This window comes from Dermacentor silvarum, chromosome 6, assembly GCF_013339745.2.
Source record: "Dermacentor silvarum isolate Dsil-2018 chromosome 6, BIME_Dsil_1.4, whole genome shotgun sequence".
NCBI lineage: Eukaryota > Metazoa > Arthropoda > Arachnida > Ixodida > Ixodidae > Dermacentor > Dermacentor silvarum.
In genome coordinates this window covers 110,798,485-110,942,663 of record NC_051159.1, presented here as the reverse complement: position 1 = coordinate 110,942,663, position 144,179 = coordinate 110,798,485, and the positions used below count along the sequence as shown (strand labels likewise).

The 144,179-nt window shown below is 49.2% G+C and overlaps 2 protein-coding genes and 1 long non-coding RNA gene across 8 annotated transcripts in view; 2 read left to right on the top strand and 1 right to left on the bottom strand.

Moving 5' to 3' along the window:
* The window catches only part of LOC119455847 (transcription factor CP2-like protein 1), a 148,685-nt gene extending 145,899 nt beyond the window's left edge, over window positions 1-2,786 (top strand). For all 5 annotated transcript variants that reach the window (XM_049669360.1, XM_049669359.1, XM_037717357.2 and 2 more), the window contains one exon: window positions 1-2,786. This exon is cut by the window's left edge. The gene's annotated coding sequence lies outside the window, so the exon portion shown is untranslated.
* A 27,939-nt stretch (window positions 2,787-30,725) lies between these two features.
* Window positions 30,726-139,673, bottom strand: LOC119455846 (paired box protein Pax-6-like). 2 transcript variants are annotated; one of them, XM_037717353.2, is made up of 6 exons: window positions 139,097-139,673; window positions 72,622-72,834; window positions 67,368-67,547; window positions 45,755-46,135; window positions 38,751-38,953; window positions 30,726-33,043 (listed from the first exon to the last, which is right to left on the bottom strand). In XM_037717353.2, the coding sequence occupies exons 1-6, from the start codon at window positions 139,245-139,247 to the stop codon at window positions 32,753-32,755; spliced, it is 1,419 nt and encodes a 472-aa protein (XP_037573281.1). In that variant the 5' UTR covers window positions 139,248-139,673; the 3' UTR covers window positions 30,726-32,752. The 2 variants fall into 2 exon arrangements, with proteins under 2 accessions (XP_037573281.1, XP_037573282.1); XM_037717354.2 differs by having other exon boundaries at window positions 32,760-33,026.
* On the top strand, window positions 139,538-141,924 carry LOC125946386 (uncharacterized). Its single transcript, XR_007467537.1, has 2 exons — window positions 139,538-139,618; window positions 139,669-141,924. It is a non-coding gene; the product is annotated as an uncharacterized LOC125946386 (long non-coding RNA).
* Window positions 141,925-144,179: the final 2,255 nt, after the last annotated feature.

The window sequence follows — 144,179 nt, the reverse complement described above, 5'->3', positions numbered from 1 at the left end:
CAAAGTACAAGAACACCTCTGTTGGCAGAGTAGAATCTGCCCCCCTCCCCCCCCTCCCTCCTGCACTGCCTTACCGTTTTCCTGCTTTCGCGTGGGAGATTGCGTCGCAAGTTCCCCTTGCGCCCGGTTGCAAGATACGAATTTGGTGCCGCAGCACAGCATCGCCCCCCCCTCCCTCCCATACCCCCACGGCCTTTCGCTCGACGGAAGTCGCATTTGCTCTCCGCCATGCGTTCGCTCTCCGTGAAATCGCGCGTCCTCCGCGCGCTTTCACTCGCACATATGGCGCGCGGCGATGATTTTATTGCCCTTGGACTTTATACGGAACGTCACGGCGACAACGACGGCAGAAATCCTCTTGAAGTGTCCATATAATTGCTATCGCAATAAAAAAAGCACATATCAAAAGCCAGCATACGCGCCTTTGTGCACATCGTCTCCTATAATTGAAAGGGAGTGATACAGAGAGAGAATAAAGTCTTTATTGAGCAAAAGATTGGCGTGTGGCTTGCTGGCCGGTGTGGGTTGTTGTGTTGCATATAGGAAAAGGCGATAACGAAAAAAAAAAACGTAGCAAATCAAAGTAAGCAAAGCAATACCACAGGATCGGCGCTCCGCACAGCTCAGATTCTAACGGCTCCTAAACTGTGTATAGGAAAATAATTGAAAGGTGGGCGAGGTGGTTTGATTTCAAGATGTAAAAGACGGCGCAAACCAACCAGGCATAAAGTGAAGAAGAAAACAATAAAATGCAGTTGCGAGTTCAGCGCCCGTCTTGATCTTTCTGAAGAAAGAACAACAATGCTAACACAGAGATATGTGAAGTCTGATCTTTCGGCTCTGCCCTGTGCTGGTGAGATGTGAATTAAAACAGCTCCAATTTTATTCAAAGGAAGATTTAGTTTTCGGATCTGTGTCGAGAATAGCACCGTCGGAGATGTCGCGTCAATTGGCTAGTTTTTAAAATCACTCGTCAACTGTTCATTTTTCGCTGATAGTTGACGAGCAAAAAGTTCTTTCTCAGGTTTTACGTGCCAAAACCAGTTCTGATTATGAGGCACGCCGTGGTTGAGGGCTTCGGATTAATTTTGACCACCTGGGGTTCTTTAACGTGCACTACAACGCAAGCACATGGATGTTTTTGCAAAAAGTGGAAATTATCCTGCACCTGGTAAGAAAATCGCATTACCGCCCTACTACCCTACACTGCCCGAAAAATTTTCAGAATACCCTACAAGTAGGGTAATTATCCTACGGTTGGCAACACTGTATACCCCCCTTCAGTGGATGCAGGGCTTTTCTCAACAGCCACACTGTTCTGTCTCCCCATATTTCTTTATTATTATTATTTTATTTAAAATATTAGTCTGCTTTCTCCAACATAAATGAATGAATCATGCCTTTGTATGGCTTGCTGAGCTGTTAATTGGCCTTCTATGTGGAAAGGCTGCTCGAGTTGGATTTTTCACCGAAATGTCGTGAGATAGAGTTTGTGGCTTCTAATGGTTTCTCCATTTCACTGCTGAAGCATTGTGGTGTAGGGCTAGAATGTCGTGTGTGAAAAAAAAAGAAAGAAAGCTAACAAATACCACTACTTAACAATGTCTATCTTAGTCATCTTTGCAGTTTGTGGCATTCCCAATATACACTGTCCCTCTCTGTTTTTGCTTTTGGATAAATGGCTTCACAGCGTTGTCCTCTTGTGAATAACCAACTGGCTTTGGGTGCAAGAGAAGTGCTGATAATGGAAAGACTGACGAGTTTTTGACTCGGTGATATGTAGCATTTTTGATGTGATGCTTGCACAGTGGATTGTACTTAGAAGCAGGGAGAAAACAAAGAAATGCACTGTTCTGAAGAACCGGCCATCACAAGACGAAAGAGCTGCGAGCATGTTGCAGCTGTGAGATACAAAGTATTGTATATATGCATCTGCATATTGTTAATAGTTGTTTGAGTTATACAGCCATATTTTTTTCTATTTGAAGTTCTTATTTCTTTTAGGTCTCTATCATAGGTGCAGTTTGAAATTACTTAGGCAGCTGGAGGTATATTTTTTTTTCTCGGTATGGCATTGTGCAATAAGTTTTACTTTTTGGTCCATCATGGGTAGGGATAACTGGTAGGGCCTGCAGGGAACTGATTTCTATTATGTTTTTTACAGCTTGCCTCAGTCACTTTTTCGGATCATTTGGTGGTGCTCAATTTCATTTATTTTGTGGCATTTCATGTTGGGGATCTCGTCTGAAAACTTCATTGTGCCTGATGGATGGGCTGATTGTACAGCTACTGGTTTTTTATGCTTGTCAATCTAGCGAATTTCACAATGGCGTTTTTTTTTTTTCTTTTTCATCAATGGCAACCTTTGATCTTTAGCATCTTTGACCTATCTCATAAACAAGTTTCTACTGTTTAGTTGTAGTTGTACACGGTGTTGTTCACTTCACCAATGTGACACCAATGAAGTGTCTTTTACTTACTCCAGAAGCGCGTGGTTGACGCCCTGGCACTTGCTTTTTCCTTTTATTGTTTGTTTATTACCGGTGTCTGTTGCTTTTGTGGTGTGTGCCGCACGTCATCGGTTGAAGAGGGTTAGTTTTATGGTCAGTCATATAGAGATGAAAAAACGAAAAAAAAAAAGAAACGATAAGACATCTCCGTTCACGTTGACCTGCATTGTTCATGTTTTGTGCACTCGGGCGCAAAGATGTAGTTGGGCACTGCGTTTGTACAGAGAGCTCTATTTTTTCCAAGACGGAATAATAAAAGAGTCTAGGCACGCGCATTGCTTCATGGAGTTCTTCCTGTCTACTTGAATTCGCGGAGAGTGCGAATTCCGCCAACCACACGCAATCTGCTACACACGCAGCTAGTCAACCAAACTTTAGAAGACGTACACACTGCGCACCTGTGAATGGAAATATGTATTCTGCGTGGTTCCTGTGAACGTGTAAGGCTGAACACCCCTCTTTGATATTTATTGTACAGGTTTTTTCTTGAAGGACACCTCCGACAATTCTGCCAGTTTATCCATAGACGTATATCTCTTGCACAGATTTCTGTTTTCGCCCGAGCGCATTTCCGAGTTGCTGTAATGTGTGCCTAAAGATCACGCACTTCGCACGTACAGCGCGAAGTGCGTGACCGCAATCTTATCGCACTTGGGCTTGATACAGAACCTCGCGGCGACGACGATGGCAGAAATCCGCCTGGAGTGTCCTAATTGCTATCGCAGTGAAACAGAGATGCCGCAGCCAGAATGCAACCCGTGACCTCGCGCTCAGCATCAGAAAGCAACAGTCTGTAGCGAAGAAAGTGTGCCACCTCACGTCGGCGTCGTACCTGCCGATCTTCACTTGGCTCTGCCGGAGCTCGTCCCCCTTCATCGTCGTCTCCCTGGTGAGCTGATGCGTCCGAACACTAATGCTGCGTCACTTCGCTACAAGTCGCTGAGACTGCGTTGGATACAAGTTCGAACTACGAGGAACGAGGAGCTACACTTCAGGCTGTGGCGGCCGTGTGGCGACGGGGAAGTCGTTCACGGGAATAATTTACGAAGTAAAAATTTAGAGGACGCTTAAACTTCGCTTTCAAGAGTGGAACGCGATATCATTCAAAGATCCCTGACCGCTTCTCACGGTTCCCGACGACTGCAGCTTATGCAACCATAATGGTTACTGGCAAACACTGGCAGGGAACGCTATGCACATAGGCGAGCTTTCTGATAGAAACGCGGCCTCTTGCGTGGGCTGATCCCGGAAATAGTGCACAACCGCGCCAAAGAAATTACATGATTTTTTCAGGTTCCCGTGTTTGTTTCGCACTTTTAATATTTCAGTCTGAGAAGATTTAACATAAAAGGCGTGTGCTATGAGTGTTTTGTTTCATGACATTTGTTTGTGAATTGTTCTCAAAATTCCGAGGAATAGCTTTGTCAAGAATGTGAGACAAGTTATGAGCAACATTAGTGATAGAATGGTGTGGCAATATAACCCGCATATACCCCACGTCATATATGAAGGCGTGGCATATGCCTATACCTAAATATATTCGGAGGGCCTGCTTGGTTGGGGATAATTTTCTCCGCCACCCGGCCGACATCGCACGCCGGTTGCCGACGCCGGATTTTCTGCGACACGGGGCATTTAACGCTATCGCGTTAATATTCATAGAGTAGATTCACCTAGTGGTGAACATGTATGCTTATATAATATTTTGCGTAATGTCACAGAACCGAAAAACGAGGCCACGGAACTGAAGGAAACATAAGAGGGTTGAAGATCGGCAGAATCGAGACACTTCACGGCCACCAACAACGCGAAATAACGTTTTGGGTGTTCATAGGCTTTACATGCAACGCTACAGTTTTGTCCGCGTTCCATTTGTAGCCATGGTCGGATCCAGCAGCGATACGGCTGAGAAAAATTACACCATCTTCCCGTAGGGAAACCCTGAGTAGTATGCGAAGCAGCTATGGGGTCGACTCAAGGTAGTTTTATCAGCTGTATAAACTTGGACATGCAGCAGCACCAGCAACGCGCAGAACTGTTGTCGACGCCGTCGGCGTTTTGCCCGCGTTCGCACCGAACGCGCGCGGCATTGATGACTGTTGTCGGTGCCTCTGGGGCGCCTACCGTCGGGTCTCTAACCTAAGCTGCTTCACATTATCGCTCGCGGAACCGCAGGTGTTGCCATTCGTTGCGCAATCCGGAGAGGAGAGGAGCGTCAGAGAGGAGAGGAGGAATGCCGATAGGACAGAATGCCTCTCCTTGTCTCATCAGACAAGGAGAGGAGGGCGAGGAGGATGCGCAGTAGGGGTGTGGACGCCGCACGACGGATGGAGGGAGGGAGTGACATAGCACCGACCATAAGCTGCTTCGCATCTAATAAACGAGACACTGCGGCGATTTGGGCACCCGAAATCGTCGTCGTCTGATAAGCCGCGTGGGAAAAAAACGGCCCAAGAGCAGCGCATCGTGCTGGCCGCCATTCCGTCTCTGGATAGAGCAATGCCCTCGACAGCGGAGGACGCGATAATAGCGGAAGGGCGAAGCTTCCAACGTTCTAGGAATAACCAAGGAGCCTGAAAAGCCGCGAAGGGGGCCAATAACTATTGACTTAAAAATTAAAATAGCGCGGTACACATTGGACTAAAATAATAGAACTAGACAAACGTTTCGAGACACGCAGTACTATTCCTTTAGTCTTGTGCGTATCGCGCTAGTATTTTAACTATTCAACCATGTACCAGCTGGCCAGTATGAATGTGACCTAAACATCTACCCTTCTTCAACTATTGGGCATTTGTGACGCCGCTGACATAAAAGCACCTCTCCCCCGTACACTCGCATTGTTTTTTTTTTTCTTCGACGCTCTTTCAATTAAGCGTGTCTGCAGGTAAGTAACAGCAGCCTTGAAAGCTGGCTTGTCCGTAATAAGACGCCTTGTTGGGAGAAGTCCGCTTCCGATAATACAAGTAAGACAGCTGGTGACGAAGATCATTCATGGATGTCTGAAGTGCTCACTTGTGTGCGTAACGTAGAACGTTACCATGGCAATGGAAGTAAGTAACGTAAGTCGTTAACCAAGCCCCCGTGGCCCCTTGATTCTGATACTGGAGCACCGCCACATCTGGCTGGTGACAAGCAACTATTGACTTTTTGCGACTGCCATTACGAAACGTTTCGGTAAGACTCTTGCAGGATATTAGCGAGGTAGTGTCCTTTAGGAGAACAAACGCTTGGTCACTTGGTCAGTGACTCCAACTGCTTTATCATCATGTTATCTGACCAAACGAATTTTTGTCGACCCCGTGACTACAAGTGCTTTGAAAGTTATTCAAATGGTGGCGTCGAGCCATAAAAAGCGAGTACTTCGTCAGTATTTAGCTACACCTTATAGCAAACCTCTGGTCTCTTGTTTTATATATATATATATATATATATATATATATATATACGTACATAATATTCTGTTTGCAGCCTGCTTACTTGAAGTTGAACGTTCTTTCGAGCGTGTCTGCATGTACTTAATAGCATCCCTGAAAGCTTGTTTATCTGCACTAACATGAATTGTAGGGAGAAGCTTGCTTCTGCAATTCCGTCCTTCTCTTATTAATGCGAATAGCTTTCGTTTGATACCGTGCCAATTTTCTGAATCTGACCAAATTATCTAGCCGCTCTGGTGCAGGGGCAGGTGCAGGCGCGCGGCTTCAGGTGCAGCTTCCGGCGGCGAGGAGGAGAAGCAGCGTCGTGTTGTCTTTGTTGAGGACTTCAACATGCGTAAAGTAGAACCGGTGATAAGAGAGAGTATGGGTGCAGACGACCGAGTCCAGATTAGCACGCTTCCGGGGAAACCGATTAGGGAAGTGTTAACGAAGGCCAAACAATACGCGTGGGAAACAGTGAACGAACCACCCCTAGCGGTGATAATGGGAGGAGTAATCTATGTACTGAAGATACAGGGGCAGGAATCGCGAAGCAAATAGCTAAAGGGCTTACCGATCTCGAGAAGGTTTCTAAGGGGGTGCAAATCGCATTGTACATGGCGCCAGAGGTTGAAAGACAGGTGTCTGAAATTGAAAGGACAGCGCTTGTCATAAACGGTGAGACGGACGCTAGATAAGGCAATGCGATTTAGTCATTGAAGTCAACTGGGAAGTGCACCGAGCAGGCCGCGACGGCGCTTTTGTGCGTGACGGGGTACATTTCAGCGAGAGTGTAGCAGTACCGGCTGGACGTCGATTCGCAGCACCGACAACAGCTTTTTAAAGCGAAATTTTCTTTGTCTCACTGATTCGTCCGTGGGCGCCGAAAACACACTGCAGGAAAGCCAACTTACACAATAGAACTATCGATCTGCGCACACAATAGAACGACGGCGCACGACATATGTATCGTAGAACACTACAGTTTACATTCGCAGTTGTACCAATAAGAACAATGGGAACCGCAATGCCACGCTACCCAGATAAACTGTACATATCTGCATTGCATTACGCGCGTCACGCAATGCATTCCCGGCCGTCACCCTGGGTAGGCCGCGAGTAGACCGCGGTTGCAGCGCACGGCAGAAGAGGCCGCCGTACGCGAACGTAAGCGCGAGCGCGATCGTGCCCGTAAGGCCGATCCTGTGTATCGGCAACGGCAGAGCCTCTGACCGTCTACCACAACGATCACAATGCAATACTGTGCAAGTGTAGAGTCGTGCGTGAAAGTGTGAGTGTGTGCATGTAATCAACGACTACATGATCTAAAATAAAGGCTATGCAACTTAACGAAATGTGTCTTCATTCAACTTCAACGTTAAAAAAAATCCTAAATAAGCAATCAAATCACATATGCATCGCATCGGGTCGCTCAGCATTTCTTGGGTTCGTTGCGTTGTCGTTGGCTTTGAACTTTGACTTTGATTCACTTTGCATGGAAGAAAGCTTCGCGTTCAACCATCCTTCTTAAAGAGGCTTTGATTTTTTTTTTTTTTTTTTATGTGGGCTCCAAGCAACCTGGAAGGTAGATTAAGTATTGAATTTAGCGACACCAGCAAGGAGCAGAATTAAACGCAAGGAGTTGACTCTTACCTTACCGCTAGAAGTGCTCATTTTCGGTGCTTTTATGTTTTAACGTTTCATTTCAAGACTTAATAGTCGCAACGTATATTGTGATACATAAAATTGTAGCCTGATCACTGGTATTTTGAATGGATGTAAAGCAGTAATAACTGCTCAGACAGTTTTTTGAGATTTCGTTTGTGAAACTTCGAAGAAGAACCTCAAGGAACGTGAATGAAAGTAATAAGTATAAGTACTGAGCGTAAAAAAAGACATGAAATATGCAAAATATGCGCTTGGCTTCTAGTTCCCAATTTTTGTAAGTCAGAACACGCAAAAAAGTTATTATGCAGATTTGTTGGCGTCAATATATACTAGCCATAGATGCCCACGCTACGCTGAAAAGCAGTTGCATCCCAAATGTGAAAACGAGTGAGTGCATGCCTATGGTGCAGGCAGCATTTGTTTGCACTCTTTGTAGGAGGCACCTGTTTCGTTTTTTACTGCGTTCTTTAGGCTCGCAAAGCAATGGTTTTCAGGTCAGGGAGTATGCAGAAGTCTTCTCATACTTCATTATTGCGTTCGACGAGCTTTTCCGTGCAAGAAGCTGGTCTAGTGTGCGTTCAACTGGCACTAGATGCTCCATGTGCTTTGTTCAGTTCCTTTACAGCACTGTACAGTAATTTGAAGTGTTGCACAATATTGTACAGTAATGAATAAGGGCACTTGCACATACGGGGTTCGAAATGTGAAGTTAGGCTGCTGGTCAAGCTTCGGTCGAAGGTCGGTCAGAAATTGACCGCGTGCTTTTGTGTGAGTGAAAACCACACACGACGGGAAGAATTGCTCGTAATAATTTCCACAAACGCTGTCGAAACACTGATAGCTAAAGACAACCCACGGTGACAAAAATAAAGCTGTATCTGATATTATCAAAGTAGCATGCACTCATGAGCATCTACCGTTGTTTGTGACATTGTTAAAACAGCCTATATAGACGTCGGATCGGAGAATTAGACAATCCGACAGGAGCTTCTGCGTCTATACTGCTGCTGTCATTTAAAAAATTACGCTGCCGAGTCGACCAAAGCGCAAATGTTGCGTCGTTTTATTGAGGTATTGCTAGGAGCGCTGGAGGCTAGTTTTGACGATATTTCCAGTTGAACTTTTATTTTTACATACCCCCTAATGTGCCAAAAATTGACACATCTGACAAATAGTTAAAGATCAGTCGTCATTTCAGACGGTTCCAGGCGTTTTTAGTAGAAGAATTCGAACGAAAATGTTTAACAACGTCTAGAAAAGCTGTCAACCACATTGATCGATTGCTATAGGCCCGCGGTAAGAAAAGAGTTGAGCAAATACGCTCAAAAGATAAGCATTGAGACCGTAAAATATCTTACATAAGTATGCAGGGGTGGAGAGTCGCAATTAGAATAAATGGCTGGAAATGCTAAACCAGCTGAATGACAAAACTGTTAGCGCGTACGCCTTGACCGAAACGCATCTACTAGATTTGGAGCAGCGCTGCCTGTTATTGGCAATATTGCATGGGAGGGGTGCAACATAATGACTGGGTCAAGGAAAATCGGAGGCGTAGGCATGCTAATTAGGCGATGTATGAAGTGGTATAGGGTAAAATAGACATGTAAGGAGCATTTATGGATTAGCAGCATATGGGAAGGAAAAAGATGTGGCTGGAAGGAGCTAACCTACGGCGAGGTCGGGACAGGTGGTATCAGTTGGAGATTTAAATGAGTACATTAAGAATTTAGATGGCTATACTGATTACAACGGTTGTTTAGTGCTGATCTGTGTGACGAACAGAAGTCGTTAACGGGGAGAATAAGTGTCATGGACAGGTAGCATGGCAATGCGGAAAAAGGCAGTCATGTATCGATTACGCCTTAGTCTCAGAAACATTGTTCGAATCACTTGACCAATTGCGATAAATGAACATAGAAACGGCAGCCGCCCGGGTACTGACCATAAACATGTAACCTTAAAATTTGGGAGAGATACCGACGCAAGACAGGAACCAATGGCAGCAGAATGCCTAAAATGAATTAAAAGCAAATAGCTGAGATCGCAAAAAGCACAGGGAAGAAAATGGAATCGTTTGTTCCAGCAGTATGGGAATATAAGAATCTGGTAGGCGTCAAGCAGCAGGAGATAAGACAAACGCTACAAACAATTGTTGGAGTGGAAACAGAAAAAAAAAGCACGTAAGTGGTGGAACAAGGAAATAAAGCAAGCTGTAGAAGAGCGTAAGCAGGAGTCCGCGGATCATTTTTGATTGAATCTAAATAAGGAACAGTTTCACATAATTGGTGGCAAGAACACCGAACAATTTGTCTGTAAGAAAAGAGCCGTTGTGAAAAGGCTCTCTAGCATTCACACCTTGGCACGCGATGTATGAAACAGTGTACGTTGCGCGGAATGACTAAAAAAGAGAACTGCTTAAAGAAAATGAGTTTGGTGAATTCCCGACGACGGCAGGCCCGGGTATTCGCTTACTTAGATATAATCTTTGGTAGTTTCTGCATGAGTTTTAAATTGTTATTAATCTTTTTTGAGGGTGATACGTACTGTATTTGAATATATTCACTTGTCAGGCTAACGTAGAACGTCATCATGGTAACGAAGGTAACAAGCAGGCTTGTACATAGCAAATGACATGTAATAAATTAATTGTAATTTGTTGAATATTTCTTGATAATTTTGTAATTTAACGATTGTATTTTTATTCGTTAACACTCACTCTAATTCAATTATTTTCAGTAACCAATTACATGTAATTTGTTACTTCATTGACGAGACAAGTTGTAACAGGGGACGCAATTTTGGGATCCTGAATTTGGCGGGAATAAGTCTCGAGATCGTGCCACGCAGCAGCCAGATCAGACAGGCAAACTCAGGAGCTTAATGTTTGTTTCCTCATTGTAACACTCCACCAGCTGTTGGCCGGCGCATTTAACCGGGGCTGGTATGTCTCAATCGTGACAGCCACTTGGGACTCTAATGCCAGGGTATCACTTACGTACGATTTTCAAGCGAAGCTTGTATACGCTAGCCTGCGCCGGCGATCTACTATGACTCATACTCACATTGGATATGTGGGTATGAGCTCGCGACAAGAGATAAAGAATGACAGAAGGAAGGAAAGAAAGAAAAAGAATGAGCAGGTGCGGGGAAAGCTGTGCTGGCGCCGGATCACGTGACGCACCCGACCAATCAGGGTTGTTTGGTGTGTCGCGGGGAGGGAAAGGGGGCTGGCGCGCGCCCTCGCCGGGCTTCCCTCGCCTCAGATCAGTTTCGGCGTCCGGATGGGAAGGCCGTGCATGGTGCGCTCCGCCGAGGAGCAGGCTGCGTTTGAGCAACGGCGCCGCGAACTTGCTCGGGAAAGGGCTCGTCGTCGACGTGCCGATTCCAGCGTGAGGGCTTCCGAAGCCCCGAGTACGGACCCCGAGTTGCGGGAGCGCGATGTTGAGGCCAAACGTCAACGAAGGGCCGCCTACCCTGAGTTTAGGGCAAACGAAGCGGAACGCCTGCGACAGCGTCGTCTTGCCACAAGCTTCGCCTACCCCCATTTCCTCGACAGGGGAAGGGCCCTGAATTTTTTTATAGGTTTTCATTGGTCCAGCCAGGAGTGTCTTCTTCAAGTCTCAGCAAGAATGAAGTGCTTCGCTTCCCAGAGGACTCAGATGCTGAGTAACGAAAATATTATGCGCAAGATGTCCGTACGTTACAACATCACTCTGTTCCCTAGCGCGCACATCGAGCAAGTTTTCGATATCGTTGCTGATGTCTTCACGCCGAACACGTGGAAAGATGACCGCTGGAATTTTTGAAGCAATTGTTAGTAAACATGGGCAAGGTATGAAGGGCTGCAGAAGACGCACTGAATGTTCTAGGCCAGCTCGTTCTGTTTGCGATATATGTGCAATGTTTATAAAAGTTTGAACGAAAGTAACTTTGAAGTAATCGATTACTTTAGGGTAACTCCTGAATTACTTTCGCGGGACAGCAATTGGTAACTGAAATAAGTTACATTTTACCGCGAAGGTGTATATGCCTAGGCTGAAACACTCATGGTCCGACCAGAAACCCTCCGACGTAAATAAGCCTATCGAAAACCTATCAAAAACTCGCGTCTCGTTCACTTGGTATATACCAAAATTTGCATGGAAGGGTACGTATGTATGACTAATATGACTGATAGGTCATAACATCAATAACTTCACATGCTCGTCCGTTACGTCAGGATTAACGATAATAAAATCATGTGTGGCGCATACCCGCATTGGATATGCGGGTATGAGCCAGGGACAAGAAAGAAGGAAGGAAATCACGTGGGGCTCATACCGGGGCCGCACATTTCAGCTTCGCTGGTTTAACATCTGTACGGGGTACATGGACAGTGAAATTTTTAAATAAAGTAATTGTAATCGGTTACATTTTTTTTCTGTAACGTGTACATGTCTGGTAACAAAGCGTTATCAGCCCCGGCCCTTCCGAATCTGGCACTGGCACACCACCGCCACATTTGGCTGGTGACAAACAACTGTTGTCTTTTGTGACTCTGCTGGTACAAAACGCTTTTGTAAAATTCTTGCAGGAGATTAGCGGGGTGCTTTCCTTTAAGTGAACAAGCGTTATAAACGTTCGTCACATGGTAGTGTCGAGACCCGGTCTAACATGACAAGCAAGCACTTAGTCAGCATATGGCAGCGCATTAATGTTGTCCTTCAACATTTTGCCTTGTTTCAGCAGTTGGCAACCAGGACATGTGAAGTTCGGCGGTCCTTCCAGCGTGTCTGTATGTGCGTAACAACAGCCTTGAACTCTGGCTTCTCTACAATAAGACATGGTAGGGAGAAGCTTGCCTCTTCAATCCCTCTTTTTCTTTCTTTTCTTTTTTTTTTCAGGTGGTTGTGTATTCAATGTTTTCGCTTGTGAGTATAGCGTATAACGTTACCATGGTAACGGAGGTGAGTAACAGAAGGTGGTATCAAGTCAAGGTTCTTTTGATCTTGGGACTGGCGCACCACCACATCTGGCTGGTATCATTTCCTCGTTACGCACGATACAGTGAGTGCGCAGTTGGCTCAATATAGATGAATGTGTTTAGAGCGCACTGCGATGGTACGCGATTTGCTGCAAACTGGTCGTATCGAAGGTGGGTACGCGACATATCATCGAATGCCATTTCATCGAAGGAATGCCAGTTTCATAGATCCTCTTCATCGAACGCATTTTCATCAAAAATGTCATGCCCTTTACATCCAAAATGGTGCAGCCACGGTCGTTTCATCGAACGGGCTTTAGCTGCCAGAATGGTGATGCTAAAATATTATGCACTAATTGATGCTTCTCGCTGCCACATAAGACGTTAGACACTCTCACTGTAAATTGGAAACATGAAAGAGCGCAAGGCAAGAGACGCAGTAAAGGAGTGCAACGCGTCCCTAAGCTACAATGAACATTTTGGAGAACGCGGGATGCTTCAGCCTGTAGCCCACGTTTCGTCCAGGAAACTTGTATCCGACAGTGACCAAGGCAAGTCCTTGTCAAATCGCTGGCTCCAGGCCTGAGGCTTCCCATGTACGGCCACTGTTGGTTACTTTGTCTCCATCTTTGTGTCACCCCTTTGTCTTGCTTGAATTAAGCAATTTTGGTTCTTCGCTAAGGTGATCACTTATATATCGTCACGTGGCACAAAGGAATGAGCAAACAATTAAGATACTGTACCAGAAATGAAGCAAGCGCTTATTACGATATTTATTGACTGAGAGATGACTGCGCTGTTTTGTGTCCTACGCGAAATGTGTACGGTACTTCAGCAGGAGTCAGTTCTGCTCAGTTCGATCAGAGCCAGTTCAGTGAGAGTCAATTCAGCCGGAACACTAAGGGAATGACATCAATTTTTCAGTTGGTAAGCAATATTTCAGAGAAAATCGCCAACAGTCATGGTTCCGAGGTTGCTGCAAATATGTGTGATCTTTGTCTCCTTCGCAGTCAAAGCTTTATTTTGTTTCGGCAGCTGCTGGCCCCTTATAGTATACGGTTTCCAGCTTGTCCTCTATCGCGTGCTACTCTTGTCGTAAGCGCTTGAGAAACTATAAAAAGCTACTAGACGCAGTACCAACGACCTTCAAAAACCTCCTGCGACAGCTTTCGAGTGCGTTGTTACCACGTGGTTGTCCACCACTTGCTCGTTGGACCACATGGTACACAACACGCTCAAGGAGGTCGCCGAGGCGCAGAGAATAGCACAGCTGGAGAGGCTGTCGGGCACCAAAACGGGAAGACGAATCCTCGACCTGCTCGGGATTCGATATCATAAGGCGCGGGGACTGAAGGAAACACTGCTACCGGAGGTCAGGGACGCCATACAGACGGAAAACATGCCGAAGAACATGCACCCGGTGCATGACGTGCAAAGACGTAAACGACGGACGGTAGCAATCCTCGAGGAGCACGGAAGACGAGAAGGCGTCCTGTTTGTCGATGCAGCCAGGTACCCGCGGCCCGCCGGTAACGTTGATGGCGACGAGGGACGACGACCACCATCGCCACTACAACGAAATGTGCGAGACGAACCGGAGATGCCAACACCACCATCTCTACTACTACTACGACAAAAACGGCAGCAGCAACAGCAGCAACATCAACGACACGGCCGCCCGACGGCGGCGGAGCCCTCCTTCTCTATGGCGGTCGTAGATACGAAGGGAAGGATCCGAGTCACGGCATCAGCTAGGCTGCCGTCGGCCGAAGCAGCGGAGGAGATGGTCATAGCCCTCGCAGTACTCCACGGAGGTACGGAGGATAGCCTGATAATAAGCGACTCCAAATCAGCGATCCGGAACTACACCAAAGGTTGGGTGTCCGCGGATGTGGCGCGCATGCTCAACGCCAGAGCCGGAGACTTCGTGTCCGGCAGGATTACGATCAAGTCCCTCAAATGGTTCCCCGCGCACGTCGGGGAGCTTGGTACTAAAGAAGACAACAGCCGCAACAACAACAGTACTAACGGCCGAAAACACACCGGCATCCCGCCCAACCACAACGAGCGTGCCCATCTCGTCGCGAGGCAACTTACCCGCCGCGACGCGATCACCCAGAGGGCAGCCGCCGTTGTTGTGCGGGACCCCACCGGAGGAATTATCAACACAACCCAAATCGCGGCGGTCGGAGCTGGGGGCCACGGGGACGCCGACTGTGATATCGAGGAGTTTCCGGCCTCGTACCGAGAGGTTCTTGCACACTATAGGAAAGAACGTATGACATATCCACAACCCCACGGGCGGCTGGACAGGTCCCAGGCAGTCGACCTGAGGCGGTTGCAGACGGGCACTTTCACCAACCCCTATCACCTGCACCGCCTGTGGCCCGCGCTGCACCCGTCGCCCGGCTGCCCGTGGTGCGAGCACGAACGGGCCGATATGGCCCATATACTTTGGGAATGTCAACGCCCTGAAGAAGAAGGACCAAGAGGAAGGGGGACGATAACAGCAGGACCTTCTGAAGCGGGGCGCCTCGCTGAGAGATGGCAAGCCGCCCTCCTCAGCGAGGCACCCGAGGACCAGGAGTGGGCCGTCCAGCGGGCCAGAGCCATTGCCGAGGATCTCGAAAGATTTTTCTCCGGCGATGGACCCTGGCAGCCTAGCCCCGGGCACCAACAGCCTTAACCGCTGGACAAATAAGGTTTATTCCTATCCTATCCTAGCGGGAATCGAGAGGGCGCGAGGATAAGAACCCAGCAGGAAAGCTAGTGACATGATCATTGTGTAACATGAGCGAAACGCCATCGCCGTTTTAGTGAAGGAATTTGTAGTTTCTCTGTTCACACTTCGATTCACGTTATTCTATATCTTTCAGCGCATAAGTAAATCGCGATGTATTAGAGCGCGTTGATAAATTTAGACTTGCATACATTATTTTCCGCAGCTACTCGTGCTTTCCAAGATCATTTGGCACTCGCAAATCCCATAGTGGTTGAACATTTACAGCACCAGATTTCCTTCTAGTAATTTCAGCATGAACAGCTGCACCATTCGCATTTATTTTAGATGCGTTATGAACTTATGATTTATGGTGCCATCGGCATGCTGTCGTTGCCCGTCACTGCTCCGTTTGGAATCAATCATTGGAACAGCTGATAACTTTGAGGGAAGACACTTGTTTTGCATGTTTTTATTGAAAGGTGGTAATTAAATGACGTGCACCATTAGCGAACGGATAAACGACACACATCATACGAACGACTATGGTGGTTAAATATAGACAGGGACGACATTCTAGATGGATCCCTTCAGGGAATATTATCACTTCTGGGTGACGTAGCTTTCAGCGCGACACCTCTCTACAGCGACGAGCATTCTACCAAGGCATCCAGAATTTACGCGATGGGAAAATAACGCCGGTTCCGTTTGTCAGTTGCTTCGTGACATCCGCTTCCGTCGATTTAGCGTATTAAAAGGCACTGCCGCACTGAACATGACGTTCTAGAAAGTATTTAGTATGGTAATCTCGAAATCGATAGCACGGCCAAGCTGGACAGACTACTGTAGGAAGAAGGCATCCAGGTATTCCCGTTCAATGTTTACGTGCTCTAGCAAAGCGCAACAATATTACGGGTGCTATACTCGCATTTTATCTACAGAAATACATTTCTGGCGATGTTTTCGGCACCACGTGTCCCCTCAATGTCACTGTCAATGCAATTTCAATGTATCCAGTACCGTAGAGACATTAAGCCGCTTTAGACTGATAGCGTACACTGCTGACTTCATTTAGGCAGGATCACCTCTACCCCCAGCCCATCTATGACACACCAGAAAAGGAAGCAAAAATATTCAAAGGTGTGTGACGGGGCAATCTTTCAGCTCACTGAGCAGCTCTCTTGCAGTGGCGTCATAATTTGTGGCAACTAGTCGAACGTAGTAAATGGCTTTGTGTCAGAAAAACGCGCCGCGCACAATTATGCTGCAGTGTCAAATGACTCATTGAACGAAATGCAGCTCCACTAAGGTGAAACCTGGGGAGGTGCGAAGCATGCAGTGATGCACCGCTAATGGGGTGATACTGCCTTAAGCAATGGCTCATAGCCCCGTAAACGCGGCCTCCCCATTACGACGACAGAAGAGAAGTGAAATTCTACGCTGGAATGATGAGCGGTAACGCAGCCAGCTGTGTAAGACGACGACGACGACGAACGCGGGGCAGTGGCACGAGCACGTGCCGAGCGCGAGCACGAGCGGCCTGCTTACCTTGACTACGACGATTACGACAGGAGACGCCGACAGCCCGGGCGCATAAGGTGCTTCGCACCTAAAAAAACATTGCAGTCTCGTGAGCGAACGGTGGTGTCCCTCTTGCGAGTCTTTCTATGCGACTCATTCGTGTTTTTCTTTGTTGTTTATCCTAGTCATTGTATGTGCCATGTCCAGCCATTATGGTTCATTCTGAAGCACCATATTGGGCATGAGCTCTCCTGCAACCGAGTAGCGGGGAGGGGTGGGAAGGAGGGGGGGGGGGGGGGGACTGTCGCTTATTTGTTGCGGGAAGGCGCCGAGGGAATGTGCGCGTGCTCTCAGGCAAGTGTCTCAGGCAAACGAGTTGCGTGGAAGAGCGCGAGGGGCACTGTCGCGCGTGATCTCTCGCGCAAACAAGTCAGGGGGAGAAGCCGTAAGGAGGAGAAGGATGGGGACGAGGGGGGGGGGGGGGGGGGGGACTGTCGCTCGCTCGTTCATTGCGGCAAGGCAAGGAAAGGCGCCGAGAGAAAGCGCGCGTGCTCGTTAAAACTGGCTTTCCCACAGTGAGAGGCTTTGTGTGGAGAAGCTCGCTTCGATGATTCCCCATGTTTAGCAGGCGTTAATTTTCCTGATTATCAGAAGCATTCATGCTGTTGTTTTGTCTAGATAAACAACGTGGCAGTGCTAATATAGATAGATAGATAGATAGATAGATAGATAGATAGATAGATAGATAGATAGATAGATAGATAGATAGATAGATAGATAGATAGATAGATAGATAGATAGATAGATACTTCGCAAGTGATGAAACAACGAAAACAGATGACGTGTGACTGTCACAGAAGTCATATGGTCAGCGCACTACAGTCCATCACGTTGTGAGACGACGCTTGTGAGACGACGTTGGCTGCAGCCGGATCTATAGCGTTGTGGCAATTGCTGGCAACTGCTCCGTCCCAGCGCCTCCTTTCAGTATAGAGTTTAAGAAACCTCTATAATCTATCGGTATGTCGTTCAGTGCGTCATCATTCAAAACGCAGCACGAGACGGGAATGCAAGACGACGCTCACATGGATGCGGAACAGGATGCATTACGCCAGTAGCTCGTGAGCCATCCCGCGCATGATGCCTTCACCTGCAGACTGGCAGTGGACTGGGCGCGTCAGGCGTCTGTCTCCGGGCTCAGTGTCTTGGTACCGCCTTGCAGTCCTGTGAAGCGCCGGCCACCAGGGAGTGTCACAGCTCCAAGCTCTTACTGCTCGGAGCCCCGTGTAGTTCATCTTCTTTCGTTTTATTGCGATAGCAATTATATGGGCACTCAAAAGCAGATTTCTGCCGTCGCCGTGAGGTTCCGTATGACGTCAATGGAGATGAAATCGTCGCCGCGGGCCGAACGCTGTATGTGCGAGTGAAGCGCGCGCGAGGGGCACGCGCTTTCACGGGGAGTGAACGCACGGCGGAGAACAAACGCGCGTTCTGCGCCGTGCTCGCTTAAGGGCTGCAGAAGTAGGCGTCTCTTTCCTCCTTTACAATCACCATATATGTAGAGCAAACGCGCCTTCTTCCGACGCGCGAGAGGTCATGGGGAGGGGGAGGGAAGGGAGGCGACGTTTAGCTGCGGCACCAAGTGCCTATTTATATCAGAGGCTCCGGCAACAGTCACCAACGCCGCACGCATTTTGAGCGAACGCGGGCAAAACGCCGACTGCTTCGACAGCAGTTCTGCGTGTTGCCGGTGCTGCTGCATGTCCAAGTTTATACAGCTGATGAAGCTAATATCATTACTTCGTATAGCTTTCTACAAATTTGCTATCGCAATTGATGTTTCGCCTTTCAGGTGAAACTGCGACATTTTTTTCTTGCTGTCTTAATAAACTTCATTGCGATAACTACGGATCACTGCCGAAACAAACTAACCTTTTAATGGAGCCTATGTTTATCTCACTTCGCGCAGACTTTTTGCTTTTCTCGTCATGCCTCTTTTCCTATTGAGCACTATCACTCCTGTTTTACTTTGAGGGCTTGGCTTCCGTTTTTTTTTTTATTGCGATAGCAATTATATGGACACTCCAAAGCAGATTTCTGCCGTCGGCGTCGCCGTCGCCGTGAGGTTCCGTATGACGTCAATGGAGATGAAATCGTCGCCGCGCGCCGCCGAACGCTGTATGTGCGAGTGAAAGGGCGCGAGGGACGCGCGCTTTCACGGGGAGTGAAACCACGGCGAACAAACGCGCGTTCTGCGCCGTGCTCCTTTAAGGGCTGCAGAAGAGGCGTCTCTTTCCTCCTTTACAATCACCATATATGTAGAGCAAACGCGCCTTCTTCCGACCGTGCGAAAGGCCGTGGGGGGGGGGGGGGGAGGGGGAGGGAAGGGAGGCGACGTTTAGCTGCGGCACCAAGTGCCTATTTATATCAAAGGCTCCGGCAACAGTCACCAACGCCGCACGCATTTTGTGCGAACGCGGGCAAAACGCCGACGGCGTCGACAAGTTCTGCGTGTGGCCGGTGCTGCTGCATGTCCAAGTTAATACAGCTGATAAAGCTACTATCATTACTCCGTATAGATCTCTACAAATTTGCTATCGCAATTGATACTTCGCCTTTCAGGTGAAACTCCGACAACTTTTTCTAATTGGCTTTTCTACAAATTTCTCTCGACAACCCCATTTCATTTATCTTTTCATTGGTTTTATGCCCGTTATACCTTCGGGTGGTGCGGGCTTACCCCCACTTTCTTTTTTACGTTCCTTTTATTTGAGGGGGACAAACTAAGCAATGGTCTTCCCCCGACACAACGACCCGAAATGAGTCTGCTATACTTTTCCAATCAGTGGCGAAATTCACATCACTTAAGAACTTTAAGAGGAGCCAGCACACATCCCTCTCGATTGTCCAGTGTCCTCGCGCAAACATGTCATCCCCATTAGCATTTGGGGCGCCGCGACGCTGAAGTGCTTGAAGCAAAGAATTTGCGCTCTGTATAGCGAATATAGGGCACTGCGACAAATAACGTTCAATATGACACGCAACGGACGCGGAGAGTCCGATCATGTTTAGTCATGCCGTAGTGTGCGCCGACCTTTGCTGAAGCGATACAACAGGAAGGCTTCTGTCCTGCTCAATTCCCTTCGTCACGCAGCACCGATGAGGTGGCGACTATTAAGAGTGAAAATGGCTGGCGATGGCTTGTTTTAGAAGACGTTGAGAGTACTGAGCCTTCTTTGTTTTTCACGCCTCTTCTCGGAGCGCATTGAACGTTTCAATGGGGGAGCACGCAGAGCTCACTCTGCTCTGCTCCTCCCTGCTATTTGCCTGCGTTTCTGTCAGCCCATGGAATACGCCATATGATTCTTTTCATTTATTATGATCCATAGCGTCAAGTGGCTTCGAAAAAAAAAAAGAATCGTTACACGATACTAAGCTTGAACTACGTTTCTTGTGTCTAGCTGACCGCGAAGTTAGCGGCCACAGAGCAACAAAAGAGGCGGCAATGGCTCGCGACCTGTGGCGTCGTAACATAAACCGTTTTTGCGCACCAGCAGGAAGAGCCCCGTCGTCGCCGCATTCGTCGCTCATGCGTGGTTCATGTTTTAGCAAAATCGCCGATAGGTTAGAGAGACAGAGCGTAGCGTAGCTTTATCTGTGCGGCTGCACACGTCCGGAGTCAAGCGTCATCACGAAGCCAGTGGTAAACCGTAAAGCGTCGCGCGCTTGCTTGCACTTCAGCGTTGGTGCAAGAAAACCACACACATTATTAACACCATGGAAATGGAAACTAGACGAACGAAAATCTCCGCCCACGAGCGAAATGCCGGGTCACTGTTCGTCTTGGTGCAAGCGTGCTTCCTTTGTTGCTTGCCACAAAGGGAGCTTCTGGAAAATTCCATGACCAGCCACAGACAGTCCTCGCCTGCGCGATCATCCATTTCCGGCTTTGAAAACTAAGAACTTGTGGTACCGGACAGCCGCTTTACGTTAATAGTCGTCTTCTGTCCGCTCTGTACAAGCAACCCTGAGTTGAACCAGTTGAACTGTGACGCTTCTACGCAAGAGACTGCGCCCGTCCTGTGCAAGTGCTCGGCCTGTGCCGTTCGTGCATGGAGAAGCTGAGGTAAACAACAATCTTCGAGCTGCATACAGCCTTCGAGCAACGGGGCATCAACGGCGAAATGTAAGCTATAAGGATGTGTCCTGGCAAAAGCGATTTGTGTTAAGAAAGCGGCTGCTTGAAATTGAATCCGGATTAATATGGCGTTATTTTTTTTTTTAGAAACGACTGGCAAGTTGAAGTTTATTTTGCATTTGGCAGTTTTGAAAAACTAGGCTTTTGTATCAGTTAATTGAGCCGAGGCCACGGCGTGCTACTGCCAACTGAGTTTGTTAACCTTACGTTATCTGGTTCCAAACTATGTTAAACACACACGCACACGCGTGTGTGTTTGCCACTCGCTTGGCCTTCCTTTTGCGTTACTCTCTTCAGAGATGTTGCCTTACCAACTAGCTGGGATTCAAACTTTAACGAAGGGTTTTTTGTGCCGTCGCCGTGTCGAGTCCGGGGCTTTCACGTGCGCGTTTAGCGAACAATATAGTATTGCTCAGCCGCTGCAGGATTGCTCCTTCATTGGCGCTCTTTACTCATCATTGGCCCTTGCGCCATAAAACACCATATATCGCCATCATCATTACTGCTCCTTCAAGTTTTCGTCACAAGAAGTCGCCCATTCTTAATGCCGACGCAGCTTGACCACGTTATCGTGTCAAGAAACGCTGTGGGGTGGAATGTGCTCTTCTACGATAAGCGCTTGTCGGGCGCACGCGGCATTCAGAATTCTCGCCAGTTTTGTCTTGCGACATCTAAAAAACGGAAGTTACCTGTGGCTTGCGACACGACGTGTTTCCGTTTCAGCAAAGGTGCTTTGGCATAAATTTCGGCAGCGTAGTTTCAGGCTCTTGCTGAATATCGGGGCTTCAAGGTTCCCACCAATACAGTACCCGAGAAAACCTTCTGAACGAAAATGACGCACACATTAATCGTGCAGTCGACATCTCGCTCGTTAGCCGTATTCTCAGGTAAGCGCACTGTTTCCGTCTCGTTTTCTTTGTTTGGTTTGTTTTGAATTTCTTGAAACGGAATTCCTCTTTCTGTCATCGCAGGCCCCTGCTCACTGCATGCTGGGATCTGCTGAATTTACGTCATCGTGGACATTGTCTTGGAGTACTCACATGTCAAAATCAGAATCGCACCCAGAAGCTGCGTAAACGAGGAACGGGACAGCACGAAAGGCGCGTCTTGTGCCGAGTGACAAATCAATAACAGCGATAATCCGATGAAAAACGGTCGCTCTTCAAAAATCAAAGCAATCTACCCGTGATAATACGGTGCACTGACGTCGTCTTGGCCGCCATGTTTGAGGATTAGCACGCTGAGTATAGCTGCATCCGTGACGTCACGCGAACACTATCTACAATAGTGTCTTTGCAGGCTTCCGCCATGGATTCTTTGTGTTCTGTGTTTTACGAGCATTTCTACCGTCGAGAAATCATGCTTCGTCATGTGTTCAACATACACATTTGTGGCAGGCAATTGCAGTGTCAACAGTTCGCGAAACTATTTTATCACGGACCTCTGCTGTGCCATCCTTCTAAATAATCAGTGTTGCCACAAAGTGGCTGCGTGTGGTTCTCCCGGTTTTGTTCATATTTGCCGAGCAATTTACACGTGTTTTATGACGTTTTGAGGAGTATAAGTACGCCTGCGAGAACTGGAAATAAATCTATTGTTGAAAGTTAGCGCTCTGTGTTTGTCTAATGTGCCTTTCCGTGTATCTCTCATTCTGCCTGCCCTATAATAATGTAAACGAACGAAAAAGAAAGAGAAAGCCACGACCGTTCTAACGTGCCATTAACCACGCAGAACCAGTGGTGATGTCTAGGAGAGTGAAAAAGAGAACAAGTAAAGAGAAAACAGGTAATAAGAAGTAACAATGCATTCGAATGAGAATGTCAAAGTAATTTAATGTCTCGTGAGTGCGTAGGCTTTCGCCTTCATCCTGTTTAGCGTATGCTAAAGTAACTGTCAACGTTTTTTTTTTCGTTTTTTTCAGTGGACTCGTTTGTTACCAACATTTTGCTTTTTAGTATGTTCCACTGAAAATTAAAATAACACAAACACAGCACTACTGTTTCGTGTCGTGTTCCTGTCGCCGTCTTTGTGCTTACTGGTGTCAAACGTAATTTTCTAAGTAACATAAGCACTCGAACGGCTTTGTAAAAAAATGAACCAGTATTGAAAAACTTTTGTCGAACTTCACAACTAAAGTATCGTAATTCCGTAAATTGCAGTAGTTCTCTATATCTGCACTTCACGCGAACAATTTCATTCAGGTGATTGTTACAATTTTTATTCACATTTTTTTGTAGTATTATCTAAAGTCGTTACCAAAATGAAGGCAAAATAAAATATTAACCAAAACACGGCACTGTTCTTCGTTGCTTCCTTCCCCCACTGATGAACTCACGATTCAGCCATCGATATGGGATATATAGTCTGCTGAGTTCCGCTAACATGCATACACGTATATCTTCTTTGGTCATTCAGCGCGCCGTGTTTTGTATACCATGCTAAAAGAGCAAGACGGTCATACCATTCTGTCAGCCCTCGGTGAGTTTTTTTTTAGAGATGCTTGTCGCTTGGTGGGTGACCTGCGTTGTCGTCTTAACCTTCATCATCATCATCATGCTATATTTATGTCCACTGCAGAACGAAGGCCTCTCCCTGCGATCTCCAATTACCCCTGTCTCAATTGCGATAGCTGATTCCAACTTGCGCCTGCAAATTTCCGAACTTCATCACCCCACCTGGTTTTCTGCCGTCCTCGACTGCGCTTCCCTTCTCTTGGTACCCATTCTGTAACTCTAATGGTCCACCGGTTATCCATCCTACGCATTACATAGCCTGCCTACATCCATTTTTTTTCTGTTAATGTCCATCATTAGAATATCGGCTATCCCAGTTTGCTCTCTGATCCACACCACACCCTTGCAGTCTCTTAACGTTAGGCCTAGCATTTTTCGTTCCATCGCTCTTTGTGCGGTCCTTAACTTGTTCTCGAGCTTCTTTGTTAACCTCCAAGTTTCTGCCCCATATGTCAGCACCGGCAGAATGCAATCATTGTACACTTTTCTTTTCAACGTCAGTGGTAAGGTCCCAGTCAGGATTTGGCAATGCCTGCCATATGCACTCCAACCCAATTTTATTCTTCTGTAACTTTCCTTCTCGTGATCATGGTCTTATCCTTATCCCCGTATCACTTTTTTTTTCGCTGAAATATTTTGCTAGTCACAAAGGTTTGTTATATAACCGAGACACGAAGCCGTAATTGAGCACAAATAGTCGACGACGGGGCGATTCTGCGGCTGCAGCACCTGTAGTTTCATGCTGCGTAGTCGTGACTCGCGTGCTCGTCTACCCAAGATAGTGTCAACAGTGGACGAACAATGAAGTCTCGTCATTGAGCCGACGTTTCGGTAAGAGAACTTGCGTCTTTCTTCTATCGGTCGGTGTTGCCCTTGAGCTGGTTCCCACGACGCAACCATACCAATTTGCATAGTTGACCATTCTTTTAGGACTTGTATTTCTCAAGTCCCCTGGTCCAAACGTTGGCTCCAGGCTGGGAGGCTTCCCTCATTTGCCCATTGTAATTCCCTTTCTTCATCTTCCTGTGAACCTTTGTCTTATCCAGATAGTGTCAGTAACGTATCCGCGCGAGCAAGCTGAAAATGTGTGTCGTCTGAGCGTGTAAAATAAACGGCGATGTTTGGCACAGCTCAAATGGCTTCCATATATGCTTGCCGTACTCGAAGGCTGTATTCAGTTACGAAGGTGGTTGAATGCGGTGGGATGTCACCCGGCAAGACAGAAATTGCTTCGATAATAAAGTTCTGAGAGATAGTGAGAGTGAGTGAGCGAGTGAGTGAAACAACTTTATTCGGTCCACGATAGACACGAGTAAACTCAACGTCACCTGGCTACGACCACTCGGGGACCATCAGGTCAAACCTGACGGCTCTCTCGCGGGCCCTCTGGACTGCCAGGATTTGAGAGGTCTGGTCCTGGGCCTTGATAAGCTTCATCATTTCCTCTTCGAAATAAAAACAGGATGCGATGCGAATAACACGCATAAAACACTTATATCTGATCGGTGCGTTATCAGAAAGGGGCTCTCGCGCACTTCTGTGTTTGTCACGTCATTGCTTTGAATGTCGCTTGACCGCCTGCTTATCAATAAGCACTGCGCACGTAGAGGTATTGTCCCAGAGCGCTCACTCATATGGGATGTTTCCATTCAGGCACTTCAGGTCAGGCACCCGGGAGAGGCCGCCAAGAAGTGTGGATTGAGTAGTATACACAGTGAAATCGATAGGGTGCACACATAGAACATACATGGATACTCTATAATTGAAAGAAATGTGCACATCTGCGCATTGCAAAAAAATGGAATGTGTGAGAGAGAACGAGCAGTCCATAGAGCCAATAAGCAAACCGGAAATTAGACGCGTTGGCACCTTTGTTGTTGCGCCAATGCTGCCACTAAGTTGTTCTATAAATTTTTATACGCGTAAAATAACATGGATTCGATATTTGGAAGCGGTCTTCATTTTTTTTTTTTTTGCTAAGAATCAAGAACTATCGATGGGACAGCTAGAGTACCAAGTTATCAAGGCAACCTCGCACCGTAGCAGGCTCATGCTGCGTTGCTGATGTATAGAGAGAGGGGGAAATTAGCAGTTAAATGACTCATAGCCCGAGTCGTCGTTGTATATGAGTCAAGCTGGCTCTCGATTGTAATGCCAATTCCACTTGACTGGACCCGTTCTAGTGCTTTCAGCGGGCATCCCGGCAGTCACCACGCCGTTGGGCGTATCCTGCAGTGGAGCGGTTCATCTGTCGGAACGAGCATAGCTGCTGCGTAATGTTAAAGCGACACTAAAGGGAAACAATACGTAAGTTTACACTGATAAAGTAGCTCTCGAAACACCATTTTCGTTAATTTCGCTGTGATAGGCTAATTATTATAAGAGAAAATAAATGCCAAAACTCCATTTTCTTATTATTATTAGTTTTTTTTTATTTCGCGCTGGAATCTCGGCCCCTGTACCGCTGTACGTCAGTGGGATGTCGTAGAATCCAAAGTATTGAGAGCTATACGGAGTAATGGTATTAGCTTTATCAGCTGTATAAATTTGGACATGCAGCAGCACCGGCAACGCGCAGAACTGTTGTCGACGCCGTCGGCGTTTTTCCCGCGTTCGCTCAAAATGCCTGCGGCGTTGGTGACTGTTGCCGGAGCCTCTGATATAAATAGGCATTTGGTGCCGCAGCTAAACGTCGTCTCCCTTCCCTCCCCCCCCCCCCCCCCCCCCCACGGTCTCTCGCGCGTCGAAAGAAGGCGCGTTTGCTCTACATATATGATGATTGTAAAGGAGGAAAGAGACGCCTACTTCTGCAGCCCTTAAGGAAGCACGGCGCAGAACGCGCGTTTGTTCTCCGCCGTGCGTTCACTCGCCGTGAAAGAGCGCGTCCCTCGCGCCCTTTCACTCGCACATACAGCGTTCGGCGGCGCGCGGCGACGATTTCATCTCGATTGACGTCATACGGAACCTCACGGCGACGGCGACGGCGACGGCGACGCCGACGGCAGTTAAAAATTTTATTTTTCGTATTTGAGGCATTGTGGCACTGTGAATGTTCTCGGAACTTGCTAAGTCCACTCGTTGCCTTCTTTAAAATATAATTCATCCTGTATTTAGCGATATAAACAATTAACTAGATCCCTAGCAGATGCAGTCAAAATTCGGGACATCACGGCGACTTTGTGCGAGACCTTCAAGGTGACGTCGGGCGACCTGCGTTTCTTTTGTGCGTCTTTTTCTTGGTTACCCCTTTCCTCCAGTGCAGAGTAGCAAACCGGAGGTGCGTCTGGTTAACCTCCGTGCCTTTCCTCTCTTCTATTTCTCTCTCTCTCTCTTTCTTGGTTACCAAGCCTCCTCTCTATTTCAGCCCCTTAATGGGGGCTACAAAATAAGCAGCCATACATTTGTATCTTTCTCTGAACGGCGAAATGCTAGAACTAAACATCCTAAACATTTAATTGAATATAAGTTCCACATTGACACATTCAGATATTGATTCTTTCCACAGACAATCAGAGATTGAAATTGAAAGGATATTATAATTTGCTCACTCGACAGATTTCTTCCTACGCCTGAAAAATGTGTTAATCAGTGTGGTATCGCGATATTAAATTTCGCCCACAGAACCGCCTTTTGTTTTGAATTGGTTTCGATGTGCTTTTTCATTGTTTTGTTCTGCTTCTGTATTGTTGTTCTTTATTACTCTTACTTTTTTCGTTACGGGCTGTCCCAGGAAGACTACAGCCTCTTACTGCACTGCTTAACTACGTTTTGTTGTTAGCTGAAGTGTAAACAAGTGTATAATAGTTTGTCATTAATATTTTGATGCAATGTTTTTTCCAATTTCCTGCAACAGCCTTCATATGGCGGCTAGCGGTTTGTATAAAATAAAATCTAAACAAACAAAATTGATTCTTTCTGTATTGTATAAGGATCAGGTGGAGGAAAACAAGAGGTGAAAGGCTGAAAGGTGAACCAGATTAAGTATTCGGTTGGCTACTCTGCACAGGGGGATGGGGTAATGGCAGAAAAGATTAGAAAACAAAAGAAGATTTTAAAAAATGACGGCAGATCCCACGCCCTGTGGAAATACATGTTATGCGAAGCAGTGTGCGGGGAGGGGAGCCTACCAAGGTAACGAAACGACCATGAGAGCACCAAGACGTAGGTGGATGTTCCATGACCTACATGACACACATGTTATGATATTCGTGTCATGACCTGCCGTTTATGTTCGTCATACACTCTTGTCATACTATGCCAATTTTGGTACATACCAAGTCATCGAAACGACCATGAGAGCACCAAGACGTAGGCGGATAGATAGATAGATAGATAGATAGATAGATAGATAGATAGATAGATAGATAGATAGATAGATAGATAGATAGATAGATAGATAGATACTCTCAAAGTGGCAAATGTTTGCCAAGAAATGCTTCGCATTTAAAGGGACACTATAGAGAAACAGGAAGTTCAGCTGGAATAAAAGAGGGACCTTCAGTAATGCATGCAGTTTTTGTTGGGTGCAAAAACATGAATTATTAGCGGAGAAATTCGTAAACAAAGACCAAATATCTCTTCCTCAATTTCTCTCACCCCATATTTGGCGCTGAAGCAGTGTTGTCACAGATTTCATTGCTCTCAGCGAATCAGAATGCGCCATGATACGTCACCGCTTGCGTAAACGGCCGAGGCGCTGGATGCATCATGGCTGCATGCATGGTCGCTGCGTTTGCGTTCGCCGCGATGGATACCGTTGCTGCCGCTGAACCTTGCAACGAAGAGCTCGCCAGTAAAGAAGGACTGCATTTCAGCGATATTCAGTGAAACGGAGCGCGAAATGATCCTCCGTGCTCGAGCGGTAGGTGTTTCCGCGTGCGATGGCGGTGAGCCGAGCTTCGTTTTCGTCGACGGAAGGCGAAGCGTCCGGTCCGCCAGGCGACGATGTTCCCGACAGCACAAGCGTAGAAAGTTGCGCACATACTCGGTATGGTTATTTCGTGGCTTTATTTAATGACATTCAGCACTCACCGAGCCGCCAGTTTGCTGCTGCAGGGGCACCGGTAGGGGGTTTGATGAAGGCCGCATTGAGGGAACAGCTGCTCGAGAAAGGACTGGCCTCTGGGGCACGCCAAGATACTTTCCGAGGGCAGGATTATACACATAATCCGAGGGCGAGAAATGCAGAGAGCACACCATCGGTTTCTCTGGCCCTTTTGCCGTTTTATCATCGGCAGAGCGCTGAGCCATTGCGAACGCCGGGGAGCCGGTGTCTCCGCTCGACACCACATGAAAGGACACAATCGAGTCAACACTGCCGCTGCCCCTGCGCAAGCGCCTTGGGCCATTTATACAGCCCTCAACACTACACACACGAGACATTTTCTGGCTGTTTCCCGCGAAGTCAACGTTTTTAGAGCCACGCAACACGCAACCAAACACCGTTGAGCGGAACAGACGCGCGCGACGATGCATTGACCAAAAACGAAACTACGAAACTATCACGGCCGCATGTATCGCCATGCGATTTTTTCTTATTTATTTAATTTTGTGCTAAACTTGTACTTCCTCGCTTGAAACGGTTTAAAAAGTTGGCAAATGCTGTTTATGTACGTTTAAGGTGTATTTCATTTTGCGTTTTATTAACAGCGATAAATCGCTCTCGACCAATCGCGACCGGCCTGCATTTGTAATCTCTGACGTCACGAACGTGTAGTGCGGGAATTTCGAAGGGGCGTCAGCACCTATCCTTCAGTTTTTCGCTATTTTCTCGCTTATTAAACATCAGTTTGCAGCAAGAATGGTATGGCTGTGATTGTGAAAGGATAATCTACCATTTAAGCGCAACTTCCGGTTTCTCTTTAGTGTCCCTCTAAAGGGACACTAAAGAGAAACCATTAGTTCGCACATTGTGCACATACTGCTTAACCTATTTTTCTTGTCAGTGCCCCTTTGAGACACTTACGCAACGAAGATGCGAAGGAACAAGATGGCTATGACGAGCATCGTCTTGACATTGCCGAAGCCCAAGAACGCGCGCAACTCGCTCGCCTGACCACCACAGCGGCAGGTAAACGCATCCTCGAAGAGCTGGGTTACCCTCCTGTGGTATCTTCGAGGGTCAGTACCCCGATCCCTAGGTGCATTCGAGACAAGTTCGAAGTGGCCCCCGTGCCTCGAAACGTCCATCCCGTCCACAACGAGGGCAGACGCAAGGCGAGAGCAGTAGCAATTCTCAAACAGATCAATCAACAAGACATCAGAGCACGCTTCGTCGACGCCGCGGAGTACAGCGACGGAAAGACCTTTGCCGTCGTCGTGGTCGACTCCAGCGGCAAGCTTTCCAATAGCGCTTCAATTCGCACTTCAGACCCCGAAGTCGCCCAGCTAGCCGCCATCGCCCTCGTCCTGCTAGACGGTCGTGGGTCTGAGATCTATAGCGATTCCAAAACGGCAGTTGGGGCTTTTCAGAAGGGTCGCATCGCCGAGCAAGCTGCTCGTCTTCTTAGCGTCTCCAATCCGGATGCTCTCACGCATCATTCGATTCACTGGTTTCCCGCTCACGTAGGGTCAGTGGAGGGTGCTCCCCCGAACCTCAATGAGTCTGCTCACGAGGCTGCGCGCGACCTCACCGACCGCGCTTCCTCTGTAAGGAGAGCCGACACCCCTCCCCCCTACGGCCACAGGGATGCTCCCGCTAGTCACAACGAGGTTACAAAATTATTCTACATGTCCAGAAGGGTCTTTCCACCCCCTCACCCCAAATTGAATAGGGCGCAAGCTGTTTCGCTTAGACTTTTACAGACCGGCACATATTCGTGTCTGGCCGTTCTGCACGAAGTTTACCCTGACGTATATGGCGACGACGCCTGCCCGTCCTGCGGGCAGACCTCCACTCTAGCACACATGCTCTGGGAGTGCGGGTCGAGATACCCCAAGTTCAGCAAGGATGAGTGGGACTCGCTTCTGCGTAGCCCCGCTCTAGACAAGCAAATCCTGGCTGTCCGGCGTGCCTGCGACCGAGCCGGTGGGCTAGACCTGCCGGTCCCGACGTGGGACTAACCAGGTGCGCGACGAGTTCGCGTCCTCGCTTGGACCTCTAATAAAAGTTATTTCACTCACTCATCTTGTTCGAGTTGCTCCTTGGGTACGTGTTTCCTGTGCCCGCGTCTTTCGACGACGGGCTAGTTTTTTTTTTTATGAATGAATGGCAACAGTTTCGGGATGAGAATATTTTATTCGTAGCGTAGACAACGCATTCCAAGGTGAAACAATGAATGGACGGAGTCGTCGTAGTGAGTACTGGACGCGCCTTGCCCAAACAGTAGCACCGGCTGGACTCTGATTCTCGCAGCAGCCGCAAAGAGGCTGAAAGAAACACACACGTGCATGGGCACCGCATATATTGTCCTCGTCTCGCGTGAACCGTCACAGCGTCACTTCACCTCGTGATTGCTTCCAACACTCGCGACACGGCTATCTCTGAACGACTCCAAATCACGCTCAACAGCATCCACGTTGGCTTACTGTAGACCTAAACAACTGCTCCGAACGCGTGCTTATTTGTAGCCCCTTTCTTCTTGTGTGTTTTGCCATAAATATCGAAGCCTGGGTGAAAACGAAACCAGCTAAATTTCTTACGTCAACAGTCTGACACGCACTGTTTCAGATTTATCTGCGCATGCAGGCTCTCAGAAATTCGTAGCAAATTTTGCGTAGTTGAGACGGCTTTCACTGACGCTTTGCAAACAAATAAACACGACGTCATACTCTGGATGATGTGCCGTTGTTGTCGATGCCTTCGCTCTTAAGCGCGAGTCGTTTGCAGACGAGGCTAACAGAAGTACAATGCGAACAATTCGACAAAGTGATAAATATTTACAGCTCTTGATTGCTTCTTTCTTTCAACTTCTCACGTTACTCGCACCAAGAGGCAGCACTTAAGAAAAAGAAGAGATAGACCACAGTTTGAGATTCTCATTCATGCAATACCTCTTTGGTAACTCGTATCGGAAAAATTACCTTGGTACAATTACGAGCGGAATATCGGTCTGGCTAAAAAACAATATCGACGGCAAACAGATGCAACCATCGCGATTCGTTACAGCTGGCGTCAAATGCCACTGAATTACAGTTAAGGCCACCGAGCCGTTAAGTATGGCTGGCCTTGAGATCGGTGCAAGACGCGATGCTACTACTGGGCTATCACAGCAATGAGGCCGCCGCAATACTGTCCTTGGTGATAGAAGTCTGCCGGTGGATACGGTGTCGCCACTGTAGTCGAGCGGGTATAATCTCGCGGTCTCAATGTCCAATGCACGCCAGAGAAAGCACGTGGATTCGTCACGAAATTGACGCGACAGTGAAACACATGCAAAAACAAACAATCACGAGAACTCATTTGCAGACGCAGCAGGCACAGTGACAGTGTCACTGCGCATAACTGTACAGAAATGCTACTTGAGTGGAGAAAAAATAATAATAAAGCAAGCACGAAGAGTGTCAAGCACAAAGAGTGTCCTCTCTTTCACGAAGGGGCCTTTGGTGAACGCCGTAGACACAGATGTCGGGATGCTGGACTAGGGCGAGCATGTCCGCAGCACAGTAGACTTCGCAGGCACGAGTGAAGCATGCGCACCGCGTCCGCACTTGACACCGTTTCTCGCCAACCGCCCACTTGAACGGGGTGCGAACCATAGCGCGACATCGAGACACTGCGCAGCAAAATAGCACAATTCACCGTGGCGTTTCGGTCTCCATACCACGTGGCACAGGGCGTCACTCACACACTTATATCAACGGCGTCCGGAACGAAGCACGGGCTAACCAAAGTCCGCATAGCAACACGGCTTTCACAGTCTGCAGCACACGGCTGAAGTGTCAGCGCCTGTCCCGTTTCACTGAACACTGCACTGAAGTGTTAGGTCGTCTCGTCCTGGACGGGGAGGCCGTATCACACTCGGTCGAACTCCCTTCCGCAGCCGATGGTCTGAGTCGGTGTGACCTGGCCCGAAAGCAGTCACAGGCTCCGAGCCGCGCACAACCGGATGTGTGTCCGTACCCGGGACACAGGAGGGCAGCGTGGTCGCGGCCCTTGGAGAGCCGGGAGCGATGCACACAACCCTGGGAACCTGCGCCCCGGGGGAGGCGCGATCGAGAGTCCCAATTTGGTTGAGCTTTTTCACGGTGGTCCACCGGGATCGGTTCGGGGCGACCGGTACATGAACCTGGCCGACCGGTGCGGTCAGCCGGCGAACTCGGACACCGGCGTGACCGACTGCTGCCGGGAAGCGGCCGGATTGGAGAAGGCCGAGTTCTCGCCGCCCATGCGTGGCATGACCAGCGGCCGGGAGGGTGGCTGCAGTGGCGGCGGCGGCGACAGGCGGCTAGCGAGCGGCGGTGTGGCTGGCGGCCCGGGCGGCTCCGGCGAAGACGGGACCGAGCTGCTTGGCGAGGCCGGCATTTCGGCTCCGGGCTTGAGCAGGTTCATGCGCTGGTGCCGGCGCCACTTCGCCCGTCTGTTGGAAAACCACACCTGTGTTTTTCCGACAACGAAGCGTTGGTATGCGCTCCGCACAAGACGCGCGCGCTTGCGCATCTCAAGCATGCACGTGCAAGTGCGCGCGGTCCTACTCGCGGTGTGTGTGTGTGTGTGTCGGTGGACAAAGAACGTCTGATGCCGTGACGGGTTTTCAACGCAGAAGTGCACAAAAACACGGGAACGAAACAAAACACCAAAATACATATATACAGCTATTCGTCCAAGTTTTTTCGTTCCCGTGTTCTACGCTGAAAGCCTGCCACGAATTCGCAATTTATACTCGCCCAAATCAGTACCTTGTTAGGCCTGCAACCATTACAGACGATGAAGCTTTGTACCATATCCGCCTGCTCGTGCACCAATATTAGGTCTCGAAAGAAACGATTTCTGAGGTTGGTGATGTATGATTAGCACAAACGCACTCACGGACAGACAGCCACAAATGTGGATGCGAAAGGAGGTATTTTATAATTCTACCGTGTTAATTGTAATAGGTAATTCAGTGGGTAAAATGACCTGATTTCAAGCTGATTTTGATTTGTGCAATCAGTAATTGAAAAGCGAAGCCGACTTCAGGGTACATGTATATGTGCGCAGATTTCAGCGTATGATGCCTTTAACGCATTACATGCACCGCAGCCAGAAGTGTGCAACTTCAATGTGCAATTAATGAAACATGTGTGAAGAGAAAATTTCTGATCACGACGGTTTTCTGTTCTTACGAGACTCCGTAGGATCATGTCAAACATTTTGTTTTCGATTTACAAAGAACACTGGTGCAAGACTCCTTGACTAAACATCTTTTTCTCATCATTGTGACTTCGCACGATGTGAAGTAACGTACAATAATAACACAAAAAGAACATGCACATCACGAAGCACGTTGCATAATTCCATGATTAAGTGCACAGCTGCAGCATATAAACATCTCAGCTAAGTTCGAAGTACCTTGTAAGCAGGAAGTTTTGCCCGATAGAATTCAATGATCTCAACTCAACAATGCATAAAACTGAATTACATTCTAACTGTATGTAAGGCATGATAGAACCAGAACATCATAGCGCTGTGGTTAAGCTAAATTCAAGCAGTGTCATATATACCTATACAGTGGTCCAACGCAGTGGTTCAGCTCAACTGTTATGGTGCATTTAACGCTCTCGCACACCTCTCAGGCGCCACCTTGGTACATTCTATTTTTTACGTGTGAAACATAACTGTTGCGCGCATAGAAAAGAGACACCAAAGTAGAGCAAACATGACCAGATGTTCGCTATATTGTAGCTCGTACCATGACCTATAGGTATTTTCGAGTGTCATTCATTATCTGGGACCGATAAAAAAAAAGGTCATCCATTGTTGTATCAGTGTTCCGAAGTCAGGTTCAAATAAAGACGGTCGAGGTCTCAAGTTCACTTCAAAATCAACCCTGTAGCTTTTTTTAACTCTTTGATCGGGGAGAGAGCACTTCGCTCAAAAGGCCTGGGCAGACACATGATTCACTCTTTCGATTGATAAATTTCGCTAACGGCACGTCTCTATAGAGTAGGTCTCCGAAAGACCGGCCCCCTTGAACTCTCATCGAAACCTCTGGTCGGCCGCGGAGCACAGTTCGAAGAGCGCTGCTCTGGCACTCTTACGAAACATGCAATACGCGCTCTAGAGTAGAAGGCTATGTTCGCAATAAGCGATCAATCCTTTTGTCTCTTGGAACGGTGCCGTTTTTATCACGCCGTGCCACACAGGTCACAGTCGCGTCCTGCTCACGCCGTGGACACTCGGCGCTCTTCGGGCTCCGGCAAATGTGCTACTTTACTAGAGGAATGACACCGTCACAGAATCTCCAGAACACAATCGCTGTGGGAGCTACTTAACGCGGCAACCTGGGAGCGCTCAAATGCGCACAATAGAACCCAGTGCTCAGCGCAGCTAGCCCACGCACCGGGAGCCTTTAACCCCTGCTCTGCTCCCGATATCTCGCCGTTTGCATGTGGGGCTACTATAGACGTCCGATGGCGGGCCCCCGCTCGTCCTCAGAAGGACGAAGCTATATACGGCGCCGACACGCATAAAGAAAACCAGGAGCGAAATGTATCTGGTCGAGGAGGTAGATCCTGCAAGAATGGAGATGCCAGAATGAACGCGCGTACGGAAACGGGCCACGGAGGCGGGGGGCCTACACACGGTAGCAGCGTGGACTGCCGTCACAGTGTAGTGTGGAGGGGGTTGTTGGTGGGGGGGTTAGCGAGCGCTTCTTCCATCGATGGGGCTTGTCCCACGATCATTTCGGCGCCGGCATACTGACGCATCTCTATGGCTGCGGATCCATTTCCTAGGCCGCGAAGCGCCGCGCTCGCGCCGCGCGCCACCGACTCCTTTGTCCCCGCGCCGAAGAAGATGCCGCGCGCTAAGGACCGAGGGCGCGCGGGGGCCATAACGACGCCGCCGGCCGGCGCAATGGAGGCACGCCTGTGGTGGTGGTACGTACCTGGTTTGCTCGCGTCATTACCACGTGCGCGTACGCGCGGCTTTGGGTCGTTATCGTAGTGCTGCGTGCCCGGCTCTCACTGCTTCGCGAAAGAGGAAGCGGCTCCTACAGATGACGACGGGAGCCCGCGGTCACTCGGCGTTATTTCGAGAGGGCTCTTGCCTAAACGGACCGAGGCTTTTGGAAGAGGAGGCGGTCCTCTTGACATCGAGGGAGCACGCGGGAAAGCGGGGTTGTTCTTTCGTTCGCTGTTTCGTTTCTGTTTGTTTCTGGCGGTTTTCTTTCTTTCTTTCTTTCTTTCTTTCTTTCTTTCTTTCTTTCTTTCTTTCTTTCTTTCTTTCTTTCTTCTGTAGCAGTAATCAAGCCGTGAGAGATATAGTCGGGTTCGTCCATCGTATGTTGCCACACTATGCACGAATGTTTCCTCTGGCCCCTTTATTCACCTGTTCCATCTTTTCTTGTTCACATTTTTTTTCCCTTTTAATAAAAAAGTTCGGGAAACCGACCACCCAAACCCACTACTCAAGGACGGTATAGCGTTGCATCTGTCCCAAGGATTCACCAGCTGTTTATTCGTTGAAAAGCTTACTTGTATGTAAGTAACACTTTTTAAAATTATTATTCAGCATGACTTATAACTATTATATCTTCATTTCCGTTTTAACCTAGCAAAAATATCACTCATTAGACCGGCGCAGTAACGGGGCAATATTGAAGATTAACGAACGACAGCCCTCTGATATACAACTGTGAGCAAATCACGACGGCGTCATAACACATGCGCGTTACTGTGTTAACTGTGAGAACAGCAACGAGACAAAACTGCCCAAAAGAGCTACGGCTTTGCTTTAGCAGAAAGTTGGCTGTGACGGTCGTAACCCAAATTTATCACGCTGGTCTCGCTTCTCTTCTCCGCCTTACATTCTTGCACTGCAGAAAAGCGCGCCTTACACATGCGCACTGCAGAAAAGCGTGCCCATGAGTTAACAACGAAGTAAGATATGCGAGTAATATATGCTCGACAACTAATCAGCGTGTTCATTGAAGGAAGTATCTTGAAGTCGACCGACAGTGTGTAGTTTAGGCTACTAGAACCAGAAACTTTAGCAAATGAGGAGGCTATAGTTGTGTTAGACATCAGGATGCTAAAGCTTTGTGTCAGCCACATTAAAAAGATGTTGGGCGGGCAATAGAAGAGAAAGAAGTTCTAGACATGGACTTTAATGATCTTCTGAATAAAGATGCCTCGTCTTTGTCGGAAACGAGCTTTATTTGAACTTTTTTTTTTCCTCGTTAGTGTTTGCGTACGGACAGCCAACTTCACGCGACCTTTGCCTAGACACAGCGTGGCGACGGAAACGGCAGCCGGCTGAGCGCCACAGAGCGCACCCACCCATCGTCGCGTACACGACGTGGCAGACAGGAAAGGGGGCTTCGATGAGTCGAGAGGCCGCGACAGCGTCCGCGGTCGCGCGCATGCCCAACTTTTTTTTTTTTTTTTTTTTTGCAGCGGAACGGGGACTAACCCCCTTTTGCCCTGCCCTCGGCAATGGGTGACGCGACGCCGTCCACAACGACGACGACGACTTCGAGCAGGCGACCGCAGCTGGTCACGAGCTGGGAGGAGGGGGGGAACAGGTTTGTTCAAGGCGGTGCACCCAACGAAGGGAGGAAGGGGCAACGAACCGACTCCGCCAAGAGACCGAGCGAGCTCGAGAGAACGCGCGCGCGGCCGTTTTTCTTGCCGCCTGCCAAGAACAATTGACGCTTCCTGTCGCGTCCCGCTGCGGACGGGCACCTTGACGTGTGTGCGGCCCTGCCTCTGCTGCTGCTAGCTGCTGCAAGTTTTGCGCTCGGCGTGAAGCGAGGCGAGGCTCACTGGCTGTGCGCGCTCCCGGAGCGAGCAGCAACTCTCGCTCGCTCTTTCTCGCGAGAGCTAACCGCCATCACGAACCTTGGAACTGGCGAGTGCTTCCGTCGGCTGATAGATGGAGCCACGAGGCTCGTGAGAATTGGGGGGCCTCTCTTTGTGAACGAGTGCGGACGCTTCGCGTAGCTCGTGCGGCTGCTGACTCGGCGCCCACCGGGGCTGGCACGACGCGAGTGACATTTTTACGACTTTGCCCCCCTCTTGACAGGGCAGCGCCACTGGTAGAAACGAGCGTAGATGTCACTGTTGGCACGGCGAGTAGGAAGAGAAAGAAAGAAGAAATAACGACGGAACGGTAAATGTGAACCCCCGAAACGTCAGAAAGGCGGTTGGTCGTTGCCGCTCGCAAACGACCTGCCCTGACCAAGGTGTGCCTAAGGAGCCGGTGAAAAGCGATCTTTCGGGAGTACGGACATTCTCGCAGTGGAAGCTTCGCCTTCACGTTTCAGGTCAATCAGCGCGAAGTGACGGGCAGCTTCAAAATCTACGTCAGTTAAATAAAACATCAATTAAGATGAAGTTAGAATTTCGAGTTGAATTTAGCGTGTCTTTCCTAAAGTTCAAATTCGCGTAAGCCTTGTATGTATGACATTGTGCCAAAACAATATAATCATTTTTGGGCTTGCGCTACGAGCTGCATTTCTTCCTCCTTTTTATTTGCTTATTCCCAGATCACTTAGTTGAGCACAACACTCTAACGATCTGCTGTCATACCGACAAATAATTATCTATAATACTTTGAATTTGCCATGTTAGCTAAAAGGTGCGAATGAGGTGTCAGAGGCAGGAGCGCTTTGGCGGTCATTTCTTCTCGAGCACCGAAAATGGCCTTTTGGACAAATATGCCGATAACGCTCGGGCGCCTAATTGGATGAAGAGGCAGTACGTTATTAAAGAGCTTTATGACTATAGGGGACGGCTAACAGCTTGCAACGTTGGCTCCGGTCGAGGCTTCCAGTTTTCGCCCACTGTAGAACTGATTTGGAACATAAGAGGAATTTAGCTTCTTATCTTTCCTCGCTCTCTCTATCTCTCTCTCTCACTTAGCCTGTGTTGGCATCGTTAACAACCTAGCAGTTGTTAAAGTTTAAGGTTTAGTTTTTTGAGAGTGTGTGGTTTATGCAGTGTCATCATCATAATCATCATCAGCCTATATTTATATCCACTGCAGGACGAAGGCCTCTCCCTGCGATCTCCAATTAATCCTGTCTTGCGCTAGCTGACGGAGTAATTGTAGATATATTATGATATACTGCATAATATATGGGACCGTAAAGAGTGCTGACCTGCACGCGTGCTTCAGAGAGGTTCGTCTTGGCTGCCAGGCGTTCGCGGGTGCTGACGCACGGGTAGTGGGTCTTCTCGAACTCCTCCTCGAGCACCTCCAGCTGATCGGGACTGAATGTGGTGCGGTTGCGCCGGAACTTGGGCCGGTCGGCCGAGTCCGAGCTGGCGCCTTCGTCGCAGCCACCCAGGCCGTCCTTGTCCACTGCGAATCAGTGGCCAGCGCGATAGGTTGGTTTTTTTTCTTTGCCTATATATAAAACGTATGCACATACATTTATTTATACACATATAAGTTCCTTGTAAACCAAAAAAAAAAATACGATTCAGTGTGTTGGAGTAAATGCGCGTCGGTTAGCTCAAACGTTCGTCCTAACGCCTGCCCTGCCGTTGACTGTTCTAGGGTCCCAAAGTGCACTATGGTTCGTTCTGAAATGAAGACGTTTTATATCGACTGTCTCTGAGCCAGAGTTTCAGCAATGTGACGTCAAGCGTGCCCTGTGTTAGTTCCTTCGATCCATATTTGGTGATTCTATACGAAGAAACCGTGAGGCGGCAAAATTTTGCCCATGAATCTTGCACTTGTTACGTGAAAAGTAATGCATTCTGCTCGTATACTATAGCTGCCACAAGTACCGCCTTTGACAAGAATTTTTCGTTCACTGCGCACGTCAACGGAGTGGTCACATGACGTGCCAACGCGTTCCAGGGTTGGTACAGGATCTCCGGCGCAGGGCCCGACGACGCTTCTTGTTACTCGCTGAATGACGTCGAAACTTTTGACTGCAGCTGTGCGTTCGCCCACAGCGCATTGCAAAACGTGTAAGTTTATATACCTATGACGCGCTACACTTAAAGCCTTGTTTACATGCTTCGACCTTATGCGGCAGCGAACGAAAATCTCGTCTTTAATTTTTTTAGGGCCCGCACAGAAACGCATGTGTGACAATGTGTTTGACTGTCTGCATGGCTTCTTTGTAACTCTCCTTAAGTTGCCTCAAACTGCCAACAGCTCTAAAGCGCCGCGATGACACCGCACAGAAGACTGAAACAGAATAGTGTATATATATATATATATATATATATATATATATATATATGCTGACTTGTCGTAGAATTAGCACACGTCCGTCCACGTCGATTGGTTTAGTTTGGTTTGATTTCCCTTTGCTGGTGGCGCATACCCACTGTGGGGACTGGCCAAAAGTCGTATACGAAATTATAAAATCACATATATTTAATTTTGACTAAAACAACACAGATATCTGAGGAAAAATCAAATGAATTAAAGATAATAATGTACTAGAAATGTAGCAAGAAAACGGCCATGAAACAAGTGTGGAAGTTTCTCAACGGCTAAATAAGCATCCCTCTGTGTGTGCAAATGAGGAGGCTCCCAGAAAAAGAGAGTCGGAAGTGTAAAAATTCAGTCCAAGTTGTCTGAACGGTACGTCTAAAATGTTTCTTCTTCTTTTAAGATGAAAAACCGCGACAGAGTGAAAAAAAATCAATCGTTTTAGCCATCTTAATAGAAAGAGCATAGCGGGGAGAGCGCTATTGAGCAGCCCTATAACGATCAGCACCATAACTCTTCTTTTTATCTTTCCCCACTATTTTTTTTTTTTTGCATCTGAAGTATTTCACCGTATCACTTTTCCATCCACGTATGCATACTCTTTCCTACTCTTTTTTCTTCTTCTGGCGCGGGCAATCAAATCGCGTTTATGCACGAACAATACGAGCCCCAACGCCCGCGGGAGTCTTTCTTGGCTGCGACTCAGACGGTCCAGTCTATACCCTCTCTGTCTTTTCAATTCTTTGTTTTTTTTTTCTTTGGCGTACGTTTCGTTCGCTGATTTGCGCCGCCGTCCGTGCTGGCGTGCCGTGGCCACGGGGGCCGACAATCGTAACGAACGTCACGCCGTGGCCAACAGGTCTGACGACCAGCGCGATATTTCATTGCGTGCCCGGTTTAGGAGGGTTGGCGGGGTGGGCGCGGAGGCAGTAGTAGTAGGCAGGTGTCTAAGCACTCGGAAGGGTATGCACCCTAGCGGCGATGTTGTGGCGCCTGCAGCACCGACGACGAATACGAAATGAAGGCTCTGAGAAACCTTGGCGCGCGTGTATAGTTAAAGTAAATCATCGTGTTGCGTACAGGTCAAAGTTACGTAGGATTACACGTATAGCTCACGTGTATTGGGTTAAGAGCGATTAAGTCGTCGTTTTATGAGGATCGATCGGACGCAGAGCGGCCCACGTTAGTCCCGAGGCCCTCGCCTGATTGGGCTCTCCCGTTTCGCGACCTGGCGGAAGTGTATACCACTCTGTCGTGTCTCTGCTTTTGCGGGAATAAAGTATAACAAGCATGAGTAGCCGTCGTATAGTGGTAGTATAGTTTTGCTTTAGCAGTATTAGTAGTATAGTTAGTAGCAGTAGTAGTAGTACTTAGTGGTAGTAGTATTATTACTTAGTCGCAGTAGCAGTATAGTATGGAGGAGGTGGAAGAGGAGGAGGAGAACGTATAAAGCAGCCATTGATTCTGTTGAATGTTCCGGCTCTGCATGGAAACGCGAGAAATGCCGACATATCAATCAAAATCGTGAACGCAATCAATCCGACATTGAGCGCGACATCTTTCGCCAATATATAAATAAGTGGCTGTCCGCTGCCTCACGAGCTTACTATAACTGCTTACTGCATTCAAACCAAGCAATGCATTCTATTATTTATATTGGTATATATGGTACGCTCATGTTTTCCTGGTTCAAAACGAGCTCCCATTCACCAATGTCAGCATAGAAACGCCAAACTGAAAAAGGCGGATCTTTTCAAAACGTCCTCGCAAACGGGAAATTCGTTGTAATGTTCAATGGGGGCCAGTTACTCATAATCACGACGATTGAAAAACGAATCTGACATGGGCCTCAGTCATTTCATTTGCGCTTGCCGTGAATGAGAGGGATAAAAGTAAATGGAAATAAAGACCAAGACGTGTAGCAACACCACTCGATTCCGTCAGACGCGCATTTCTTGCGCCGACACTCTCGTGATTGTACACGTATACACATTATACGTGCGAAGCACCACCGCCTTATTCAAGGAGGTTGTAGTGTCACAAATGGCCCGCATTGTCGTCCAATTAAAGAGAAGAACGCGAGGGCCCTCGGGTGCTTATATATACGAGAAGGACCCAATGAGCGTCGGCGGCGCGTTGTGTCACTTCGATCACTGCACGTCGCGAATGCCTCGAGCGGGCTTCCCATTTCCCGTTCCTTGATCAGCCCCGCCTTTCTCTACTTTTTCCCCGCTGTCTACCCCCGCCCCCCGACCCACTCCGGGCGCCGCTTACAGACGTCACATGTACCTGTCACTCGTATATAATTCAGCAGCCACATTCCCGCGGGTTTCTCCCTCAATCTGTCTTTCTCTCTACCTTCTCTCTCCGGCAGCCTATTATCGGTTAGTTAGCGCAGGATTCGGCGCGCAGAAGGGCGGCAATAGCGCGTGCACCACACTTTGCTGCGCGGCTCACTTGACGCGCGCACAGCTGGGCCCTGAGCACGACTTCGATTTGACTCTGCGCGCGCGCGACGGCTCGGAGCGCGCGTGTTTAGGGGATCGCGCGACAGCAGCTGCGCGCACGGATTGACTCGGCAAAGTTGCCTAGTCATCGCGCTTAAGGGTCTGCGCCGCCGTAGTTATATAGCAAGGACGGGACTCTCACTCCCCACCCCCTCCTCCTGCCTCCGAGCCTTTCTAAACGTCTCGCCGCGGCGTATGTATGTGTACCTCAAGCGTTGCGGCATCGTTGGCACGCTCGCGCGAGCTCGCGTCGAACTGCGCAGGGGCAGGCTTGTCGCGGCGCCCGTCACGCGCGGCGTGTCACGTCGTCGTGCGAGAGTGGCGTCGATCACGACTGCGCGCGCGCGCGCGCTCGCTCTTGGTTAGCATAGTCAAGGGCCGTAAATTTCTGCACGGGCGGCGCATACGCAGTGCGTCGCGTACGCGAGCACCACGCCTTCGAAACGTGGCCTCTCCTGCTGCCACTTTTTATTCGCGCGCACGCGCGCGCCCTAGTCACTTCGACGACGACGAAGGCTGCGATGTGCGCGAGTTCGTTCGCGAACGACCGCCTCCGTCTTTTCTTTTCTCTCCCCCCCCCCCCCCCCCCCTCCTCATAAAAAAAGCGTCCAATGCGCCTGTTGCGACGGGTGTGCCGTTGCTCGCGTTAATGAGGTTCGCGGACAATTTTCCACTCACACTAAACAGTGGGCAAAAAGACGTCAGCCCACCGTGCGGTGACAGGTCTCCTGCACCTGTTTTAATTTCGACAAAAGAATGAGACGAGATTGTGAAGATGTAAGCGTCATGATGGCGGCGGTGCAGTCATGTGATCTGGCGTCTGACTGGCGCCGAAGAGATATGCTGGGAAGCTGATATGCGAAGAGATATGCTGCGTTTTGTTAATGCGAACGCGTTTAAGCGTGAAGGGCACAATAAGTGTTCTGCATGCCAGGTTTGCTTTAGTTGTTACATTCGGCCTTCACAATTTGTATGCGGCATTTGTAAGGCCATAGCTGCATGATGTCTCTCATATTCTATATTTGTAGCCGGAAAACACTGGATGACGCACTGAGTGTGTTTGTGTCAGTGACTATAAGAAGTGCAAGAACAGCTTTCAATCGCCTTGTCGACATCGCCCTTAGAGGAATCGGTTTCTCGTACAGAGGGTTTGCATTTAAGAAAAGGTGCACTCGCAGGAGATGTACACGTCGTTGGCCACTTGTTAGCTTAAACATTAAATTTATACACTGGGCTTCGTTTGGTTGCAATGCTAGGAAACGCAAGAAAATATTTTGTATGCGCCTTGTCAGAATCATATCGAGACAAACAAGCTCCGAGTATGCGCGATTTTCACTACAATAAAGGGGTCACTCAGATGAAAAAAAAAAAAAAACAACTGTCGTATGCAGGATTCCGTTTATGATGAGCATACCATGTATCTCCAGTTTTCACACCAATTTTGTAGCACATCATTGGTTAGTGGCATGAATCCACTGCCACTGATCATTTCTGGCGCATCCCTTCAATTAAATCATGACAATAAACGCAAGATACCATTGAAGGCGAGAACGAATGAGCTTCGGTGCTTTGCCTGCACCCACGTAGCATTAATAGAGAAGCGCTGCTTAGGACAATGCTAGTATTAGGATGCATTACCATCAACACATACACGAGTACAATTGCCTCCAGTCCCCCAAATGTGTAAAGGTGTTTCCTCTTTTGCAGTGAATGCGTTTCACGACAGTATGTTTCGCCACGCTCGTAAATTAGGCCGCTGCAGTTTAACTGGGGGATCGTGTGAATAGGTGGCAAGGAACCGACTTCCGGTTATTAAATTTAACTTGTTGAAACAGAACAGCGAGCAATAGGCGTGAAAGAAACTAGGCAGAAAGAGACAGATTTCATCAGTCTGTATTGCTTGCTCGTCGGCGGCACGCGCACGTTGTATATGGGCAATTAAAACGCGAGGAAAAGGTGAACGTGAGCGAAAGACGAGCTGTGCGGATAGTTAGCGCGCGTCTGGTGTCGCCAGCCGGCTCGGCCGTTAAGGTTCTTGTCACAGAAGACGAACTAAAAACGTCGCCGGCTGCGTATAAGTATACGAACAGCTTTCGTGGAACCGCACTTTTGAGCGGCCATTAGCGAGTGATTTAGCGGTGGCTTAACCGCCTCTTGGCTTTCACGTAGTATAACCAGAATGCCAGCGCTCGCATGGAGACTTTCTCGCGACACCTTTCTGCATGAACTCCTTTCTTTAAGACACGTTTTCGTGTTCTGCAACACCGGCGTTAACACGAGCCGCGTTAACGCATGTAGACACTTCATTATCGCCTTTTTTCCTTCTTTTTTTTTTCTGTTGCACGAAGCTGAGAAAATATCATGGACGTTCCGCCCACGTTAGCCGTAAAATTTCCACTTTCGTGCTACAGTATAGAACGCAAAAAATCATGTGTGGGTGATTCTCCTTATTTTCCTGAAACGCTACCGTACTCGCTATTCCTACGGTCTCTCGTGCTTGTGCAACACGGCTAATGATATGATCTAAGTTGAGCTCCCCATGAAGACCAAGGGTGTTTTGTTGTAGAGCTGAACTTCGATACATCGTCTGTATTCAACGCTAAATAAGACACAGATTAAGCCGTGCTATTAGCTGGCAAATTTGATTTGCAACAGCAGTATGGCCGGAGTCTATAACATGACGCGTCATGCTATGTAGATGCTATGTCGCGACGCTGAGAATTGGGAATGTGTTTCAGACGCGGTTAGCCATATACACTATATATATACCTACACGACAGAAACGGTCTTTCGTACGCTCCACCATTTTGACTATCACCAGATTAAACTGCACACTTGCCCCGGCCTTCACTATTGTCGAGAACTCTGTATTTAATCAGCAACGTCGTTGAAGAAATGTATCGAGTGATCCACACATGTATTGGAGTCAGCAGCCACTTCTGACAACCAGGAATTGAATTGTGAGCTGTGCAGCGCGAGAAGCGCGCCACAAAAGAAATATATAACGAATAGGCGCAACAGCCTTGCTTAACGCGTGTTTGCTCAAGCTTGTACACGAAGTCATATAGTTAACATATATAGTCACCTGTGTCGGTTGTGTCTGACTTGGCGCGGCGGTTCACGTCTCAACGTTATGAGAGGCGACACATAGGTGGAGGACCCCGCGATAAACTTAGCTATGCCTACAGGGGCTATTTAATGTGTGCTGAAATTTCAGTGCATGAATGTCTTAATTGCGTTCGACCTCCATCGGAACAGGGCCGTGGCTGCGTGGTATACGCATCCGACCCGTGGCGATCGCGTCTGTTGGCAGGGCGCCATAGCAGCTGAGCTTCGTGTTGCGTCCTTCCTTCGTGGTGTTTTCTTTTGTCAAAGACGCACCGACAGGTGCACGCCATGAGAAGTGCGTATTGCGCATACTCACGGTCGTCGCCCGTGCGGGCCCTGAATGCCGCCGCCAGCGCCGCCGGGTCCGGGCTGGAGTTGGCGGAGCTGGATCCGATTCCGCCGCCGGCGCCCGAGCCGGATCCGTGGTGCGCCGGTCCGTTACCGGCCATGGGCGCCGCGAGGAAGGGGGACCAGAGGGCGGCGGCCGCCGGTCCGCCGGCTGCCGCAGCGGCAGCAGCGGCTGCGGCGGCGGCGGGCGACGGCCACGGCAGCGTAGCCGCCGCGGCTGCCGCGTACGGGTGGTACATGGAGTAGCCGGCGGCTCGCGCGAACTCGGCCGCGGCGCGTTCGGCGGCCCGGTTGCGCAGAATCCGGTTGATGGAGCTGACGCTGGGCGCAGTGTTGTTGCTGCACACGCCTGCAGTGTTGAAAGAGAAAGGGGAGGTGGACAGAGAAGGATAGAGAGCCACGTTATAGGGCATTCTCGAGGTATATACACGCACTCTGAATGTCGCGCTGTTTGAATCGATAATATTACGCAACGTCTTGTTAAAACAACGAAGACAGTGCTGGACGGGACGATAGAAAGACGGCGATTTGTCGAGACGCCTGCGCAAGCGGTATCCCAGTAGCCTTCTTGCGTGTATATTTCTTGTATTCTGTAAATACCCTGCGAACATTTCTGTCGTTCAACATCCGCATCATTCACGGTATACGTGCACGAGGATGAAACGTTTGACACGCGCAAAACAGAACAATATTCCCAACTGATAAGCGCTAAGATGTAACCCACGGAGACGTAACGTCACGCTCAAGTGAAGCGAGTGAGTGGGCTTTCATACACTCTGGGCTTTAATGACCCGGACTCGCACGGGAGTCTGAGCCCGTGCAAATGTCTTTGCAGGAAGTCCAGCAGTAAACAAATATAAGCGAGCTCGATTCAATCTCACCGATTTCTAGCTCATTGCAGCACTTCTGTAGAATTTTTTAAAGAAATGCGTTAGATTGCCCTATATGACGTAGAAATACATGAATTAATTAACAATGGTCGTGAAACTCTGCCTCCCGCACGAAGCCGAGGAACAGTGGCGATGTATACATGTATCCAGTGTGGCAGTCGATTGAGAAAAAGACTCAAACTGCGTAGGAAGTCGATGACCCGCCGTGGTTGCTCAGTGGCTATGGTCTTGGGCTGCTGAGCACGAGGTCGCGGGATCGAATCCCGGTCACGGCGGCCGCATTTCGATGGGGTCGAAAATGCGAAAATACCCGTGTACTTAGATTTAGGTGCACGTTAAAGAACCCCAGGTGGTCGAAATTTCCGGAGTCCCCCACTACGGCGTGCCTCATAATCATATCGTGGTTTTGGCACGTAAAACCCCATAATTCTATGATGAAGTCCGATGGACCATTTGCAGGCCCGTAACTTATTGTCGCTTGTATTTTTTTTTTTTTTGCTACAAACCCTACATGCCTTGCGCTTTGAACACAGTACACACGTGTGGCGTGAGACTCTTTTTGTGTATCTGACGCGGCTTCAGCTGAGTGCCGTCTAATTGGCATGCGTAGAAAGTCACGTAGAGCTTCTCTTCTGTTAAATGCATCCGTGCGCGCAAGCACAGACAACTTCTGCCATGCCTTGTTGCGCATGGAGCCGCTCGGACTATCTGATACCGCAGCCACCAACGAGACGCGCACCGCGACGCGAGTCGGGTCACACCAGATATCGGGCGCGTACGAAGGCAACTCATCCCCGCGATGTACCATTAAATGCGCCGCCGCAGTCTACCGACAACCTCCGTTCATTGCCTTGATCGTGCGCGTCCGAAGCCCATGCATGCTACCGTAAGGAGCTATCCACTTCAGTCGAGGAGGTGATTAAAGACGGGCACTATATGGTAACTTAGAGTATGAAAGAAAAAGAAGAGAAAAATAAATCAGCGTCACTGTTTTTGTTGGAGGACATTAAACTCGACCTTCCTGTAATGCTCACGCGGGGAGCAAGAAATAGGCGGCTCGAACGAAAGACCGAGGCACAGACAGAAGTAAAAACGTAAAGATATACGAAGAGGTATATGTACCGCCGGCGCTATCTCTCTTCAAAGGTCGCTCTCCCGTTCGCATCGTGTGGAATAGTAAAAGAAACTGGCCACCGAAACAGGGAGCTATGGAGCGCGCTGTGGAATCAAGATTCGTCGGCGCGGACCGTCGTAAAAACAGCCCCTTGGGTTACACAGAGAAGGAAAAGGGGGGGGGGGGGGGGGGGGCACTACTTCAAGCCCACCAGACAGCGCAGGTCGCGGTATTATACCGCGGCAGTACATTTAATGGCGAAGCGTGAAGCGCCTCGGCGATTGTGTGTGTGAGTATATACGCTCTTCAAAAAAACGAGCCGAGCATCGGCAATTGATTCTCACAGTGGGACTGCGCGCAGCCATCGCCGTTGTTCCGTTCAGTATCGTTGTCGGCGCTGAAACTATGAGCGCGCGCGCGCGCGACCATTGTTCTACCCGATCGTCAGCTGCGCATCCTTATTCTGTCCTGCCCCCTTGCGAACGATACACGCCTCTCACGCTCGCTCCCTGTGCGTTGCATGGACGATGCCGCGTGACCCTATTTTTGGTGTCGCAAGAGACGATGTGGGCATCGATTTGCGCACGACACGGGTGCTTCTGCGAAGGTAATATCTCCGTGATGTTCGTGAATGATCGCCTATACCGCATTCCCACGTTCGCGTCGGTCGATGAAATCCCATCGCATCGTCCCCAACAATATACCACTCAAAGAACGTCGGACGAGTGTTGAAAGGCAGCAGGGGTCACGTAACGTCTGAACGGGAACGCTGTAGTATTCCTTTATGAATACCACAAAATGGACAAACTGCTCTGCCACTTTTTTAAAGCGTATACATTTTGTCAGCTGTCTCTTGTTTATATATGCACTAGCATTTCATTACAGTAGAAATTTCGAGTCTTTGTCGGAGAATGCGAGGTAAATACAGGGCGCAAACAGCTTCAAATATATCGTAAGAAAATTTAGGACCGAACCTTTATTCTCGTTTCAGGCCGATATGCTCGAACATACATCACTGCGAACTACAAACTTTGCGGCAGTTATCAGAACTCACTCACTCACTCACTCACTCACTCACTCACTCACTCACTCACTCACTCACTCACTCACTCACTCACTCACTCACTCACTCACTCACTCACTCACTCACTCACTCACTCACTCACTCACTCACTCACTCACTCACTCACTCACTCACTCACTCACTCACTCACTCACTCACTCACTCACTCACTCACTCACTCACTCACTCACTCACTCACTCACTCACTCACTCAAATACGTCTCGGAAGTGAGTGCTACTAACTCAGCGGTCGCGTAAAACTACAATTTCTTCGCTGTCAAGGCTACACTAAATAGGAATATTAAGTCGAGCTGCATTTGCAAATTGCGCTCCTACAATATCAAAACGGTCAACTAATTTCCGTGAGAGGAGGCTTGGTAAAACGCAAAAACGAAATGGTGACGCCGCCACGCTGGACTTCGTGCATCCGCTCGACATGACGTCATTAACAATTACTGCGTCTACTTAGGTCTAGCTAATTGGTCACCGGAAGTGAAGGGCTATAGATAGTGTTCCAAGTGAACCAGTGGCATAACCTAGCCGGTTTCCACAACCTTTCCTGCATCAAAACGACACCCATACGAGAAAAAAAAAAGTGCTTTGAAATCTGTGACGCCACACCGTCACTCCGGTGCCGAGTTTTCGGCGCGAAGTTCAAGTTAGGAGAGAAAGTGTGGCCTCCACTGTCTCCTCCAATTAATCAAGTATTTCTGGCCAAGCGAATGAAAATGGCTCTGAGAGACTGCTTCTCCAGTCTAAAGTGACTTAGTGCCGCTTTTCAGTGTCCTTTTCAAACCTCCCTCTCTCGCGATACGTACGCCGCCCCGTTCGTCTGAAGGAAGTGCCCTCGCAAGCGACAACCGCGCATTTCGGTGCGCGCTTGCCCGGTGTATTATAGGCGCTCCGCGATGCATGTCGTTATATAGCTGATCCCGTGCGTACGAACGACGGGCAAGCGAGCGGCGCGGGTCACGCCCACACGTGACGCCGTTGCATATATACTCGCAGCGCACCCAAGTATATATACGGGGAAACCACGGCGCTGGATGACTGACAATGCGATCAGTCGCTGCCTGCAGATCCGCGTGGCGAGGCGCCCATACGTTGTGCGCGCCGCTGTCGTTTTCACCGGACGCCATGCGTGACGCTCCCTCGGCGACAAAGACGCGGACACCTCCAGGAGCGGTCTCGTGTGTCAGCCGTGTGTATATACATGTATATGCGCTACAGCCGCGAAAAAAGGAAAGATCTCGCGCGGAGCGCTTCTTCGCATGACGTTCCATTGTGAGCGGCGATCTCGTGCGCCGGTTATTTTATATACCCGCTACCCCTCTCGCTTTGCACAGGCGAAACCGGCGCAAGAAATTCACCGTTCTCTTTGTTTCCTTTCTCCTGGTTGTGTATGTGCGGTGTTGGCACCTATCCTGCTCCAAAAAGCGCCTGTTTGTTTCGTACTCGTAGTTTTTATTCGTGGGACGCTGTTTCGAGAATTCGAAGTTTACCGCATTCACGCGCTACACAGTTAATTCTATATTTTCTGCATGGTGTGTGTAGTGAGACGGGAAGTTCCATTACGCGATACCATTAAGACCAGCTGCGCTATACTGACGTCACTGGCTTATTCCAGCAAAATGCTTCTGTATACTGCATCATGGCGCTCCGCGATCAGTCCACAAGCTTTGGGCTCAGACCTGGTTTTGCGAATAGCCATCAAATGGGTCTGGAACGCTCTATCAAATTTGCAGCCTCCCTGTTTTAGAATAATTCAACGCACATTACTACACGAATGTACCCGTGTCCACGGCCCGTGTGACCACATGAGCGCACGTGTGAAGGCTAGAGGTGGTCTTCATTGTTTGTTTGTTTTTTGCTTTTTTATATAGTTCTTCTTTATTTCCAGTTTAATTACAAGATTATCAAACCACGATAATTTCTCGCTTCTTAATTGTCATTTTGTGCCATAGCGGGAATAGGTGACACTTCGTTCCTGGCATGAACAATCCTCTCCTGATACGCGCACCCACAGCTTCGTTTCAGTCCCCCGTCCAATCGTAATTCACTCTCGAGCCAAGCCTCGAAGTAGACCCTATACTCTCAGTTCTTTTATGACCGAAAGAACAAATTCAAACGAACAAACAACACAAAACAGCCGTATTCTGCTCGGTAGGGCTATTCACGCGCTCAGGTTACACGAGCGCGAGTTTAAATGCCGTCCGCACGCAACGCGGAAGCAGAACGCGTCGCGGCGCACCACACGCGCCCTCGAGGTGCGATTGTGAAAACGCGCAGTGGCGAAGCGTGAAGTGGCGCGGCAGCGCGATGGGTCCCGCCACGGGAACGGGTAGAGACGGCATTGGTCGGCGGGCACACAAAGGGAGAAAGCGCGGACATCGCAGCGACGGCAGCTCTTGCCTCATTATGCGCGACCAGCGGTGCGCTCACGTCGCGCCTTGAAGTTCAGATTGTGTGTGGGTGCGCGCGCGTGGAAGCGCCACCGCTTGGTATAGCTCGAAATTTCGAGAAGAGAGTTGCACTTCGAGCGTGCAAGACCGCGCTGCTGCAGGGCGAACGGCCGGTGTGCGCGCGTGCAGGAGACTCGTGCATTCAAGTCTTTGCGCTGGTTCCTTTCTGACCTTTACTTCGTTTATTGACGTGATTAGGAGGGGATGTTGACACGCAGATATGACGCCGACAACTCCTTGATTTTTGAGCGGGAACCCTTTTCGCAAATGCTGATAAGCTGACACTCGTAGTGATAAATTTGGCAGTTGTGTCAAAAATTTGCTTCGGTTGCGTGTACATAACGTTTCAGGGAAGAAAGTGGTGTGTAGGATGGGGGAGGGTACAAAAAAGAACGGTGTTAAAGTTTGTACTGATAGTGGTGAACGGTGATATCTATCTTCTGAAAGTGCTATTTTTTCCTTTCTTTATTTTTTATTTTTAGATGATGAGAAGGAGTTGTTGAGAGCGAAAGATACAAGCTTTAATGGTGTAGCTGGAGATGTTAGCCTGGAGATTAACGTATACTCCTATGTTAATTGCTGCTATAGTCATACAGATAGAATTGTTTTACTTCATTCAGTTTCTCGCAACGCAGCTGCAAGGCAGCTTCGTCACCTGGCACGCAAGCTATCTTTAACTGAGTGGAACACCCCAAATATAAGGCGCACCAGGCTATACACGAACTGAACCGTTCGCTCCAACTCCGACGTCCACCCGGGATTCACCAACGTGAGGCATCGCTTCTCTACCGGCTGTGGTTGGGAGTGGCTTTCACGAAGGCGTACTCTGCTTTGATTGGAATAACCGAAAGTGCTGCGTCCCGCTCTTCGCTGCCGTCTGCGGCAGCGAAGAGAACATCGAACATTTATTGTGTCACAGCGATCAATTTCAGTTGGAAAAACAAACATTATCTATCCCATTGCGACGACTGGACGACCAGCCGTTGTCCGTGCAGGTGCTACTGGAAGACCGTCCCCATCGCTCGTCGGCTCGCAAAGCTGTGAAGGCACTGTTGTCTTTCTTGAGGGCGACTGAGCTATGTGAACGCCTTTGAATTGCTCAGGCCCTCCGCGTGCGTGCGCGAGCTCACCGAGTCCTTCCTCCCCTCCCCCCACCCTCCTCTCTCTACCTAATCTTTCTATTCCCTCATTCCCGTCCCCTAGAGTAGGGTAGTCAACCAGACGCATTTCTGGTTAACATCCCTGCCTTCTCTCTTTCTGTCCTCATCCTCCTCCCTTAGTGTACAGCACCACGGATAAGGAATTTGAGGGGTGGTGAACAAAAATAATGTTGTTGTAGCGGTGGTGCTGGTGTGTTGCTATAGGTAGGATTAGCATGGTAGTCTGGGTAGGTGATTGCTCGACTGTTTCCGAGATGGGAAAAATGAAACAAGATCAGGAATAGCGCGGAGTAGAAAAATAGTAGCAACGATGCAAATACGAAATAGTACGCGTACAAAGGATCGAAGGCCACTCTGCCGAAAATACTTCTGATAGGTTTCGCGCGTTTCAAAGCAAATAGCATATACTACACATAACAACGACAACCACTTCGATATTTTCAGACTTCTATATACGACAGGCCTCTTACATTTAGCGCTGTCGTATATGTGCTGTGCCGTGCGCGACTGCAAACCCCGATCACGCCTCGAAGATGGAAAACAGATTTTTTTTTTTGCACGGCAGATGATCAGGGCATAGAAACGGGGTAGCCAACATTTCTCTCAGAACGTTCTTAATTTTTGTCATGTGGAGCACACAACTCACAAAACAGGCTAGAAATTTTTATTGTAAATGCAGAAGTTCTGATTCCTGCTAGCTCAGAGGATGCAGTTTCCGAACGGAAAGCTGCCCTGACGAAAATTCTCGCCATATATAGGTGACAACGTTTCGAAAACGCAATGAGCGTTTCTGTCAAGACGGCAGAGATTCGCCCGTCAGAGTCGGTTTCTCGACATAGTATAGGAAAATTGTTCTTGTCCCAATGGCATATGCTTTCGTGCCGTCACTATATACATCCTGTCCATGCAATTTCTTTGTGAGGTATATTATAGACTCGTACGGACAAGAACTTCCGGCCCTGGGAAAAACAATTTCGGTGGATACACAAACAGCAGTCTCATAATATGACCACAATTTCCGTCAGTACGATGAAAAAAAAAAAAAAAGAAAGACAGCTTGTTATTTTTGTGTGGAGGTCTACGTTCGCGAACCTTAAATATTTTTTGAAGGTAGACGTGCTATAGGAAGTGTTCGTTCCTTAATGGTAGTCTGTGGCGTACGTCCCCTTTCTAATAAGTATATGACTCAAGAGCTATACTAAGTTTCTATCTTTCTTTGTGCCCCAAGGAATCAATGACAAATCCTTCGGGTGCGTCGAGCAAAGAGATATTACGTGATGTCATTACCAAGTGGGAAGTTTCGTAACAGTCACGTTCAAGCGTCCCTCGCACGCATCGATTTTTTCAGCTTCCGGAAGCGCATACGTATTACACAAACGCGCACGCACACGCATTGAATTTTATATGCGCCGACAGCGGCTTTAGCCCGGTGGTGCCATTAATAACGCATTCAAATGAACGTGAAATAATGCATTGTGTAGCATGAAGAATAGAGATGTTTTAGGCGAAATTTTCTTACATTTGGGAAAGTCTATTTCGTTTTAAGTTATATGTCCTACTACTGAACGGACCGCGCAATAGACATAATCGTCAACGGCCACATTTCACTTTGTATATCTCTGAGCTTTCGCTGTTTTAGAAACCCTGCATGCGCAAACCACCAGAAAGGAAGATATATAAAGAAATGCGAGGGGAAGACCATTGACGTTAACCCCATTATGTGTCTGGTTAACTACTCCATACTGAAGGAAGGGGAGAGAGTGAGGAAGATGCGGAAGAAAGGACGTGATTACATGCACTGTTCACGCACATGCGGTAAGGCACCAGACGACGTCCAGTCTGTCCCACTGTCTCGAACCTTTTTTTTTAATTTTTTAAAGAACCACAACAGTGCCTTTAAAGCAACTCAAGTCTATATCGACTGGGCCCGAGAATTCTGTTTTACGTAGAGAGACAGTTGTCGAGTGTGTCCCTTAAATCATATGGACGGAATCGATATACGTTTGCATTTATGAAGCCTAAAAAGTTCGCCTTGATCCTTTTCAAGGTGCGAGTACGAACGCAATTTTCCCAAATAACAGATACTGCGTGGTATAGAACTCTGACAGCACAGGTGAAAACCCATCGCAGGACTACGCTTTGGGAAAAGAGTAATCCAGTTACAGTGCGGTTAGCGCAGCAAGTTTCCTTCCCTTCCTCTCTATTTAGTTATTTAGTATTTGTGTTTTGGTTAAAATTAAGCAACCAATTACTACTACAATGCGTCCTCCTTTGTCCCCAATAAACATGTCCCCACCGGGACGTGACGGCTCAAAGCACGTGGTCTTTCTTTTATGACGCGGTTCAAAGTGCCCCATTATAGATTATCGCGGGACCAGCAGACGTGGGGCTTCTGTCGATGACGTCAATGTCGCGAAGAGGGCGCTGCACTGCCACCGCGAGGTTTGACGCTGGTTCGCCTGTGCAGAGAGTGTCTCTGCGTACGGGAGCCATGTACAGGAACACCGACTTCATGCCGACGAGCAGGTTCGTCTGGCGTGCGTCGCGAAGGAATTCCGCCGATAGCTCGCAGTCCCACCGCTCGAGCGCGACAGAAGAAATTACTTGCATATAAGACAAAAGTGAAGAAGAGAAAGATCTGAACCCGGAGTAAAGAGAGATAGAACAAAAGAAAGAAAAGAAAAAGAGACCGTCTCTCAGTGAGCCAGGTTAGGCTCTTCGGGGGCTTTTCGGTTTGCAGTGTTCACAGACAGAAGAGAGGCGCGGCCACCTTCGGCAAACATCCGGCGACCGGAAGCTAAACGGGCGCGCAAACCGCGTCGCTCGTGAACTCGCCGAGCGAAAGCCGGCGGCTATGCTATATAGACCTGCACGGTGCCAAACGCACGAGGTGCAGTGCGGTTCGTTATGACGCAGGGGCATCGCATTGAACGAGAAATGAAACCGAGGAGCTAGCTTTCTTTGTCAGCCACAATACACCCCACGAAGAAAAAAGGCAATATGAATCCAGTGAAAGCTTAAGGGAAATTAACTGTCGTTAGATTTGAAATGTACAATTGATAAGGAAAAAAAGTAAATAAAATTGGTGGAAAGGACAACTTGCCACATGTGGGAGCCGAACTCGTATCATCCGCATTACGCGTGCGATGCTTTACCGATAGAGCTGTGATGGCGGCTGGGTACTGCATGTATTTGGAGTGTTGGCCAGCGCCATTCACGCGTAATGCGGCGGATGTGGGCTTCGGCTCTCACCGACAGCAAGTTGTCTTTTTGTCCACTTTCACTTCCCCTTTCCTTATCATTTTAACATTACAATTAAAACCACGGTTAATTTATCCTATGCTTTCTTCGGCTTCATTGTTTGTTGGCATCATAAAGCGCGTCGCAATGACATTCAGCAAAATACTCCATGCGAGAGGACGCTCGTATATCGGCTTCGTGCGGGCAGTTTTCTCAAAAATTTCGACTTCTGTATCAGCCCAGGACTAAGAAGCTGAATCAAAGTTCGCAAAAATGTCATAAGCATTTGAGCCGTTGTCCCTCTGGGCTGTACAAAAAATAAAATAAACATGAGACCGCCAGCTAGATACGAGCCTGACTGCAGGCCCAGCAAAGACCATGCGTGTTATTATGTCGCATTTCTACTGAATGTTTATCGAAGGCAAGAAAACGTCAAAAGAAAGACAATAGATTTAAATAACAACTTTTCCAAGAGACGTGCACGCACGCTAGCCCAAATTAACAATAACTGAAAAGGTCGCATCGTAATCCTACGAAAAAGTATTTTATTAGATATTTAATTTGTCTTTAAAAAATATAGTGCACTGCAATTTAAGCATATTTTTAGTGGTGTATCGAATACACTATCGCTACTATACTGTCACGAGTCAGTCAAAAAGACTATGCAAAAGAAGGCATGCACATAACGTGCATAAACCTTCGCTGTAACTTAACCGACGCGTTAACGCGTCGCACATATGTTTCTTCTCGCGACACGTACAGGCTACGGAAGCGCGCACGTGTAAATATTGGCTCCCGAGGAAATGTGCCGTTCATAATTGGTTAGGTCAGGTTGGTTTAGACGCTGTCGTCGAGAAGCTGGCACACCGAGCTCCTCGACTGCTGCGGCATGGCTGCATAATTGGCGGTAATGCCTCTGCCGTCAGTGCAAGCGCTTTAGAAGTGGGTCACGAGGCATGATAGAGATACGGAGACACGTCTTGCCACTTCTGCACCCGCAGCGCACTGAAGATTACAGCATTTCAGCCAAGGCATGAGTGCCTTGGGTGAAATGCTGTAGGGAATTATAGGGCGCTGATATATCATCTCTTAAAAGAAACCCGTGCCCGTTGTTAGTAACACAACGTTCGTAACTCACTGTCACAAGTGCTGCTAGGCCCCTACAGATAGTAATTCACTGCCTGTAACGGCAGGTTAGTTGAAATATCTATGTCGGCAGGCTCGATCAGCGCATAAACAAGAGAGAGAGAGAGAGAGAAGAAAGAGAGGGATATTAACCATGAGAAGCGTCTGGCTGGCTACACTACACAGGAGGACGGCATCATGTGAATATGAAGATCTGCGAGTATGAAAGAGAGAGGGAGATAGATTGGAAGAAAAGACGCGGTGAATCCGCGCACGCACTTGGACAGCACAACCCAGTCAGGCGCTCAGACAAGGCAGTGGTTCTCAAAAAGCACAAAATTGCGTTCACTGCCTTCTGGGCCGCCGATCGGTGTGGGACGGTAGCATCTGCACAGAACGCAAGCGATCGTCCATTCGCTGAAATACATTGCATTTGTAAATCATAGTCGGAGACAGATGGCGCATTACGTGGTCGATGTTCTCTTCGCAGCCGTGGACATCACGTGCAGGACTAGCTGTCAGCTTTTCCAGTTAGCCCTGAGTAAGCTATCGTGAAGGTAACTCCTAAGCACAAGCGACGCAGAAGAGATGCCTCGCGTCCATGGGGTGCGGGTGCACGGAGGTCGGAGCTGCAGCGAATTGGGTTGAAGTTCATGCAGTACAGTGTGCCTAACGCTCGCAGTATTCCACTCGGCTAACGCAGTTAAAAGTGCATACCAGATGACGTAAACAAGGCCGTGGTCAACCTCAATGAGAATTTGTATGGGTGCGCCAGCAAATTACGTTCCCTCGTTTCCGTGATGTTATTCGGCGGGAACTAACTGCTTTCAATGTCACCGTCTCTCGGGAACGTGCTTTGGAGCGCGGAGGCATAGAGGGCTCGTGCATTATGATTTTGGAGACAGAGCTTGTATACTGAATTCTTATGCTGTTGCCGACTACACGGTATTGGCGCACTGCGCAATCGCGTAACGTGTGCTGCGCAATCGTATATAACACGATCACTGAATCACACCTGAGTGTACGACATACGTCATCGCAGTACGTCGTAACAGAGAGGTCGCAGACACAACGGCACTAGTTGTTTTTATACCAGTGTCGTGTAAATAACCGTCATATTGAGTGCACCAACTGAAACCATGAGCGTATGTTTGTAAACATCATGAACCGTCAACGTAAGTTTTCTTTCTTTCTTTCTTTCTTTCTTTCTTTCTTTCTTTCTTTCTTCTTTCTTTCTTTCTTTCTTTCTTTCTTTCTTTCGTGAAATGTTATTGTAATGCAATTTTAAGGGGGAAAAGAATGAACGAAAGAAAAATAGGAAAGGTGCGCTGAACGGAGGATTGGAATATACGTGCTATTTCTTAAATATGTCCTTTAGTTGTAAGTTGGCCATGCATGGTCATGCCTGCATATGTGCCATGTGTGTCTCCTTGCGATCGTTAGCTGTGCGCGTCACATGACTCTCATGTAACGCGCGCAAACTGTGCCAAGCCGCAGTTATACCATGCATATCTTGCTCGTATATACGCATTCGACCATTCGTGAAAGCTTCCGGCCTTGATGCCAGGTGGCGCGATATAATTAATGTATTGATCTACGCGCTCGCGTGGTCGCCATTCATTTCTCGTCGCCAGTACGCGTTCTTGCATCGCGCACTAGCCGAAAGCATGAGCGAATAAAAAATGGAGAGAAAAATAGGTCAAGTTTTAGCGATTCTGAAAGAAAACGCTGTGTCCTCCTTGCGTCTATTGCCGCAGCTTCAGTCGCGTGGCAACGCGCGTCGTGCTTTTTAAGAATGGGCCCCGCCGTCGCAGCAGTAAAACGCGTTATCGCTGTTAACGTTTACCGGCCACGCGCGCCCGCCCGAGCCCTCCGGAGGAGATATAGTGCAGCGAGTATTTGCATAAATAAGAATGAAACGCCGGGCCCGTTTACGTCGAGAGGAAACTATACGACGCGTTATCTGCGGTGATTCATTAGAACCATTATACAAAGCGATTCGCGACGCCTACTTTTCGTTTTCGAAAAGATCGTGATTCATTCAGTTTTTTTTTTCTAGGCCGCTGTACGTCCGTCTCGCATTGAAGACCTATGGCGCGTTCAACAAAGCAAAGAAGAAAAAGAAAAAGAAACACGAGGCCTGGCAGCCGCCGCGCCCTTGTCTTCTCACGTGATCCGGATATCGAATATGTTTATCCCGATAGCATGCGGGGGCGCGCGAGCCCCACAGCTGCCTCCGTATGATGTATGTGCATAATCGCGCAATAGTGTGTTAGCGCCCATGAAGATGTTAATCACTCGTCCTTTCTGCAGAAAGAAAGAAAGAAAGAAAGAAAGAAAGAAAGAAAGAAGAAACTTACAGCAAAATAAATCTGTCTGTAAAGGTGCGGCTCCGTTCCCCGTGGCACGAAAAAGAGTGTAATGGCGCGGGGCGCCATTCGTCGACGCGCCATCCAAGGAAGGTGCGGACAAGGCATATAGCAGTTTCGGTCTCACTAACGCCGTGCAGTGAGGCGGAAGGCTACAGGTAGTGTCAGCCAATTAGAAACGTGAACCGGATGCTTGTCTCGGAGAGAGCGGATCGACGGCTCGCCCACACTGCGCCCCGCTAATCCTCCGCTTAACCCCTCCACTTAGCCGGCTTAGCAGTGGACAGAGGACGAGCCGTTCGTTCGCAGTTCTCGTTCCTGGACGGCCGATTCGACCCGTACGCAGCCTTCGCCGCACTGCACGGAGTCGATGAGACTAAGTATCGGCATCGAGGTGTACATATACATTAAGGGCCAGTGTGCGAAGCATTTCCATTCTATACGCGTGCTGCGTATACGGAGTCCTTCGGTTGGTGCTTATCGGAAGCCGTTCTCTGTAACTCAAGCTTGGCGACGTTGGGGGCTCACTGCCTGTGTGTGTGTGTGTGTGTGTGTGTTTTATACGCGACAAGTCCGCGGAAGTTGGGGACGCGACGGCGCTGGCGCGACTCTCATGTTTCGTGCGGCAGTCCCCGCGGCCAAAGATGTTCGCCGCTGACTGGCTGGCCGCTCGCTTGCGCGCGCGTGTCTAGCCTTGAGAAAGAGGAGCGAGCGAGCTTGAGCAACACTCGGAACAATCGCTAAGGCCATCGAACCAAACGGCACCCTTCGCCTATCTTTTTTTTTTTATCGTTCTTTCTTTCTCCGATCTCGGGTCTTCTTGGACTCGGAAGCCGGTCGGTCGCTCTGATGGAGGCAACCCCTGGCGCTATAATGGAGCAGGATCGGCGCGCACGGCTGAGCAGATATGGGAATACGCGCACACTCAAAACGAACGCACATAGAGAGACGCGCGCTCGTTCGCTATGTGGAGCCGCTCCCGGGGGTGAATTGCTGCAGACGCTGACGCAGAGCTATATACTTTTTTTATTCTCCCGTCTTATTGTATAAGTTGGCCGTTTTCCTTGCTTTAAGTGTGTGTGTGTTTTTGTTTTTTTTTCTCCTGAGCGGACTGGGGAGAGGCTGAGTGATCTTCGGCTGCACATCGATGCGGAAAAGAGGGCCACGTTACACTATAGATACACGCTCGGGGAAATAACTGCGGCGGTCGGCCCGCGCATCCGTGTTCGTGGAGATCGGGGTTAAAGGCGTCGAGGCGCGCTGGAAGACAGCGCCTTGCCGCTCCCGTATACGTACGAAGGGAAGAGGCGAGCGCTTTTAGGAGGACATCAAATGGGCCAAATGCCAAGGTATAAAGAAAACGAGAATTAGCGGCGAAAACTGCAGCCAAGCACCGCTCTTTGCCGGAACCATTGCAACGACGGCGTCGTACAGATTTCGAAGCAGTTTTGCTGACTTGGGCCTTTCTTGGTGCTCCCGGATGCTATTATGTCTATCTGCTACAAACTAAGCGTTAAAGGAGCACTTTTCAATGCCGGAAGTAAACGGGTGTCAGCGCACTGTAAAAATATTGGAGAGTTTGGGGTGAAAGTTATCAGTCAGTGGGCGTTCTGCAAAGCGGTATTGTTCACTCTGAAAATGTACCCGATTTAGAGGTGGCCTTAACATATGGCGTATGTAGTATGCCGGCGCTGATAGCAACACGTCGTAATGGTTTGTAGACGCACAGCGCAGAAGTGTTATTGTAATGAACGAATATTAAACTTTCTTAATGCCATTACCATTACCATTAGGAGCGTCGTATATATATATATATATATATATATATATATATATATATATATATATATATATAATGTAAGTTACGGTCTCCGGACGACCGTCAGTTGAACTTCTACCCCCTAAGAGGCAGGACGTGTGTCATGTGAGCTCCTGAAAAACATTTTGAAATGTGGTGAACGCAGTTTGAATCATGAATCCGGGACCTCGAGAGGTGCGACGTAATACTAACGCATTTCCCTCAATTTACCGCTAAATCGCCGCGTAAATTGCATTTTTATTGCGAATAGTAGAAAAAAAAAAGCTTATATAAAGATGAATGCAGTTCGCATCGTGCCGGCTGATGTTCCCATTAGGTCTGCCACGGATTACAGGATGGCACGCAAGAAAGCTTTCGCTGACTTCTACAATCATCTAAGATGCATGGTTTCTGCCACAATTTCTGTGTCATTTTCTGTTCTTACTTGATGTGTTGTTATACAGCCGAACAAATCATGCCAGAACGACGACGCTATCGATGTTTCCTTTCTATACGTATCGCGGTATACGTCCGCGATAGAGCGTCCACGCCAAGTTAACGCATTTAATAACTAACACCGAAAGTAGCAGAGCTACGGAAAGTAGCGAGAAACTCAGGGGGTTCCTCAATGACCGGGAGTGCGTGCGAACATTCGCAACGGTACTAAACACACTGTTCGAATACGTGCACTGCTATATACGAAACAGCTTCAAGCACTTCTGACCGAACTTGAATTGTCATTACCAAGTAGGCCGGTGGCCTCCTTTTTATTTATTTATTTAATTTGGTTTTGTTCGTTCGCCAAAAGACGCGCCGTTTCGGTTCACTCTCCGAAATCTCTGCCCACGATCGTTTTGTTCTGTAGGCACGAGACAAGTGTGACTCGCCGCTGCCACACTCGCTATTTAACACACTCTTTCTCTCCATCTACCCTCTCCCTCGTTCTTTCTATCCGCACCGAGCAGAAGAGGTCCAGGCATCTGGAGTGACCGGGCCCCAAGTATAGCAGTCTCAAGCAGCTATACAGGCGACAGCCCAAAAGACGGCGCCGACCGCTCGACCGACCGGATCGGATTGTCGCGCATTCTCGTCCGCGTGCCTATATACGTGCAGCTCTCGAAATTGAGCGACGGCGCCGTCGACGCCAACAGCAGCAGCAGTAGTAACATAGCCACGCGATGACCGTTAATTCCACGCTTTCAGACGACGTCTCAATCGCACACACCTCTTTCCTTACATCATCCGCTCATCCCCCTCCCTCCCCCCCCCCCCCTCCTCTCAAAAAGAGGAAAGAAAACCCTGCGACACGTCGCACGCCACCGGACACGCACACACATACACGCAGCCCAGTATATACAGAGACCGCGACGCCACCAAGCCGGCCCTGTCCACCACACGAGACCGAATTCGTGCAGGCGCGCGCCGTGCAGTTTGCGACGGCGAGCTGCTTCTCGCGGGCGACGACGACAAGCGACAGGAGTGGGCGCGCCGCCGTTGTTACCGCGGGACCGACTCGGCGACAAGTGTGCCGAACGACCGCGAAATGACGGGTTTCGGCGACGGCAAAATCGCGGTCCCTTCTTCCACCGGCGGCGAGCTCGCGACCACGCCTTCCTCGTTGCCGCGTCGCACGATGTCGTCGAAGAAGGAGCGCGCCGGTTGTTTCCCCTCGGCCAGCGGCTTCATTCAGAAGTCGACATCGCGCGTTCCTGTGGCATTCTATCCGTCCGCGGAAAAAAGGTTGTTACGAAGCGCGCGTGTGTGTGCTCGGCGTAGTGAACCGCGAGGCGTGCTTACTATACGCTCAGTACCTGTATGAGTACAAGAGGGGGGGGAGGCACACACCGGAAGGGGATGTCTCGTACGCGCGTCTGTCATTGAGCGTGCGTACGCAATCGAACGAGCCACTACATTGAGGAGCAGGGGAAAAAGAGACGAGAGAGGGCACGCAGTGGCGGGTGGAGAATAGAAAGGGGCTGATTTTCAAGGGGGCTTCGAACTCGAAATGTTGGAAATCGTGCGACGCTATTATACGCTGTCGTCCGCCGTAGCAAACCTCGTCTTTACTTTTATATTTTTACTTTCATTTTCTTTTAATTTTATTTCTTTATTTGTTTCGTTCTGTACAGGGACAGAAACTGGAGTAAAAGCAAGAGGCTTAGTATAGCGTAACAAAGGCCTTTGCTCCAAGTGCAGTGCGGGACTTAGGCCAGCTTGCAAACTTCTCACACTAACTCATTTCAATACAAAAAAGAAATAGTCTATATAAACAGAAAAAATAATTTCGTACGCATTTACAAAACGTGATATTAAGGAAATGCATGCAAATTACGCGACCCTATTTACGGGTATATACGCTTTACAGTGCCTTCTTGAGGACGACGGGCTTGTGTAAACGTCTGTGACTATTAGTGCAATACCACGGGCGTCAGCGAACTCGCCGCTAATTTCGTTCTGTCCTTCCCTCCTCTCTCTCCCTGTTATCTTTGTGTTCCCTTTTCCCATTCCCCCGGTGTAGGGTAGGCAACCAGACGTTATTCTGGTTAACCTTCCTGCCTTCTGCTTTTCTCTTTCCTCCCCTCTCCCCCCCCCTCTTTACAATAGTATAGTCGGGTACAACTTAAGAAGACAGGAGAGGCCCCGCCCAGATGACCGAAGCGCAGCAGCCGATTTCCTCACGACTAAAGAAATAGTCCCGCTGACGCGACTCGCCCCGGCTTGAAGCGCGAGCTGCCATGTTCTCCGTCGGCGGGGACACCGGCCGTCCGGCTCATGACGCAAGTCTTTAGTGGGCGCCCATTTGTGGAGGCTCGCATGCATCCGCCTTTGAGGGAGCAAATGCCTGCTGCCTTCTAAAGTTGTACCCGACCTACACATTTATACTGTGCAACGTTTAATTATACAGGGAAAGGGTAATTTCTCTGTAATTATACAGAGAAAGAGCGTTAAGCTCACTTGCGCTGCTGTGGCCGGCGCTGCATTCTGTACTGTTGTGTAGAAACGCTGCTGAATGAATCGCGGACACTGAGTAAGACATGCACGTCTTTACGTCGATAGAAGGGACGACGGTGCAGGCATGCACCTGCTTGGAATTCTTGCCTGTAGCTCTGGATTGCAAACGTGTAGTAACACTTCCTTATCTACTAGCTCCAATTTCTGATCCCGACAGCCAAGCGTCCGAAGAAGCGGGAGCCTTCAATGCCGTTTGTTGAACTATATACCTGGTATTAGGCGACTAATTATTGAATTTCACATTTTTTTTAATTTGATGTTTATGAGCCGCGCACAACCACGCAATATCGGCGCAGTACTTATATAGGCCCGGAATAAATTAACGTCAACTTTGGGAACACCTGTCTTGCCATCACCGGCTGAAAAAAATTCATCGGCCCATAGCCACGTATAGCATCGCTACGCCAGTTTTCCCTATATAGAGACACAACGCGTCTGTGCTCGAGGTTTGACGGCAATCCTGATAAACTCGCTCAGAAACGAGCGCGTACAAAGGACAGGAAGAGAGAAAACGCGCAGCTCTGTGGTACAAAAAGAAAAAGCAAAAAAAAAAAGGAAAACAAAAAGAAAAGAAAAAAGAGCCAACAGAGGTGCGCGCGCGAAAACAAAGTGAGGGAGAGAGCTGGGGAAGCCAAGATCGTCTGTGTATACGCAAACAAGGCACACCGCGTGTAGATAGATATACGGGGGCTACACACACAGGCACAGCGCGTACACATACAAGGCGCGCGGGCCGCTCCAATTAGCGCCGGGACCGGTCGGTGAGGAGGCGTCGCTCGTTAGAGAGCGCGCGGCGCGCGCGCCTGAGCGCGCACCCATACATACATTGGCGGCGGCGTCGGCGACGCGCTCAGTATGCTCGCGTCGTGCGCGCGCCCGAAAGCGGCCACTTTCACGGTGCTGCCACAAAGAGCCGCGGAACGCGATAGCGATCTTTCATTAACGCCCATGAGTGGATGGAAAAAAGAGCGCCGCGCGAGGCCGCGCGCTCTTCTGCGTAAGCAGCCGCCGCCGAGGCATGTATATCACGCGGTGTGTGTATGCACCTATATCGCCTCCGCTGCCAACTCTCATCGCCGCTGCAAACAGTGCAGTGTACGATCGCAGTGAGGGCTCGCCGGGCACGAGGCGCTCGTTTGATTGCTCGCCCAGACGTCTCTGTTATGGTAGAGAAGAAAGGCCGCCGAATCCCTGGGCATTCCATCAGATCCGCCTCGGTTTTAATAGGCTGCGAGCATTAGCGCTGCTCGTTTATATCTACCAGGCAGCCCCGCAGCAGTTTACCGGAAGAAAAGAGAAAGAAAAACGAGACTCTCTGTACGTAAGAGGGGCGCACGTTGTGGCGAAGGTGCCTATAAGCTTGCTCCCGAGATTGCAGCCACGCCCGAGCGAAAAGAGAAATGCGAGGGCTCGTTGTGTATAGGTGGGCGCGTAACTCTGAGCGCATAGCGCATAGCGCACCTGTTCGTAATCAGCGGCGGTGCGAGGCGTGAGGGCTGCGGCCTAATAAGTGAAGACGTTAATCTCTTGCCCTGTGCACACTGTAGGTGCTCTCTCAAACGCCGCCCGACGCCGTTGAGGGAACGGGTGATGTGGTCCGGCGGTCGTGCCCCGGCGCTAATGAAACGTTGCTGAGCGGCGTAGGTGAGAGCGTTGAAAATGAAATGCAATTCAAGATTAGCTTGCTTTCTTGCTTTCTGTTTCTTTTTTAAGAAAAATATTTGCTTCTGACTTCAATTATCGTGTTCTTCATCTGTATACAAAAGGCTGCAGATGGATTTCCGTGAGTTTCTTTCAAGGACCACCGTCACTGACTCACTTCTCTGCAGTGTAAATCAGTTGCTTGGTATACAAAAAGTTGACCGCTCTTCCACTACTGTGAAGACGGGTGCAAGCGAAGCTTGTGTTGACTATGTTTATTGAACATCGGAAACTTCACCGGTCAATTTTGTGAAAGTGAGCAGAGCAGCCTTGCGATCGCTGCGGTATACTGCAAGGGGTTCGGTTCATCTCGATGTCACACATGTCGTTTGCAAATGTCCAATCTACACACGTACGTACGTCTTATAGTAGTGGTTACGCTCACAATGAATGGCTCATATATACCCCCCTTAAGCAATGGCTCATACCCCGTAAACGCCGCCTTCCCATTACTACGACAGAAGAGAAGTGAAAATCTTTACGCTGGAATGATATCAGCAGCAACGGAGCCAGCTGTGGAAGAAGACGACGACGCTTGAGCCATTGATGATTATGATGATGATGATGATGATGATGATAGTTTCTGCGTTACATCGCCGGCGCAGTCTAGCTAGCGTATACAAGCTTCGCTTGAAAAAATCGGACGAACACGCTGGATCCGCCGGTTTGAAACAACCTGCGCATACTGTTCGCGCTTGCATGGGGGTGATCGTGGCACTGATATGGCATAACGTAGCTTCCTGACAATGGTGCCGAAGGCAATGGCTGGCAAATTCAGAGTTTTAGACATCTATAGAACGTACCAGATGCTGAGCGTGAACCTTGAGAGATTCGTAATTTTGGGTTTCAGTTACAGTCCGTTACATATAGTCGTTACAGTCGTTAGAGTCATTACAGTTACACTCATCCACCCGGACATACTTTGAAGCCCCGCTTGGAGTGCGACCGCAGTGAGCGCGACATCGGCGAACGTTGTCTCACTCCGAACGAAGTCGTTTCGCCGCTAAAGTCACGTTACGAGACAGTAACCTGTCTCGCGTAGAGTATATATAGTGTGGAAACTTTGTTTCGTCGTTGTCACCTTGATGCTGCTTACACAAACCATTTCATCTTTATTGCACCGTGTACGTTCGCCATCTCGCGAGTGTGGTGAGCAGGACGAAGACAGAGTATAGGAGTTGTTGAACTGCTCAATCTACGCCAAGCAAAGAAATTTCCGAGGCTTTGGTGTCTGTGCTCACCAGTATCGTGCTTGCAATGGGGCACTCATCGTTTGCGCCTGCCGAAGAACGTTTATATTTTATGAACTCCCGGGAACATTTGATTTTTCCGTGAGCTTTACAAATGACGTCGATCACTGTATTTTTTCTAATTGTTGATTTGATCACGATAATAGCTCTGAGCACATTTATGTCAGAGAAGTAGCCGACGCCACCCTACAGGCACCAACATTTCCTTAGATACAGCGAATAGCAATAACCAAAAAGCTACGGTGCATATTGATAGTACGCTTGAACCATTTGTTCCTTCGCACTTCAACCATTCCCTGCTTGAGATCTTGAAAAGAGGATCTATATACAGTTAAACGTGCATTCATATAGGCAACGCGAAAGGCGCAGAGAAGTTCAGGGGCGTCATTCAACTCACCTTCGGATATGAGTCTCTCGCGTATCTCCCAGGCGAAGATGGTGGGGTTCTCGCGCTTGTACTGCTCGATCTTGGCGACCACCACGGGCGTGGCCACCTTGGGCTTGCTGCCGCCGATGACGCCCGGCCGCAACGAGCCGCCCTCGTAGTAGCGTCCGGCATTCACGCCAGCCGTGCACGCTGCACGGAGAGAGAGACACGACATCATATCGACCACGTTCACCACACCACACTGGCTCGTGCGAACGCTCAAACTTATGGGCTATATATATACCATCAGCTCCTAACTTCATCGGATAACCACGGGCACTGGAATGACCTTTTGCTGTAGCAACATTTAGTCTCGTGTTGGACTAACGCGAGACTCGTGACCCGGAATTCTTTCGCAGAAATAGCGCAGTGCGGACATATGTTGTTGCGCTTGTTGCGCTTTCTCGCACTTGAGATGCCACGCAACACCAACTAGTCCAATGTCGCGCGCTGCTGCTTTTCAAGTGGCAATTCTCTAAACGTGCGAAAGCTTCTGTGTCCCAGTCAGCAACGTCCCGTCGAGGAAACACATGAAGGGACAACAGAATAGGACTGTGGAACCTGATTAATTCGTGTAACTTGCTGAGCATTGCGTGCTGAACTTGCTGAACATTGTTTAGCACGCGCTCCTTGGTTCTTCGTTCATACTCTTCGCTTGTGAACGGTTCACACAGCGCTCGTGTCTGTCGTCTCCTCTTGTCCCGTTCAAACGCTCTGTTTCCTTGCATAAGCTTGTACCAACCTGCCTAAGTTAGCACAGTGTTTAATAGAAACTGAATGGTGATGCCCTATATAGTCGCTGCAAAGCGCTAATTGAAGTTAAATCGAAGGAACGATGTGCATGGTCGCTGCTGCTGATCCCGCCGTGCACCAACCTAGTCTTTTCTAATCTCCAGATATCACAAAATTTTCTTTGTCTCCCCTATGGCGAGCGCATAGGTGTCCCTCTTCAGAAGGCCGCTTATAAATTGCTGTGTATCTTGTTCTGTCTTTATGTTTAATAATAATAATAATAATAATAATAATAATAATAATAATAATAATAATAATAATAATAATAATAATAATAATAATAATAATAATAATAATAGAGGAAGGATGCACGAAGGTGCGATTATGCACTTGTGCATCGCTAAACTCCGTACTCCATACATCAGCGAGCAAGTGTCATCGACAAGAATGAAGAAATACCCAATAGGGCAGGAAGTTGGGTAGGCAACTAGTGAGTGCCCGAAGCGAGTGAAACAAGTGCAATGGGGGGTTGTTTGCATGTCTCGCCAGCGCTTCGAGGAAAGTGCGTTCGAGCTCGTTGTTGCGCGCGCACCGTTCGAAGAGCAACCGGGGCCCACTGGACGACGCGCACGAGGCGACGGCCTGCCATGCCGTCCGGCTTGTCATGCAGATGAGGCGGCCCGCGCGCAGCACCGCTGACCGCCCCGCGAGCACGCTGAATGCTCCGCGCTAACGAAGTGCTCGATGGTATAGAAAGCGGAGGGGGTGGCACTCTAGCTGTGTCGCTCGAGCACCCTTTTGCACTCCCCCCCCACCCTTCGTAATTGTGGCCGCCACACAGACGGACGCCTGCTGCAGTGACCTATAGACCGCGCCGAGAGTCCTTCTATATAATGCGTGCGCGCGGTGAGCGGGTCTCGCTTCGCCACATTGTCCCGCCACCCGAGAAGCAAGCCATCGTGATCGAGAGGCGAGCGGCACGGTCGCTTCCTTTGAGACGGTTGCATCAGGAGCGCGCATCTGCCGATTTTTGATGTCTCTGTCGGGAGCCGCTGCTGAGCGGGCCGAGCTTCTCGCGGGCTTGCTGCTGCTTCCGCTCGTGCCGCATGCATGCCGGCGTGGCTCGGCGCTTGCTTGCGCGACGATGCTTTTGATACGCAGTCAAAGCGTGCGGCCAGCGCTATATGCTGTATAGCGACCTCAGCGATGAAAGCGGTGCGGCTATGAGCCGTTATGCGAGCCTCTGCGCAGCGGCGAGATGGAGCAGTGGAAAACGGCGCTGTGTTGTGGTTCATCGTGCGACCAAGGCCGGCTCTTTCCGTGGGTACAGCGTTCGACGCTTCCGGTAGAAATTATGCCGCTTCGTGAAAGGACAACCGCAGTCGATCGTGGATAGCGCACATACATAACAACGTGAGCTAACAAAGTGTGATAGGGCGGTGCACTTCTAGCGCTCAAGAAGCAACGTTAGATAAAAACGCTATCTCGTATACATCTGTCGAGGCGAACGATAGGCTGATATCACATTTCTAATCAGAGAAATTTGATCCATTAAATTTTTTTCTTTGCTTTCTATGATTCGACCATTTTGCGGCGGCCGCACAAGTTTTGACGTGACACTTCACACGCGTTCGCTTTGTTTTCTATACTGCTTAAGTGAGAAATTTAGTGCTTAATTGTCATATTTCCCAGCGACTTCTTTTAGGGAAAAACTAAATTTGTTAACCGCAAGCCGTCCTAACTTGCTAGCGCTATAGCCGTTCGTCGACGAGCCCTGAGTCAGGGAACCGATCGCGACATACAGGTGATGCGAACGAGTCAAGTTTCTCTCTCTCTCTGAAAGCGGGCATCGCACTTCAGAAAGCGAGATCGAGTTGTTAAATGGCGAACTTGGTGCCTCGGAGGCGCCTCATCTATCGCGATAGAGGGGGACGCGTCGATCAATCCGCGCCGCGCACAGCCTGCTTCCCTGCTATCACATGTGTAAAGAACCGAGCTTCTCGCGGACAAGGAGTGCGAGGAGAATGGCTGGGAGAGACGGAGAAAAGCCGGGAGTTGGACCAAGCATCGGCCGCGCAAGGAGGTAAATGATGCGACAGGCACCTCTTTTCTGGACGACAAGCATGTAGTCAACGGCACTGGCAGCATCAGTAGTCAGTGGCGCGTCCGACTGGGGTTCCTCCGAAATATCGGCGATGCCCGCGGCGGCATCGAGCAGCCGCGCGCTCCGCGGTGCTGCAGCAGTTTCGTGCATCGCTGTCGACCCGCGAGCGCTTATGTAGAAAGTGGTGATCACGTACACATCGTGACGTTTCTGCCCCTCCATACCATTTCAAGTCCGCCTTATGACCAAAAAGCGTTCGTCAGTGCACACTATAGGTATAAGAATCATTAGGGGCAGGCTCAGTACTTGCACACAGCTTCAATCTCATGACGTTCCCGGAAAGCGACAGCGAGGAACCGATACAGCTCTTCGCCCATCTGCGCATCTCGTTAAGAGATCGAGGATACACAGCTATGGGCGATCCAGCGCAGCTTCCGGTAGCTCTGCTCGGAACTGCGCGGGGGAATGCGGCAGGCGGTAGCCGCTCGATCGGGCCGCTTGCTGCCGCTGCGGCATGCGCCACGATTTACGACTCAACGGCGCCGCGTCGCTGGAGGCCCGGCCTGCTATCGCGTCTCTCATCGAACTCGGCGGCCACCGCCGACTCTCGTGCATGTGACGCGTCCGCGTGGAAATGCGCCCGTCCTCGCTTTTGTGATGGGCGAAACCCCCCCCGCGGGCTTTTTGCAAGGGCGGAACACTGCGTACGTGCCTGCATGTTGTGTGTGCGTGTATGTGTGCGTCGTACGGTGAGTATACGTGTATGAGCCGATGGTGCCTGAACGGTCGCTGGCTTATACGGGAGCGAGTTTTCTGAAATGAAGCGCAGTTTTCTCGCAGCGTTATCGGCGCTCCGAGAGCGAGCAGGATTAATTAAGACTGGGACGTCTCTCGAAGCGTCTTGAAGGGAGCTAGCAGTCCGCTGCTTGAGAAGCAAGCCGAGAGTTGTCTGGATTTACGATGCTATCTCGATCGTCGTAAACTCGAAAGAGGGCCAAAATAGCAGAGCGCCGCCGGTCGCTCGTGGAAACAAGGCGCTTGGATGCTCCCGTGAGAGCGGAGAAAATGTGTATTGCGAGGGTCAATTTGTCTTGGAGCGTTTTATCTGCAGTGACAGTGGGAGATGTGTTATAAAATCGACTATCCGTGGGCAAGAGGCAGCCTTTATTTGCCTATCTGCTTTTTTTTTATTATATGAACTATCTTATTTTGTAATGCGAAATTCAAATTGCAGAAACACTGCGTCCTTCTACGGGGATTCTCTTATGCAAGACACATTATATACGGCGGTGTTTGACCGCCAAATGCACTGGTCCATTCGAAGATTCAAGACCAAAGAGTTTTTGTACGATATCACGAGCTAAGTTCCGCTTGTAAAACCGAACTTCCGAATTGTGCTGGCCGACCAGGCTAAGCTCATTACAATTCAAGCCGGCAGATAGCAGTCATGTTGATAAAGGAAGAAATCACAAGAAAGAGATGATCAATTGAGGGACATGCTAGGCTCAAGGCAGTGGAGGGGGGGGGGGGGGGGCATACATTTCAAAAGCATCACTTGCGAAACACAACATACAGATCAAAGAATGTAACATTGATAACTTATTCACGAAAGTCTATAACTCTATAGATACAAACAATTGATGATTACCAATTCATCTCCTAACATAAGCAGCAAGCAGACACTTTTTACATCAACGATCGCGGCTATATATATAGCCGCGATCGCAGAGAAATGGCGCGCGAGAGCACATTTTCGTTGACTGGTAGCGCTGATAATGGGATATGCAAGGCGACATTCCAATTAACCAAGACGACAAGGTGTACCTGAAATGGCAGCCGGACTTCCACGGGCCTGCGTTATGAGATTGTCTTAATTTTCTGAACGTTGCAGGGTGGATGGCGTCATCCAATGAAGCTATTCGGTGACGCAATCTCAGGCATTTAATACTGAATCTTTCTGTACAGCTTCCTCCTGATGATTTATGTTAGTGCTTTGGTTTCATATGTCAGGTTCCTCATTATCTGATGTCGATTGTATTCGAATGCACACGGGTTTACGCGTCATGTCCCGAATGCCTCGCCACAGGTTCCATTTGGTTTTTGTTTCCGTTAGACGATGCTCGTCAATGGCTTGCCGCCATACGGTGGTCCACACGAATAATTTCCCCGGGTTTGCGGTCCCTGGACTGTTCACCGCGGGATTCCGCAGTGCAAGCCACAGCATGCAGGTCCAGCGCCGGGAACGTGACGTCATCACTCGGTCACGTGGGTTTTGGTAGACCGTCGGATGATAACAACGGACGCCGGGTTTTCCGCTCCGTGGGGCATATAATGCTGTCGCATTAATAACAATCTAACCGCGGGGAAGCGATGCATTCGCGAACTCACCGAGCAGCTTGCTGACGGCGCTCTGCGAGGACAACAGGTGCCGGGCGAAGTCGTACGGTCTGAGCGAGTACGGCGTCAGGTCGGGAAGCACGCGACCCGCGGCCATGGCGGCCTCGCTTCCGCCGCCGCCCAGGCGAGAAGATGCCAGGTAGACGGGACCCAGGGCCGCCGCAGCGGCTACTGCAGCAGCTGCCGCGCTGCCTCCGCCGCCTCCTGCGTGAAAAGTTGCCGCATATGTAAACGCCGGAGGGAAATAAAAGAGAGAGTGGCAACAAGAAAAATGAGGCCGATTAAGGACGATGAGCCCGGTTGGCTACCCTATGCAATGGGAAAGGGGGCGAGAGGAAAAACGAGTAGATGTAGAGAGGGAGAGTTAATAAATGCGAACGCAGTCTATCTTTCCCTTGTCTCTCTCTTTTAAAAGGTTCGTCACTATGTCACAAGCGGTCACAGAGACCGGTGAACTTCGAGAAGCGCATCAGTGATTTTCTGGCTTTCCGCATGACAGGCGCGCGCGTGATAATGGTGCCGTAATCTTGTGCTCTGTGATAATCCTGTTGTCTATAAGACTCAAAATGGTTCGAAGAGCAATCCTTCGCTGATCGAATGAATGCATTTACAACAAGTGCTGTTGCAGTCAGCAGCTGTCCCCCATTGCAGTTAGAAAGGAAGAAGTGCTGTGCGAAAGCAATTCGTACTTGGAACTCGCACAGTGACGTGAGATCACTGCCCGATGAAAGTTTCACAGTTCCACGTAAGGGTCCTATGGCTGCCCGGTGCCCGCTGCTGACACACGACGTGCGCTTGGAGGTTTACAACAAACACAATCGTGTCTATGAGACTACCGGTATTTATATTATTAAGAATCATGCTCAGATGCAAGAAAAAATACTTTAAGAAAAGGCCAGACAAAAGAAGACAACTCTTCTTCGTAGCAGTGATGTCTATAGCAGTCACAAATGAATGTTAAAAAAAAACGATCAAATAGAACGACCGAGTCGCGTTCTATGCGTACTATAGCCATCTAGCTACACTAGAGGGCTTTCCTGTTGACGGCAGACATATAGAAATCACCAGAAACAGTACCATGAAGCTTCACTGCTAGGCGAGGTGGTTTTACGTGCTAAACCACCGTTCCGGTTGTGACTGAAACCGCGATATAGGAGCATGATTTCTTTAGCATGGAGGGAAATCACAATCTTATGAGGCCGTCTTATTCTCTTATTATGCAAGTTATGACGACACCATGATAGTGCAATTCGCTGCCGTTGCTGGAACAGGGCAACGAAAAGATGCAGAAGGAAATTATTATTGCGTGTTGCATGCATAGCCGTGATGCTCGTTTACCACCAGAAGCGCTCCTGAAGAAGGTTGACATACAAGAAAGATCATGGTAGATGTCGTGGAAGTCTGTCACCAACGCGAGCTCCAGTTTATTAAGCCACTTTACGCACTTCACATTGCAAGGAGCGCTTTGGATCGCCTGAACTGAAATTAAGTTTTTTTTTTTTTTAACGTGCAGATTTAGAAATCTAAGTATATCGGCATTCGCCTCCTTTGGAATGCGGTTACTACGGCGGAGAATGTCGTTTGTTTGAAAATAAGAGGCTCACATGAATGAGATATATTAAAACCGAGTTACCTATACGAGAAAACATGCTGCATTGCCTCGCTGTGGCTTAACATTGTCAACGTTGTCCGCAGATGTGAGCCCTAAGGCAAGTGGTAACAGCCAATTTTATACCGATGCATGGCTCCCGTACAAACGCGTCGCGTGGCCGACGCGATCAAACGGGGCAATTGCGACTGGATTGAATGACGACTTGGGCTGATTGCAGTGCTGCAGGACAGCTGCGAGACACGACAGGAAAGGGAGACAGTCAAGCCCATTCAACTAGCCTCTTCTTTTTTTTTTTTTTTTTTCTTTCTTGTTTTCAAAATTATTTTACGAGAACATCAAGAGGGCGAGCGTCTCGAGCACTGCTCCTGGACTCAGGGAGACACGACCGGAAACCGAACGCATGATGATAAGTGTCCGCTGCGGTTCGTCGCCGTCGTCACCACGACCACAGGTGCGCGCCGCCGTCGCCTTTTCAGGACGCACCATCGAAAAAGGCGCTCGCGCGCGCGCACGCGCTCTTTTCGAGAGAGTTTCGTGGTGGCTGCTTGCTGCCACCGCATCTCTCTTCTCGAAGACGCCTCCTCCGGAAATGGGTCCGCGGACGCCCGCTTCGGGGCTTCTTTTCAATTTGCGCCGTCGTCCTGCGGCTCAAGCGCCGCGCCCCTTTTCTTCGACGGCTGCGGCGACAGACTGAGGCGCGGCACACACTATACTAGCGAGGAAAGAGAGAGAGAGAGACGGTGGCTCGTCCCGAAGAGCGCGGCCCGTTCCGTACACAGGCAGCCGCCGAGCCTGTGTTTAGTTCCGCTTCGACCGTCGCGGTCACGTCGTTGCCACATATCACCGCTTGAGCGCGTGCCCATAAGTACTACATACACGGCTCGTGTGTGTGTGTGTGTGTGAGTGCGTCTTCGCGCGTATGCGCGCATATGGACGAGCATGCGAGTCATGCCGTCTGACGCTCATATACCGCAGTGTGTGCGCGCCTGTGCGAGCAAGAGAGCCAATTTTTTTTTTTCTTTTGATTTGCTTGCAGCCTGTATTCGCGCAACATTAGAGCCTTCCGGTAAAGATTGCTGCTGGACTTCCGTTCGTCCCGTCCGCAGGACGATGTGACGACGAAGACGGCTTCCGGGCGCGGTAAGGACACATGGCAATGCGTATTCTACGACCATATTGCGGTCGAAGCACAAGTGTGAGCATTTCGAAAACGTCGGGCTCAGAAGCACGCGGGAGTGTTTTCTGAGCAGCGCAATCACGCGGCGGTCGCTAACATTTGGCACTCTATCATCCCATACATATTGATGAGAATCTGACAAGAAATCGAGGGTTTGGATTTGCTGTAGTGTTACACGCATAGCTTCTGTGAACTATCGTCCTTGTTATGAAAGAGATGTTCCTTTGTAACGACAGAGCTATCTAGCTCTACACGTGTACTCGAAATACACGGCAATCATCGGGATTATGGCGGTGTTCTTCTTGGCATTTAATACGACATAACCCTCGGTAATGTTTCGGATCCGGCGTTTTAAGGAACCCATCGTAATGTAACAAGAAGCCTTCTCTCTTGTCACTGAAATAGGTCGGCACGATGATGCCATTCTTTCCGCTTCTATTCTGCCCGAGTGAAAAAGTGTAACAGGAAGGTCCTCATCGCGGTCCACTCGAGCACTCTGTACAGGGAGCAGGAGATCTTTATCTGCAATTAAGTTATTAGTGGCGCGCCTTCTTTTCGCCTGCTCGGTTTCTCTTTCTCGCATGTTTACAGTGCGTCTTTTTAAAAACCCGTTGCACGCAAGTGCTCCAGCTTATCACGCGATAGACTTGTGCTTTAGCACCACCGACACGAGTGCTGCAAACAGGCTGCACGTGAGAGTTGTGTGTGTGTGTGTGTGTGTGTTACGCTCGCACGTGATAGAACACTGTTTTTTCTTCTTTCTTTTTATTGGCGGGGGGGGGGGGGGAGTGGAGGCAGTGCACGCAAGGGCAAGAATAAAGAAAGATTAAGGGATACACACGTATGTATAATCTTTAAATAAGTAAGACGGAAAAAGTGAAGAACATCACGAAAAGTTTGAAATCGCTCTTCAGAGCAGGTGATTACCCTATAGGCTATCATCCTTACTTTATGTTCTTCCTTTTCCAATGTCATTATTTCCGTTGTTTCTCCCGCGCATGCCGGGTTTGACGTGCAACATGTGCACAGCAGACAGGAGTAATGTCACATGCACGTGCAGGCTTTATCGTAAGTATCGAATCCATGGTGAGCGTGCCTGTCGTTTGGTCGTGTACTGAGGCTTCTGTGTAGAACTCGCGTGGCTGCAAAGCCACAGAGTTTGAAAGGACAATATTTCTCTCTCTGCTGAGCTTCAGACAGCCAGGACATGCTATACAGCGGACGTGCAACAGCGCACTGCGTCAGATCTCACGCGAAGTGAGGCTACGAAATTATTCACAAAGACCTCACCTACCTCGCCGATGCATGGAACAGGAAACTCGCAACGGGAAGAACTGAACGTTATATAGTAACGGCGTAACACGATATGTAGATAAATCAATAGAGCCGGTTACAGCGCCACCAAAGAAAAGAAGATGGGTGGGATTGGGGAACGTGTAGGGCCGGCCCAAAAACACGGGTTTAGTGATTTAGCTCGGCTGCGTCGGGAGGGCCTGTCGCCGCGATAAGTGTGACGAATACGGTGCCGGGTCAAGTGCACAAACAGCGGGCCGGGCCGCGAACAAGAAGGATCCGCGCTTATAATTAAATTCGGGCCATCGGCCGGCCGCTCTGCGTGGTGATACGCTGGGCGACAAAGTCAAGATATGCAGGCAGTGCTCGAGCCTCCAGCCACCTATATGAACGACCGACCGACCCCGCCTCGAGGTTGTTTACGATGTGGGTCCCTACAACACCATCGCAGAGAGACCACGTTGACTCTTGTCCTGCCAGAAAAAAAAGCAGGCAGTATTGTGAAAGCTGCGGCCTTGGTATGTAGCCCAGCGGAGGCCGAATTGACAAAACATCGCTTACGCCCATATGTGTATACACGGAAGATTACGCTATATTGTTGGAGCGCATAGCTATCCAATTTCAAAGACGTAGCCGCCGTGGTAGCTATGTGGCTGTGGCGTTACGCTGCTGAGCACTAGGTCAGAGGTTCGAATCCTGGCCCCAGCGATCGCAGTCCGACTGGGGCGGAATACAAAGGCTGTCGTCTACCTGCATTTAGGTGCACGTTAAGGAACCCCAGGTGGCTGAAATTATTACATAGCTCTCCAGTGCGGAGTCTCTCATAGCCTCAGTATTGCTTAGGCACGCTAAACCTAATGAATTCAATGACCATGGTTACACGCTTATGCGGTGGGTCTATTACGTAATACAAATGCCTGACATTCTTGCACAGTAATAATCAAGTTTAGGCGCACTTCTTCGATGTCTATTGCTTTGATTTTAAGGGTTGGTTCTAGGACTGCGGATGTGAGCACGGCATTTGTAACTCCTAATTTGCAGGTGCACGACATTTCGAAAAATGTGCACCGTTTAACAAAAGTTACCGTCACACGAATGACAGCCAGTGGCGCCTTCCGATTCCGGGTCGATTCCGGTCTTGCTTTCAACAACTCGATCCAACCACCGATTGGCCAACGCCACGCTCTGGCTTTAAAGACGTTGCACCATTTTATATTCAAACAACATAGAAAAAAAAAAGCGCTTTGGAGATCCCTGTCCGAGGCCTTACTCGCGGCGACTGTACACGTCACACGACGAGAGAAAGAAAAAAAAAAAAAGATAACGTGGAAGAAATAAAAACAACTAAGAAGCGGCCACGGCGTGGCACAAGCTTGTCGACAGGCGTGTCATGTTTTGGCCCGGGGCCTCCCCCGCCGTGTCCGTCCCTTTGGCGCCCGGCTGAACCGGATCGCGGCGCGGCTGGGGCCTCTATATACAGGCCGGCCGCGTTAAAGCTGGAATGGGGCGATCGGGGGCCCGGAATGGACATCGACACGCAGCATTGCCGCGGGACCTCGTCGACGTCGACGGCCGTTCGGAACTGTCTCTACCTGCCGCTGCATACACACACATGCGCCGCGCTCCTTGCCGGGGGTGCACGCGCGGCCGGTGCGTATAAATATAGCCGGACATGTAGTGTACTACACGAGTTAAAGGGGGGCGCCTCTCGTGAACGGAAAGAAGGCGAGCCGGCATAACCGCCGCCGAGGGCTGGAAACCGCGCGGGGACACCCCAAATTACAGGTGGCGCGGTCCCCTCGGCATGGCTGACCATCCGAAACACGACGACATCAACAAGAAACGAAGCGATGCAAAGGAGATGAGAGAGCAGCAACATGCTTTCTTTTACGCAGGCTGCTGCTTGCAGGCTGGAGTGTCGCCGGTGGTGAGAGCCGCTGACCGCGGGGTGGGAGCGGCGACGCAGTCATTATACGGGGGCGACAAACGGCGTTATCGCGCGATTCGCGCGCGCGACAACGTGCGTATAGTAGTATATATATATATACGCGGGTGGCGGCGGCACTGCAATCAATCTGCCTCTTCTTGCGCACGCTGCTCCACGAATGCGTATGCGTGCGTGTGCATGTGGTGTGTGTGCGTGCGTGTGTTCGTGCGTGCGTGCAGCGGACAGCGCCGTTTTAGTTAGTCGTATCACTTCGGTGCTCGAATTAGGCGCTGCAATCGTTCTCTCCCTTTATTTTCTTCTTTTTTTTAATGTTTGTACCATCGCGAAATCCCGTTTTCGCTCAGGGTGACGAAAAAGGAGAGGGAGATGAAACGATCTAATAGGCAGCGGTGATAGCGTGATGGTTGCGATAAGATGGATGGTCCCTTCGTCGGATCGGCCGCGCTTTTTTCGATGGCAGCGCGAGATACGGACGCGTTTTTCGAATTATGCGCCGTGTCGGCGTTAATGCTGCAATCGGCGATGCTGGGGTGCAGGGAACGCTTTATTAGTCAAGTGTCACGATCTCACGGGAAAAGATGAGGCGCGGTGTGAATAGCACTGCATTCTCTGCCTATGGCAACTACCTCTCCTTCGAGCATTCGTGTCCTTGTTCGCGCTCACGGGCTCACTTCCTGCAGGCTGAGTTGCTGTCGTTGAGGGACTAATGCGCTAGGACGCCTTCAAGGCTGCAGACTTTCCGGGTTTTCAGTAGCTGTACTGTGCGACTATGCTAGCTGCTGCCACTTTATGGTTGGTAAGAGTGTACGCGCGGATGCACACACACGTGCATGCGCCCGCAGCTTCATGAGCAAGCAAAAGAAGACACCCGAGGTGTGATGGTGGAGGTGGTGATGTTGCCACAAGCGGGGTTAACCTGGTAGACTTGGCCGGCTGTAGCTCCGCCTGAGTGTCTTTTTCAGTTTCCTTATATCTGCCACCAGCAGTCATAGAGGCATTAAGTAATCAAGGAGTATACAGGAGGGATACGCGAATATCCTGGCAAACATCTACAAGGATTCAACAGCTATACCTTGGATCTCCACAAGAAAAGTAGAAAGTTACATATCAAAAAAAGGGGCCAGGCAAGGAGACACAATCTCTCCAATGCTATTCACTGCATGCTTAGAAGAAGTATTCAAGCTCTTAGACTGGGAAGGCTTAGGAGTGAGGATCAACGGCGAATATCTCAGCAGCCTTCGGTTTGCAGATGACATTGTCCTATTCAGCAACAATGGGGACGAATTACAGCAAATGATTGAGGACCTTAACCGAGAAAGTCTAAGAGTGGGGTTGAAGATTAATGTGCAGAAGACAAAGATAATATTCAATAGCCTGGCAAGGGAACAAGAATTCAGGATAGCCAGTCAGTCTCTAGAGTCTGTAAAGGAGTACGTTTATCTATCTCAATTACTCACAGGGGACCCTGATCATGAGAAGGAAATTTACAGAAGAATAAAGTTGGGTTGGTGTGCATACGGTAGGCATTATCAAATCCTGACTGGGAGCTTAGTACTCTCGTTGAAAAGAAAAGTCTACAATCATTGCATTCTACCGGTTTTAACAAATTGGGCAGAAACTTGGAGGTTAACAAAGAAGCTCCAGAGCAAGTTAAGGACCGCACAAAGAGCGATGGAACGAAAAATGTTAGACCTAACGCTAAGAGACAGGAAGAGAGCGGTGTGGATCAGAGAGCAAACGGGGATAGCCGATATTCTAGTTGACATTAAGAGGAAAAAATGGAGCTGGGCCGGCCATGTAACACGTAGGATGGACAACTGGTGGACAATTAGAGTTACAGAATAGATACCAAGAGAAGGGAAGCGCAGTCGAGGATGGCAGAAAACTAGGTGGGGTGATGAAGTTAGGAAATTCCAGGTGCAAGACAGGGGTGATTGGAGATCGCAGGGAGAGGCCTTCGTCCTGCAGTGGATATAAATATAGGCTGCTGCTGCTGCTGCTGCTGCTGCTGCTGCTGCTGCTGCTGCTGCTGCTGCTGCTGCTGCTGCTGCTGCTGCTGCTGCTGCTGCTGATGATGATGATGATATCTGCCACCATGAGTCGATAAATCGAGTCTCTCGCAGAAATGTGAAAATAACGTGTACACTGATTTCCTTACGCACTATCCTCGGTACTTGCGCGCTAACTATAACTTTTCTACACGTTCGTGCGGAAACTCTCTCTCTTTTTATTTACTTTTTTTTTCACGCTGTCCTGAAGCCTCTTTATTCCAGAGCAGAAGCGCTTGCAGGATCACGTGAAGTGCTCTACATATCGCCCATTTGGTGGCACCAAGTGAAAGACGGACGCGCAGCACGGCTGACCTTAAACGCCCATGCAGGAGTGTAGGCCGTTCTTACTATGTATTGGAGAATGGCTTCTGTAGGGCTAAACCCTTTTGAAACACAGAGCTTATGCGGCGGTTTGACCAACACCACCTAGATATCACAAGGCCTACACTCTCCGATTCATAACGTCATGCTATGTGGCCCGACTCCCATAGAATCTAGTGGGGATGCTCCCGCCTAAGCGACAGTGATTTTTACGTCACCGCTTTCGTCACGCCAGCCTTGGCAATGGAAATTTCGGGCCAGGTAGCATCATCATCATCATCATCATCAATTGGAGATCGCAGGGAGAGGCCTTCGTCCTGCAGTGGACATAAATATAGGCTGATGATGATGATGATGATGATGATGATGATGATGATTGCTCCATCATCTTTGTCTCACACATTGACCTATAGATTGCTCGCAGCATTGAAGGAACGGAATGAGAACGAGAAAGAGGGTTGTCTGGTTCCTGGATGAAGCTGCCTTTCGTCTAATTAATCTGCTTTAAACACCTTTAACTCAAACCTTCATATCTCAAGCACCACTTGGCCTACACAGATGCATTGCATCTATGGCAACACCTTTCAAGTATCTCGCCCAACAACATATTTAAGGGATACGTTTTGTTTATTATGCTTTCTTTACTTCTTCTAGATCGTAGCATTGTTTTTTTTTTCTATTTTCGAGCTCATTAGCACTCAAGATACTAATGTTACAGTTTCTAAAGCATCAACGCCATCGTTCACAGACCGTAGATGCAGGTCTTAACGCCTTGCACGCCATACTAAGGTAGACTAGCTGCTTTTCGTTATTCGTCCTCTTCTGCTTTCTTTCTTCTTTTTTTTTAATTCTGTCTACTGCCACTTGGTTGGTGTAATAAAACGATGCAAGGCATGGGTCGTTTTGCGTGTATCGCTATTCCGTCAGAAACCTTAACTCAGATGGTTGGAAGTGGCTTGTGTAACGTACTAACGTGGGCAAGGCTTTTCACTAAGCATGTCATAAATAAGGCGCATCATGTTCGAAAGTAATTACGCTTGGGATATTGGAATCTAATAGAGTACGCGTGCTCGAAGTTACGCGTTTTACCAGCTTCTAATTAACGGCACCGGGATGGATTTTTTTTTTCGAGGTCTCACGGTAGCTGATGAAAAGAAAGTTTAGCGCGATCTTGTTATCGGCTAGATCCGTGCAAACGAGACGAATGACCCCGGATTTTTCTTGGGCAAGAGGTAGTGACGATAATAATTGATGGGGCTTTGCGTCCCAAAGCTGCGTATGGCTTAAGAGCTCGTGACGCTGTTACCCGTTCTCCTGTTTAATCTTCCCCACCTATACAGGATCAGACTATAACGTGAGCCGAAATTCCAGAACAGGTGTCGTCATCACTTTTCTATTTATTTATTTCCCATACTGTTAAGTACTTACGAGCTGTTACAGAGTATCACTTCTCTCGTCTACAGGAATAAGATCGCCACAGCCCGATTGGATCCTGCAATTTCGTGCTTTGCAGTGGGACTTCGTGTAGCCGTAAAGTGTGGCAAACGGAGCAAACCATAACAGTTTAAAAAAAATTGTTGAGCTTAACGCCCCCGAAGCTGTACTGCGAGTTATGAGGGACAGCACTGTCGAGGGCTCTCAATTAATTTGTGCCACCTGGGGTTCTTTAACGTGTTCCCAAGGCTTGGGAAACGAGCACTTTAGCGTACCGCCCACACCGGAATGCGGCCGCAGTTGCCGGCAATCGAACACAGAACCTCGCGACGATGATGATGATTATTATTATTATTATTATTATTATTATTATTATTATTATTATTATTATTATTATTATTATTCCCGTGAACATACATAAACACCACAAATAGAGAAATAGATCAAAGAGAAAAAGGAAGCGAAAAAGAATAGGAAGGCGCACCCCAACACATCGGACCACACGCAGAGTATCGCCGAGCACTAGGGACGAGGGTCTATAGCCCCGTGGTTGAAAAGTATTCCTGCAAAGCTTTGTAACTATTACATCGCGTTCAAGCAAGACCAAATCGTTGAGCGGCAGTTCGAGTAAGATAGTTGCTTGAACTTGTTCGGCAGCACACAGCGATAACTGTTCATGAAAGTTGGAGCAGCGCAACGCCATATAGGCATGCGCTGAGTCACCGCCGGGAGTAACGGGTGAACTTGAAACACGCCGATGCTGGAAGCTCTCGGCACAAGCAAAATTATGCTTTATACGGAGACCTTACGTGTGACATATTTGACCAGTCGTTTTATATAACGCTCTCGCAGGCTACAAGCGGTATTACGTGAATAAGCGACTTTAGCGGTAATAATGTGGCTTCATAATCGCCATTTGAGACTACTTCTGTGTCGAAACAAAACCCGCAAGTCCAATATCCAATAATGGCACATGAAGATACGGGGGCCCCATATAAAAGCCTGTATGAAGGGAAGTGTTTGACCAAAACTCGTCTCACCGTGATTAATCATATATAGTCAAAGATAAAATGGACACTGATAACAAATGTAAATAATGAGGCGTTTCCGCACCCATACTGTAGCCTTGTGCACTGTATATATATATAGAAGAATGAGAAGCACAACTTCGCGGTTATCATAGGTTTATTTACCCAACAGTTTCGGTCAGTGGACCGACCTTTCTCAAGGGATAAAGGACCGACCTTGAAAAAGGTCGGTCCACCGACCGAAACTGTTGGGTAAATAAATCTAAGATAAACGCGAAGTTGTGCTTCTCATTTTTCTAAATACGCTTGGCCCATTAAAAAATCCAGTTACTATATATATGGAAACATGCCCCATATGAACTTGTGGAGGTCCCATATTCATTCACATCATTATGTGTTCATACACAATCACATAATCATATGGGAAGGAAGGAAGGAAGGAAGGAAGGAAGGAAGGAAGGAAGGAAGGAAGGAAGGAAGGAAGGAAGGAAGGAAAGAGTGGAGAAGGAAAGGCATGGAGGTTAACCAGTTTAGCACAACCGGTTTGCTACCCTACACATGGGAGCGGGATGGGGGGGGGGGGGGAGGTATCAAAGATGGGGAGGAGACAGAGAGCAGATATACGGAACTTGTTTCATAGTCTATGGGAGCATACGAGTTTCTATATGGGTCACTCACATGTCCATATGGGGATCATGTGGGAGGAGGAGGGAAAATAAAGGGAAAGACAAGGGGATTAGCCAGGGTCGAAGACAATAAAGGCGGTCTTATATAGACATGCCCCCATATATGGTATGTGGAAACGTGCGGGTTTTTCTGTGGGACCCTCGAATGTTCATACGGGATTGTTGGATATGGAGCTGTATGGCATTTTTCGATAGGGTTATGCTCGCACCGAGGCTCCATTTCTCTCTTGCACTGCTCCTCTAGGGCAACCGGAGTGTTCGGAAGTGACCAGTCGAACATACCCGTAGCCCCGTACACTTTCTGCCCGCCGCTGTGTACTGTCGGATGCTTTCATTTGAACGCTATCGGAAGCGAGCTCTTATTTTATTTCCACCCCTTAAGTGCGTAATGAGCACGACGTGTGTGAATGTGCGAATTCACAAGTTGCCGTTTGCCCTTCCCCCTTATCTTCATACCACTATTTTTCCCTGCCCCGGTGTAGGGTGGTAAACTAATTTTGGAGAATCGCCTTACCTTTCCTTCTCTTCCCATCCCTCTCTTTGAAAAAATGAAATGTGGCGATGTGCCCGGAATAAATGCGCTGTTGAGAGAACCCAGCAATGCGGACTGCTTGAGCCCCCAGACAGTGCAAAAAGAACCAACGCTCCTGTATTCGTGAAGATTTTGGCGGAACTCGAACGACTATCTAGTTTAAGCTCCACTATAAACTCTATTTACGTCTGCGTGCTTCGTAATACGGAATACGCAACTAATGGGCGACGATATTTCGCATTGCATCTGGGCGCGCGGGCGCCTAACGCGTAAGGACACCGCCATGCCATTTGTTCAATCGCTTCATTTAGAAGACTTCATTTAACTTTGAAGACTCAATCTACGCCCAATTCCCTTTGCTCTCGTTTCCCCACCGCTACCTTTTTTTTTTCATTCTTTTTCTCTTCGTAATGCTGAGGCAACACCTTCTTTCCTCTTTCCTTTTTTCTTAACACTTTGCCTTCCGGCTGGCCACATAATTGTTCGGTCTTAATTTTCTCTCTCTCTCTTTCTCTCTCTATACTGACCGCGCCGAAGGAAGTCAAGAACCTCGGCTGCACTCCGCGCTTCGTGGGAAACGATCGGTCGGTTCAGAGCTGCTCGCGCGCATTTTATCGTCTAGTTTAGTCCCTTCGCGTCCCATCGGTAGGTTCGGTTAATTTCTTCGTTTCGTTCACCCTCTATGCCCTTCAGGAGAACCTCGTTTATTATTTTTTTTTGCGTTCCTTTCCGTCGAACGCGATGCGCTTCGAAGCGGCCCGGCGTCGTCGTCTTCTCCTTCTTCGCATCCTGATGAAAACCGAAACGGCGGCTCTTTTGCGCGCAGAGACACCGGAGAAAAAACAGCGCGTGAAGAGAGGCTTAGATAAAGAACGGGGAGGGGGGAGGTGGAGGGGGCTGCAATGTGAGCAGGCAATCAGGGCCCCGCGTCTAAATGGCGAATGACTCCTCGGCGGCGAGCGCGCGCGCAGACGCGCACGCGTTCCTCGTATACATGAAACCGCACGCACATATCCCTGCATTGCATAGTTTCACCGCGAACTGACGCTGAGAACGAACGAACCAACCAACGAGCGCACAAAATGTCGCAGTGTACAAGCGTCCGCGGCAGAGGTGTTAGGGGAGGGAAAATCGGGGGGGGGGGGGGGGGGGTGACGGAGGATTGAGGCGTGTGCTCGTATTATACACGCCGGGTGGTTATAATGGGTTGCACACGCGGACTCGCGCCTTTGCCGACCGAGTATATAGGCATACAGTGGTGCTGATGATGCAGTGTGTGTTTGTGCATCGGGCCGTCATAGCCGTGGCCATAGCCGGCGGTGTGTAATTAAGGCACGAGCGCCGTCGCTGGCCGGCGAGAACCGAGAGCACATTAGCACTTTTCGGCGGCGCCGCTGCGGCAGAACGCGCATGCGTGCCTTTAAGCTCAACGCGCGACGCCCTAAAGTCTTCCTTCTTTACTTCTTCAATGTTACTTCTTTTCTTCTTTCGTTTTATTTTTATTTCCTCTTTCTCACCCTCGCGGTGTCGGGCGGGCGCAGACAGCGATCCGCACCCGATAAATAATGATCGGCGAGCCGAAAGAGGCGATAATTGCCTCGCCCTGCGGTCCTCCGCCGCTGCTGCTGCATGGTGCCCCCTTAGAAGAGCAAAAAAACCGGTGGCGTGCGGACACGTGAGTGAGCGAGCCTTTCTCCAACTTCGTGGGGTTCGCGCGCCAGTGCGAAGAACCGTGAAGACCCGTAATCCAGATTTTGTTTTGTACTTTAATTAATCCTTTTTTTTTTGGTCGTGCTTGGGCTTTAGTTTTTGATGATGGATCTAGCACCACTGCAATTTTATGTGTATATCGTATGCATTTCGGCGGATGCGGAATGCCGACTGGGCGCTCTGTCGCCCACGATGTCTCTGGCGATGAAATATTTCTCTTAGGAAAGGGTCCTTCTGTTAATGCAAAAACTCTAATAGACTTCGTGTGACGTGTGCTAAGGTGGTATGAAGTACAACATACTTGTAGGTACTTCCATTTTTCGAGGATAACGATCAAGAAATGACTAGAAACGTGGTGCTCGAGGAAATATGGCTGCTAATAGAGTTTGCACGATATTGTTCATGCTTTGTGATAGAAAATGGTGCATCGAAAGCTAATGACAGCACTCATTGTCCAGGCTCTTTCATGGGTGTGTTTCTTGTTTGCTCACATATAGGAATACGACAAAAAATAATTTTAGGAGCCTCTGGAAGGATAGTGTTAAGTGTCACTCGAAACACTCCCCCAGACCTGCGCAAACGGTTAGCGAACGACCTCATTGCCTCGCACGCCTTTCAAGAGGCTGCTTCCCGATTCTTTAATTCACTAACTCTAATCTTAAAGTCGCGGCGAAAACAGCCAGGCATAACTTGGCTGCTTGAACTTGGCCATCTTATGTGTACCAACGCGGCGACATAACGCGACTGATAATTTCAGGCGTGTTGCCTCCGAGATCTGCAGTGCTCAGCGCCGTACCGCGTCAGAGATATCGGAGCTCGTGGTGCGTTATAACGGGTAGCCATTTACCATTTGTACACGGCGCTTTACGAGCTGCAGGTTTACCGTCCCCTGTAGAATGTTCGCCTACGTCGCAGTGTATCCCGGTTAGATCTGTGGCCGGGATGAGATCTTTTCTTTTTCCTCATGCGGCTCATATGCATAGCGTGCGTAGCGACGTTATATATATATATATATATATATATATATATATATATATATAACGTCCTAACAACGAGGATGTCGTCACCAGGCGCTGATTTAGTGTCCTCATTGCTTTCCACAAACGGTGCACAGGATCTTATGCTGCGGCAGGATAACAAGGCACCTGATTTACGACGAGGCGAACATGATCATTTCAGAAACGCATGTAGGAGACTGAGGCAGATTCATGTGGCGTTGCGTGATGCGCATCCACATGCAGTTCATAACCGCCTGTTCCTTCCTCACTGGCCTCCAGCCCGTGATTATGCCGTCTCGCTGCGAAGAGACGATTTTATATGTATAAGCACGTGATTTGCGAGGACGCTCGCTTAAACCATCTCTCGACCGTACCAAGTAGACAAGACAAATATTTCTTGCCGTGTATGAAAATTTTGGGATACTTGTCCCGCAAACCATTGCTTCAGCCGCATTGTTTCGCTTTCTGAGGATATATAAATTGCGTGACAAGGTTCTTTGTTCGTTGTCTCACTCTTTCTAGCGCCATATGCGTATTTTATATTCTCCCTCTGGCCCCATTATTCTCTCTTTTCACTGGAGGGTAGGCTTAATGACCTTTCTTTCAGAGAGTATCCATATCGTCAATTTATGCATAATAAATACATGAATCAATAAGCAAAATAATACCCGTGACAGCGTGCAGCTATAATATCGGTGCTCGCTCCTGAGACAATTTTATCGCTATTCCTTCTTATATAATGCCTTTACGGAATATGTACTTGCTGTATGAAGAGCCCTTCGCAAGCTTTCTCCAGTCTTCTTCGTGAACACTTGCGTACACCGCAGCATCGCGGAGTGGAGAGAGAAGAATGGTGTCTTCCGCATACTACACTTCATTGAAGAGCGTGCATATAAGGCACGCAGCTAAAATATAGACGGTGAAAGAACGTGCGATGATTCCGCGGACAGACAACATATATAGTCAACAAAACGTCACCGAGGCATTCTGCTACCGTCGCCAAACACAAACGCACAAAGAAGCGCGAAATGACAAAGACCGATTGGCGCGCGGACATGAATCACGAATACCGACAAGAATGACCGCGAGAATTTTGACAAGTCTTGCGTCGCGAACGCAGATGCGCATCGAGAGCTCCGCTCTTGCACATGCGCGCGTCGAGGAAAGAAAGGAAAAAAGAAAAAAGAACTGCAAGATTGCATGGATGGAGCGGCATATGCAAATGATCGATGTCGTTGCTTTGAGCAGGCAAGAAAGTTCGATTCTCTTCTCCATGCGCAGGAAAACGCGGCCGCGCGCAAGACGTGTACAAGAAAATAGAAAGAGCGAGATATATTTATGCGCAATCGTTCAACTATATGCCGCTGTGAGACGGTGACAGCCAAATCCTATCGCGGAGTGTTTGCAGCGCATAGGGGTCCTCAGAATATTCCCGTGCGCACGCGCAGCGGTTGTGAATGCGTTGTTCCTCCTTCCTCTCAACGACTGACGGCCACTCTCGAGCGAGCGTGCACCTGCGCAGCTCACATTTGTCAGCGCAGGGTCTCACCAGCTAGGGGAGATTGGTGCATGACCTGGGGTATATAACATGTATGTAGAAGGGCTTCCAGAGCTTTGCCAACCAAGACCTATGGTATACATGTGATTCGAGGGCTTCTTCGAGCAAATATACATGTTTAGTTCATCCATCCTAACATCCACTGCCCAGAAATGTGCGTCAGCATGCACGGTGAAAAGAGGATCAAGCTTTTGCGAGAAACGAGGTTGCGAAGTGTTTTACGGATACTATAAGCTATATTGGATTATGTGAATCTCATTCAGTTCTACTGTTCTGATAGGCAAAAAGCCGAAATTAATATGAGATGAAGTAGACCGCACTTATCTGCATACTACATATTATATTCAAATGGTGCACCGAGTACTGGTACTGTTTATACAAGTGGTGTACCGCTGGGGCCGGGGCACAGAAAATCGAAGAGTTAAAAAAAATTGCGGCAGATCGAACGCACCTTGTTCCAATCTAAACACGGCGAAGCCTTGTTTAAATGCATGAATAGTGGTGAAACCTGTGCTAGTTTCTGTGTTATTTCAATGCCAGTACAAGGTCATACCGAAAGCCCTTCACCCAAACCATGCAAAGCCACGTGACAAGCTGTCCAAACGCAGCCCCTTCGCATCGCCGTATGTGTGACACAGGCGGCGATCATCTCAAAGAGCTATGTTATCATTGGCACGATAGAAGTGAATACGTGCGATTGTGGTAAGAGCATCAAACTGCTCTGGTGAATGACCGAGGTTCGATACGACCATCGGGCACGTAGTTCAGTTTTTTGTTCTTTTTGTTTTAAGTATGAGCTGTTCTGCAAGACAGTGACCGCACCCATCAGCCACGCTAAGAAAGTCTGGGAGGCTTCGCAAAGATAGGTTTCACTTTGAAAGTATACAAGGCGTCTGGACATAAAAAGAAAACACTTATCTGATCCTATTCGCAACACACGACCGCTTAGACAGTAAGTTTCACGCGCGTGAACCTGCCGTTTTTAAATGAGTTGGCACATTTAGGAGGAGAGTGTGTAATATGCCGTTGTGTAAATTCAGACGGGCATGCCAAGAGTGGCTGGAAAGTTTAGCGCGCCAACTTTGCACCTTCTTTCAACATGTTATGCTCGTCACAAAAGAATTGACCAGGTCTGGAGGCCCAACGGCGAAGCGATGGTGTACCCCAAGCTGTAGTGTTTGCGCAGCAAAAGAGAGAGAGAAAAAAAAAAAAAAAGAGACGAGGTGCATGTCGTTCCGGGCCTCCTCCTTTTTCTTTTTCTTTTTTTTTTTTCAGCAAACAACTTCGCTTTCTCGTCCAATCGCCGCACAAGTTGCTGTTCTCAACGACCGCGTGGTGGCGATGCGTCCGCGAAGCAGCCCGCGTTGCACGCCACGCGGTTACGATATAGCGTCATAGGCGCCGCACCGCGTGTTGAGAGTCACGGCAGATTGAAAGTGTACCTCGGCAACCGACGGGTGCCTCGTTGTCACGCACGCGTTTTCGGGGCTTTACGACACATATACGGCCCGCCAAAACGTGTTTCGATCGGCTGCGCAATTCTCCGAGCTGTTCGCCCCCACTTCGAGCGAGCCATTTACGCCGTCCACAGAGAACTCGAGAAGAACGAACGGATAAAGTACAGTGTGCGCGGCTGAGAGCGAACAGTGGATGCGAAGGACAAACGTCGTTCAAACACGGGAACGATGATGATGATTACCCGCAGTCACGAAGGTGCCTAATGCGTCTCTTGACGCGCACACGTCCGCCATGCAATGCAAATCAAGGGTGGCATATATAGCGCGAGAGGCGACGGCTTCGCGGAGGCTCGAAAATGTAGTTGGAGCGATTAGTTTTTTTTTTTTTTTTTTTTTTGGTTTGGCACGCGCTGGGGGCAGCAGGCCAGATGAAGTATAGTCTATACACAGGCACGACGCGTCGTGCGTACTTAATTACTTAGTGGTTTGCGTGCTTAATTACGCGCAAAAACATCACGTACGTCGCGCGATCTGGTCCAATTGAGTATGCAGGCACTAATAACAAACGCGGTAAATGTCTGCTTGTCACATGCGCTGCTACTTGCGTAAATTAAGGAAAACGCTAATGGAAACGTAAACGAGGGAGGGGCGAGAAAACTAACACCAGTCAGCATTCTACTCGACCTAGGTTTCCCTTAAACCAGAGGTTGGCAATAGTTATTTTACAATAATGAGGAAAACCCCAAGCATGGTTCGAGAAGGACTTCTGTATATTCCAAGTATTTTCAGCAGCAGTACTCGGTTGGAATCGTAACGTATAACGAAGCGTTGCTTATGATGTTCAATTATGTTTAACGGCTTATACTGAATGCATCCGGGGCTGCCGTTTAGCTGATTGCGGGCTGTGCCGATGGCTGCCATTTAATTATGGGGCTTGTGCATGCATTAAAAATTATTTGCAATCATCTCACGCAGTCACCTTTTGTCCACTGCAACCTTCCCCCCCCCCCCCCCCCCCCTTTCATGCCTATTGGTTTACCGGTCGATCAACTCGATCTCTGTCCTGATATTGCGACGTCTCAGTCCGCTGCTGGAAGTGGTTGCCGACCACTGTCGGATATCGCAAACATCGCAAACGGCGCGCGAAAAACATTGCAGCAGTATTTCCTATGCGTAACGGTAATAATAATAATTAAGCCAGTTATTTGGATTACGGCACTCATCGAGCGGCACGCAAAACCAACCGCACTCGGTATCTTCGACACCGCTCGTTTGTCTCACTTCGCGGAGATAAATTTCGCGCGCGCGGAAATGATTGCATGTCGTAATACGTCCGCTTATAACTTGCATCGACACAGTATACGGCTTCGCCGAGATTTTCCTTTGCTTTTTGCCGTATTTGCCGCTCACTAATTAGTGGTCCGTCCGTCCGCATCGAACTCCGTGTGCGCGAGGAGGCGCGTATATATGCTCCGCGGCTTGGGCGTGTCGCTCGCCTCGAGGGGCTCGTCTTTGGGATCGATGCGAGTGCGCGCGCGCACGAGGGAACAGGGAAGACGTTCGGCTGCCAGTGCGTGCCGACAAAGAAATAAATAGAACAAAATCGGGCCACCACGGCCTCGGCCAATCGCCGTGTCGCGGCGCCGCGAGGGTTCGCCCGCGCAGCTGCTTGGGAGGAGTGGGGCGGACACAGCTGCCGCCGCCGCAACGCAACCGCCGTTGTCGCGGCGAACCGCGAGCCTAATCGATGTCGCGCTAGGAAGGGTGTCGTTCGTGGCCATCGGCGGTTTCCCAAGCTTGGTGGGGGGGAGCAACAGTTTCAACAGGGGAAACTAGCTCTGCAGGTGTGGCCGTTCAAGTCACCGTGGGAATGATGGGTGTAGTAAAGTCGTCTCCCGGCTGATTCGACCCTTGCGGCACCACAAAATTTGGTCGTATAATCCGAAAGGTCGAAATAACCGATCGAGGTAAAATAGGCAAATTCAAATATTTTTTTTTTCGCTTGAAGTGCGCTTGACGAGCGACTCAGTCGTGATGCGGCGACGAGAGCCGACATGTTTAAACGCTGCCTCAGCGTTGGACTGAAAGGAAAAGTAAAGTTCTGAAAATTAGAGTAAATTAAATTAGAACAGCTTCAGCCGCTTAGGGAAGCAGCAGCACCGTGCGTTGAAATACCTGTGTTTTCAAGCCTTAGCAACCGCGGCGAAGAGAAGGGACGCCGGCAGGTGGTCTAATTAACCGAACGGCATGCCTTAGCGTTCAAGCCTTGCGAGCTTTGATTACATAGCAATGTACGGTTCGGGACGTTCCCGCGCGTTCGAATTAAGCGAAAGTCGAATTAACGGAGGGCGAATTGACGAGAATCGACTATACATGAATTTCGTTCTTCTGGAATGAAATTACATTATGACTTAGCAAATTGATCCTTCGCAACAAAATATACACGCAATAATTCGCAACGCTTATGTGTGCGCGTAGAAACACAAGCATGTCTGCTTGAAGCAACAAGCCATCCTCTACGATCACCCGCTACGCTATGGCGCATCCTGTATCACAGACGTTAGGTAAAGGGTAGGCGGGTGACGATGATGATAGAGCACAATACTCATGCGCCGGTTCTCGTAGTTCTCGTTACACAGGAGCCGTCTGTGCTTATACGTTCAAGTTACAGGTCTGGAGAATACAAAAGGAGCGCTGCTGTGGCTCGTTTCTAGGGCTTAGACAGAACAGCGAGGAGTCAGCGGCGGATAGTTTACGCTCAAAAGACAAAAGGGAGTGATGACTAGTCCGTTACGCGGCAGCCCCAATCTTGCGCGACTCACGGGAGTCACTTCGAGCGAAATTAGGAGTGCTTGCACCATACTTTAAGTACAATTTTTAGGGAAAATATTTTGTTTGCACGCGAGGTGTCAGCCACACCACTCCACGGCAGTTCCGTTGAAGTGACGAACTGAGCATCGCATTCACGGAAAGGTTCTAAAAAAAAAAAAAGTGTCTGTGACGGAGTTGCAAGTTCCCAACTGCATGAAAGAGGGCGTTGAAATTTGAAATGCGGGAGCGCAGCGTAAAGGTCGATCGTATCGGAGGCCCTCGAACAGTGTTCGGCGCGTTTAAATAGTGAGGCTGCAGCTCAACGTTCGTTGCACAGTTTGCTGTCTGGAGGCGCGACCCAATATCATAACTTACAACCACATTTCGCGCTTTCTGATTGTGTAACCGGATTTCACGATCTGAATATGCATAACCACATTTCGCCCTCTCTCGTTGTATACAACCGGATGCTGCGATTTTGTTATACGCTTCCAGACTTTGCACTCTATAGTTGTGATACTGGATTTGCAGCCCTTGCGGCTCCCGCGATTATACAGTGCCGCGAACTCGGAAGCAATGCCCCACATTGAGATGCACTGCACCGAAATGTGCGCAAACCGCACTCCTCACCTTTAGGTACAGTTCTCCAGAATTTGAGGAGTGCGACTTGCGCGCATTTAGATGCATGCGCAGTGCATCTCTGAATGTGGAGCACCGCTCCACTGCACCTAACTGTCCGGGGTGCGCAAACTGGTACGCGGCGGAGATTCCTCGCTCGCCGCTTTACCCAAGCCACTTGAAGTGAAAATTGTGCTCTGAAGGGAGATTCACAATTTTGTCTACAAAGGGAGCTTAGGGGAAAAAAAAAAAGTGTACACGCCCTTCTCAAAAAACTGCGGGCACTTTCGGTCAGACCCTGCCGTATATTAAGAAAAAAAAGGTCAGCCCTCTGTGGCAAAAATTTCAATGAAACGTTGTATAAAACACCCGCTCATTACAAATTGCACGTCGGTGCTAAGTACACACACCGAACAGGATGTCTATAGCAAGGCCTCGATAATCGGTGGTGTCGAAGGCACGCTCGCGTCTATGATACTCTGCTTTCTGACTGCGTAGGTCGGCGGGGACAATTTTTGGAAGGAAAAATTTTCAGTGTAACGACGTGCCATGCACCCAGCGAGGTAGAAGGATATCAATAACAACAATAATAAAAAAGGCAGATGCAAGGAGACGCAGCGACCGGAAAATCGTTCCGTGGAAAGCTCGCACGCTCACAAATTGGGTGCCGCCTCCTCCCGCATTGCGCGTTCTTTGGCTTCGAGCGGTATATAAGCCATTACATTTATTATGCTCCGCAGTTATCTGCAGGAGTCGCGAACACAAGCTTTTCGCGTTGCCCCTGTAATTAGCGATCGGACCGGGCGTACAGTTCTTTTACTTTTTTTCTGGCTATTTGCTTTTCTTTACATGAGCCACTGTCCGAATGAAGCCCGCCTGTAGCTCTGCACGGGTTATAATTGGTGGTCCCTCATGAACAGCGTAGAAATTGACACCCTCCGTATTTATCGACAGACCTGTGTGCACGGTGGACCCACGGGAATGTGCGCGATCGCTTCGTCTCTATATAACGCAGCGCAAATATGACCATGCCACAGAACGGAGGCGAGAAAGAGGCTTTCGGCCTTTCTGGAGTGCGATGACATTCAAGGGCGCCCTGGCATCAGTTTGCGGGATTAGTTCACTCGCGTAAGACGTAAACGCATCAAAACAGCGACGGACGTACAGCACCTGACGTAACAGTATAGCTGCTTAGGTGACTGCGAACACACGAACTCAAGAATGATGGACGGACATGAGCAGTTCTGTACGAGCTGTTTGGTGTTATACGCATTATTACAGCTAGATTGTAGCGGTAACGTCCTTTACCTTTTGTCAAACTATAGTCGCTTTTAACTGCCATGTTCTTGGCTGCTTTTCTTGATGTCTTTTGGTTTCGTTCTTGTTGGTTTCCTTTCGTTCTTATATTTTTTTCTGTTGTTTCCTCCACGTGCACCATTGTTCATGGATAAGTTTAGGTTCCACTTCGGTTGTGTGACCAAGTTTTGTTAATTATTGTTTTACGCGGTCTTTTCAACGACGCGCACTTCATATGCCGTTAGAGTGAAGAAATTGTGGTGACCTTAATTTGTCGTTGACCGCTGCTGGTATTTAAGACAAGTATTTTTGTCAGTGGTGTAGCGCTGAAGCTTTCCGTTCTGCTGTTCAGCCGCAGGCCCCAAAACACGTCTTTCTCTCCTCCCTCTGTTTCTCTCGCCGTATCATCGAACCCGTATCGACATTTTATTCGCAGCCGGACTCATTTATTTCCGCTACATGAAGTCCGGCGCTGGCCACATTTGGCCTGCAGCGGCGGCTGTTGGCCCACTAATGTGTGTATAATTTGATGCATACCTCCAACCTGCATTCCCTAGCACAATCACTCACACCTCGAACTCTTGAGACTCCATCACCGCCCATTTCCTGCAACTCCCACCGCCAGCACATTGCATTCGGTGGCAGCGCCAGGATCGAATTTAAATTCGGCGCAACTTCCCGGGAAGTGTTCTATAATGCGCTCACGCTTGTCCGCGGGCGCCATAGCATTGCCCACAAACAGGTCGTTCGCATCCGTTAAAACCGTCCACGCAGCCGTTGACCGTGATTAACGAGCGCAACCAAGCGCGCTGCAGCCGAAAGAACTTACGGCATGGCTGTCGCTTTGCGACCGTCACGCTCTTCAGCGAAAAGCACACACCGGTAACATACAACGACGGAGAAGCGCGTTACGCTTCACTTGACAATACCAGTGCTCTCGGCGTATACAGCGATGACCGCACGCGAACGATTCGTATGCCCTCTTCGCTGCTCACGCATGCGCGTGGAAATGGAAGGGGCGGAATGAAGCGCGCGGCGCACCAATAATTGCACGCTTCTATATAGCTACCGATCCAGCCAGCGATCTGGGCGTCGCGCTTTATTATATAGCTTTGCGCCAGCAACGGAGCCAAGCAAGCAAATGGGACTCGCGAGTGAACCGTGCTCGCACCCAACGCTCGCGACCTCCCGAAACCGTTACTCTCAGGCTAATTAGCGCGCGCAATGCAGCGCTACACGGAGGAACAGACAAAAACGAAACCATCCGGAGCTTTTTACTTTGTGCTTTCGTCGAATGTGGGAACAGCGTTGTTGCAGGAGGAGACGGGGTGGGGTGTGCAACGACACCCAACGGCGTCGTCGCCCAGATGTGGCGTCCTCCTCTCCAACTCCGCACCCTACACGTTCATTCACGGACGCTCGTATAGTGCTTCTCCCTCGCCTATGTTATACCTCTTACGTCACCCCGGCGCTGCTTTGCTACACGACACGTGTGCGCGTACACGCGCATGCACGCACGCGACACACGCGGGGGTGCGAACAAGACGCCTGCGTGGCGACCGCGGCGTTCCCCAGCTGTGGCGGTGTTGCGGCGACGCCGGACAGCTGCGTGCAGTCGTCACGCTGTCCTGCATTCCTGCATGCTTCGTGAGTCCCCGGGGTGCTTGCGGCTGTTGATTGCTAGCACGACGCGGTTTCCGCCCCGTGCGCGCGGCCACCGCGGCTCGCGCTTTCGTGGGTCCTGCCGCAGCGCGCTGTCATTACACGCAGCGTGTAATTGGGCATATAGCGTGGTCGGATCCCCGAGATAGCGCAACGCGTTTTCTTCTATTTGCATCTGTTTCGACTGTGTTCTGTCTACAACCCGAAGAGCACTGAAGGCTCTATCCAACAGCACCAAACGGTATGGTCGTTATCCAAATGTGTTGCACCGCCTATATAGAAGGAGTTGCTCATGAGCGTATACACGTGAACGAAGTTTCTTCGTGCAGAAGTTGGAAATCTTGAGGCCGTTGGTGTAAAATTTCGTGTATACCGTGAACTAAGAGCGAATTTGCGATGGTTTGTCCTGTTCTGCCAAAATGTCAGTGCCCGAAGGCACTTCTAAGATCGTGCGAGCTATTAGGGAAGCTCACGAAATCTGAAAGCACCAAGCCATTGCTACAAGTTCTGAAGCCCTATTTGTTGGTTTCGTTGATGCGGGAGAATTCGTAAAATACTTACGGAAGATCAGCGCATAGACTTTGCTGCATACAATTCTTTCAAGTGGGAAAGAGATAAGATGAGGATCGAGTGTCGAGTTTTAAGGCATTCGCTTCGGTCACTCCTTTCCGTTCACGTGCGGACGTGGGAATCTAATGCCTGACCACATGAACACACGCCTTAGTAGGGAGTCTGAGCACTGAGGAGTTACAATAGATAAAAAAAATGGCACACAGAGTCACATTGAAGCCTAATCTGAACGAAAACAAAAACAGACAAACAGTTCAGTAAGTTCAGTACTTGGATACTGTCAGTACTTTCAAGCTTTGTTCGAGACATCAGAAGGTATCGCACTGTCCGCAACGCTTTCGTTTATGATGACTCTAGAAGCCGCTGTCTTCCTGTGAACGAGCTTGTACGCGAAAAATTGATTTGCTGAAAGTTCTCAGCGATAAAACTTATTTCCTAACAAAACAATAATCCCAGCTGGCATTAAAGCGTAAAAATTATCCTGGAATACAGTATACGTATTCTTCTGGAAAGAAAGGCACACACATATCTACTTTTCAATTCGAATCAGGAAACATATTCGCGAGTTCTATTCTCTCAGCGTAACAACTGCCCCAGTCACACCGGTTGCCGAGTGTTCCCTCTTCAAGCAGAGGCAAAGAGCGGAACATAGGCTATCGTTCGGTTGTCCAGTTCAATCATTCTTTTTTTTCTTCTATTCTTTTTTTTAGAAAGACATAGCCCATTCTAAACAAATGTTCGATCGCCATGACGCGTACGCGCACCTCAGGCAACCAACGTTGACACGCCGCCACAAGTATCCAGCTCAGTAACTGCAGGTTCGATTGGGCCACGTTGCTCAAGAGGCGAAGACAGCTCGGCTGCGCGCAGACGTGTACGTACAGGAGGAGGGAGACTCGCCGGGAGCATCTCGCTCCCATTGAGACAGCGGTCGGCACTCGTTTGCCCAACTGCATGCTCGCGCCCGGTCGCTCGCGCCCGCGCACGCGCGCGTTTGCCTTCGTGTCCGCTTACACGTCTCAACGCACCTCGTTCTCGTCTGGCTGGCTGTCCTTCGCGCAAACTCTCTCTCTCTCTCTGAACCAACTCGGCGACCCGTATGTATGTGTATGTATGTATACACGGTTCACGAGTTCTCGCGCGCATCGACAGTAGCAAAAGCCTCTTTGTCATTTCCCTTCGTGCCAACTCAATCGCAGCGAAGAATACCGCGCGCGCACCGCAGTTGATTGAAACGAGTGCGCCTCAGCAGGCGTAGCACCGGGAGCCGACGGAGCTGGCCGAAGACCTGGATTCACCCCCGCAGAGCAAACAGCCAAGTGGTTTGCCTGCCCCCTCCTTCTTATGCTGTACCGACGCTTGCATACTACTACATAGCCGAAGCCAAGCGCACGCGTCCGCGCGCTTTGCTTTCGCAGCAGCGCGCCGATGCACTTGACCCCTCTATAGGCGGCTGTGGCGCGAGACCCCCGTTATGAGCTAGAAACGCCCCGGCCGCCCAAACAATCGCCGCGGGAGATCGGAGCAAGGCATGCCGCGCGCTGTGGGGGTCCACCCCTCCGCAGGGAGCAGTGGTCATCAGCCGACGGGAGAGGAGGAAAGAAAGGGCCGCCGGGCCGTCACTGCGTTTGTCATTGAGGCGAGAGATCGAGCGAGATGCAGGCTGCACACGTATGTTTTCGAGTTGAGCTAGAGTGCCGGTAAGTAGCTGTGCATTGCGTCACTTAACGTCATCGCTTCACGGTGTTGCAGCGTGAGGGCCCTAGAAACGCTCAATCGCATTCCAGCGCCTCTTCGATACTGGATCGCGCATTCAGGTCGCGTTTCGAACGAGCTTCTTTGTAGCATTTGTGGAGTGAAAAAAGCACGGAAAATCTGCGACATGGCTCGTACCAACGCGCGATAGAATGAGACACGCGCTAGACATGTTGCTGTAGTTGATACTTCTTTCCACTTCCTTTCAATCGTCAGCTGTCTTTAATATTCTTCCCCATGTCTTTGACAGCGTTTGACTTGGTTTCAATAACTTCTGATTCCTTTTGATAATCTCAAGGTTTCAACCAAATATTTTTTAAGCTACTCCGATCAGCATGCCGTCAACCTGCTAGGATTGTCTCTTTGTTTGCGTGGCCCCTTCCATTTCGCCCTTCACGTCTCGAATCTCTCAAAAGGCATCACCTGTACCACCGCGTCCTGCGTCTTGCGTCCGTCTCATCGCTTCTCGCCCAAACCCGCACAGAATGCGATACCTATATACGTAAACCCGCTCAGTAACGCTGGACAGCCCGCAGTTCAAGCAATCACGGTGGTTTAAGACAGCGCAAGCAGTACCTCCACGCCTGTACCGTGGTACACGCTGTAGTTTTATAGCGATGTTGTCTATGGCTAGGGTTCCGTGGATTTTTCGTGTCCGTCAACAAACCTGCTTGTGCAAAAACTTAGCAGGTCAGAGCAAGTTACAGCTCAGGACGACCTCTCTGCCTTTCTGTAAATAAATTTTTCTCTCTCTCAGCTCCCGACTTCGATGCAAAATCGCTTCATTCTGTGCAAAAGTTCTTAAACGTCTCATCACTTGGATATGCATTTTCACTAGATTAGTTATGAATAAGCACCATTTTCAAGATCAATAGACTCTCAGGTAGAAAATAAGGGTTTACCAAAGATTTGCCGCTGTGCGACCCGCGTTGGCCGTGTGTACGCTCGCACCGCCCTCTCTTTGTCGTCGTTTCAAGCGCTTGCGTGCAGTTTTGTTCCTCTCTCCCGGCGTGGCGGTCCCGTCGCGCTTGTATAGTTTCCTCCGGCTCCCCCAGGTGGCGGTAGTCTTCCACGCGAATGTATGCCGCCGATCAAGACCGCCGATCAGAATAAAAGTGTGTGTGTGCGTGTGTCTTTCTTCGGGATGACCGCGCCGTCACCGCTCAAGAGGAATAAAATTTGCTCATACCTTTGATCTAAATTGTGTGTCACCTCCATGTCGTGTGCTAAACTGCTTCGCTGGAAATGCACCTTCACAGCAGGGGAATGGCGCGTGATTTTTTCATTGGTTTATTTGAAAAAAGAAGCAACAACTACTGGATGAATCTGTTCACATCGATGGACAAGAACTATTTAAAAAAATGAAATAAAGAAAAATAAAAGAGTACGAAAAGGCTACACTGACACAAGCGCGAATAACGAAGGTCATGGAACTGCTACGAACGCAGATTCTCGGAATACAGGTAAGCAGAAGCACCCTTCAGCGACATGGATACCTGGGAAATATTAAGAAATCATAAATGGGAACGCTTACTGCGGGCGATAAACTTGTGCGACCGCATTAGGAGGAGTGCACCTGAACTTTGTTCAGGGGGGAGTCTGTACACCACACTAAGACACCCCCTTATGCACATAGCAGCCTTATTAATGACCGAGGACATTCTTCATTATTTTAAACTCCGCTCGCCGTTAATGATGTTAAAGCATCAAAATTGGAAATTGTCGACGTTCTGCTGCTCATGCAACCTCCATAACTGGAGGCCCGCCGCAAGTCATCATACGTAATGCGCCGTGTAGCATTAAGGTAATGACTTTGATGACATGTTGGCTCCAGGCGTGCATGCACATTGGCTTCTGCATCCAAGGTAAACAGTACCACCTGAAATTACAGCCCATTAACCCGGGGACGATCGCTTTTTCGCGCGCTTAAGGTGTACCACACACTGAGTAAAGTATATGTATGGGCCCCCCGCATTGCAGTGTCCTGGCTCCCGTAAAGAAAGTACGTGTATGTGTGTGCGTGAGCTCCCTTAGCAGATACATTTATTGCACGCCAACACAAGCTGTGTCTCCAAAATTCACCCCACTGTGAAGGTTGCACTGTACGTGTAAGCGGGTAATAGCGATAACTACCCCAGAAAAAATAAGGGGGAATTCCAGCACCGTACACTTATCGCGCGTATGCGAAACGTTAACACGACATTATGTGGCAGTTACATGGAAGAAAACGCCGGTCGTCGTAAACCGAGACGGTAACTAACGCAGTATACTAGTCTGCACGTGCGTTCACGAGCGCCGCCAGTGGTCTGTCGCGCACAGACGAGACCGTGCTAGTGATACTGAAGTTTGTGCTGCCTAACGAGCTGGCTAAATGGGGGGTCCTTGCAATCCGGCCGAGCACGATTAGCGTCTCCTAGGAAGAGCGACGTTCAATCGCTCAGCAATGGCATAGCCTGCTGAAATTGAGCAGCGTTCGAAGCAGCCTATATAAGCGCTAGCAAGTCATTACGCTTACGAAGTCTGCCACTAATTATTCCATAGTTTTCTTACGAACTGCCTGCCCGATGGACGGTGACTCATGTGAAACCCGCAGGCAGTGCGCGAGTTTCGAATCGTACTTTGGCGTTATGCTACTGTCGTATCTTACGTCGATAATGTCGTACAGGCGAATGTAAACTAGTCGACGAAATGTTTCTGAATGAGGAAAACTCTGCTGGACAGGCACTACGTACTTGATTTCTCAGTCTTTGCTCGGCGGACACGTTTCATCTAACAGTCCGCTTGCTCAAGTAGGTAACAAGAAGTACCTAACCATTAAAAAAAAAACGAAAAAAAAACGTGCTTAGACTAGCACACACCTTCATTCGGCTTCCAGACATTCTTCAGACAATACGCGTCCACAAAACGAGACGAAAGAAGTTTAGGTCCACTTGTGACCTCCGAGAGTGCATGACAACTATAACTTCAGCATAACGCATGTTTGGTGAAGCGTGTCCTTGCTATCGCAACGGACTTCCATTCACAAAAAGCTCTTACCATAGATTTGTTCGTGAGACCTAAATTCCAGCCAATCCTGAAGGCAACCGGCCAATGGGCAAGGAGCACTCACTCACTAAAAGCTCTGTGAATTTTGCCCCTGGACCTTTGCACTGAACAAGGGAGAAGGACAACATATATGCAACGGCAAGAAAGGGTCGTTCAATAACTCTTATCCCAGTGACAGGACGAGCATTTGTTCAGTTGGATCAGAGTGAAGATGAACACGTAAGGGACAACTTACAGCTTACTTTCAGGTCACGTTTTCTTACAGTTACATATTACAACCTACATCGCCTCATCTTACAGCCTCTCAGCTATAGGCGAAGTTATTTTACATTTTAGGACCTCTTTTATCGGCCTAGAAAGCTTCAGGACCAGTCACATGGAAATCACGGATGCCAATCGAGGGGGCAAATGATTTGTCTTGTCTTCCCGTAGGCTCACAAATTTTATCGCTTCTAGATCATTTGTCCGCTTACCCTTCTCTCTTTGTATGGACAGCGTGGCGCATTTTTTGATCAGTTTCTCAGCTCCCGATACTTTCTCTCTTAATCCATTAAGATTAGTGACAGGACGGCTCCGCAGAAATATATGTAGACGCCTGACTTGCCGACGGGAGCCCAGAACAGGGCCTTCGGAGCGATTCGGCTTGTGGAATTGCTGACGCCACACGCACCATTAACGCTGGTCTTTCGATAGGTCGTATGGGGACAGCTAGGGCTTTAGCGCGCCATTCCGACTGAAGCCGTAACGGGGAAATGGAACACCGAGCGCACGGACACATGCGCACGGTGACTTGGACGCTTCGAGTATATATGCGTATATACGGACCAGTCCGTGTAGGAAGTAATTAGGAAGACTTTATCTCGAGCCACCGAATGATTTAGGCGGCCAGTTTAATTATCGACACCGAACACCTCAGAAGAAGCCTTTCTCCCTTTCCATCTGTCTCTCTCCACTTCTGTTTTATTTTTGATGAAGTCCGCAGAGTCCTCGCCACCACGAGGCCGGGTCATTAATCCTGCTCCGTGTCCGATACAAGCCCTGCGGTTTTGCTTTAAACCGTTCGGGCAACGCCGCGGAATTCGTTGGGTGTGGGCAGCCATGCGCCTCCCGCTGCATCCACGTGGTTGTTACACGTGCTTTTTATTTAATAACCACGTGCCTGCACCTCCGCTGAAGTCTCGTGGCGAGACTGTTATTGATCGCGATATTAATTACGAGTCGGCCGCCATGTTTGCTCGGGCGACCGTCCTGAAACTCTTTTTTTATCTTGGCCGCCTGCGGATAATACGCCGTACGCGGAAGTATATTCTCGCCCAAAGTGCGCCAAATAACAAAACTTAATCGCGCTCTACCTATACGGACGCGCGCATTCTCGTGGTCGTGTCCAGCACCCCATGCAAGCGCCCGCGACGGTCATCAGGCTTTGCTTGTATGTAATAGCACCTTGCGTATACGCGGCAGCAAATCGCGGCTGTGATGCGTTTTCGGCGCTTGCGCACTTACGCGCCGTGTACGATGTAATCCATCAGTGACACTTCGGCGAGGTCCTCTGAAAACCGCCTGCCGCTAATTGCAGTCTGCCCAATTAAAAGTGCATGTCGAATCGTCGGCCAGAAAAGGAGTCGAGCTAGCCGGTTAAGTATTAGATTAGCAAGGCTACGGTTGTGGACGAAGCGCAGCGCCCACAGTCCTCAACAAATGAAACACGATAATCTGACCATTTGACCCTTATAGGCCGTGGCACCCTCACATGCCTCCATTGCCTGTGGCTATACTGTGAAAAACTTCATACTCGCATCTGTCGCTTTAATATTGTCGTACTTGAGATGCACGTACCGTGGACGCTATATGTCTTGGATACGCTATGTTATATAGGCAAGTCGGTTCAGTCCACTCTTCCTAAATCTTTGCCTTCTTGCGTTTCATTCAATGAAAAAACGTACAATGTGTACAGGCCCATATTAGAGTGCTCGGAATGCTTTGCGAATGAATCCGGCTGTCCCTATACGATCGCAAACACCCAAGCGTTTATGGAATACAGCAACAACGGCCACAAGAATATCCGCAACAGCAACAATAACATATAAAACATCTTACTTCCGCGATACAGTGCGGTGCGATATTGTATCTGTACATTATACATAGTTATTATCTCACGCGGTGCACCATGATTGCGAAATCGCCGAGAAATCAGTATGGAAGTGACAGCGTCCGAGTTAACTCCCAATTCATTAACGCAATGAATGGACTATTAACAGCTTCTCTCTGCTCCCCCCCCTCTCTCTCTCTCCTCCTCGCCTTGACGAAGAAACACTGTGCTTTTTTTAAACGATGCGCGAACAAACGCGGCGTGCTGCACGTGAGAAAATAAACGGACTCGTATATAGACGAAGAGCCAATAGGCACGCCTATAAAGTATTTTACGGCGCAGCTTGCGTTTAGTGGCGACGCCGGCTTGCCTAATGACGGGTGATTGAAAGGTTTTCTGGCCGCGCAGGCCACGGTGAGAAACGCTTCCTGCTTTGTTCTTCCTGTACAGATTAACAAACGCGAAACTCGAAAGCAGGCCGCTCGTAAAGAAAACGCGGAGGAGGTGTGGCTGCTGGCTCCGACCAGCAAACCGCGGACGCGAGCCGGCGCCGTAAATCGAACTGCGAGATCGTAACTCACGGCTGCCTTGAACACGCGAGGAGAGTGTGCTATAGTCTGACGGACGGTCACGCCCGCGCAAGGTCGTTGTGAAAAGGAACAGAACACTGACGTGCTCCGGAAATTTTTCGTGTGAATAGAGCAAAATAAATAGAGAAATGCGGCTCGAATGCAAGTCCAAGTGCTATGTTAAATAAGGTCTGTTTTGTTATCAGTCAGTTCGTGTGTAGAGAGTGAGGCAGCAAGTACCTTGGCTGCTGCAGTTGTCTCTGTTGGAGTCGCATGTCAGGCGAACAGCCAGGCTAACATCTCCATGCAGCATATCATTAAAGCTTGTATATATATATATATATATATATATATATATATATATATATATCTGCTGTATACATCAAAATGTAGACAAAGAAATGTAAAGTGAATGAAGAAAAAATTATAGTGAAGCTAATAATGACAAAGCATCACTAGGCTGAGAGTTCAATAAACTTCGGTTCCAGCTTTCGTCCACAGCGCTACACAAATGTGAAATATACTTTGCAGGCTGTAGCAGTCGGTGTTAAGACAACATGGCTTTGCGCACACAGAAGAGTTACAGTAATATAAGGATCCCAGTGCACACACTCACGCACGCACACATACATTGCAGAGCCTACAAAAACATGTATGAGACTGTGGTGGTGGTGGTGGTGAGAGAGAGAGAGAGAGAAACGTCGTGGGAAAGGCAGGGTGGTTAACCCGAAAAGATTCTAGTTTGCTACCCTGCACTGGGGGAAGGGGAAATGAAAGGCGGAAAGAATAGGGAGGTGGTGGTGAGACGCTCAAATATAGCGTAGGTGTCTGGCTGAACAGATAAATACCGCATGAGATTCGTGACATGCCTTTGCAACGGAACACTATAAGAACGTGCACGAGTGCATAAGAAAAATAACTCAAGTATGCAATTACTTGCCTCCAAGCTGTGCTTTGGCTTATTCCATCGTATAGAATGTTACTTAGTGGATGTTAAAATTATAGGCAGTCCAAAGATTTACTTCAATGAACGTCAACCTAACTTCAACATACATTTCGCTCAAGTGAAGGCTGTTTCAAGTGAAATGTAAACACGTGAATCACTGAATTGACGTTTAAGAAAATTGTGTTTCTCTGCATACTGTCCCAGATAAGGTCCTTGAAATCCGTACTTGGAAGCATGTGTTACCGTATGCCGTGGCACATTCAACACGAAATTTCAGTGAGCAGCAGTCACTGTACTGTTTCTTTTTATTTATTTTTTTTTGCAAAAGGCTAACCCCGCAACTAATCAGCAAAATCTATTACTATAGATGTCGAACTTGCTGTTTCGTCCTTTTATATACAGCTGCAGGCTCTCCTCTTGATGTTTCCATGTAGTGTAGGCAAATATTAACGATTGATTATTTCTACGCCACGCGTGTTAGCGAACGTTGTTTTCAGTATCGGGACAATGTTTTTGAGCGAGTATAGTTTACTTTTTAACACCAAACTTGCACTACGCGTTTTCTTCCATAGTATACAATAAAATAAGCGAACCGGCTAGTGACATTTATAGGTCCTATGTCGTGCAGTAGACGGTAGTTCCTAAATGACTATGAACCAGCTGGAAAAGAGAAGGAGGTCATCTTTAAGAGACGCCTCGAGAATTATGCCCGACTACATTTAAATCGTGCAGCTCTTCGCTTCGCGAGTCGAGCGAGGCGCACACGATGCGAGGTGCCACACCAAACGTGCATTGCGTACGTGTGGGAACCATCTATACGGTTGCTGTTATTTTTTTCCCCGCAAGCACCAGTTTCCTGTCGCGACGTCTTTTCTATTTGCCTCGGTCGTCACGATAAATTCGGAGGCCCTCCCCCTTAAGCTGGACCAGGGTGATTAGCGCCCTTCCGGTCACAGGGTCACATCGGAAGTACATGCAAGCGGTTGATGACACAGCTCCGTACGATAAACGTTCGCCGCAGGGTGGTTCCTTCAGTCTGCCTATACAGGAAAATCGCTCTCAAGATAAAAGACTGTTTTTTTTTCATTAGCTGCCAACTTCCTGACATTTAGTGAACTTACGCTTAATCCCACGAACTCAGTGAGCAGGTAAGTGATATAGTGAGACGGTGAATGATCGTGGGAACCTTTGCAGTAAAAGCGTTCAATAGTTGTTTGGCCCTTGAGGGAACCCCTATAAGGAGCGCAGGTTTTCTACTAGAAGGTCACCCTTACCGACAAACCTGTCTTTATATGGTACATCATGAGATTTGTTGCAGCTGCACCGATGACTGGTCGGAGTTCTTGAAGATGCCGTCACTGAAGCGTATACGCAATCAGAGACGCTACGCGGCTTCGGTATAAATGGTCTCCGTCCTTAATTCTGACGCCCGAGGCGAGTTCGAGATGCCAGATCAAAGCGTTGCTGCAGCTCGCAATCGCCAATCGTGTCGATTTTTCACGACGCACCGAAACGTGCTCTCGTTAACCTAAAGACCAGTGGAAGCAAGCACGGATGCGCATACACTCCTCGGACAGACTCGAAGATTGCTGCGGCGTGAAAAATAAGTTTGCACGGGCTTCTGAACTATTCCCACAACCAGATGAGCAATGCCTATCGAGCGAGTCCTATACTTCTCCAGTGATGACTTCATTTGGCTGCCCATTGACCGCACTTAATTACTAGCAGTGCACAGAGCGGAAGAAACTAAAGAAAGAAAAAAGAATAGGGACGTGCTCTCATTACACAGGGGCTACTTCTGCAAATAGTATAATTATACGTCTCGGCGACGGCAAAGCGTCTTCGTCTCTTCGGTCTGTGTCTCTGGGCGATGGTTCGTGGATTCATCTTGACCCGTGGGAATCCACTCGAGCCGCCACGCTGAAAGGAATAAACAGCGGAGAGAGGGAAGCGCGTCTTCCATTGAACACGCGGCTGTGTAGCTGTACTGCAGCGGCGCCGTAAGCCGATTAGTCTGCTTCCTGTCGGGCGCAATTTGTTCTTCGCGAGGCGCTCCCCCGTGAGCTTGCTCGCGCGCGCTATCTCATGCATGATCTTCGCTTATACGCCGATCCCGGAGCGACTTCACGTCTTTGTTGTTAGATGCTCACCAGCCCCTTGGGCAAGGTGGGGAGGAGGGGGTGCTTGGATCGAAGGAAGCTTCTGAGAACGTCTTATATGCGCCGTTCCTAGTGCTCTTAACCACGGTATGAGAGGGATTGTATGATCGAACGAAAAGAACTGTGCACGAAAAGAAACGCAAACCACCTGCCCGTTGCCTATGGGAACGCAATATTCTAGCTGTAGGTCTATGTCGAATATGTACGGATGAAGAACGGGCACAGAAATAGACTGCTTTCAAGATAGCATTTTTTTTTTCGATTTTTATAAGTTGGATAAATTGTCCTGCGGCATTAAACGGGCGGCTCGTCCTACGTACATTACATCGTTCTGTTCAAATAAATAAAGCCAGCAGAGATGTATAGTGTGAACTATAAAACCACCGATGGTAGTACGTAGGGCTAGCTGGTTGGGTGTATATATATAGAAGGTGCATATATTAATTTTCGTGTTCCTACAAATTAGATTACGTGCAATATTTCGACCAATGCAGCCTTTAAGCAAACAAATAGTGACAAAAATGTCCATGCATAGGCGTTAATCGCTGCTTATAATCTAGCAGTGACAAGAGAAATCTGAAATATGCACACGTTTGTTGTAAATGTTTCCACTACGTATTCTCTGGAAGTGGCCCAACATCCCGAATATTACCTTGTTATAACTCATTCTTGTTTTCTGCCTTGATGACGCAAGTTCCGCGCGAGTTTCCATTACAAACGTTGTATTTTCCTCTACTTGCCATCTTTCCGGAAACCTTCTTTTCGCAAGCATGTCAACCAACCCTTTCGCACTAACAAAATCTACACTTCCCGTCGTTTTCGGGTTGAAATCGGCTTTCCAAGCTGTTGATCGATGCTAGTATCGCAGAGTCGAGAGCTATACGTGCTATATAGTAGACGTTGCAAATAGAGGCATCGTTTCGTTGATATCGTCAAGAAAAAAATAGAGAGATTACTGCTGAGACCCATCCCATGCCTTGTGTGCGTTATGCAGCGCATCCTAATTAGTATAGCCGAAGTTAAAAAGAAACCCAACGATCGAACGGCACAGGAAGATAGCACTTAATGCGCTCCTTAACTCCGCGCACGAGTCTAGCGGCGCGGGAGATGGCGGCCAGTTCTCGACTCGCGTTATCTCGGCACCGCCACCGGGTGGTGGTGGGTTCACGTCGATGCTGCCGGGCCGATTACCGCGCGGGAAACCCAATTCGCGAGGCGGCGGCCACGGAAGCACTATAGCCGTGTGAAGGAAGACGCAACGGTGTCCGATCGAGGGGCGCGCTTTGGGAAAAATCTCGGACACCGGAAACACGTGGATTGCGTCTCTCCTCCGGGGCGATGCGCCGCCGGACCGTCCGGCTATAGAGAAGGGAGGAGGAGGCGGGTCGCCAGGGCGCACGCGACGGCGCGAGCTAGCTATGGCTGGTCTGGTTGTGTCTGGGAAAGGCTTCGTTCGGGGCTCTTGTGAGAAAAACGGAAGGCCGGCGTCGTGTGAGCCAGCTCTCCGTTTATAGGCGCGCCTCTTGGGGGGTTAAAGCTCCCGAACGGCGTATGCGATTTGAATTTGCGCGTCCCGATGAGCGCGCGCGCTCACATGCTCGGCGGGGTCGCGTCGCCGCGGGTAGTCGACTGTATTATGGTCGCGCAGCGGCGGCGGAAACGGGTGGGCAGCAGATTACGCGGCCATATATGTGATCAACCGCGCGACGACGCCCGGGCCAGTTGGCTGCGCCTGCAGATCGCGTTTCGGTGATCACGGCCGACCACCGCCGCTGCTTTTATCTTTCCCTGGGAAGGCGATGGCTCGTGTAAGCTGTGGGAGCGAGACGAGAGAGAAGCGGTGCTCGGTGCTTTTCGTATATGTATATAGGAAGACGGCGGTGTTAGTGTGTGCGTGGTGTGGGCACGCTGGTTGCATATATCCGCGCGGTTTTACGCGTACGTGCGCGCACGTCCGGTGAGCCTGCAGGTTCGTAAGCGAGCTTATAGATACTCACGCAAGAAATAAGGGACAGAAAGGGCCTTGCGCGCGAAAGAGCATTGATTGCGAGTAACGAGTGCGACTTCCCTTCCCACCAATTGTTTTACGGTTGCTTTTTCGTCGCTCAGGAAGCCAGCCTGATACTTTATAGCCTCTTGTGTTGCATATGTATGAAAGAGCTAACTGAAACTTAGCGTGTGAAGGAGCCAGTGTGGCTTACTATATATGCAGTTGGGGGAACTGGGTATGCGCAAGAAGCTTGAACAATCAGTAAATGAATGCGTACTGAATAATTGCTAGCTTGCGTCACGCAACATACACAATCTTCTTTTCTCTATCTCTGGATTATAGGATGCAGTGGAGGACACGAAAAGGAAATATGAGATGCAGAGGTGAATTATTTTGAAAGTTCACGTTATGGGCATATGCCGCAAAATTCAGTGATCGGCTCGAGCAGTTGTGCTTTGCTTGATATTGAATTATGAGTGTTTATGTACTACAAGTTGTAACCCTCTCATTGCATTAAGATGCACATAATAGGCATGGCAAGCCAAAAATTTATCCACCACTTGCACTTAGCAGTTTGGTACGTGAATAAAGCGCGGCGTTACTTGAGCTTCTCCGCAATGAAGTACGGTCATCGAACCATTGTAACAAGAAAAAGGCCGCGACGTCCGCAAGCAGTGTTCAAAAACAACCGAGATCAAAAAATGCCAATACGAAAGGCAGTTGCATCACGAAGTCATTTTTTTTTCGCTGCAGAAACCAGTATAAAGGTAATGCCTTCACGCATCGCGAAAACTCGTAACATGGGGTTTCGAAAAAAAAAGCAACATGCTCGCCGCTTTGCGCGCTCGATGATGGCGGCGTTCGCTTTCATTCAAGCGGACGCCGCTGGCGTACACCTTTAACCCGTATCAATTACCGATTATCCCGATTCAGGCGGGGAGTCGAGCGCATCGCAGCCCGTCTGCCTGCGTTCCGGCTGCCTTCTTTTCGCACGCTCCAGTCACTTTGTCTTTTTCATTACGTTCCCCAACGAACACAAACGAAACAAAGAATAACGCATATTGTATGAAACAAATACGAGAGAGAGAGAGAGAGAGAGAGAGAAGAGACGGCAGCATTCCGGAACCAGGAACAAGCAGATGCACGTGCGGTTGTCCGCAATCGGCGGCGGCAAGCGTAGAGAAATCGGCGGGGACGACGCGGGCGCGTATCGAACTGCGCCCGCTCGCGCACGGGGTTGCCCCGGCGCACCCCTCCTCCACTCGGCGTGTAAAGCGCGCGCGCGCGCGTGCGTACGACAAGGGGTTTTACAACGGTGCGAGCGATGAGAAAGGCGTCGTGCACCGGAGGCGTGCCCGGCAAACATTGGCGGTTCACGGCGTCGTCGGCTCCGTGCCTTACCGTACGCGCTCTCGGACTTTGGGGGGGTTGGGATGAAGTCGAGGGGGGTGGGGGGAGACTTACACGTACCCGTACGGCTCGCGGCGTGCAACCAAACCGCACGTGGACTCGGCGTGCGCGTCTTAGCTGCGGGACCTCCGCTCCTTTTTTTTGCACCTGCCGATCGGTCGGGGCAGGTGCTCCGCCGATGAATTGGCCACGCGGCCCCCCCATGCGGGGGGGCTTCTTCGTTCGGCAGATGCCCACGCCGACGCAAAGCGCTGCTTCGATCGGCGTTCCTCATCAGTGGGGGAGGTATGTGGAAGAGGGTCCTCCACCGTGTAGGGCTTGCATATGCGATATATAGGAGCGCATTGCGTGCGATATGCTGGTCGAGAGTGTTGACCCGTGGCCGAGTGGGTCCTTGGGGAGGGGGGGACCGCCACCGACGCACTTTGCGCTAAGCATTCACACGTTCCTGCTCCTCGTGTGCGCCGCGGCGCTGATTAAGTTCGTATTGGACACGGCACCTTGGCAAAGCGACGGCTCTTAATGTAGCCGAAGGATAGGATGGCGTCGTGATATGATCCGTACAAGCTCAAGCAACCGGATCCCCACCGTCACCGCTCTGGCTGTGTTATTCAGCGGAGGCTGTACATTCGCGTATGCCTCTTCTGCGCAGCTGGAACAAGCGTTTTCGTCGCATTATACGGGCGCTGTGTTCGTACACTGTGGAAAAGCATGCTGTATGAGAAAGAGGCTTTCTGCTGAAGGATTCTTATAAGCTGCAGCCTCGATCAGGATTTTGATATTTCCAGGCGAACGGCCCGTGTAACCCCGTTATAGTACGCTGCATGTAGTGGTCGTTGGCCATATAAAGTTTCATACCAGACATATACATGGGCACAATGAACCAGCAGCTTTATTTTAAATAATTGCAGTGCTGGCGTACTGCTTGCAGTTGAAATACGAGCATTTGGGGAAATGCGCTGGCATTTGCTTTTCTTGCTTTGATGTTCTAAATCGCATGGACATAAGCGAATGGCAATTGGACTTCCTTAACATATGCACTATCAGGGCAATCTAATGCTAGGCGGATGTTTTATTGGCGCAACGATAAGGGAGCACTGAGATTAACGGAATCATGAGAACTGCGTGACGTGCGAACAGAAAAACGCCAGCAACAGCTACTCTGGAGACTGCTAGAATCTTTCCACTACCGGCTACACCACGAGCCAAAAGAGCTGGACGAATAACTGCTCGAAAGGGAGCTCGTGGAAGGTCGGAGTGCTTCACAGCGCTATAGCAGGAAACGAATGTGAAACACGAGACGTACTATCGAATCAGCCAAGCTAATGGATTGGAAAGCTCGCCGATATGCATTCGCCAGGCAGAAGCGCGTCCGGAGACTCGAAGACTTGGCCAAGCTTTGGCGACGTTTGCATAGGGCGACGACGCGCCGCGGCCCCAAGGCCGAGGAGGTGTAGCTTATGCACCTGAGCATGTACGAGGCAGACGCATTTCGCTCACTTGGCCGCGCCGTTGCCATAAACCGTGATGAGGCCAAAAGCACGGAGGAGGAGGAGGAGGAGGTCGGAAGCGTTGCGCGCTGGCGCATGCATGTGATACTCTGTGTGCAACCTATCGGTCTGCCCGAGAGCCTGATTCGGCATTCGCGCGCACCTCGGAACATCGTGTTCCGCACCGCTCCTTAGCGGTGGATGCCGCACGATTCCGCGAGTCGCGAAGAGACTACCCGGGCCGGCCAAACCACTTCTTTCTTGGCCCCAACTTAGGCGCACGTACGCACTTCTTCTTCGCCGCGCCGAGATTACGCGCGCTCCCCGAGCGATGCTTTTCTCGGGCGCCGAAGAATAAGAAGCAGGAGGGAGGGGGTGCTCGGCAACGGCGCAGCGTCCGATTAGGCGAGATGCCATCGAGCCACCTATTCGACCATAGCAGCCGCTCTCTTCGCGTGCGCTTCTTGACGGCGAGGTGCATCATCGCCCGCGGCCTGCGTCGCCGACGACGATCGTGCCCGGAATTCCGGCGGCGGCAGCCGATACGGCGCCTCGGGTGTTCGAGCTGCCGATAAGCGCGGACGCCCTTCCGCGCGGCCAGCGACCACGCGGGCCAACTCGTTCGCCGCCCGGTCAGCGAGAAGGGGGGGCCCTAATCCTTTAGCTTATCGTCGCCGCGACCGTGCTCGCCCGGCGCTATGGCCTCAGCGGGAGCTTCCTGTCCCGATAGCGTGCGGCGTTGGGCACGCTAACAGCAGCCGGGTTCTTCTCTCTTCTCTCGCGCATGTGCGCTGCCCAATTGGCTTCTGCCGTGCTATAGCACGCGCGCGACATTGCCCGTGGGAGAGAGAGGGGGGCAGAAAGAGCTGCTGGGGGGCAGGCGACGCGGCCATTCCACCAGAGCAACGCGGTTTGGGTAGACCGTCGTTGCTCTCTGGGGGGATATGGGGGCGCAGTTACGCGCTCTCATGATAGAGATAGCGCGAAAATGTGCCCGACGATCTTGTCATCCCGTGACCATGGATGCGAGCCGATCTGTGCGCGACCAAAAAAGTTCGCGTTTGCGACATGTTTTTCCTCTCCCTCTCTCCCGCATCCCTGTGCGCGCTCTTGCGCGAGCTCCTGGAATTCGACGACGGCCGCGGTGATGGAGAGGAGCTCAAGCGACATCATCGCTTTCAGGAGGAGGCGGTTCCTGGGAAAAGCCGTTCGCTGAGGAATTCAGCGGCTATCTCTTTCTTTATCATTTACGTTATTATTTTTTCCCCTTCCGGCACGCGATAACTCTCGATTTGCTTGAGTCATAAGGGGGAAGGTTTATGGTCAGGACAGACCGAGAAAACGTGATGCATCTGACATAGAAGAGGTTATCGCATGGGCTTATCCCGCACTGCATGCAGACATTGCCGGCAGCAGTTTTTCAGCATTATAGCAGAACGACTCGATGTTTCGATAACTATCGCGTTGCGTATTTCGCGTCATTACGCATGTGCAGACGAGGTTGAGCTTTTACGCGCATATAGGTAGCTTAACCCTGCTGCGTTCATCACCCTAATTTACAGCTCTGTATTCCGTCCGACCTTGCACACTTCTAGTCCGTCTATGGCTTGGAGTAGCATTTTCAAATGCGTACTCCTTTCTTATCGGAATGGACAAAAGCCCACTTTGTGACTTCTGCGGGTGCAACGAAACAATCGCGCACCTTCTTTGTGAGTGCCCTCATTTCAACCCACAGAGAGCAGCGCGATAGATCAACTGGACAAACGCCAAATAACGGAAAACAACATCCTTGGAAATTGGCCTACACGAACAACAGGGCGAGCCGCCCTGAAGGCACTGCTGCGTTACTTTAAAAGACACGGGACTCAGTGACAAATGTGACTCTATACTGTGTGACGTAGGATGGGACGTTGACACTAGGCAACACTAGAACGCCTTCACAGACTGCGTGACAGTGCCCACAGAAACAGTTCTGTTTTGTGTGAGTGTGTGGTTTTCTTATTTCTTGTTCATTTTTTATTATTCTTTTTCTCTCTCTCACCTATCGCATCCTATTACCCCTCCCCCAGTACAGGCTAGCCAACCAGAGATAATCTCTGGTTAACCTCCCTGTCTTTCCTCTGCCTTTGTCTCTCTCTCTCTCTCTTATAACGATGTTTCCGGCGTCTTCCTATGACATGAACCATTACCCTTGTTGACCTATCCCGCGGCAAGCGTTGGCAAACGTTACACGGCTACATCGTTGTGAATCCGTGGTTCTGTGCACAGCCGCTTGGAATGACAAATTCCGACCGCATGTAAACATCCTACTGCTCCAGTCGCTTGTTCTAAAACAATAGCGTTAATGATCTTGATCGAAGCGCAATTTCAGCTGCTTGGCGGCCATCACCCATATTCACAGCACACTTCCCAGAGCCTGCACGCATGAACAGTTTCTTCTAGAGGAGGAGGTAAGTGTGAGAGCTTGACCAATAGACGATCCTGCAAAGAACAAACGTCGGCTTGTGTAGCGTCCGTTTGTTTGCTCAAGGCTGTGTAGTCGGCCGCGTACTGCCGGCAGCCAGCGGGCAGCATGAGGCGTGCAATCGTCTTCGACGCCTGGCTGTTCCTGCACGCCTACCGCGACCACCGCGGGGCCACCGCGCGGCCGCGTTCTTCGCAGGGCCGGCCACGCCGCGCAAGCATGTGTTGCGAATGCGTGCCCCTGTTTGTGCGTGCATGTGTGCGTATATATATATATATATATATATACGCACATACGTCATAACTGCGGCGGCAACCGGGCGCAAATGGCGCTCCGGCGTGCCATCACTTGGCTCCCGGCGGGCAGATTTGGCGCGCGAGAAACTATCATCGCGGAGTCCGCGCTAACCGGATGATTGGCCTCGGCCGAGGCGACGGCGGCGCACTGGCGGGCGAGCACGCAACCTGTTATCAGCCGCTTGCGATCGCCGGCTGCTGCTCGCAGCCTTGCGAGCGTGTGTTTGTGCGCGCGTGTAATCGCGCTCGGCTTGCATGCATGCATGCGCGCGCATGCAGCGGCATGCCGAGCCTCCCGTATGTATATCTCTTACCACCTCCCCGACACGACCGCCCTTTGGGCGCACGCGTGCTACGCAGGCGCGGCTACCAGGTTTCGCGCCGCAAGCGGCGAGCGAAGGCGCTAATTCGCCACGGCTTGTTGCGTGCCGTTGAAAGCTGGGTGCCGCCGCCGCCGACACCGTCGTGGCTTCTGTAGAACATGCAGGGGCAGATGGGCCCGCCGAACCAAGCGCTGGAGATAAACTGCACGCGTATAAGCACCGTGGATAGTTGGCGAAACTTGTGCAGGTGATTCGGACGCATCGATCGGCCGTTCGGAAAGGGTGGAGGTCTGAGAGTGTTGACCTGTCGGCCGGGCTTGGTATAACCCTTCTTCCTCGGTAAACATCTCTATAATACCAGGGAACCGGTTCAATGCCTGCTTCTGGCGGGTATGGCGCGATGTAGTTGCGCCAAAGCGTTTGACAGAGATAGCCGAAAGACAGTGCGACACAATTTGCGAATACGTGCGGTTCTTTCGGCTTTACGAGCGATGCAGCAGATACGATAACGTGTTGCCGGAAGAAAAAGACAGTTGTGGGTGATCTGCATCCCATGTGAGCAGGCAGGCCTTGCCACAATGCTAACAGGTTGGGGTTCCAACAGTTTTAGTTAAACATTGCGAAGCCTTTACAGGAATGAAGAGTCAATAGAGCTGAAGAACCCGTTCACAGGTTCGGTATTTCTTTGCTGTGTAGTCTCCTCAGGTAACAGAAAAAGCGTGCAAAAAATAAAAAGATACGTGAGAGCGAACGAAACTTGTAGAACAAATCCCGTCCGTCATTGAGCACCCGCGCAAGTCAGTTTCGTCAGCGACAATATCGCTTGCTTGTGGGTGTCGGAATGCAGTTATTTAGTCGTTCTCATAAAACCAAATATCCAGCACTCTGTCGGATATCTACAGCAATGAAAGCGACTCCCATATTCACAAACGCGTCACGACTCGATATATTCCACGGCGCCGCTACATCGGCCGAGCAGCGAGCGTTTCTTATTTCGAAACTATAGGATATGAAACGGTGAAGTGAGTTATTGGAGATGAGCAACTAATTCAATCAATAGGCATCGCCACCTTCGACTCGGTGGAGTCGATGCACATTTGTTAATACCACCGTGAGTTTTGTGCAAGCCCATTAAATGATGTACAGACTACGCCAACATGAAGAGCAACACAATCTGTGCTCAGATAGCGATTCATGCAAAAGTGGGAGTCGAAATCTCAGTCACTATATTTGCTGCACACTTCTCACGTCGAATAATCTTCCTCGTGGATATTTTCTTACTTCAGCGCAGGAACAAGAAAAATTACCGGCTTTAAACGTAAATCTCGTGTCCACCCCCCTGCCTACCCACCCTCTTTACATCTACGCATGCCCCGCGTACAAGGCCGTTCGTGAGCAATTCTGTGAGCAATTGGTCTCGACACACAAGCACCTGCCAAAACGCGCCGGACACGGAGCCAAGCGACGGGAGGAAAATTAAGTTCGTCGACAACGAAGACCGGCCGCGGTCTCTGACCCTCCTGCCGGTGGCCAGCGATGCACTAACGAGCGCTTTGTGCGCGCTTGGAGCGCGCTCGCGGTTTTGTTCCTCCCCGTGCAAGCGCGCCAGCGCGGGTATAGGGCGGGTGCCGCCGGAGGCTGGCTGCTGCGGGCGTATACGTAGGAGAGGAGAAAGGTGGGGTTAGCGCCGCCGACCTTAATCAATTGCGACGCCGCGTGCGGCTGGCGCGCCGTGCCGATGGTCCGATAGCGGTGGCATTAACGCTCGCCCCGCGCCGGGGCCACAATGAGTCGGCAATTAGAAGCGCCGACTAATTAGCACGTACCCTCTAGCGCCACGCAAACCCCCTCCCCTCCCCCTTCGCTATACTTGCGGGGCCGGGGGCGCGCCGGTGTGTCCGTTGTGAGTCGCCGCGCCACTGCGGCGGCGTTGCGTCATGTGGAACATGCATGCACGCCACGTGTTGTTAACAGAGAGACAGACAGGCCTGGTGCAGAGGGGGGGGGGAAGCGAAGAAAAGGAGAACGAGAAAAAAAAAACACAAAATTGCGCCAGGGAATGCGTGCGTGTGTGCGTGCGCGCGCGAACCAAGCCGAGCGTTCCGGCTGAATTGGTTGCTCCCCTCTTCTAACGCCCGTTGCCCGAAATGCGGCGGCTTCCGCTCTGCCCTTTTAGTGCCTGAGCGCGCGCGCCAAGCTAGCTCAGTGTTCTCGGAGAAGAATGGAAAGAAAGTGTCGGTGCCCCGCCACACACACAACAGAGGACCCGTTCGTCGGCGTCGTCGTCTCGACATTGCAAAGAGCGCTCGAGCACGTTCACTCACTCGCGCGCGCGCGCTGTGAGCAAAACGGATGAATATCTGTATACTGACACTCCGGCGGCTTCTCTTCCTTTTCCTTTTTCTCGGTCTTGCGCCTTCGGTTTCCCCCGTCGCTCGCGCTCCCATTGTCTCCCGCTATAGCGGTGTTTTTTCTCCTGCGTATGTAATCAGCGAGACGCGTGTGTGTGCGAGCACAGGCGCCGAGGCTTTCGGAGTGGAGCCAAAGACCAGCACGCGCCGATCCAAAGCGGTGATAGGCACCTGCATACAGAGCGGACTGAGCTGAGCGCTTTGACAGTTTTTTTTTTTTTTTCGGAGCGCTAAAGGAAACGCGCCCGTTGTTGTGCCTTTTACGCCAACTGCCAACCTTCGGCGCGAAATTTGCATGCGACGACTTTTCCGGGTCATTTCCTAAAGTGCCCCCCGCTTTCTTATTCCAGCTACACGTTGCCTCAAAGGCGCCGTAAAAAAATAAATCTATAGTACCACATTTCGGGTGATGTCAGATCCACTGTGAGCGCTCGAAAACAAAGGACGGAAAATTTGAACTGTTATACTTCAGTCATGTATACTCGTATTTAGTGATTTCAGCTGACAGCCTCTGGTCAAGAGCATTAATTACGCCCTTCGAATGCTTCCGTTCACAAGAAGGCTTTAGAGTACGAGAGCTGACGACGTATCTTAGTTGATATACAGTAAGGCTTCATGTGAAGGACATTATCCCATTCTTTTCTTATGTTCTGGTCTCGTAAAAACCACAGATTCTCGCGTCTGACCACTCTGAGATGGTCAGAGACAAGTTTACTCAGGATCCCAAGTAATCGCATCACACGTGGCACATCTTTCAAGTAGCGTACATATGTTTTTCACAGGGCCTCGCCGTTCGTTATCTTACAGTCGGTACGTTCCACACCTCTTCTTTATGAAAATTTGATTTTCACGTTGTTCTTCTCGCGTAATTTTCCATGCAGCTTGTGTGTAAATAATTCAATGCAGCAGCGAGAGAGACATCGACGAAGTGCTCCTCTGCATCGAAACGTCGAGCCTATAGGTGGCAAACTAAACAGAAACATTTCAAACACAAATAGCCGTCGGCACTTTATGTACGCCACCTATTGGGCATTGGTGCATACTTTATGTATCTCGTAGAAAGCTGGTGATGAATTTGTTGACGTGGTGATTAATCTTCGTGAACCTTAATCATGACATCTTTCGTACGAAGTTTGGCGGTATAGATTTAGGTCACGTTCGAAGTGCACTAAACCATATCGAGCCAATGTGCACCACCAACCTTCGCGGCTAGTTTCGATGGGGGGGACTGGGCACTGGAACCAGTGAAAAGTGCAGAACAGCTGTCGCCGTAAGACAGCATGTATAGCGTCCTTACGCCAATGAAAAATACCAGAGGAGAACAATGTCTCGCGCGGGCTTCGACCTTTTGTGCCGACCCGACTCGCCCGACGAGCTCGGCATTTCACACATGCGCTCATCGATTAGGAACAAGGGGAATAGCTAATGAATTAACGACTCCGGAAACCGGCACTGCCGCAACAAGTAAACCCACCTCGCCTCCCCCATTCCTATAGCCTTCCCTCGTCCAGTGAATGCAGAGAAGATGGAGCACTCATTATTTCTGGTGGCCCCGCCACTGTATACCGGGCGGCTGTCAGCGTCGCGAAACGAAGCCGCCGGCACCGGGCGTGCAAACGCAGCGGCGAGCGCGCGGCGGAAGCTCCTACATGTCGCTCGCTGTTTCTCGTGTTCATTGATATGGTGATACCGGTGCTCGTCCTTACAGGCACGCGGGGAGCTTCCGGAGAAGGCAACAATGACTGAGCGCGCATCCATTGTTCGCGGGGAGCATTAAACGAGCCGGCACTGCATGTATGCGAGCACGTATGCCGCGCGGTTGGTTGTGGCCCGCGGACTCTTCTTTCTTTTTTTTTACAGTTCTGCGCTTCTCTCTCGGCACAGGCGCCGGAATTAATTGCTACACGCCAGATCGCGTTCGCTGGCCGCAGCTCATCGCGAGTGGTTTGATGTCGTGTAGTATACGGCGAGCTGTGTATACACGGTAGACGAAATCTGTGCCTGGGTGAACCGTGAAGAAGGGAAAACAGAATAAAAAAAGGGGAGTGGGGGTAGGGGTAAGGACGAGGCGATGTTGCGGAAAGACAATTGCGATGTTTTAATAAGTTTCTCGCGTTCTGCTCGACGCTGACAAATGTTTGTGTACGAACGCGACAGTTCTGTGAGATTTTAAACCGCATAGACGATGAAGTAAGTAACATTATCTTAACAAAAATCGTTGCGTTTGAAACTCAGTAGTGCAGGTTTTCTGAGCAACTCCGTGCAAGGAACGTTCAAGGTCACTGTATCGAATTCGTTCAAGCTAGAAGACTAAGGTACACAGCATGGTGTCATAATGTGAGAGAAGAATGTCGATAGCTATAAAGGAATCGTGACTGAAGTTCGAATCATACACCTGCCTTATTCGTCATAACTCCGCCTACGAATCACGACTCTAGAAATTGAATAGATATACCAAAGAACAACATAAGCCATCCTCTATCAGTCTCTCTCCGGAACACTGAACTTCACCGCCAAACTCATTTATGTCACCTATGCCACTGTAGTTGCTTGTGTGGGTTCTGTTGCGTGTGCATGTGTCATTTCATCCATCGTCCATAACATTTGGAGCAGGATTCAGGTCATATGACCAGACAAACTGCTCCAGTAGATGGCCGGTCTTTACACTTGGCAACTACCTTGTCCTGCCTCCTTTTTCTCTCCTTCGACCATGAAAGAAAGTCTCTCTGTCTGTCTGGCACTAGTAGACCTTAACGCCAAAAGGCAAAGAGCGTGCTATAAAACTGACTGCTGCCAGTGTTGCTGTTGACCATGCACTATGATAGTGACATTAGTCCATAGTCTATCATGTATTACGTCTTTCTGCCATGGTGTTGTATGTCTTCCAGCGCTAGTCAGACTGTTGAATCTACAGGGCAGGATAGGGTAAGAGCAACGGAAAGCAGTGACCCATACTGAATTGAATCAGGATAGTGCAAGAATGCCTCAAAGTCTGTGTCGAGAAGCCGCGCGCAGGTTGCGAAGGTTGCGAAGGTCACGAAGGTCAGGCTGTCATCTTGTTCTCAATCAGGTTTATTCGTAGCGCTTTGGTAGACACGCCGCTTTGACTGTGGGAATGAAATTCCTAGCACGAAATGAGGACATGGAAAAAAAAACCGTTTAAGCATGAAAGCGTCTCTAAGACAAATGGAGGCTAAGAACTCGCCTTCGGCGCTTCATATCGTTTATAAGTAACGCGAAGATGGAAAATCACTATCAGGCGACAGGTGGGATGGGTACACGAAGCGCAACTGTAGGAAGGAACGTCAACGGGCATGCTTTTATCGGCTCAAAAACGTACTGACATAACGCCACCCTGCAATTACGACGGCCACTTTTGTGCATTCAAGAAATGCTAGATTCACTTCCCTATAGTAAGTTTCGTCAGCCGTTGTGTCGAGAAATAATGTTTCGCAGTTAACTGCCGTTTGTCAAGGGATGTCTCAAGTTCTATTACGCAGTGGTTCATGTGCCATTAATGATTTTATGTTATTGCTGGCTGGTTTCTCCTGGGTGAAATTTTGGGATAGCCGTTCCTTCAGTGGCCAAACCTCCCGAGCTTCTTGGTTATAGTAAACAACTCCGTTGCGGTAGTATAGTATGAATTTGACCTCTAACTATTTCTCCTAGTTAGATTACGTTCCAATTAAGCTTCTGACAGGCGTATAGAAGGCGAGCCTCGTAATGGAGGTCAGCACTCGGGGTTTTACTTGCTCAAGAAGCCTGATGACTCGTTCAAGTGCGTTTGATAAACAAGCAATAAATGTTCAGTTGCTAGTCCAGCGGTCTTTGGTGTGTCATCTTCCCTTCTGTCCATGTAAGTGCTTTCTGCTGGAAACCTTCCTTGCTACGTGCAACCAGCGAGCTCAGGAAAACACTGTTCCGATGGTCACATCAATGTGGTGCGTCCCTATATGGCAGCCTAATCTTCGTGGAGGGCCCCGGATTAATTTTAACCGCTTGGATTTCTTTCCAGTACAGAGCATAGTACACGAACTTTTTTTTTTCTTTTTTGCATTCCACTTCCATCGCAATATGACACCGCCGCGGTCAGGAATCGAACCTGCGACCTCTTGTTCAGCAGCAGCACGCCATAGCCACTGTGCCACTGCGAAGAATACCCGTAACATACTCCCATCTGGAATCCTCTGGACGTATAAACGCGCGTGCACAGCCTTTTTGACAAGCCTATATGTAATATATAGACACGCCTGGGAAGGCTTAGGAGTGAGGATCAACGGCGAATATCTCAGCAACCTTCGGTTTGCAGATGACATTGTCCTATTCAGCAACAATGGGGACGAATTACAGCAAATGATTGAGGACCTTAACCGAGAAAGTATAAGAGTGGCGTTGAAGATTAACATGCAGAAGACAAACATAATGTTCAATAGCCTGGCAAGGGAACAAGAATTCAGGATAGCCAGTCAGCATCTAGAGTCTGTAAAGGAGTACGTTTATCTAGGTCAATTACTCACTGGGGACCCTGATCATGAGAAAGAAATTTACATAACAATAAAATTGGGTTCGGAGTGCATACGGCAGGCATTGCCAAATCCTGACTGGGAGCTTACCACTGTCGTTGAAAAGTAAAGTGTACGATCATTGCATTCTGCCGGTGCTAACATATGGGGCCGAAACTTGGAGGTTAACAAAGAAGCTCGAGAACAAGTTAAGGACCGCACAAAGAGCGATGGAACAAAAAATCTTATGAGTAACGTTAAGAGACAGGAAGAGAGCGGTGTGGATCAGAGAACAAACGGGGATAGACGATATTCTAGTTGACATTAAGCGGAAGAAATGGAGCTGGGCAGGCCATGTAATGCGTAGGATGGATAACCGGTGGACCATTAGAGTTACAGAATGGGTACCAAGAGAAGGGAAGTCCAGTCGAGGACGGCAGAAAGTTAGGTGGGATGATGAAATTAGGAAATTCGCAGGCGCAAGTTTCAATACGCTAGCGCAAGACAGGGGTAATTGGAGATCGCAGGGAGAGGCCTTCGTCCTGCAGTGGACATAAATATAGGCTGATGATGATGATGATGATGATGACGATGATAGGTAATACACTGTAAATCGATTTACATCCTTAACGATCCTTAAGCGTGTTTTTCGTCTATAACTTACACTCTTACCTCTGTAAGGGTGTAAGGGTACGAGATATATAGACAGAAAACACTTTTAAGGGTGTAAATCGGCTTACAGTGAAGATGTAGTGAACGCTGCCTTTGCCGCCTGCGCTATCGCCTTCGGCCTGCTTCAGTGTTCTGCATCTGCGAGATATAGCTCCGCGTGGCACCACTTTTAAACCTTCGAGCCTAAGCGCGCCCCGGTCGGTATATATGCTGCCGTGGCGTCGGAACGACAATCGGCAGCACACATAACAGGGTTGCGGCGGTATGCGTTCACCGCCCACAGCCACGTCCACCGGCTAGTATACTTTGCGCGAGGTCACGCAAGAACAAATATATTTTATGAATATTGGCAGCGCAGAAGACAATAACTTTGTGCGGGAAGGACAGGGCTAGCTCCAGAGAGTTTGGGGTGATGCAAAGACGTTTGATCAGTGCTTCATTTTCTGTCGCCATTTCTGATATGTATATGGAAAGAAATATCTTAGAGAAGGGCCGTTTCATGTACTTCGCCTGATTTTTTTCATTCCTGAAATCTTCAGTTTTCTTCCTCCGCGACCCTCCTCTTTTATATAGTCATGAGGGTGGTTGTTCAGCATGCAGTTGCAGAATTTGTTTCACGGCAGTTTCCTTTCTCAATTCTTTGTATATTATGTTGTTTTCCTATCCTTTCTCAGTTTTTGTCCAATGTTTCCTTCACTTTCTAAGCAGAGCTAGATCTCTTCTAACTTAATGAGACTTTTAGCCGATCCCTCATAGTGATTACGCGCCATATTCCGAGGGAAACCAAACCGAACATCGTCGCCTGCATGGGTATTGAGCGCCGCCGGTCCACTATCACTGCAGCCTGCAGACACAGGGTGGCGTCAGCACTGAGGTCACCACTCAGTCACGTTGTTGTCCGGCTGTCGACAAGAGATCAAGAGGTCGTCAAAGGCTGCATCTATACCCCGGTGATTAAGACGCGTGGTTTTCAGGGCTCGCGGGTCGTTGTCCACACGCCATACGGTCAGGCGGGAACGGGACGGCCCGAGCGGATAACCGCATCCAAATGACGGAGTCGGGTCGCACATACCGCAATGCACCACCAGTCTGATCTTTTGTTTTGAGTCGCGATCCTTCATCCATCTTCCGAGGTATAACGCGCATCGCGGGAAGAGCGGACGAGAAGGGGTTTCCGAACGAAGCGCACAAATCCCACGCGCGATGCGAGCGTTATTTTTCCTCGGCGTGTTTTGATCGCGTACGGGGATGCGGTCGAATGCGTGTTTGTGACGCGCGCGCCCGAGCCATGGCTTTCCTGCTCGCGGTGTCGCGTTGTCTGCGTGCGGGGGGCCTTAAGCAGCGCAAGGCAAATTGATCGAGGATTCATCGCGCGGACACTCAGACAGCCCAGCGGCGTAATCCCCACCCTTCTCGCATGAACGTCAGAATCGCGCGCGAGAAAACAGTGACTGTGCGGTGCGCCACGGCTTTGCATCTCGGACGAGCGCGTGTGTTCGCCGCTGAACTACGCAACATGACAATCACACGAACGCGCGCGTTCGGACCCGCCTATATACGTACGTGACTGACCCCTGCGCGACGACTGTGGTGTCCGCGCTGTATCACTCTGCATCTTGTTCCACTTAACTCTTTCAGACGCCAATGAATACTGTTGACTGAAAACTTGCTTTCATTGTATTTCTCGCGTATTGAGAATCATAAAAAGTATCCAGCTGCAGAATAGATTAAGAATTTTCAACTCGTTAGTCAGTTTTGTCAAATTTACAGAACATGGACTTCGTGCGAAAAGCTCACTACAGGAACATTACATATGAGAACATCAGCTACGCATTTCATGTCTATAGCAGGCTTGAAAAGCACCCGTCCAGGCACTTGAAAATTATGCCTGATGCGACACACTGTTAAAAACAGTGAAAGGAGTACACCCACTACATACAAGGACATACTCGCACCGAGCAAGTACATGCAACTGTCCGCCTTCCAGATCGTTTTACTAAAACATTTTGAACCCGTTGTTCAAACTTGCCACACTATTTCAACCAGAACAGTTTCAAGATGTATGCGACACATTTTAAGCACCATTACTTTCATAAATGTTATCGCTGTTGACACACTTTCTTGGCGTGCCTAAGTACACAGCGTCTTATCGTCTATTGACGGTGTGATCGACCTAGTATCTTCTGTCCAACAGGAGAAAAGACGCCGTCGTATGGTATGTGCAATATTTATGGATATAAAAGGTACCTACGACAATGTCTTCCACCATTCGATTCTTCAGGCGCTTGAAGATATCGGAGTTGGTGGTCGGATGTTTGCGTGGCTGAACAGTTATCTCAGTGGCCGCACCATTTTCATGTCCACTACGGATGGCAAAACTGATAGACATGACGTTCCCAGGGGTGTTCCGCAGGGTGGCATCCTTACCCCTATTTTGTCCAATGTTATACTGGTGGCTCTTGCAGACGAGCTACCTGACACAACGCATATCAGCACGTACGCGGATGACATTTGTATCTGGTCATCTGGGGTCACACGCCCACAAGTGCGTGCAAGGTATTCAACTTGCGGCTACCATCACTGCGAAGTATTTGCGCCGTAGAGGCCTACAACTCTAAGAAACTAAGTATGCAGTGTTGGCATTCACGCGCAAATCAATGCCACGATATCCCATCGTTGTCCACGGAACGGCGCTCTCTTTAGTCACCCACCACAGATTTCTCGGTGTGATAATAGACCGCAATCTTTCTTGGACAAAACATGTTACTGCGCTTAGGGCTGAACTGACTAACTTCATACACGTTCTTCGGGTTATATCTAAACTGAGATGGGGCCCTTCTGAACTAAGTTTGCTCCAAGTGTACCAGGCACTTTTTGTGGGCTACATACGCTACAGTATGCCTGTGCTATCTAACATGGGGTCATGTTGTATGCGCACGCTGGAGAGCTTTCAGGCAGAAGCACTGCGGATATACCTTGGCTTGCCACGCTGCACGTCAACTAAGGGTACAATAGCGGAAGCACCGGCTTGCCCAATCGACTTATACAGGTCTTGTGAACCTGTGCGAACTTATGTTCGCCTGGTGACTAGACACTCGCACCATCCTTTGTCAACACTTCCAAGAACCAACCTTGACTGTGCTTTTTCTAAAGCAATTGCACGCCACGCAAGCATCATACCTGCAAAGTTCCAGGCCACCAACATCCCCGAGACACCTCCCTGGATATTACCGAGACCCCTATAGTGAGGCTTCAAATACCCGGAATCACGAAGACATCCCACGTTTCTACCATTGGCTTGAAGCAGGTCACCCTGTCCTATATAGTTACATCCTATAGTGGGACTGTGCAAGTATATACCGATGGTTCGGTCACACCATCTGTCACAGCGGCAGCATTTGTTATCCCGCAACTTGGAATTCGTCGGCGATTCCAATTGGACCACAAATCGACATCTACGGCTGCGGAACTTGCGGCAATACGGGAGGCTGTCCGTTTTATGATAACGCAGACACCTCCTAAATGGACGGTGTTCTGCGATGCCAAATCAGCGCTACAAGCATTACAATGCTTTTTAAAGAAACGACCATATTGCCTGCTCGTGCTATAAATCGCTGAACTTCATCACAGTGCCGAGCTAGGTGGCCACGTGATCACTTTTCAATGGGTGCCTAGTCATTGTGGTGTGATTGGCAATGAACTCGCAGGCAGTGACGCAAGATCGGCACTCTCTTTCTCTGATGAAGTACGAATTGCATACTCGCCACCTGACACCAGCTCAGTGATCAAGGCACTCATGCAAGACCTCACGAAGGCATACAGAGCCCATGCTGACTACATCCACAGACGCCTAAATATGATCGACCCAGACCATAAATTCTGTTTGCCCCCGAAGGTTAGCGGAGCAAAGCATCACTGCTACACAGGATTCGGCTGGGCGTTGCTTTCACCCGTCGCTACGCACACCTCACCGGTCAATCGAACAGCCCCGATTGTGAACACTGCCAGACGCCTGAAACTCTGGAACACATATTCTGCGATTGCCCAGCATATACGCTGGAGAGAAGGACGTTGGAAGGCTCCCTAGCCAGCGTCGGCAGGCAACTACTATCGGAGGGCGCTATTCTCAGCCCATGGCCTGACACTGCAACTTCAATGCGGGTAACTAAAGCACCATTAAAGTTTCTCCAGGACACGAAGCTAGACGAGCAGCTCTAGTAGGGCCACCGTCTAATGTACATAAGCACTCACCACTCCTCTTGTCATCATCATCCACCACAGTACTTTCACTCCCCTTCCCTCCTGCCCAGTACAGAGTAGCAGACTAGAGCACACTAGCTCAGGTCGACCTCCCTGCATTTCATATCAATAAAACCTATCTATATCTGTATTAAAGGGTTAAAACGGTGCTGACTATGAGCGGAACAATTTTGGAGAGGCTCACTTACTGAAATGAAACGGCATTCTACATAAAATCGGGAAATATATGAAATGGCGTCTCATATATTTGAACTTATTTTACTTTAGAATTACACATAATAAGTATGTGGGCACACACATTTACTGGAACGCTCACTTTTGAAAAACTGTGCCTGTAATTTAGGCCAACTTGCACTGGCATGTTTATTTGTTTCAGTGTAGTCGGCCTCCGCTAGCTGAAACATGCACATTCTCGCCGTATTTTCTGCAATAATTGTTCTGCAAATAGTTCAGGAACAATTATTGCCGTTATCTCCTACACACACGTGTGAATGTCATGATCGTTAAAAAGTTCCTCAGTAAAAATCAACTTCACTGGGAAAGTTCTGCACTAACGCTTTCAAGCGCACATGCTAGATGTCACTGCCATCACAGACACTGTCGCCTTCAAAAATGTTGTCCCTGATATTGTTTAGTTAGCACTCTTCTCTGTAATGCCTTCACGGCTTTGAAATTCAGTAAATAAATAATTAATTGTGTAGTTAATGCTGACTGATGACTGCTCAAAGCGTATTCATTTAACAGGTATCCTGATACAAAAGCGCCACTTAGGATATATTTCGTCTTGAACCCTGCCACGTAACATAATGCCTTTTTCATCGTTCTGGCCCATCGTGCATTAATAAGTACTGAGAAAATGATAACTGAAACCAAATGTATTCATGCGAGATTTTGCGCAATAGTAACTTGCTATAGTAGACAGACCTTGCACGCTGACGAGATTCGATTGCGCAATTACAGCCTATGTGAGTCAGTGCAATAAATGCCGATGGTTAATCAGTGGATTTGATTTAATTAACGAACTTGTTGGTTATGATTGCCAAATTCCAGACGTCTACCACCGTCAACATGTTGCCGCAAAAATAAACTGTATATCCACCGCGTTGTGCGGGTTTAAGTAGTCTCTCCACTAATGTCTGGTTTATAATAGAACAATGAGCAGCACTGCATAAGCGTTCTTTCAAATGAAAAAGCTCCACGAATAGCTCTAGAGTTGCTGCAGAGCTGGTTCGTTTATTATTTGCCGTAAAAAAGCATGTTTTGTTCAAGCTGACGGGACAGCAGCCTTTTCCCACCCCGCCTGATGTTATGTGCGCTGCATGAAATGAAGCACTCTGCTATGCCATTACTATATATCTTGTGTCCTATGCTGGTGCATCGGATCGCGTATCTCTGCTCTCGCATGAGCCGTAATTGGGTAGCAGAAAGAGTAGAACGCCGTTTCGATTAAAGCACCTTCAACCCATTGTCTGCAAAACACATCTGTGACGACTTTAACATGGCAGGTTCAGATAGGCACGAAGGTCAACTGCAAGCCAGCTTTAGTCCGCAATGAACTGAGTTAATCCAGCGCAGGTGCTCGTGGCGATTGGTGCATGAACTTTCTGTTCCACCGAATTGAAAATAGTGTAAAAAGAAAAGGAAAATAAAATGTCAGACATACAGCTTTGAAACAAACGTGCACCTACAAACCTGAATACGTGCGCTTGAAACTAAATGCAAGCGGAAATAGAGAGAGAAAGAGAGGGATCGTGTAAGGGAGACTAGAAATCTGTGAAATTCAGGTCTGCTTTGCCTCCCGTAGCCGAGCGCGCTGTTGCGGTTTTCGTTTGAGCTCGTGGCTCGTCTAAACAGGAGGTCAGTGATCGTCGCGGCGACCCAATTAGCATAGCGCACGTCAAAACCTGGCTGATGCACAAGTGAACAAGTTTTTGCAATCGCGCCAGCTTCTCCCCAGAGTTTAAACTAATGGTCGTCCGGCGAACCTTACTGTCAGTGCAGTTGAATAATGCGAAAGCAAGGATAAAGAGAGAGAAAAACGGCAGCCTGGTGCTGTGAAGGGTTGAGGTTGAAGCTTTGAATTGAGGCTTATAGGGCAGGTATCTGCCAGGTAATGGAAAGCAAGCTCCGTGTAATTAAATCTGTATTTGAGCACGGCTGCATAGAGTGAATTTAGTGGGGAGCGGGCTGGGCGTGCGTCGATTGGGCCGAAGTGCATAAGATTAATTATACCCACTGAGCGCCGGCTTTAAAGTTTTGCACCGAAATTGAGCGGGTCGACTCAAGTTAACACCTATACGGCGCACTGGCAGCCTTGTGCCTTCCAACTGTGCCGAACAAACGAAAGCCATGTAGCTATGCATTTAATAGCTATGCATTTAATAGCTATGCATTTCATATAGCTATATGCATGACATAGCTATGCCTTTCAACGTCTCTCCAGTTTCGCGTATACGGACATCGCGACCGAACCACGTAGAAGCGAGCGCAAATCGTAGAACCCCGTCGTCATGCCTACCTGCTTTCCCCCCCCTTTTTTTTGTTTAAACCGTTCTTTTTTGTTTCGCATCCCCGGCATGCAGTGGCGGCAGCAGCGTTTGCGTGCAATACTGTGTCACGTATGCAGCGCGTAGGCGGCACAGTGACGCCACGGGCTTCACTCCGTATACCCACATCCCGTGCCATTCGCGAAGTCGGCAGGTGGCGGCTATCTCTTCGCCTGGTCGTCTGATTCGAGAACACCTGGAAGCACAACGTGGGCTTCGAGGTGTGCTCGGCGGAAGAGGCTTTGCTTTCAGCCAGCGCGAAAAAACAAACAAAAAAAAAAAAAAAAAACGCGCGTACACGCATGCTCTGCAGCTCTATACACTGCAGCGCGTTGTGCTGTTGAGCTCGAGGTCGCGAGTTCGATCCCAACCGCGGGGGCGACATTTCGACGGGGACGATGATGTAAGAACTCTCGTGTATTTAGATTAAGTGCACGCTCAAGAACCCCGCCTGTTAAAGTGAACGCGCAGTATACTCCACTATATGGCGTGCCTCGTAATCAGATAGATCGTGGTTCTGGCACATTAAAACCACAGATTTTATTTTGTGTACTACTGCAGCGCGCCCTATATGCGCTGCTGATCCATCCTTACTCGTTCCTTCTATAGCACGATCGTTTTCTTTAGATGCCCCGTACGTGTATGGTGTTCTATCCGAAACACCACGCTCAATTTACATTCTCTGCCATATTGAGTAACGTGCTTCGCGCAACAGAGAGATGAAGCGACAGCCCATCTTGTAGCTAAGAGGAGGATTACAGAGAAGATTGATGTTGTCTGGCGTAAACGGTAAAGCGCAGAAGGTAAAGCGCAGTTGCTTGCTGCAGGTGAACCCAGTCTTGCAAACGTTGCCCAACGGTCGCTCATCAGGTGCGGCAGTGTCTGGGGTCCGCGACATCACATCTGTTAATTCAAAGGAATACTATAATTGCCAGATGGTATTTTAGTCGGGGTGCTACAGGCTGGCGCGCCATCTATTCCACGTCGACCTATACGCGGCTCGCCATTCGCACTCTACAGCTGTGTATCACAGAGTAAGTTTAGGAGTAGCCGAAGCACCTCTCTACTAAATAGGCAGTGTCATCGTGGGAACGAAATGTCACTTGCGCTCGTGTGGTGGGAGCCAAACTATAAACACTTTAGGTTGTTGATTTTCGAGTGCAGCAGCACATTACAAGAGCGCCTGGAAAGAGCCAGCTGCAGGTATACAGTGGTGTGGCATGATTGCTTAAGTAAATCTAAGCAGCAAATTGACAAGGAAAAGGAGGACAAGCGAGGATGATCACAGCCCTCATTTCTCATTGAGGTGAACTTCTGTGGAATCAGATACATACTAGACGTCCCGCAGCCTACATATCTTAAACGTCTTGTGCTGCTCAGTATGCAGTTGAGGCATGTGTATTGTACGGTGCTGCTGTACCATTCGGCATATGCATGAGAGTGACACTTACTCGGCGTCACCGGCAGAGTTTAAACGTTCTCATTTAGGCGACTTCAGCATACCAATGGAGTGATTTATTTTTCTTTAAATATTACTAATTTCACCAATAAAGACGTCGCCAGTCTCTTCACAAGCTAAACTCGTTCGTCCATGTCCTTTTTCTCACTTCCTTTCCTGTAACCAGTTTGGTCCCCTTTATCTGCTGCGACTGTCCTGGACATCTTAATGCCTTACTTATAGCCAAGCTTTCGCTTTTCCCCAGGTCATTGGCCAGTCTTTATGCTGTTTAGTATACTAAAGGTAGGCGATTTTAGCGAAAACCGCATCATCGAAAGTTACAACAAAAAATTGCAGTGATATGATTTGTTTCTATTGCATTATAGACAATGGGAAATTTCCTTGGAAACCGCGCCACAGCAAAACAGAAACACGGAATGACGCAACGAACACATTCTAGTACGCCATTTTCCCAGTTTTACTTGGCCATAGGGAACCAGCGCTGGCACTACACTTGCCCGAGTGTGCAACTGAAGAATGCTGATGCCGTCTGGTATAGGGTGGCACAGAAAATGGCACATTTTGAACGATAACTGGTGCGCGACTGTATCAATGTTCGCTATAGCCCAATGCGTCCATACAAATATCTCTTTATGGCCATGCGCGTTGCGAGAAGCTCCTATGTTCCAGCATGCCCGGGACGCGAAATCACAGCGTTTTCGTCTGAAAACTGCTTTGTCCGCTCGCTATATAGGCTGTGTTACGGCGCTATATACTGTTGGTAGGCGAAGTTTCAGCACTGGTTGCCCATATACCCCTACCTGCACATATTTCAACTTTTAAATAACCTTGAACAAGATCTTGGGACCATGGATGGCCTCGCATATCGCAACTACAAAAGGCCACAAAAGCGCTGCTGCGATTTTTGAAGGCTACCGGATTGAGTGACCGTCGGTGATCCGGACTGACTGACAGCCTGTGATACAGAACAGAAAACTGTTACTACGTCGGCGATATCCACAGCGGACTTTCTCTTCCTCTCTTAATATTTTCCTTCCCTTTCCCTTTCCCCCAGATGCAGAGTAGCCAATCGGGCTCAGTTCTGGTTAACCTCCATGCATTTCATTTATCCCTTTCTCTCTCTTTTTTGAACTTTTGTTTAGAGTAGCGTGCAAAACTTATCGATCCCGTTAGGAATCTCCTCTTACCATATATCACTTCTTTCATGAATAAAATGTGCGCGTAATTACGAAGGCGGAGGGGGAGGGTTCGCTTATGCTTTTAGATTTTCTTCGTTACACGGACGATCAGGTTCCTCTCTCGCGTATTGCGTAAGAAAGTATGCGATACCGGTGCTTAAAAGCAGAATATGTAGCCGTTTTGCAGTTTGCGTGCTGCAGGGCATGCCAAAGCGACGTAAATGGACCGCAGTCACGCTACAATGTCATTACTGACGTAAGCTCCGAGTTAGGCGGCGCCAATATCCACTTATACAAATCACTACCCCTCAGTCCCTCTCACATGCTGGCGTCAAGTTAGCTGCCTCTCTTTACTGCGATTAGCGTGTACGTTGCAGCTTAAACTTATAGGAAGGCGCAGGAGAAACACGCAAGCACGTGTATAACTTTTAGTGAAACTGGTCAACCATGCGTGTCACGCAAATTTGACTGAATAACTGGTTAGTAGACGTGGATGCTGCATACAGAAACTTTTTGAAGACTTTTGAGGCAGTCGTGATGGCCTTGAAAGAGCAGTCGAAAGCCCTCCTTCTAAGATTTGTTTTGCTCTACAGAGGGGGCAGGCTGCGCGCACTATTCTGTTCTGCATCTACAAAACATATGCATGATATGCATATGCCTGCATGATGTCCATTGGGGTCTTCTGAGTGCAGAACATAATGTTCTGTAGGCTCGGTATGCACGTAGTTCAAAAAGAAGGAGCATCTTTATAAAAAAAAAAAAAAAAAAAAAAACGCATGTTTACTTGCTTACGTTTCGGCCATGGCACGGCATTCGTCCGAGTAAAAGAATGTTTCGTAAGTGTGCTCCTTCTTTTCGAGCTATATATATATATCAATCCTGGGGATGCTTCAAACTGTCTGGAACAACCATGGAGCACAAATGTATGAAGACAGACCAATCTTGGAAGAATAATTTTACGCCCTTTTAGCATCCTATCTGTACACATTTCACCAATTATCGGTGACAAACGCTGAGCGTAATGCGTGGAATACTGGGAAAGAATGTAATTACGAAATATGATAACTGCATGTACACTGGTGCATTTCGGGAGACATTTTTTAAAGCGTCTTTGTCTAATTAGAGAGAGCCGCAGGATTTCCAGCAAATGGGTATTTTCTGCGCAATGTAAGTGGCTTCAACGTGCCCTCTCTCTGAAAGTTGTTAATTAAAAAAGCTAATTAATCAATTCTAGTGGAATAATTCAAACATTAGTGTCCGCCGTCCACCATCGTGAATGCGGGAACTAGTAATACCTTAGACACTGTATTAATTAATTAATCACTTCAGTCTGGTGAGCTCGGGGTCGGGAGTTCGATTCCCGACCAAGGAGGTGGCATACGAATGGGGAGGAATGCAAGAACGCTCGTGTAGAGAGCATTAGATGCACGCTGATCAGAACCCCAGAAGATCAAAATTATGCAGGCGCACTGCATTGCGGCGTCTGTTTATTCACGCTGATTGTTCGTGGACGTTAATTCCATCACTCAATCTATCAGTCCTTTAAACTTTTCCCTGCAATGCTGAATATATACCAAATGCAGTGCAACAAACGCGCGCAGTCACGGAAAATCTGCGATTCCTCTGCACACAACTTGGTCTTGTATTTGCGTAGCGCACGAAGAAGAAATAATTTTTTTTTCTCGGTGTAGTACTTATTATTTTTTATTGTACCATTAGTGCTCGCACAATATGACATCGCTGAATGGGACATGATACGTGTCGGCTTATATCGCATACTTAAAACTGATTGCAGGAAATTTGTAAATTTATATGCAAATGCGATGGCAAGACATAATACAAGGACATGCCGATGCTTTACGCTCATCAGAGTTTCCCCTGTATCCAAAGAAAAGCCACGTATAATGTGGAAGACCTTAATTAACAGACGTGCCTGTCTCATACTCTATAGATCTCCTTCGAGCACTTTCATCCGGAATCAACGAAAAAAAAAGAAAAGAATGGCTGTCTCTGCATGCTTCCCGGGAAATGACTTCTATTCGCGTTAACGTGGTATGGCTATATCAGTGAATGACATCACAGCGTTAGTGGCGGCCTCACAGTGATTTCATTGCTATATTAATCTAGTTTTTGTTTTGTACTGCAGATGAGCATGAAGGTAGAGTCCAAATCGAGCCCCCAGATACAGCTTTCTCGAAGTAACGGCAGCCAATCTCGAAGGACATGCGTTTGTGCACTGCAAACGCCGGAAGCACTTGCAGGAGCCGAAAATACGCCGTGGTCCCAATGTTTCAGACACCTTGCATCAGCACAATGACTTGAGGGAATGCTCCGAAACAATGCCCAATAAAAAAAGATAGATATATTGCACGTACTTTACGTAGGTGTTCAAAACAGCACGGCAGAATGAATAATTGTTACTTACCGCGTCACATGATGCAGCGACGTGCTATAATCACACACAGTTTATATAGTCCCGAATTACGAGATCAGGCATTGAACCGACGTTAACAACGCGATATAGAACCATTCAGAGCTCACCTCCGTATATATAATATGTATAGAGAGAGAATTTATTTTTCTGATTGAAAAGGTGCAGAGGGCAGGGCGGCCGCAGGAGCTTGTCTCTAGCCTGCTATTCCACAACTAGGAAGAGCAAGAGAAAGAAAACGGAAGAGGGGGCAATGAAGTGACGATGAGATACTAGAGTGAACGCTTTACCGCATGTATAGTAAAATCCAATGCTTTCATTGACGAAGCATGCTGTGACTGCGTGTTAATGAGTAATCAGTCCAATCAGTGAGCAATCAGTCCGCACACCGTGCACAATTCTTACGGATGCACGACACGTGCTGTTTTCAGCTTATTGCCGACCAATATCAAGTTGCAGGCGTTCGTGTGACAAACGCGGTTGTGTCCAATAAATACGAGGCCAATACACATTCTACTCGGTACCGCGAAGAGGTGCACAAGCGCTTTACATTTAGGCACCTGTCACACGGGTTAACGAAAAAAACCGCATCTGCGCGCTTCTATACATAGAAGCAAGCACCGCTTTAGAAGAATGAAGTATTCGAACCACTGTCCTTGCAACAGGTGTTTTGATGCCGCCGAGCAGAATTCGCAGGGCCCTAACCATGCCTCAAAACTGCCTGAGCATAACCTTGATTTTTTAATGCGATGAAGATTCCGGTCTGTTATGTGGCGGCTGCACTAATACGTCAAGTCCATACGTGTAGAAAATGGTTCACGTACATCTGCGCCATCTATGTGCACCGGGAGACACTCTAGGTGGACCAAAACTTACTTGTAAGCTTTTTTTTTTTTTTTCTTCTTTTTTGCTAACTCACCACTCATGTCAAGAAGTACCTTCGTGTGTAGTTGCGAAGGCATCAACTTGTTCATTCGTGTTTTCGCTCGTATTCACTTCCGTTTTCATTGTGTGTTTGTATTTCTGTTCGATTTGCGCTATACATATTAGCCTAGCTGCATCTATGACAATTCCTAGAATTCGGAATGCAATGATGAAGGCTGAATATAAAAAGAAAAGAAAAGAAAGTCGCCTAGGAACTGCGTCGCAAAATTTATTTTTACAAATATATAAAACCTCATGACGCAGACAACTGCAAAAGCGTCACAGTAACCAGGATAAAAATGAGACGATCGGTAAACAAATGTTAAAAATGACGCAAAAACAAAACGACTAGTCCCAACACACCAGCTGCAGTCACGGATTAGAATCTTCCATTACGTTGCTACCCTGCAGTGCGGTAAGTATAATAACCGAAATAGCTGCTGAAACGTTTGTCTTGAACATTAACAACAATGTGGGCAGCTTGCACTAGTGGTGCAAGGCAAACAGCGGAGCTGGTGATTGACCTAGCTTCATCCAGGTTTTACTAGGCTTGGCTAAGTTTTGCTAGGAAATGCCAAGTGCTGCTAGGCACGGTATTCCGAATCGGCTCGCCGCCGACGCGCTTCAAGATGAGCGGCTTCTTCTTCGGGTGTCCGGATCTTCTTTGGTCGTACCATGTCAAGGCTACATGTACTCGCCACAAAGTCAACGAGAGTTGTGCCACCGTCGCGGCGGCTCCGAGCTTTATATCCTCGGTGACATCACGGCCAAGCTGTGCCTCCACACTTGCCGGGGCGTGGTTGGTCGAAACCTGCCGAGCCACCGCCAGAGGCGACTGCTGCAGTCACGGACACCGCGCACATTCGGCGCGAACGCGAGGAAACGCGGACGGCGTCGGCAGTAGCTCTGCGCGTAGCCTCGTTGGTGCTGCTACAATTTCTTTTTCTCTCTCTCTATCATTTTCTCCTTCCCTCTCCGGAGCCTAGCGCGCGCAGCACGCATGCTCTCCTTCCCTCTCCTTAACGTCCCATGTCAAGGAAACATGTGCACGGCCCGGAGAGGAGGTGAAGCACACGCCACTCCGCGAGGTGGTTGCTAGGCAACGCAGGTGACGTCATCGCGCAGCAAGGTTTTGTTCGCGACACACGGACTGACGGTCGGCTTAAACAGCTCCGCTCTTAAAACTTAATGAGTGTGTGTGTGTTGGGTCTTATTGCATGCCATATGCACCGCCATATCTCTCATCTAAGTGCCATTTCAGAGTGTGCGAACTCTCTTACACAGCTTCCCTGTCACTGATGTATACAGGTTACTCGGGGCTTGCATACAGTCGTGGTCCCAAGGTAACCCAATGTACTACATCGCACACTCTCGCCAAGGCAGGTGGCGTGCTTCGGAAAAGCGTCTCATTTGATATTATAAAGGAGTGATGTTTTAACTGCATTTGTTTTTCTTTCTTCTAATATTTCGCCTACATACTTGTATTTTCTAACGTTCTGCTATTGCATTACACATTTATTGTTTATTTAACTTCCTGACAGGAGGTCAGGAAGTTGTAGCCTTGGGCCTCTGGGAACTCCTTCTGTAACATGATCGGTGCATTTTTTCTATTCGTGAAGTAAACATTGATTGATTGAGCAATAAATTGATTGAGTGAGTGCTTTGAAGCAAGACCAGAAATACAGGTAAACGACAGCAACGGAGGACACCTACTCCCAACGCGAAATTAATTTTTTTTTTCGACTCGTACAGTGAAGCCTTATGCGTCCACTTGACGCACGGCTTCGCTTTCATGCAGTGAAGATTTCTCGTGGTTGAGCAGTTTCCTGCGAAACGTTCGACTGCAGGATATGAACACACACGCTGCTTATCAAGCGCCGATAGATGCCAGGGGCATGCTCAACCCTATTTAGTCATAGTTGGACGTTATTTATTTATTGGTTTGTTTTTAGCAGATACCAAAGTTCGACTATTCGCTCGAAGCCATAGCAGCCGCGGTAGCCCAGTGGGCGGAAGTCGCAGGTTCTGCCGAGTTCGACGTCGCAGGTTCGATTTCGGTCGCGGTGGCCGCATTTGGTGGGATCGAAATGCGGAGACGCTCGTGTACATAGATTAGGGTGCACGTTAAAGAACCCCGGGTGGTAAAACCTAATCCGGAGCCCTCCCACTACAGCGTGTCTCATAATAAGATTGTAGTTACGACACGTAAAACACCAGAACTTAAATTTTTAATTTCGCGCTCGAAGCTACATTGACATAAGGGACGCAAGTGGTTAACGTCATCACCAGATCTGCCTCTCATGTTTCATTGCCGCGCTACTAATAACGTGCAGTAAAGTACATGCTCCTCGACCTCAAACCGATGTATTTCTATGCCATGTTTTGGCACTGGTCCGCGAGAAGGCATTGATGATTAATCTGCTCCGATTTCCATGTACAAGTATACAAATATTGCCCGGAACGCGAGCCTGAGACGTCCTGCCTGGTCGCCGCAACCGGCGCTCTGTTCGTTTCCCAAATGTGTTAATATAGGGACACGACCGTATCTGGCACGTCTTAAGTTGCAGACATAAGGTAAAATTTGAGGTACGACTTGATCGTACTACCATCATTTAGTCGCAAGAACTATACCGCATTCAACAAGTTTACGACTGGTTCGAACAACTGGAGCAGCCATCTTTCGGGCGCTTCGATTTAGTTTGTCTCCGGCTCACGGGGCGATAGCAAAGTGACAGACGGCGTGAGCGGAAAGTATCTATTGATTAGCACGAGTCTTCGTACTCACCGGGGATAGCGGCCGGCGCCGTGTCCGTGGCCGAGAAAGCGGGCGGAGATCCGGGAACGTGGTGCACCATGGCCGGCACCGGCAGTGGACGCTGAGGGGTCGCCGAAGAGCCGGGGGGAGTCGCTGCCCGCTTGGGCACGCTCAGGTCCATGAAGGCATGCCGGTAGCTCAGGGCCGGCCCTTCCGCCTTCGTCGCCGCCGCCGCCGGGTCGTCCCGCTCCTGCCTCTGTATGCAGGCCTCCGGCGAAGACGCCACCGTCACGGCAGATGCGACGACCGACAGTTCACCCGTTATAGTCCGCGCCGGCGGTAGGCACGATCGCTGTCCACTTTTCGGTCGGAAGACACTGCGAGTCCTTCTTTTCTGTCTTTCACGAGCACCGTCTCGAGGTCCAGATCTCGACTCGCGAGCAGCTCACTAAGGCGCGGAGAACGGAAAAAAAATTTAACCGATACCTGTTTCGGCCTGCACTTGTCAAAACGAGAGAAATCCTCGAAGCGACACTCGCGAGTGCGTCTCGAGTACGAACAATCGATGACACTCGCGCTTCACCAGCGACAACTCGTCACAGTCCACAATACGTCCTCGGACCACCCCGCAGTGTCCCACAAGCGTACTGGCCAGTCTCGAGGATTGCTGTACGGTGACCAGCGACGGAGCGCAATCAGAAGATGCTAACAACACCGACGGAGTCCAGCGACGACAAGCGTTGCGGCGGCGAAGTCCGGGAGGAGCACGCGAGATCACGAACCGCGGTGTACCTCGCGGAGCACCGGTGCCTCGTCGTAGCGGCAGCACTGGGTCAAGAGCGTCGTCCGTCACGGGAACGTCGTGGTCAGCAGCCGCGCCGGCTTGTGTCTCCGGGGTCGCGTCCGCCGGTGACCTGTCCGTGGTGCGTGCGGGAGCAAGAAAGAAGACGCGCACACGCGGTCGCGCGCGCACCACTGATGAGCGGGGGGAGACCCTCCTGACGTCAAGGGGCGCGCCGCTCTCCTCGCGTGGCGCGCACACACGAACATACACACGCGCGCATACACACACACACACACACGGGAGCGCGCACTTCCAATCCCGAGCGGCGCCCGCGAGCCTCTGTGTGCGCGGCGGCGACGCCGGCTTCTACCTGGCCCGGTGTGTGCGAGCAGGGGCGAGGGCGTCAATGAGCGAGAGTGAGCGCGCGCGAGCTTCCGAATGCGGCTGCTGCTGCTCGGAGCGGCGGAGGAGGTCGCCGCTGCTGCCGATGCAACGCAGTTGAAGAAGCATGTACGCCCGGCGGCTCTTAATGCTCGTCCCATGGTAGGCACTCGCCCCGAAGGTCTCTATACACAGCCGGGCTTCGTCGCCCTGAAGGCGCAACATTCGCCTCAACTTGGTGGGCCCTTATATATGGAAATTCCCTTGCTGTATATGCAGAGGTGCTCGAATTTAACCGACCCGTTAATGTCTGAACGGGACTAGAAACGCAATGACTCATGTCAATGATGGTGTCTCGCACGGGTTCGTTTTCCTTCGGGTGCCTACTCCTTGCACTGGCAGGGAAAGCAAAATTCATCGGGACTCGTGTGCCAACTATCGAGAGCCTCTATAATTGATTAACAATACTTGTGCCTTTACCGGGCACATATAAGAGGGGGGGGGGGGGGGGGAGGTGAGGGGTTGCTTCGGTGAGGTGAGCAGGTTTAAAAACGTCTAAATGTATGGCAGCGGAAAAACTTAAAAACAAGAACATAAAATTGTGTACGTCGTCTCTGCTTTCGTCCTGTCCTCCACACTGTTTTTATCCCCTTCGTCATGAACCAACCAGCCTAATTCAGCACACTCCTACATAAAATTGATGTCGCTCTAGAACTGAAACGTAACTGTTGTATTATGCATAGTTTATGTAGCCAGCCCTTCAGCTGCGCCGACATGTTGCACGAATATCTGGTACCAGGATCGCAGAGCCAGAATAATAGCTTTTGGACATAACCGCCATTAAGGTTAGTGACGTTAGTTTCCGGCGAAGAGACACAGTCAGAGTTGAATTATGGCTATAACGTAACTTGGCACAAAAACGAGTGCCCAGAACAAGTAGCTGACATGTGAGTGTATACCAAGCAGTTGTTTCGAGCCTCGTAGGGCGCTTCGTACAAGTGCGTCGACAACGCGACAGACAGGGCGCAGTCTGTTCTCACTCGTACTATAGTTAAACCGCATTTCGAACTCGACGATACCGTTGGACTGCGCAATGCTCGGAAAAGCCGTGGTTTACGGTCTATTAAGCCCAGCGCGGAGATGCTAGGGCAATGTAGATGAACAAAATGTCTTTAGCAAAATATGGATGAGGCGATTGCCTTTATTGGAACCTCGTCGCCTTTTTTGGCTTTGCATCATTACGGCTTTTTCGAATGGTAATCTCAGTGTACATTGGTAGTGCTTAATAAGGTGTTACGATAATAAGCGGATTTTGTAGCTATTATCTGGCCTTCTTATCGCCATTGAAGCAGTCACCTTGTTATAGGAAAGTTTCATATCTGCCTTATAGCACCTATGGGCATCTGCTGGAGCACTCCGAAACGGCCAGTCGAATAAGCAACTGCATGCAACTAAACAATAGCGAGGCAAAGTCGCTCACTATAACTAATTTTGTTTATTTTTGCTTCGCTTACTAGGAATGTTCAAAATGCTGCTGACAAAAGTTCCAACACGCAAGATAGTCCGAAAGGTAGCTGCCGTCAATCGTACTTCACACAGCGGTATAGTTTAGAGGGTATACGGCTTTCTTCTTCGTGCCACATGTCCGCTGGTTCTGCCCGCAGCCCTGACGGCCGTATTCTGATGGGAAGCGGAATGCAAAAAGATCTCCGATGTACTGAGCTTTCGGTGCATATTAAACATACCCGGTCGTAAGAATCCATCAGCAGCTTAGTTCTCTATATACGGTGTCGTTCGTAGACTAAGTGTTAACTTGTAATGCTGCAAACCCCCCAGGGCCCAAAGTACCAGGGCGCCCTATATGAACATGTCCTGGAGAAAATGCCATTAAGGACTCGCACGCCGTGCAGAGGCCCTACATACTTTTCACAGAAAAGCTTGACAATCATCACCGGCCTGCTCTCACAATTATCACATACTGCATGGTCTCAGTCGACTGCAGACTGAGTCCCCGCGCGCGTGCGTGTGTGTGCGCGTGAGTGAGTGTGTGTGTGTGCACGCGTGCGTGCGTGCTTGTGTGCGTGCGTGCGTGTGTGTGTGCGTGTGTGTGCGTGTGTTGCGTGTGCGTGTGCGTGTGCGTGTGCGTGCGTGCGCGCGCGCGTTGCAAAAGCATCGGAACTGTGTGAAACATTGTAGTCATTGTCAATTGGCCTTCCTCGTGATTGTGTGGACAAATTATTTTTATATCTTAATTCCTCCTCATCTTTTTCCCCTTTTCCCCAGTGCACAGTAACCAACGGGACCGTTATACTTACTCTGCCTGACTTCTCTGCCTTTCGTATAATAATTTCTCTCTTTCTCTCTCTATTGGCAGAAATTCCAGCTGAACTATAAAACTGCAGACACAAGACATGGTTCTGCGCTTGGAAGTTCAGTAGAGCTTCAAGTTGTACAAGTTTCTCACGCAGAGCGCTCGACAATGTTGTCAGGTGGATACAGCAGCGTATCGTTCTCGTGCAGACCAATCCTGTCAGACGAAGTTGCCACGAGTCGCCGTCTGAAACAGGTGACCGGACTTTGCAATCGGAATGTGTCCGGCGCCGAGATGCACTGAGCGCGCGCAGGGTTTGGAAGCTTATGGTTCTTTTTGACTATATATACAGGGATTATTTTCTGCCGAGCTTATTACGAACGCCAGCAGAGATAAGAGGTATCCAATTCAGCTTGTTATAATCGAAACTTGCGCAATACAAGCGCGACCGAGAAGCGAACAAAGCACCGCGTCTAGACCGTGACATTCGCTTCCCCAGGACATTAAACGTACAGACATTTCGCAAGGTCACTTTGTGAAACAAGTATATAACGTGATGTCCGAGGCAGCTGCTCATTCCTGTGATTTCCATTCCAGGGCCTGCCACGTTCATTTCGTGCGCGCAGCGGTCACACATGCGCGCATGGCAGATCGATCTCGGATATATATATATATATATATATATATATATATATATATATATATATCGCGACAGTGTAGAAAATAAATAAATAAAACAAAAACTGACGCGCCTGTAATCCTTTCCTGCCAACCCTTGCTCGTATCGAAGCCGGGATGCGCGTTCATCACTGCCAGGCAGCAGAGTATATATAATAAATCCGAAGGTTGACATTCGCGGAGCGTACTGCAATCGCTGTCACCTAATTGCATCAGCGCTTGCGCTGCTTGCAACTCTGCTCGCCTATACCACGCGTGCACGCGTACAACGTCGAGAGCGGCGCCGCAAAGAGGATTTCGCTGTTCTTCGACTGTGCGCACATCACGCTACGCGAGGCTTTGCGTGCACGCAGCAAGCAGCAGCAGCAGGCACGCGGTTAGCGACAAGGAACGAAGGAAACACGCCGAGCTCGCGTCCACTTGCCAAACTGCGCAAACAATGCTTCCCGCTCTGACACTCCAAATACGGAAGTTCCAAACTTCGAGGCAGGCTGCTTCGTTATAACGGGACGCTTTTGCCGTAACGCACGCGTCTATAGTCTCGCGGGGTATAAAATATACGCACGCGCTCAGCGAGCGGACGTCGTCGCGCACTTCGCTGTCGCCGCCGTCGTGTGTGTGCGTGCTTGCGGCTCGTCTCTTTAAAGAGAGACGCAGCAGCAGGGGCTGCATGGGGCCGAGCGTATACGCACATGAGGCCAACTCGTTGTCACGCCATGGTATATCGTGGGTCTCACGCCTGCCTCGTGTATGTATAGCGCTTGCGCGCACTTAAGTGAGCGCGGTGTATAGGATGATATCCATGCCTGCAGCTGGTGGGTCGGTAGACACCGTTAGGCACGCGTTGTTTGCTTGAGTAGGCATAAAGTGGACCGGAATGATTGGCAATCGCCCTGGACATTATACGGGTGTGCGGGCATATAGGCATATAGTTTCGTGCATTGCAGCACCACCGGAAG

Coding starts and splice junctions, on each gene's coding strand:
- LOC119455846 (XM_037717353.2), bottom strand. CDS start 139,247: ATGGACCTGAGCGTGCCCAAGCGGGCAGCGACTCCCCCCGGCTCTTCG. Junction 38,954..45,754: donor GGCCCGCACGGGCGACGACC/GTGAGTATGCGC, acceptor ACTGATTCGCAG/TGGACAAGGACGGCCTGGGT. Junction 33,044..38,750: donor TCTCTGAAGCACGCGTGCAG/GTCAGCACTCTT, acceptor GGAAAAACACAG/GTGTGGTTTTCCAACAGACG.